Source organism: Mesoplodon bidens (assembly GCF_964165515.1).
Source record: "Mesoplodon bidens genome assembly, chromosome: 4".
NCBI classification, from domain to species: Eukaryota; Metazoa; Chordata; class Mammalia; order Artiodactyla; family Ziphiidae; genus Mesoplodon; species Mesoplodon bidens.
In genome coordinates, this window is record NC_138160.1 from 125,047,854 (window position 1) to 125,150,499 (window position 102,646).

The 102,646-nt window shown below is 38.4% G+C and overlaps 2 protein-coding genes across 2 annotated transcripts; one reads left to right on the plus strand and one right to left on the minus strand.

Annotated features, from left to right (window-relative positions):
* Positions 1–20,111: 20,111 nt before the first annotated feature.
* On the minus strand, positions 20,112–90,165 carry LARS1 (leucyl-tRNA synthetase 1). The gene is made up of 32 exons (XM_081233588.1): positions 90,012–90,165; positions 83,024–83,142; positions 81,115–81,202; positions 80,632–80,712; positions 78,618–78,755; positions 75,973–76,134; positions 75,222–75,334; positions 68,980–69,043; positions 66,928–66,995; positions 66,583–66,808; positions 63,958–64,045; positions 63,799–63,875; positions 57,771–57,824; positions 56,865–57,005; positions 55,042–55,119; positions 51,422–51,507; positions 51,268–51,333; positions 51,095–51,177; positions 50,546–50,684; positions 49,396–49,608; positions 47,715–47,772; positions 45,357–45,420; positions 41,887–42,070; positions 37,893–37,983; positions 36,517–36,657; positions 34,984–35,124; positions 34,614–34,724; positions 32,293–32,403; positions 29,656–29,760; positions 28,301–28,396; positions 26,710–26,842; positions 20,112–21,593 (listed from the first exon to the last, which is right to left on the minus strand). Exons 1-32 carry the CDS (start codon positions 90,015–90,017, stop codon positions 21,388–21,390), a joined length of 3,531 nt encoding a protein of 1,176 aa, XP_081089714.1. The 5' UTR covers positions 90,018–90,165; the 3' UTR covers positions 20,112–21,387.
* LOC308616982 (translation machinery-associated protein 7-like) lies at positions 60,373–63,777 on the plus strand. The gene has a single exon (XM_081233589.1). The coding sequence runs from the start codon at positions 60,982–60,984 to the stop codon at positions 61,156–61,158; it is 177 nt and encodes a 58-aa protein (XP_081089715.1). The 5' UTR covers positions 60,373–60,981; the 3' UTR covers positions 61,159–63,777.
* Positions 90,166–102,646: the final 12,481 nt, after the last annotated feature.

Sequence of the window (102,646 nt, forward strand, 5' to 3'; positions counted from 1 at the left end):
AAATGGCACCTATACAAGAATATTCACAAAGCACTGGTTTGAATAGCAAAAAGTCTGGAAACCACATAAAGATCCACTGATAAGAATTTTTTGATAAATAAATTATGGTACATTCATACAATGGAATCTATGCAGCAATTTAAAATATTAGCTTCAGAAGTGCTGATATGGTCTGCACAATATGGTCACCTATATTGTTAAATTAAAACAAAATAAAGATGCAGAACTGTGTGTGTTTACAATTCTATTATTTGTGTCAATTATATATACCACATATACAGAAAAAATCTGGAAGGATACCAAAATATTAACAATATATATCTCCGACAGCTGGGATTACAGGATACTGCTTTCTTCTTTTATAGTCTTTTGCATTTTTCTTTTTTACCATGATTATATGATACTTTTATAATAAAAAGGTTAACCTATTTTCATTAAAAATTTTTATATATTTATAAGCATATAGACTATATTGGGGCTCAGGTAAGAGTGGTGGCCTCTGAAGAGAACTGGGCAGGGCAGGAGAGCAAGGATGGAGTTCCTGCTTTTCATATACCTAAGGGGTAGGTACTTTTGAATTTTGCATCATGTACCTGGTAACCTATTAAAAATCTTTTTTTTTTTTTTTTTAAGCACTGAGATGGCTCCAAGGGAGAGGAGCCTCCTCCCCAGAAATGTTCAGAAAGCCAAGGCTGTCAGGTCCTTACCAGGCTTGCTGGTATCAGGCTTGCTACAGAGGGGACTTAGACAAGCTGGTGAGGGGCCAGACCAGCTGACCCCAATATCCCTTCTGAATCTAAGTCTTTATGATTGTTTCAATGAAGTGCAGGAAAGAAGGAAGCAAGTGAGAATACAGGTTAAAATTCATTCATAGATGTGTCGTTCAGGAAATATTCATAAGCACCTTCTATTGGTCAGGTGCTCCACTGGGCAAGACCAGTGAGCAGGGCCAGTGGTCCCTGCTTTCAGACTGCAGTGTACAGTGTATAGTTTACCCAAGATACAGTTCAAGGACACGAATCCCAGTCTGATGCCTTTTCATGTCTCCTTCCTCTTCCAGAAAACCAAAGAAATTCTTGGACTGCTTCACCCTACCCACATTGGGCCTCTGATGTCTCCTCGTCCACACAAAGCCCTTTACTGCCTGGTGCTTGTGGTGCCTCCACAGGAAAGGTGATTTTAGTGGCTGGTTCTTACCCATCTCTCAGGTATCAGCTTAAGTCAGTTCCTCAGAGAGGCCATCCTTTGCCCCCTGTAATTTCCTTTCAAAACACCTTGTTTATTTCCTCCACGGCACTCAGCACCACTGCAATTATTTCGTCTATTTGCTTATTGCCTATGTGCTCTCAGAGACCGTCTCTGTCTTAATCACTATTATATCTGTAGCGCCTATCACATGACCATACATAGGTAGGAACTCAGTAAAGGCTGGCTGAATTACAAACCAGTGTTGATTACACCTTCCACATAAACCTCCTCTGGGGCAACATCAAAAACATCCCCAGCTGGAACAGCCAGCCTTTCACCCACAAGGCCATTTCACAGCCACTTATTTCACCTCCGCTTCAGCTTCACATCTGAGCTTTCAGAAACCACATCCTCAAAGGACACAAAAGCACCCATTTTCTCATCCCAGGGCAGTGTGAATTCAGAAGAAAGCACAGAGGTGGGAAGAGGGAGGCAGTTTAAAAAACAGAAGTGTAATTAAATGAAGAAGCAAAATGTCAAAAATAAATGGAAATTATCACTCTTCATAATGTACCCTTTGCTTAATGAATGAAAAATTGTAGCAGTAATTCTCAACATTTAATGGTAAACTATCCCAAGATGGGAATCTGACGTGAAACAAAGTCATGGAAAGAAGATGTCCCTTTTGTTTCCAAGTTTGTCACAACTACTGTCACAGTGATTTGCTTAAAATAAAACTTTGTGGATGAAGTAGCCCTTTTAAACAAGGAAGGAAAAAAACCTAAGACTCGTAGCACTCATACTCCAACTGCATCCTGGGAATCATGGTGTAGATCACCAGTGTATAAATTGATACTGCCTATAAATTTTCTCTTGTGAGACCATTAGCTTAGAGATACTATGAGCAGTCACAAAATGGAGGCCCATCCAGGGAACAACAATTAGGACACAGTACATTCGAGATCAGCCAGTACTGTATATCCATGGCCTCTCCGCCACCAATCACGTCCAGCTGTAAAGAATACTGTATTCTCCACGTGTCATTCCTTCTTGCCCCTAGAATGGGCTCTCCAATGGACAAGTAGGGACCCAGAAGACCCCTGTGGTTGGTCTCCTGAACACTGATGGGGGTGGAGCGCAGAACTAAGCAGTGAAACAATGTTTAAGGCTGAGGGGGTGGCATGTGGTCCTTTCTTTGGTCAACTTTTTAGGTACTCTTGGGATTGGGCAGCAACCAATCTAAGTCTCCTGATTCTACTCTTTGCTCTCAACATTCTGGAAAATAAAAATTTATAACAACAATAACATTAATACCTAAGATTTACTAAGTGCATTATTGTATATTTGTTGGAATTTTCATAGTAACACACCCCAATAGTAAATTTAGGAATTTATTCCTTCCCTATTGTGGGAAATAAGAGAACTGTCATTCAAAATGCCCTGGCCTAGTCAAGCAGCAGTCATGACCTATGCTAGGCAGATTGGGCTCCATTGCTGAAACAGCAATTCTCAGACAGGAAAGCAAAAGGATTAAAATGCTTGGAGTTGACCAGACTTTCAGCTATCTCCTGATAATGCATCTTGTCCCTCCTGAGCTTAGCTTTTAGTTGATTTCCTGATTTTGTGAGCTACCCCATAACCTTCTAATGAAATCCTATGTTTGCTTGTGTATTAATTTCCTAGGGCTGACATAACAAAATACCACAAACTGGACATCTTAAAACAATAGAAAGGATTCTCTCATTGGAGAATTCTGGAGGCTAGAAGTCTGAAATTGGCGTGTTGGCAGGCTTCGTCCTTCTGGAATTTCTGGGGGAAAGTCTGTTCCATGTCTCTCTCCAAATTTTTGGTTGTTGCTGGCAATCCTTGGCATTCCATGGCTTATAGATGCATTATTCTAATTTGTGCCTGTCTTCACATGGCCATCTTTTCTGTGTGTGTGTCCAAATTTCCCTCTTCTTACAAGAACACCAGCCACTGGCTTAGGGCCCACCCTAATCCACTATAACCTCTTTGTAACTTGACAACAATGCAAAGAAACTATTTCCAAATAAGGTCACATTCAGAGGCTCCAGGTGGACATGAATTTTGAGGGGACACTATTTAACCCAATATATAGCATGCAACCAAAAAAAACTCTGATCCAGTTATGTTCCAAACCAGTGTTCTAGAGTGGGTTCTATGCATTATCTGCTTTAATCTTGACAATCTTTAAGGTGGGCACCTTTATTTACCCCCATTTCAGAGCTGGAAAAATGAAGGCCCTGAGAATTTGTTCAAGGTCAAATGGCCAGTAAGAGGCAGAGTTAAGATTCAAGGCAAGGTCTATATCCAATACAAATGTGCTCTCCTAACCACTACATTATGTTCCAGGCTTTGCTCTACTTAGAAATGCATTGATACCCTCACCCCTCCAACCACCAACTATAAGCTATGAAAGGAAAATGGTCCACTTCCCAAACTGGGGCTAGGTCTCCACATCTCCAAGTAGCTTTTCTGCCTTCTCTGTACCACAGTACTGCGTGACAACTAAAGTCAGAGAATGTGGACAAGAACCAGGAAGAATCCTGAGTGATTCAAAGAACAGCTGCCATAATTGTCTGGTCAGAAGTACACATGGGTAGCTGTGGCAGGAAGAAATCTGCTGAGCTCTGGGTCAGATGGTCAAAGGGACAGCAATGGAGGGTAGTGTTTGGTGCCGGGCAGTCTCTTCTCTATGAGGCACAGGCAAACAGTGAAGGCTCAGGCTTGGATGATCAGAGCACCAAAAATTTTGTTAGAGTTTTTGCCTCAGCAAGACTCAGCTGAATAAGGACGTGGATCAGGTAGCAGCTCAGAGCTCTCTGGTTGATCCATCTTGTGAGGCTTTAGGATAAATTCAGGTCTTGCCAGACCCTCTAAAGGGTGGGGGAGCCATATTCTTCAAAAATAGCAGATCCAGAGTCTGTTGAACTTAAGAGACTGGCCCTCATCCATCAAAAAGGACAGCCCCCCACCCCCCCAACCGCAAAAAATAAAATAAAAAAAAAGATTCTGTGACCGAGTTACTCCCTAGGGCAAGAACATCAGGTCCTGGAAAAGGATACTGACATGTGGTACCAGAGATGGATCAGAATGTCCTAAGGTAAAAATAGAATCAATGTGCTTTGAACTTCAAACCCAGTGGAAAATCAGGCAGCTAGAGGACAGTGTTGTTGGTACTTCTTTACAGCTAAACCAGTGTCTGAAAAGATTTCAATCAACAAAGAGAGCTATTCAACCTAAATGTCCATCAACAGAAGAATGAATAAAGAAGATGTGGTACATATATACATTGGAATATTACTCAGCCATAATAAAAAGGACGAAAATTGTGCAATTTGCAGAGACGTGCATAGACCTAGAGACTCATACAGAGTGAAGTCAGAAAAACAAATATCATATAACATTGCTTATATGTGGAATCTAGAAAAACGATACAGATGAATTTAATTGCAAAGCAGAAATAGAGACACAGACATAGAGAATGGACTTATGGATACAAGGTGGGGAGGGGGGAAGGGATGAATTGGGAGACTGGGATTGACATATATAAACTACTGATACTATGTATAAAATAGATAACTAATGAGAACCTACTGTATAGCATGGGGAACTCTACTCAATGCCCTGTAGTGACCTAAACAGAAAGGAAATCCAGAAAAGAGGGGATACATGCACACGTATAGCTGATTCACTTTGCTGTACAACAGAAACTAACACAACATTGTAAAACAAATATACTCCAATAAAAATTAATTAAAAAAAAACAAAGGGAGCAGCTTTTTATGGTTGGTCTTATTCAATGATTGGTCTTCCTCACTATTCTGTGAGCAAAGTACTATACTTTCCTCACAGAAATACTAGAGATAAGCAAAAAGAAAAATTATTCATTAGCATACCATCTGGAGACACTTGCTGTAAACATTTTATTTATATCCTTCCAGATATTTTTCTAAATATTCCCCCAAATTAATGTCTAATGTACATGGTTTTACAATCTGATTCTTTAACTTAAAATTGTATCCCAACATTTTTCCATCTCAGGAAGTATTATTCTACAACATGACTTTTCATGGCTGTATAATTCATTGTATTGAAGCCCCCACTGAACATTTAGGTTATTCCAGATTGTAGCTACAATAACCAATGCTGCAACATTTAATGATGCTGCTAAATCTTTGCACATGATTTATTTCCTTCGACTAAATGCCTAAAACTGTAATTACTGGGTCGAAGGCTACATAACACTTGAAGTCCTTTTTATAGGTGTTACTAACCATTCACTGGGAAGCTTGTACCAATTTATACTCCATCAGCTGCAGATAAGGGAGCCCATTTTGTGCGTCTTTACATGCAATGGATTTTGTCATTTAAAAAAATCTTTGAAGTCATCACTTATTTTATAAAAACATCCACATCCCTGAAAAGCAAGATCCTTCCTGCCAAGGAGTGTATTTGAGTCCCTAGAATATTAGTCTAGTTAGTCTGAAACCATTTAATTTCTGTCCTTGTGCCTGACACAGATTTTCTACCCACTGGTGTCTTAGGAAATAAAACAGTAAAGGAGAACTTAAAGGAAGAGAAAAAACATACAAATTCTCCTATCTCTGCAGACACTGAAGAGGCCGGTGCTCCAGTCCCCACCAGTCTGGACAATCGTTGTGACTGTGGTCCTGCCACTGGCTCCCCGGACAGGCTGCTTCACCACAGCCTGGGCTGGTGCATGGCTCCTGGAGAGTCAAAGATGGTGATTAACTTGGAAACAAAGAAGATGGTTCAGAAGGATAATCATCAAGCCAAGACACAGTGATAAAGAGATAGAGACCCAGTGATGCCCAGTGGCTCTTATTTCATAGCCCAAGCTGACTTCACCATCTCCCTCCCTCCTCCTCCATTGTACCTCCTCCTCTGATTTTTTGCCCCATTTCTATTAATGGCATTATTATTCCAAGTTCTGTCACTCAGACTCAGTGTCCAGTCTACTTCCTCAGTGTTTCTCAGTGTTTAATAATAAATTCACAAATTTGGAACCAGGAGTCCTCAGTTCAAGCCCCAGCATGCCACTTCCTGGAAGCCTGACCTTGGTTAAGTGGCTTAACCTCTCTGTTTTGTTTGTTCAAATTTAAGATGAAAAAACTACCTCACAGGGTTATTATGTGGACTGAAGGACAGGTAATTTGTTTATTGTGCACACAGCATGTGTAACAATGTGACCCTGAGTGAGGCTGTATGCAAGGATTTTGAAACTTTGTTGAAAAGACAAATAAGGAATTGGACTGAATGGTACATCTAAATCTGGACGAGGCTACTGAGGTGGGACAGGTAGTATCATTTAAATGAATAACGCAGACTTCAGAATATATCTTGATATCAAACCACTATATGGTTTTCCTCGTGCAGCCACATAGTACAACTCTGGTTCGATTTTCCCTGAAGGGCATAGATATTCCACTCAGTCATTCTGAAATAGAAATACAGGCCCAGGGGGTGGGCTTCAAAAGTGAGGTGAGAAAAAAACTTCCTTCTCTTTCTGGGGCTGAAAGTTAGTTTTGCCTGAATGCCTACCACAGGGATACCTGGAGTGAGTCCTATAGTGAAGGGCAAGCTGTTATCTAGCCTCATGGAAGGGGCATGTCAAGAGTGGGATAGAGGGGCCCAAGAATGAGAATGAGTCTCAGCCTGTACATAGTAGCAGTTATTCTGTTTGGGGCTACCCTTTTAGCAAGCTTCATTAAGAGTTTTGTACCTGGTCTCTGATGTGTTATGAGGAAATAAAGAGCTTGCCTCATACTTGAGAGAAAATAAAAAGACAGCAGAATTTCTTCCTGTAACAGCTGTTGTTACAGTAATAGTCACCAAAATTCTGCACCTGGGACACCTGGGACACAAAACCTAGAGGCCAGAGTAGAATACTCCTGGGCATCCTTAAGGCAACACCCTGTGGGCATCTTGGAAACAGCTGTGGAGCCCTTTGAGAACATCTGATTTGGGACATTAAATCCAATGGGATTTCAAGTTATCATAATATGGGGAGCACTGTTCTTGTTATTAAGATCACATCTCTTTTTCATTCCACCAATACTACCCACACCCTCCCAAACCTGACAGCACATTAGCTTGTTAAAAAAACAAATTCCTAAGCCTCACCCCAGACCACTGTACAAGACTCCAGGGATGAGGTATAGAAATCAGTGTCCACAATAAAGTTCCCAGGCAACGCCCACATAGTCATCCTGAGAACAGCCTGAAACCTGATACAGGTGGACTTGGAGACCACTGATGATCACTGCAATGGCTTCTGCATCTCCTACCAGGTAGGTGGCGATGTCAATGTAACAGAGATGGCAAGGAAAGTAGAATAGGAGGTAAGGCAGAAGGGAAGAGGATGCTGGGAGCAAAGGCAATCTACAGAGCCAGTGAGACATGAGGGGCATCCCAGCCAACAGCTGAGAATGATGCACAAGAGCTTGGAAGAGCGAGTAGAGTTGGGAGTGATCTATCTAGAAGTGTGAAAGTAGAGCTATGAAACATCCCACCCTTTTATCCATTCGGCATTATAGACAATATGTAGGGTCTAACAAGCTTTTCAAGAACCTATCAAAGTGTTTGAGACCTGGAAAAAAGTATTGGCTACAAAATATAAAAACTGCAAAGTAGAAATTAGTTATTGCTCAATTAAACACAAAAACCTAGCATGATACCTGTCACATGAATGTCCAATTTGGAATTCACACATATTTTATTACATTTGAAAACAAATTACAATTCTCTCATTTTGCAAAAAAAACCAAGAATGAATGACTGCTAAGAAGCAGCAGCTAATCATAAATTAAATTACTCAAAGCCAAATAATTTCAAAAGAAAAAAGAAAAAAAAAGGATATAACATATGTATGGGTACATGTTAATATATTTGCTATGATGTGGGCTAAAGCTTACTGCTATGGATTGAATTGTGTCTCCCCAAATTCATATGTTGAAGATCCAGCTCCCAATGTGACTGTATTTGGAGGTAGGGCTTCAAGGAGATAATTAAGGTTAGATAAAGAATAGGGGTAGGATCCTGGTCCGATAGGATTGCTGGCCTTATAAGAAGGGAAAGGCCATGTAAGCACTCAGAGAGAAGGCTGCAAACCAAGAAGAGTCCTCACCAGAACTGGACCATGATGGCACCCTGATTTTGGACTTCCAGCCTCCAGAACTGTGAGAAAATAAGTATCTGCTCTGTAAGCTACAGAGTCTGTGGTATTTTGTTATGAAATTCTGAGCAGACTAAGACACCTATGAAGACTTCACATTGGTCCTGAAGAAATTACCTCTATACATATCTTATCTCCTCTACTTCCATGTGGACTCCTTGAGGTCAGGGGGCACCTGCTGCTTCTCCCTGTATCCCCAGAATCCAGTGCACTCCTTGAAAACTAGTGGGTGCACGACAACTGTTGAATTGGATTAAACTCAATTCACACATCTCTTCCATTATATCTGAGTCCTCCTCAAATCTAGCTACAGATTATGTGACCTTAACCAGGTTTCATTCTCTAGTAAAGGCACAACTCTCAGATGTGAATTGATTACATAACAACATCAAGAGTTTTTATAGAGAGTAGCCTAAAATCTTCTTGCATGCCTCCACATAACCCAGGGCATTTACCTCTCAACGTGATCCCTGCAAGTTGGGACTTCCATTATTACACTAAGAGTTTCCAGCAATTTTAGTAAAGCAGTTTCTTAGCGCTGAGCCCCTAGATTAGATTTTCCCCTGAAACGCACTTATAGCTTGGAGCCCTAGAAGAGAATTTTCTGCTTCTATCTCAGCATTATATGTGTAACACCTATTATGGCAAGGAAGCCTGTCCTCTAGCTATTGCAAATCAAATAACTAAGAGGGTAGCTTTTCCTTGGTGGGGAAAAGAAAGGGGGTTTTGTGTGTGTGTTTGCCTAATTTTGAACTCAAGAACTGTATTATTTTCTTTCCTTAATACTCTGAATCTTTGGTGATTTTTATATTAAAATGTTTGAATTGACATTCATTAGCTAAAACATTTCAGTTCAAGATTATAGCTCATGTGTCAAAATTAAAATAAGAAGCATAGCTACCCTTCACCAAGTACCTGCTATGTGCCAGGCACTTAGTAGTTCCTTTAAGAATTGAATAATTATTCAGGGGCTGCTACAGGTGTCAGACTAAAGTAGCTATTGCAGCTTCCTACGTAGCTTTTAGCTCTGTATATTACTCTAGATAGATAGAATCTTACACTACCAGTAATAAGAATGAGTTTGGAAGCAGTGGGTGAAGCTGATGGTCACACAGTTTCTAAACCAGAGTAGCTATCCATTTGCCATCAAATTCAGCAAGTTCTTCATTTAGTGTAAAGAGGACAGAGCTTCGATTCAGGCACACTAAAGTACAAATGTGGCTCAGCTGCATTCTAGTTGTTTGACCCTGTAAAATACAACTTGTCCCAGTCCTCAGCTCTGGTCTCCTCTTCCATAAAATTGGATTTAAACTATCGTACCTCCATAGTCGCCCTGAGGATTAAACAAGATTATGTACTTGGCGTATAGTAGGTATGCAGTTGATGGCAGCTACCATTATTATTTAAATTAAGGATCTTGCACATACCCTAGGGCATCCTGAACACTTTTCTGAGAAACGAAGAACAGAGGGAGGGGAGAGATTGGGGGCAGTTTCTCAGTTGTCATATGTGCTATCCAAATACCTTAAAATTCAATCAGGGTGACTAATCATCCCAGTTTGCCCTGGCCTAAGGGTTTTTCCAGGATGGAAAACTTTCAGTGTTAAAATTAGAACAGTCCCAGACAAACCAAGAGGGTTGGTCACCATAAAGGAGAGAAGCAGAGAGAGGCTTCAGCTGGTGGGAGGCAGAGGACTGACTGCAGTCATTCTAGCTATCAGCTCCTACCAAACAACAGAGTTGAGACGGATGAGACACACAGCCTTCCCCCTTTCAGCCTTACCCTAACCTTCACCGCTTCTAGCAGCTAAACACATTCCCCACTGCATGTTCCCACACACCTGGTGCTTCAGCCTGGGTGGGGGGGTTTCATGTCACCCTCTACCTTAATGAAACTTGCAGTACTAAGAGTCTGTTCTGCCTTCCACTGAGGCCTCCTTGATTAACCATTTCAAACTCTTAACTGAAGTCAAAACTCTTGAGTTTTGATTTCAAAAGGGTGGAAATTAATGGCAGCCACCAGAAATAAAGTTTCACTTGGTCAGGGTGCAACATTTTCAGTTAAGAATAGAGACACCTTTCCATCCAAGCCAGCTCTTCTCTTTTCACCAGCCAAGCAAGGCCAGCAGGAAATAATCAGTTGCCTCCTTTTCAAGTACACATGGGAAATAAGAGCAGCTTTCTTCCTGAGCCCAGTTTTCTTTTTCCTGGCTCCTCATAAGAGGAGATTGATTTGATATTCCAACCAAAGAGCAAAAGCTGGGGGTAAAATCACCCTACTCCCTACCTCAAGCCGGAAATAAAATGTTGTTCATCTTCAGATGATATGAGTGAAAGCAACAGAGGTGAGTGTGTGTTGAAGAAGGAAATATCCTCAGGAAACTTAGAGAAGTAATTTCCAAACCAATTCATAGTTAATAGGTACTTTCTTGTCACTTGGGATAGATATCCTTTTCCCTTCAACAATAAGCTGACTGATTCTAAACTTAGGTTCATTCCAAAATGAAACATCTAAAGAATGTTGCCTTGATATTCTGGAATCTGAGGTCATAGCAGTGTAACTGGCAGACATCTTATTTCTTTAAAGACACATACACAGTTAACAGTGGGCACGTCCATCTTACTAACCTGAAGGGAGATACTGCTGAAGATAGAGTGTAAGTTAAATAAAAAGAAAACTTCTCTTTGGTGGAAAAATCCCTTTGCCTTAAGAGATAACTCTAGCAAACATTTATCTAGCTAAGTGTCACTTGACCTTTCCTTAGGGGACTCAAAAGGCTACAGATTTCCGCCATGCCTTGTAACTGAGAAGTAGTGGGGGCCTCTCATCATCCCCAGGGCTACTGGTCCAATTCAGCAAGAGGGTATGAGTTCCCACAAATAACCTGAAAACAGAGACAGAAAGAAAGGTCTTTGCAGCACAGATATCGTGCTTGAAACCACCTAATAAAAGATGGTTTCCTAAAGTTTAAGCTATGCTAAGTTGTCCCAAGTCTCTAAGGATTTTTACAACTTCTAGATCTCCTACTCTTCCATGGACTTCATTGAGCATGCCGGGGAAGTGGTGCTTCTTCCCTACACAGCCCAAATGGAATCTGAAACAAAGCAGGGCTTGGCTGGTGATCGCCTCCCTACTGCTCTGAATCTTCAAGGTCTTAGGAGCCTCTGAAGTATGCCTCTAGAGCATGTCTTATAGAGGCACGGACACCAGAAACACTAGGAAAATGTTCCTAGAGGAAAAAAATTAGAGAAAATTGCACATTGAGGGGAGGGGTCTGCTATAAAAATTCAATGTTATTTATACTAGAAAGACAACAGGCGGAAATTGCCAACTCTACTATATATTCTCATCAGACCCATAGAGAATGATTGTTTCGGGTTCTGAACTTCAAAGCATTTACTTAACAGGGTTGTTAGCAAAAGCCTATATAATACCTCCCAAATCAAGATCCTTCAGATACAGCTTCATAATTGCCTTCACTCACTAGGCTCTGGACAACTCTCATTGTCTTCTTAACTGTAAGGATGCATCCCACATGAAGGACAGCCATGTTTCTTCTGCTTACCACTCTATTCCAAGTGCTTAACACAGTGTTTGAAACACTGTTGATAAGAACTCAATAATTTGTTGACTAAATGTGCTATATATGGAAATTCAAGTTTATAAGAATAACAGAAATTAACTGATTACTAGCTTTGCAAAAAGATTTACAATAAGATTCCTTTGAAGAATGAGCAACCATTGCACATGTAAGCTGATTCCATTTTTTAAAATTTCATTTGTGCCAACTTTTCTAATCAAACATCTATTGTATGAAGTGACCAATCCACATGCCACACAGCTCTTTCACCTAAAAATAAATGAAAAAGAGAAAGAAGAAAAAGAAATGTTCTCCTTTAAAGAAGAATGACAACTATTTATGGAAAAGAAATAGTAACTGAAACCCAGTCCCCTGAAACAGAGTCCCCTGCTGAGTTTATGATTAACCACTCTATCCAAAACTTTCTCTTTATTGTCCAGCCCCTCTTCCCCTCAGGACTGAGTAGTATCAAAGAAAAGGGGAGACTGAAATCGAGCAGGACCTTGCAGGGCCCTCTCAGGTACAAAAGTCCCTCCATGTTCTTATTTGTAGAAAATGGCTTTAGTCTCCTAGGCCTTCCCCCTAAGTTCTAAAGGGCTAAGACTAAGGCAATTACTAATTAGGGAAGTGAGGGAATGCAAAAATAAAGGAAAAGCAAATAGTTCAGCAATAAAACAGAGGCCGAGCTCCTCCTAAAGGGATATACACACAATCTGATGCATATCTTCGAGTTGTTCTGCAGAAACTAAGACCCCCAACCTGGTAGAAGATGGTGACGATCTGCTGACCATAAGCACAGGATATACACACAATCTGATGCATATCTTCGAGTTGTTCTGCAGAAACTAAGACCCCCAACCTGGTAGAAGATGGTGACGATCTGCTGACCATAAGCACAGAAACCTCAGACTAGCTGGAACCAGAAAGTTGAAGATTAAGATTCCCAAAACATTAGCCTGTTACCTCACCACCAACCAATCAGAAGAAAGTCCAGGAGCTACAACCCTCACCCCAAATGTTGCCTTTAAAAACTCATACTTGAAAGCCATCAGGGAGTTCCGGTCTTTTGAGCACAAGCTGCCTGTCCATTATCCTTGCTTGGCACCCCGCAAATAAATGCTGCGCTTTCCTTCAGCACAACCCAGTGTCAGTAGCTTGGCTTTGCTGTGCAGCAGGTAAGCAAACCCAAGTCTGGTTTGGTAATAATTTTGGCATTAGAAAATCACCATTTTGCACAGTCTCCAACATAATTTATTCAGGAAAGGATCAGGGGTAATAAAACCATTAGGTAAAAAATGGGAACAGGACATTTGCAAGGTGCCAAAACATCACTCTACAGATTTCTAATTGTAAAAAAAATAACAGATCTTAACTCTGGAGAAATACTCAAAATGTATCTTTACAATGGAAAGTCCTGAGAGTGTTTTCTTTAAATGTATCTTTACAACAAAAACTCTGAAAGTGGGTGCTTCCCTGGTGGTGCAGTGGTTGGGAGTCCGCCTGCCGATGCAGGGGACACGGGTTCGTGCCCCAGTCCGGGAAGATCCCACATGCCGCAGAGAGGCTGGGCCCGTGAGCCATGGCCGCTGAGCCTGCGCGTCCGGAGCCTGTGCTATGCAGCAGGAGTGGCCACAGCAGTGAGAGGCCCATGTACCGCAAAAAAAAAAAAAAAAAAAAAAAAAAAAAACTCTGAAAGTGATTAAAAATATGTATCTTTATAATGGAAAGTTCTGCAAGTGATCAAAACGTATCTTTAAAAGGAAGAGTTTGAGAAATTATCAAATTTAGCATCACTAAGAGTGGGACAAACTGATATTACATATCTCTTGATATGGTACCACAGGAAGTAATGTTTAACCTAAATCTCTTTGTCTGTAGACCATGCTGTCCAACAGAAATAAAATGTGAGTCACATATGCAATTTAAAACTTTCCAGAAGCTACTTTTTAAAAAAAAGAAACCGATGAAATTAACTTTAATGTATTTTATTTAATCCAATTTATTCAAAATATTATTTCAGCATGTAATCAACATAAAATTGAGGTATTTTACATTCTCTTTGTCATAATAAGTCTTTGAAATCTGAAGTGTATTCTACGCTTTTACAGCACACGTCAATGCAGACTACTCACATTTCAAGTCCTCTACAGACACATGTGGTTAGTGGCTAAATTATTGGACAGCATAGCTCTAGACCTAACTCCAGTATAAGGAAAACAAGGGATACAACAAATCACCACTTAGTCCTCCGAAGTGAAAATGCAGTTAACTACTCCTTTGTCACATTCCTTAAGCCCTTAGGAATAAGGATCGTGTCCTATCCTGTTTTTCATGTGTGTGTGTGGGGGGGGGGGTTCCCTACCTTATAATCAATTAAGCTTTAAGGATAGCAGTGAGCAGTTAGAAAACTTAATTGATGCTGTAAGTCTTGGGTGACATCTAAGTATTTTCTAATACAGATGTGAAGTTATGTCCAAAGATATTAAGGAGAGAAAATAGCATAACAAAGTATCAGCTAATATTGAGAACTTACCTGAGCCAGGCACATAAGTATCTAGTAAATAGTCATCAGAATGACTAAGTGAATGAATTTTTCAAGCGAAAAACAGAAAGACAAAACTACAAACTATAAAAGACATGAAGGAACATATCATCTCATTCCCACCTAAAAATTTGCAGTGACTCTCTAGGTAATTAAATCAACTTCGAACTTCTGCCTGGAATCCAAGAATTGTTATAATAAGGCCCAATTTACTTACCTGTTTCCAATTTCTCTCTCATTCCTCCAAGATAAACATTCCATTCCTGGCATTACCTCCCAAACAAGCCATGCATTTGCTTTCACCTCCTAGCCCTTATCCACACCTGGTTCTAAAAGCTTGGAATGCGGCCCTGCTCTCCTAGCTGCTACTCCAATCCTAATCATCCTTCACATCACACCTCATCTGTGAAGTCTTATCCGACTCAAGTCCACAGAAACTTCTCCCTCTTCTGACCTAACAGCCCTGACATCGCTGGCCTCGGTCAAATACATTCTTGTTTCCCATGCATGCATTCCTTGTTTAATAAGTATGCTGCGATGGACTGGAGCTATGGAATCCAGGGCTCTAACACAGCTCTGCCTCTGATGTATAGGATCTGGACAGGTCACTTGTCCTCTCTAGACCTGTTTCTTCATGTGGCCTCTTTGCTACCCCTTCAGCACACCAGCTACACGCCCCTGCCTCAGAGCTTTTACACCTGCTGTACCCTCTGCCTAATATGCTTTTTTACCCAGATTATCTGCTAACAAAACTATATATGCATTTACCCTTGGACCTCCAAGTCAACTTCCATAGATTTACTCTTAAGATACACTTCCACAAATACAAAACCACATATCCACAAAGTTACTCACTATATAATTCTATACAGGTTCTATAAAATATCAGAAACTTAGAAACACCTAAATGCCCATCCATAGGAAACTAATTGAATGAGTTACGGTACACCTTTACAAAAGTATAACACAGAGAAGAGAAGAGGAGGGACAGAAGGGGGCAAGGGAGGAAAAGGAGAAGGACAAAGAAAGAGATCTCCATGCACTAAAGTAAGAAAATAAATATACACATGTATCTATCAAAAAATAAAGTTAACTTAAAAAAGCAAGGTATAAAATAATTATCTATAACATCTACTTTTTACATGAGGAGGAAGTAAAGTACATATATATAAATACTTGCTTATTTTTAGAAAAAGAGACACAGGAAAGATAATCTAGAAACTAGTGAAATGGTTAGCTATAGAACATGGGAATGTGGTGCAAGAGAGTAAACATTCTCTGAATGGATGTAGTTTTGACTTTCAAACAGTGTAAGTACTTTACTTATTCAAAAAATAAATAAAAAGGGGAAAAACCCATAAAATTAATAAGAGAAACAAATGACTTTATATTAAAACCACAAATGAAAAGGCATTCATTCAAGTAACATTTAAACACAGTGCTCTATTTCCCTTAGTGAGAAACACCTTAAGGACACAAAGAACTGCAAATTTGTTTTTCAAAAAATATATATTGAACTCTACTTAGTAAATTTGTTGTTCATAGTAGCACTGCATTGGCAAGTCTGAAATTATTAACAGAGCAAATGAGTAAATATACTGAGGCTCTTGGGAACCAGAATTTTCACTGTGTGAGAAGATACAAATATTTTCAGGGAAAAAGCAAGAAAGAATTGTGGTATTAGATAAAATTATGATTTTTATATATACATATTTCTTAGCTCTGCCTGTTGGAAAAACCTAAAAAGGCCCCACAACTTAGTAGCAATGAGCACACAAAACACCCAGATCTTGCTTTCTTAATACCATTCTCCATTAAAATGAAGCAGAGGTCCTTGGAGAAAAAACTGATTCCTGTTCTGGGGACAGGAAAATACAAGGTGAACAGGAAACTGCTTGTGCCATTAAGCAAAGAAATGTTCCAAGACTGATGGGGAGATAGCAAAAGGACACAGGAACTAGCTTGAACGGGGCTCCCACTGGATAACTCCAGAAAATCTGAGCGAAGTATAACAATGGTAATAGATTATAGCATATATGAAAAAAAGAATCCATCAGTTCATAGTGGTTTGTAAAGAATGGTGAAAGGCAAAAAATGGAAGCAAAGGGGAAACCTCTTCTTTACAGAAGAATGATACCTAATACATGTAGAAGAAATGATAAAACTAAGAACTCACCTTATTACAACTACCAGTGTAGTTACTGGCAGAAAGATGATCGATGAATGCTACCAATTTCCTGAAAGTTTGCTGGTAAACAGGATATTCACATAAATTTTAAAATATCACCTTACAGGCTACTTACTAATTACAAAAGGGAAAGATTGCTTTTTCAATGGAGAAATCTGAAGATACTACTTTAACCAAGTGATCAAACTTAGTATCATCAGTAACGGGAACACACCAACAATATATGAATCTGACAATCATCAATACATGATGCAGTGGGAAATATCACCCTGTAGTAGTCTTGCCAAGATTTTAAAATCTGAATCCAACCATGAGAAAACAAATCCAGATTGTGAGGCAAACTTACTAGTAACTGGCATGGAGTCATCAAAAACGTTGCTGTGATGAAAGACTGAAGAAGAAAAGCTGAGAAACTGTTCTAGTGTGAAGGAGATCGAGACATGACCACAAAATGTAATGCTTAATCTCTGAATAGACCCTGAAAAAAAATACCTAATATTATTGCTAAACTGCACTGGGCATATAAAATATATGCCCAGTGTTACATTTCTTTGGCAAGATATATATATATATATATTTTTTTATTATTATACAAGAGAATGTCCTAGTTCTTAGGGGTTACATGCTAAAGTATTGAAAGGTGAATTGTCATGGTGTCTGCAACTTACTGTTAAATGGTTCAAATTTTTTAAAAACTATATTCTAAATGCAAGGCGGTATCGTGGATAGGATCCTGTAATAGCAAAAAGACATTAGCGGAAAAACTGGTGGGACTTCCCTGGTGGCGCAGTGGTTAAGAATCTGCCTGCCAATGCAGGGGACACGGATTCTATCCCTGGTCTGGGAAGATCTCACATGCCACGGAGCAACTAAGCCCATGCACCACAACTACTGAAGCCCGCGCCCTAGAGCCCGCGTGTCGCAACTACTGAAGCCTGCGCGCCTAGAGCCCGTGCTCTGCAGCAAGAGAAGCCACTGCAATGAGAAGCCCGCGCACCGCAACAAAGAGTAGCCCCTGCCAGCTGCAACTAGAGAAAGCCTACGTGCAGCAACGAAGGTCCAACACAGCCAAAGATAAATATTTATAAAAATATAGACATATTAAAAAAAAGTGGTGAAATCCTAATGAAGCCTTTAGTTAATGGCAGCGTACCAGTATTAATTAGTTTTGACAACTGAACCAAGGTTACATAAAATAATAACATTAGGGGAAACTGAGTGAAGGGTGTACCAGAACTCTCCATATATTAGATGCAACTTTTCTATAAAGCTAAAACTATTCCAAAATAAAAAGTTCATTTTAAAAAATGTATGTTTAAAGACAGAGAAAACAAATGGATCAAAATGTTAATAACTGGTAAATCTCAGTTGACAGGTATATGGATGTTTACTAGCCAATTATTTTAACTTTTCTGTAGGTTTAAAATTTGTCAAAATGTGAAAAGAATATAAAGTGACAGAAGGTTAAAAGCAAAAGAATGGAAAAAGATATCCTACATGAACACTAACCAAAAGAAGACTGATGTTATTATACTAATGTTAGACAAAGTAGCCGTTAGGAAAAAAGGAAAACTTCCTAATTAGAAAAGTTTAATTTACCAGAAACACAGTAGAATCTAAATTTATATGCACCTAATCACACAGCATCAAAATTTATAAAACAAAAATTGTCTGAACTAGAAGGAGAAATATGTATATCCAGGGTCATGAGAGATTTCAGTACGTCTCCAAAACAGAGTACACCAAGAAAACAAAACGGTACGATAGAGATTTGAACAATTCAATCTGCAAGTATAACCGAATGCACATATGTAGAATTTCACAACTGCAGAATAAACATTCTTTAAAAGCTCACAGGGAACATGTATAAAGAATGTTCATACACTGGGCGATAAGCTTGTCTTTACGGGAGGAGGCGTAAGGCAGGCTTCCAAGGTGCTGGCATTGTGATATTCCTTGACAGGGCAGTGATTACATAGGTTTTTGCTTTGTTGATAAATTGTTTCGTAGTTCATTTTTTGTATGTATTTTATATATTTGTGTGTATATTATACATTTCTTATTGTTGTTCACTTTTTGTTTATGTGCGTTACATTTTACAACTTAAAAAGAGTTAGAATCCTTTAGGAAGGTAACCATCTCCCATAAAACAATAAGCCCAATGCAGCTTATTTTTCCTTCAGCATTTCAACTAGTTGCTGTTTTTTGTTTCACACCTGATGAAGTAATAGGCTTATGCTTAGAGGCTTCCTTATACAAAACTTACATACCGTTAAACATAAAAAATATATTCAGCCCAGCAAGACATTTATTCTTAAGAGAGACACATAGGAATTGAGACTGAGGGAACAGAGAATCCATGAATCCCAACTCACACTTAATCCAAGGAAGTACAGGTTCATAGGCTCATTTAATAAAGGCACAATCACTTACAATAGTAAAATTATTTTCCTTTCACCTTTCTTTTTTTTGGCCAAGCTCATTTCATTTAATTTGCCTAAGTTAAACATAAGTAGGCTTTAGGCCCCAGGAAGGATTACTTTGATTTGGGGAATAACTAAAGCTATTCATATTGAGGGAGCAGAAAAGAATCTAATGGAGGGCAAACAAAACAGTTGCCCCAAAAGAACCAAACAAATATGACATGATTATGGCCCAGAGTAATCTTAATATAATCTTTATATCTTAATCCTGATATAGTAGTAGTAGTAGTAAGTAGTAGTATTCAGTAACATTTACTGAAGGCTCATCAGCAGCAGCAGCAGCAACATTTCTGAAGGTCTACCACCTGCCAGGCACTATGCTATATATAAGATTTTCTTAGATTGTCATCTAAACATCTCACAGTAAGCCCAGAAAGTAGGTAAATTACTAGTTCCATTTTACAGATGAAGAAATGGGCTGAGTAACTGGCCAAAACCACCCAAGTAGCAAGTGGAAGAAATGGAAATCTAACGTAGCTAGCCTGACTTCAGAGAATGTAACCTTACCCACTCTGCTATACAGCCTGTTCCTAGCAGATAAACAATGATTTGCACTTAATGATCTCTAAGGAATATTTCAGTTCTAACGTTCTATGATTTGCTTTAATGAATCTAAAATAGAGCATTCAACTAGGCCCAGTAATCTCAAACTGTATAAAGCAAAATAAGGAAGCTCAATAAAATCTCTTTACATGACCTGAAAAGTTAGAATTCAGGTTCCTTAGGATTATCAGAGTTGGACTTTCCCTATATTAAACCCTTCAAGAAATGGAAATGTTTTTCTTGTCTGTCAATCAATACCTAATATTTTTTCCTCATATGAAAACAGATGGCACAGACAATATCAAAAGACATTCCAGAAAGAATAAAAGAATTTGCAATGCTGTTGGCTTGATCTTTTTTGTTTTGGTTTTTGTTTTATTTATTTATTTATTTTTGGCTGCATTAGGTCTTCGTTGCTGGGCGCAGGCTTTCTCTCTAGTTGCGGTGAGCGGGGACTACTCTTTGTTGCGGTGCTGCTCAGGCTTCTCGCTGTAGTGGCTTCTCTTTATTGTGGAGCACAGGATCTAGGCACATGGGCTTCAGCAGTTGTGGGACACAGGCTCAGTAGTTGTGGCGCACGGGTTTAGTTGCTCCGCGGCATGTGGGATCTTCCCAGACCAGAGCTCGAACCCGTGTCCCCTGCATTGGCAGGCGGATTCTTAGTCACTGTGCCACCAGGGAAGTCCCCGTTGGCTTGATCTTTAAACACAATTGGACTCAAGACAAATCTGATAAATGCAGATTTCTGGGGGAAATCCTGAATCCTAAAATTTCACCTAAATTTAGTGAAAGTCAAATAAACTGTTTATAAACTACTGATATTAGCCTTGAAAAAGTATTATTGGTGATTAATTGAATATATTAAAGCTAAAAAAATACTTATAAACATAAGACCTATTTGTTCTTTATACAAAATACTGAGTGATCATAATCAAGTCAAAATATTCTCATTTGTTCTTTTAAAATCATCATGAGGGCTTCCCTAGTGGCGCAGTGGTTGAGAGTCCGCCTGCCGATGCAGGGGACGCGGGTTCGTGCCCCGGTCTGGGAAGATCCCACATGCTGCGGAGCGGCTGGGCCCGTGAGCCATGGCCGCTGAGCCTGCGCATCCGGAGCCTGTGCTCCGCAACGGGAGAGGCCGCAACAGTGAGAGGCCCGCGTACCGCAAAAAAAAAAAAAAAAAAAAATCATCATGAGAGTTCTCTTTAAAAAGCAAAACTAGCTGTCTAATTTATTCTTTTTAAAGAAGAAAAACAGCTGACTCCACAATGGATATAATATAAAAAGTTGTTAGATGCTCCTTAGCCTCATAAATAATATGAAGTATACCTCATACAAGAAGCATACTGACACTTTTGTAATAATCTGAAATACTAGAAGCTTCTGGGAAATGGTAATAATTTGTTAAAAAACAAAAACAAAGTATGGTACAACTACTTCTCTTCGAGGCCTCAATAAGGAAAAAAAATTTATTAGTTCCAGGAATCCAAGAAAACTTGGTGTATTTACAAGTACATGCAGAATTTGATGGTTAGAAATGAAATCTATTTAGGTCCAGCCTAAGGTTCTCATAGCCCATCTATAGGCACAATCATAGTAGTAATATCCCCAGAAACCAGGATAAATCTCCAATGTGCCTGAATTTAATGAACCAGATAGATCATTGTATCACCAATATCCGCCCATAGCCCATTTTCAGTAAGATGAATTTTCTTGCTCATGAGGTCCACGTGGAAAACAGCATGCTCAGAAATGGGGGTCTTCTCAGCGTGCTCTTTTCCCAGGATGGGAACTCGCCGAGGCCCCAACAGTGGATCATCAAATCTCATCAGTTTCACTTTGGAAAGGTCTACAGCAAAAGAAAGTATCAATATGAACATTTAATTACAGTCACTGACTCAAACCCATGCCTGAGTCTGATAATTCACACTGGTTGTTATATCTAAAAAAATATTTTCATCAGATTACTAAATAGGACCCGATGTCAGAAAGCAAAACTGAATCTAACAAATCTTCATCTTCTGTCAGCTTTTACCCAGATCAAAGACCAGCAGAGATTCTGGATAACACATCTCCTGAATTACAAACCAAGGGGAGGGATTGATTATATTTTTGAGCATTATCCTATATGGTCTCTCAAATCACTTTTAATACACTTCAGTTAACCATTTTTCAGAATATTAAAAAGCCTAAAACTTATTTATCTTTCTTGCTTCCTGGAATATTTAAAAGTGTAAGGATTGTGGCTTTTTGGGAAAGGTAATTTTGGAAAAAGAATTACTACTCTAAGAAATAGCATTACCAGTTTCTTGTTTTGCTCAAAGGATGAAAGTGTATTAACAAGCTGATGAGAGACAAGGAAAGTAGGGGAATGGCTGGGGGAAAGGGCACAGGTTTTAGAATTTTGAGCTTTTGGATGAGCTCCAACCCTCCCTTGCTTGAGATTTTCCTGATCAGCTCTTGTGCAAGCTGATAAGATGGCTCCTGGTAAAGAAAGCACTTGTCCCTTGAACAAATTTATGATCCAACAATCCTGCCAACAACTGAGCCCAAGAGAAATTTATTTATTTCAGCAATTCTGAGACTTTTCAACATCAAATGGTTTTATTTTATACAGCAGAAAAACACCATAAATGACTACAAACGCTGATTCTGGATTTACAGCTCATTCTAAGTGTAGCATGGCTAGTTTATACTTAACCTGATCCACAGAAACTGAAGATATTTTCTGAATTACTTCCCACCCCTTTCTAAAGTAGATTGCTGGGTGGTCCATGAGCTACACTCCCTCATGTTGCCTTGAGAGTATGAAGCTTAGCATGAGAGGGATAAGGTTTAAAAAAAGATAAAAGGAGACATTAATGCAGCTGGCGGCTATGCCAGGAGTACAGGTTATCCAGGCATTCTATTCTCCTTGGGAAACAAAGACTAAAGGACTACAAGTTTAGAGTAGGGATCCTGGGGCTTATAGAGCAATTATCTGAAACTATCATGAAGGCAAACCCTGCCTAAGAGTCTTTGTAGAGTCTCTGCAGAGGCCATACAATCTATCCCCATATACAGCACAAGCCCTGAAAATTAAAATGGGAAAGGAGCACTTACAGTTTTCATGACAGCCATGGCCTAATTTGGGGGGAAGAACACAATTCATTTTAACAGCTACTGCAATTCAACATGCACATCAGTGATAGCAAATTATTTTCTTATGGAAGCAGTGACAAGTCCTACCGGCAGATTTTATGCACAAAGTATTTTACTGCAGATCTGCCTCTGTCTCTCTCTCTCTCACTCTCTCTGAAACAGACCTCCCTCATCATTCCAAGCAATGCTGAATCAAACTATTTCAAAGAAGCCTTAATACCCAATCAGGCTTCTAAGTGACAGAATACATCTGCTTTGATGTTTCAACATGTAGTTCATTACTGTCAATAAAATTATTGGTGCTTTCTTAGTGGTTTTACTATCTTTTCTTATCCCAGACCTCTCTTATCATTGAAAATGTTGAAATTTAAGTCTGCAACTACACAAGATTTAAGGCACTTGAAGATGAGTGATTGAGAGTCCCTAGGGATTGATAATGTGAAACGGAGCTTTACACCTCCAAATTATTAGTTCATATGTGGCATGGGTGGTAAGTGATTTAAAGTCATTATCGTCAAATAGTTGCTCCATGGCCTTTGTGGACTGAATGACGATTTTAGCTCCTAGTGCCTCCTGGACCTAGATCATAATCACCCTCAATACAATTGGCACTAATTGGATGACTTGCTGGCTATCACAGCAGACAGACTGAGAAATATGTTATTGAATTTCACTCCTTTCCCATCTCATATACTCAATATACTCAGTCCCCTTAGATATCAAAGTATTCTGAGGGCTTCTGGAAAAGTCTTAAGTTTAGAGCTCTTCTGTAGATACTTGGAGGAATATCAATTGCAAACTCCCCCTAATATTTCTATCTATTTTCCAAATTCACAGCAGTCACTAATACCAAACTTAAAGCACTTCATGATAATATTATTCACAGCTAGAATGACAAAGGATGTAAGAATTATGCCAGAGGCTCAGTGAGAAAAGACGAGCTCAAGAAAACACATCAGTACAGTTCTAAAGAACCTAGTCAGTGCTGCATCTGAGTGTATTTAAAAGGGAGTCAGGTTTAACATTATATTATATAATCCAATTTCCAATACAGGAATAAAACCTCTTATGCACTATAACCTCATAATAATCCTATCCAGCATGTCCACACAAATATCTATTTTCTTTAGAAGCCACCATATTGTTCTTCAAAGTTAAGAGTTCTTCCTATTACAAAAATTTCTCATGACTGAATATATGCAATATAAAACAGCCAAAAGGAAGGCCATAAAATGGCTTCCTATATGTTCACACTTCAAAATTTTCAAGTTCTGCTTTTTGTGGCCTATAAGTTCTAAGGATGGCATTATCATTCTACAGTACCTGGTTTATTGAAGGAACATGCTAAATGTCTACAACAAAATGGATGAACCCTGAAAACATTTTGCTAAGTGAAATAAGACATACAAAAGAACAATATTGTATGATTCCACTAGACAGGTACCCAGAACAGCCAAATACATAGAGTAGAAGAGTAGTTACCAGCGACTACAGGGAGGAAGAACGGGGAGTTATTATTTAATGGGTACAGAGTTTCAGTTTGGGATGATGAAAAAGTTCTAGAAATGGATAGTGTGATGGCTGCACATCAATGTGAATGTACTTAATGCTACCAAACTGTACACTTAAACAATGACTAAAATGGTCAATTTTGTGTTATGTATATTTTACCAGAATTTGTTTAGATGTCTGCAAACAAAAATATTCCTAGTCCTAACATATTGCTGGTACCCAGTGAAAAAAGTATCAGTGTTTCCCTCATGCTAGTACACACTTTCCCTTCACCCTCACAGGTATAATTCTCAAGGCCCTATCAAACAATGTTTTCTCCATAAAATCATCTCTGATCACCACAGCTGGAAATAATCTCACCTTTTTCTATGTGTAAATTTTACTATATCTCTCTTACTGTACTCAGCAGTTTCTCCTTAGATTATGATTATGTACTTCAATAGCTTAGTCCCCTACTCCTTCACTAGATGCAGCCTCCTAATGAACAGTACTTTGTGGACTCCCCAAAGCCCCTAGTACCTACATAGCAGTCTCTGCATACACACTTATCTCTACACACACTACACATGATATTCTCTCAAGAAATGACAACAGAAGGTACACGAATGACTTCAAGAGAACAAAAAATACATGGCAGAATGAATTTCAAAGGGCTATTTTAAGTCTTCTATGTAAATGGAATGTTGTTACCCTGAATATATTTCCATAAATTGGTCACTGTATCGGATTTGTAAATCTTTTCAGAAAATTTTATGCTGATGGTATTTGGCCCAATCAACTCTTGACTGCCATAAGAAGAGAAGAGAGAGATCGTGCAAAATAGGGAAACTCAACATTAATTTGTCTTCATAATTTGGAAGAAAAATAGTACAGAAACAAACTAATTCCCTTCACGCTCTTCTCAGCATTAAGACCAGCTGAGTAATTAAAAAAAAGAAGCTATACAATCCCACTACTGGGCATATACCCTGAGAAAACCATAACTCAAAAAGAGTCATGTACTACAATGTTCACTGCAACACTATTTACAACAGCCGGGACATGGAAGCAACCTAAGTGTCCATTGACAGATGAGTGGATAAAGAAGATGTGGCACATATATACAATGGAATATTACTCAGCCATATAAAAAAATGAAATTGAGTTATTTGTAGTGAGGTGGATGGACCTAGAGTCTGTCACAAAGAGTAAGTCAGAAAGAGAAATACAAATACCGTATGCTAACACATATATATGGAATCTATAAGAAAAAAAAAAGGTCTGATGAGCCTAGGGGCAGGAGAGGAATAAAGATGCAGACTAGAGAATGGACTTAGGACATGGGGAGGGGGAAAGGTAAGCTGGGACGAAGTGAGAGAGTAACACTGACATATGTACACTACTGAATGTAAAATGGATAGCTAGTGGGAAGCAGCTGCATAGCACAGGGAGATCAGCTCGGTGCTTTGTGGCCACCTAGAGGGGTGGGATAAGGAGGGTGGGAGGGAGATGCAAGAGGGAGGAGATATGGGGATATATGCATATGTATAGCTGATTCACTTTGTTATACCACAGAAACTAACACACCATTATAAAGCAATTATACTCCAATAAAGATGTTTAAAAAAAAGCTATAAATTATTATATCAAATCTAATCATAGGAGATCTAGACTTAATCTTGCTAAGAAATTAAGATTATTTACATATTTTACACGGAGGCATGCTGTCTAAAAGAAAGAATATGAGCTTTGGAGTCAAATATATCTAAGTTTGAATTCCAGCTCCAGGATTTACTAGCTATATGAACTTTGCAAGTTATTTAGCCTTTCTAACCTCCATTTCATCATCTGCAAAAGGGGAATAATACCCTAAATGTTACAGGGTTGTAAAAGGATTAAATGGCTAATACATGGCAGACACTCAATAACTTTTACTGTTTCTCTTCCTTCCCCAGGAACAGATTCAGTCAAGCAGGTTAGTTTGGAATATTAAGGGAATATGTTCCTTAATTCTGAATACTTCTGAGTGTTGGAAATTGCTTATTACAATTTTAAAGCTAGATGGAATCCTGGAAAAATATCTAATCCAGTGTCCTCATTTCACTAAAAGAGAAATCAGTTTAGAGCTTAAGTGACATGGCCAAGCCACCAAGCTACCTAGTCACAATGTCCCAAAAGAAAATATAGGTGTCCTGATTCTGGGTCCAACACTCTTTCCACAACATTACATGACTGTCCCTAAGCAAGACAGTTACTTTTCTTTCTCCCCTCTGCTTAGAACTCATCAAATCCACAAGCTACTGCCAAATGAGCACTTCAAGGAAACCATTTACCTTTGATTCCTCGGTCCACCTTCATTAAACGCCGGATTATAGAATCACGGTTATCTCCTTGCCTGATTTCAATTTTGGTTGAGAAGTGGCCATTGAATGGCTGAGAATTCACTAGGGAAACTGATACACCAGGCTACGAAAATAAAGAGAAAATGACTGTTATAGGAAATCAAACTTGAATACTGCTGAGGGAGAAGGAATCTCTGCTAGATTTTTAATGCCCAATGAAAGACAGATTTAATTCTGGTATTCTAAAATCAAGACCAAGGGATACTCAAATATGAAAGAAAAAATGTACAAAAGCTCATGCTTATAACCAAATGCCTAGGTAAAAATGACTATGAGTACATATATCAATACTGATGATGGATAAAAACAATAGCTCTATTTTCTCTTCTAAAACTACCACCATTTACTGAATTCCTACTATGTACCAGACACTGTACAAAGTACTTTATAGACATATTATTCCTGTATCCTGAATGGCAGTTCCTTAAGACCCCTTTTCACAGATGAAAAGCTGAGAACCAGAAAGATTAACAAAGTAGCCCAAGGTCACATAGCTAGTAAGAGGCAGAGCCTCACCTTTACTGAGCATAAACTCAGTTCTATGCCGTACTAACTCCCACATAATATAAACTATATAGTAAAAGAACTTGCTCATTATTTTAAGTGGAAAAAGTCAACTGAGCCTTATGAAACTTAAATATATAGTAGCTTAATGGAATGCTTGAAAGAAGCTTGAAATAAACATATTTGTATGGGGAAAACTACTTCATGTACCTATATCCATGGCCCAAATGACTGTACTTTTAAAAGCCACGATATCTTAATGTAATGAGACTATTTATAATCTGATGATAAATTTAGGAGGTCTGCATGATCATGATTACTTCATTCTTTCAAAATAGACTTTTTCTGCTTGCTGCATTTTCAATTAAATGTGGTAAAAGTAGCAGGATATATGTAAGTCCTCTGCTTATCAAGAAAAGTAGGACTTTTATGGACTCTCACAATGGCACTCCAGTGAACTTTACCAAATGCTGCCATTCTGAATGGATTCTTTAAGAGTTAATAAATAAAATCTCCCCAAACTTCAAAACCTATTTATCTTCACCAATAATGGCCAAAAAATAAGAAATTAAGAAAGCATTTCCAGTATAATGTGAAATGATGCATCAATCTGGTTTATGCCAGAAACCAAAAGTCTTGAATACCATTATTAAACCAAAACTCATCTGAAATATGAGAGCTCCTTTTCACTGTTTAAAAAAGTTTCACATTTCAATGTCCGCTATCTTTTTTTTTAAGTCAGGTTTTGAAAATCATATTCTTATTTTTAAAATCACAATCAACACCTGATGCTACCCGTGAGAGTAAAGAAAAGTGAGGGTTGCATTAACCAGGGAATTAGAGGACCTCAAATCCAGACCCACTACTAACCAACTAAGTGGCCTAAGCCAAGCTAATCATTTAACTTCTCTGGATCTCACTTCCTTCCATCATTAAAATGATGGTTTTAGATGTAAAGCTCTCTAAAGTCTCTTCTAGCTCTAAAATGCAATGATTCAGTGAGATTCTTTCAACTTACTTCTGTTCTAAAAACATTAAGTGGTTTCCCAGGACAGCAATCTTCCCTGACTTTATCTTCTGCTTCAGAGGCAAACTTGACTTCTATGTGTTCTAGCTAAGTAGAGGGGAAAGATGGAAGTCATTAGTATCACTTAATATGATTGGAATTAGCCATCACCTCATTTCACCAAAGAGCAAAACCAGGTTCTCCACTTATCATGAAATGGCCTGTGCAGTTTTATTATTTTCCGTATAAACATTAAATGAAACCTATCATGAAGTATTTAACACTCATGTTAGATGCCTCATAGTATGTTATATAGTCATGTTTACCATCTTCTATCAGGAAATCTGGCATCTACCTGCTGCCTAAGAGAAAACAAAATCAGTACAAAAGGCTTTCACTCAAATAAACGGAAAAACTCATTAATGTAGCAAATTGCATATACCTGAATACAAGATGACCCTAAATAAAGTGTTCCCATTGTCCCAGTGTAAATATCCAAGAAGTTTTTTGACCTCCATGAGTACATGTGTACATTTAGAAATATACATAAAATAGATGTCTACTAATACCTACTTTATTAACACAATTTATAATTACATGACATAAAATGCTTATTTAGAAATGCTTTCTTCCATTCCTGTATTTCATAAAACAATTTTATTCAAACTCTAAACCTGCACTTTTTTATATTAGTGTTTTCATTATTACTAGAACCACTTTTTGAATCCTCTAACACAATTTCCTATAGAAAATTATCTTTCCTTCTGCCTAAGGTGAATGAGAGACAGCATTTTTAGAATCTATATATTAAATTGTCACTGGGGCAGGAAGATGGAATGGGGAGAAACTCAGATATGTGAAAGCTACTGGTAATGTTCTAGTTCCTGAGTTGGGCAGTAGATTCATGGATGGTGATTATATTACTAATTAAGAAAAAAAAAACAGAGCCAAACATGGACCACTGATAATATACAATGAATCAAGGATTCTAATTAATCCAAATCTGTGATTCTGAGGTCTTATAGGGAGGGGGAAAAAAAAGCAATCCAGAATACTCTATAATATGAGAGATTTTGAAAGCATTTGAATATAAGGTCTCTCATTTTTTTTTACGGATAATTTTGAAGAGGAAATCCAGGCATATACAGTTAGTATTTTAGGAATAGAATAACTGATAAGTGAAATAAGGAACAGATCATTTCTTCTTCCTGTAACTTCTACACCACCCATTCTCTTTCCCCCCAAAATATATTTGGCAAAGGTACTAAACATAGAAGGTGAAGTTTATAAAAAGGTTTACTATAAAACTAAAGAACTGGACTGTTTACTATAGTTAACTAGTTATTAGAATCCCAGGCCCCTCTTACCTCAAGAGAATTGGTCAGATAGACTATATTCTCCATGAGCACTGCCTGTTCGTCAAATTCTAATTGCAAATCCAGAACACGAGGCCCCATCTTCTCCAGGTTTTCCTAGCAGCCAAAATGGTTTTGAAAAACAAAATCACATTAAGAATATGATGAAAAGAACATATTTCTGCCAAAGCAATCAGTCTCTCAAGTGATAGTATCTTCAAATTTGAACAGTTAAAGGAAAGGCCTTGGACTCATGGTTTCCCTTATCTATGTTTGCTCGCTAATGAAATTACTCGCTGAGAGTAATTATCATTTAAAGTATGATAAGATTAAGACAGCACTGAAAAGACTAGAAGGACAAGGTTTTCAGATTTATAAAAGAAATATGATTTCATCATTGTTAATTTACCCTGACTTAATATGCAAACCCAAAGAACTCACTTTGACAAGGAATCAAACAAATGTCTTAAAATACCCCTTCAGCTAACAAATAAACTAAACTAAATTAAATTAAATTAAATGTTTCCAAGATGCCATATCTGTAAAGCTATTTCAAGAAACAGTGAATTAATAATAACCAAACAAAATATTCCTATAAATTAAAAAAATTTTTTAAAGTCAGATTATATGGGTACTCAGATAATCCTGTGACATATAAAAAACCATTTCATATTCTTAATTTTAACATTAAATATCAATATTTGCTGCTCAAGATGTAACCTTCAAGACCTAAGTTCATATGAACAAATACAGCTAACTGCCTAGAACATGTTTCACTTACATGAAAGTGACCTGACATGATTCTTAATATTCACTACCTTCATTTACCATCCAAGTTGTTTCTTTTCCCATGAGGTGCTAGAAAACCCTTTTCTTATTCCCAGATTTATTAAACACTTTTCAAAGTTTCAAACCACTAATTTGCCTGATAATACCAAGAAATACCAATATTACTGAAAAAATATTTTACTACTCAAAAAATCTAACACTGGTTTTTCAAAAAGCCGACCCTTAGGGGCTTCCCTGGTGGCGCAGTGGTTGAGAGTCTGCCTGCCGATGCAGGGGACATGGGTTCGTGCCCCGGTCCGGGAAGATCCCACATGCCGCGGAGCAGCTGGGCCCGTGAGCCATGGCCGCTGAGCCTGCGCGTCCGGAGCCTGTGCTCCGCAACGGGAGAGGCCACAACAGTGAGAGGCCCGCATACCGCAAAAAAAAAAAAAAAAAAAAAAAAAAAAAAAAAAGCCGACCCTTGAATCTAACATCATTTAAAATCAGTTTCACTGGATTCTATAAAACATGTCACCAAAATTAATTGCCTCTGCAACCAACAATGGGATATTTTGTTGATTTCCCCATATTGACAATGGATCTGACATTATGACCAATGGCACTAGCTGGGAACCAATGAATTATGAGCATACCAGCAAACATAACTTATTAGTGTAGGTCAAGCCATTTTTCTAAATTATTTCTGAAACTTCAAATACCATAACGCTCAGATAGTTGACTGTGGTTCTAGGAGAATTAAAAGGCTTTCCTAAGAACACAATCTACTCCAATACAAGATAAGCTAAGAGTTTTGGTCTCTTATCAGGCAGGTATCTGTAGCCTACAAGATTCAATAATTAATCTAAAGTATAAGAATAACCATTACATGCTTAGCAGGCTGGAAGACACTGATATACATTTTCTTAAAAATGTACTGAGCCTACTTTTTGACAGGTAGTATTAAAATGTATTATGTATATTAATTCATTTACTCCTCACAGCACTCCTATAAGGTAAGTTCTATTAATTTCCTATTTTATAGATGAAAAACGTTGTGGCCCAGAGAATTTAAGTGATTTGTCTAAGTCCTCCAAACTAAAAAGTGACAGAAAACAGGATTTGGGCCAAGATTTGTCTGCCCCCAGAGTCTGAGATCTTAAGCAATATACAGTCTTCTTTCTGTTTCTCTTTGTCAGGAAATCCACCAGATCAGTTATATATATGAAAAAGACTAAGAGTTTAACCCAAAGATTCTCAATGGGGGAGCTATGGTGGGGGGCTGATTTTGCTACCAGGAGATATTTCGCAATGTATGGAGGCATTTTTGGTTGTCATAACTTGAGTAGGGGAGGGAGAAATTCTACTGGCATCCAGTGGGTAGAAGCCAAGGACACTGCTAAACACCCTATAGTGCACAGGACAGCCTCCCACAACCAAGAACTATCCAGCCTAAAATACACATAGAGCCATTGTTGAGAAACCCTGATCTAACCACTATAAACAACGTTTATCCTGTTAAGCTAAACCTATACAAATGTAGAATCTTGTTCCAGTAATAGGATCTAGTAAAAATACCCTAATGTAAGCCAAAAGACTATGCTTCCTCCTTAAACTGAAAAGAAGGGAAGGTAGAATATGAAGAGAATCTTTTAGTGCAGTAATTCTCAACCAATTTTTCTTCCACAATACATATTTTTCACACACTCAGCAATTCCACAGGTAAATCCCAAATCTGATCACTCATTTCCACAACCACTGATTGAAAAGTGCTATTTTAGCAGATTTCTTTGGGGAGACTGTGCCCAAAGTGTTCCTCTTACTTCTACTATCCTATCTAACCATTACCCATGTGGTCACAGCTGCACAAGGTCCACAGCTTACCTTAATCATGGCGACAAATGGCATCACTTTCTTCATGTATTTCTTCAATTCTGGCAAATTGACTAGTTCACTAGCAATGACTTTGTTATCAGGCAATTTTCCACTGTTGGTCTAAAAAAAAGAGTGGGAGAGGAATGTGAAGAAAAATATTTTAAAGATAATGTAGGATAGTAGATGTGCCTGTAAGAAATTAGCCAGGCATGAAATGGTGGCCTCTACCAATCTGCTAGAGAGCAGCACAAGAGGGTGCAGCCTCTAGCATCACAGGGAAGTGAAAGGTAAATGAATAATACAGAAAGGAGTCTCCTCTTTCCTCTAAATTCAAAGGACACATGTTTTTTCGGGTAAAGAAGAGCACGTGCATCATGCTAAAATATTTAATTTTCCCTTACACTAATGATACCTCTAGGATTGTAACATTAGATCTTATCTAGTGATAAAATGGTCTTATAAAAATCCTATGTCTTCAAACTTTTCAAAGCATTTCATTAGTCATATCAAAATGAAAACTATACAACTATCATATAAGATGTATTATAATGTCTGCTTTTGAACACTCTGCCTTATAAATTGTTACCGCAAATGTGAAAAAAGAATCTCTAGCTATCAACCTGTTAAAAATAATAAAATTTCTATCTACCAAAAATAAATATCTATATCATAAGCATTAATATGCACACAGTCCCAAATGAGCTGCCTGAATTTAAATTCACTCCTGCAAACATCAATAGAGGAGAAATAAAGTAAGCGGCCTTTCCAGACTTTTGGGTGACCTATTTTCTCCTTATTGTAAAAGAATCACACCAAAGCCAAGGGTTGCGAATAAATCTAAAAGAAAAGTAACATACAGTAAGATTTCCAATAATCCATTTACTTTCAACTCTAACCTTTACTAGAGTACATAGGAAAAAATATTTTCTCCACTTGCCAATACGTTGCTTTGAAGTACATAAGAAAAAGGAGAGGGGGGAAAACACTCTTTTTTCCTTATGTCACCAAAAAGGTGCCATATTGAACATAAGAACATTCTTCTTGATTATAAACTGACATTCTTTTAGTTCTTGTGGATGAAAACAAATGAAAAATTTAAAGGAAGCTGGTCATTCCAAATAATGTCAATAGATGATGCTGATTTCAAACTATGTAATCTAGTCAATAAATATAAGTAAAAATATAACTTCTAAAAGAAGAGTGGTGATTAATTTTTTAATATCTGGGACATTACATACCATATTCGGTTCTTCTGCTTCCTTGAAAATGCTGGTATGAATATATACGCTACTGAGGCAAAATTTCATTTTTCTAACTACCAAAGTAGCTTTTACTCTTTTACTTACCGTAAGTCAAAACTCTGCAAGCAGATTCTAAAAGCTACACTCCATTTCTATTAAACACAATCAAAGGAAGAGGTAGTTCTCCATAAAAACAGGTTCACATATTGTAGAATACAAAAATACTTTCTCTTCTCTTTCCATTAAATCTTACAAATATAAAAGTTCTTCTGAGTATTTCTTGGTTAACCATGAAAAGTACTGAGGCAAAATTCCAATAAAGGTCTAGAAAATCAAAGCTAAGGATTTTTCCTTTATATTACCACTTTATGCTTTGGCCATAATCCCTATTTGATCGCTCTCTTTCTTTCTCTTTTTAAAGTGCACCTTAATGGTTTCTGTCCACCGATAACTGTTGTTTATAACCTGAGCAAAAATTCTACAACATATACTTTGTTTCCATATTTTGAATGTGAAAGGAAAAAGGAAGGTGAATTTTTTTCTCTAGGAAAACCTAGAACTAAGTTTAAATATTGAGTTCCCTTTAAATACAACTATCATATTTAACAGCTATTTACCTGACAATCAAAAACACAACATCAAACTCTCCATTTCTATGGGTAATTATCAAATTGGACATTTTCTTTTAAATTACTCAAGGGCCAAGCTTCAAATTTTTTCAAACATAATAATGTTAAGGCTTCATGAATGCCAGTGTTCAAGGCACAACAAATCCAAAAGGCAAACTCAGTCCTTTTGCTTCATAATTTTAACCACACATATGAAAAAGTCCCACACCTTTTAATTACATACAACTAGATCTAGTATTTTTTTATGAAAGTTTCAGAAATGATGAAAAACAGCTTTTCCCTTGGCATCCATTTAAGAGCCACCAAGGATAACAAATGGCACTCCATGTGTAAAGGTAATTAAACAAAGCTGCCTGTCTTCCTTCCCCTAGACATTGCCAACATCCTAAAAACAAAAACAGCATAGGCAGAACACGACACTGCTGGGGTGAGGCAGGGGGGAGTCTATTGAGAACGTCACCTCAAAGTGATGACGCAGAACTGACAGGGTGATGTGTTGCCAAGACGGATAGTTCTTCGCCACGTAGATGGTGCAATGTGAAGGCTTCTGAGGGAGCTGCTTGTCAGTCTTCTACAGGGCAGAAGAAAGAAAAAAAACATTTAATCACTTTCATATACACCAAAAATGAAAGAACCCTCTCCCAGTATATAGCACTACTGCCTTTAACATTAAAAAATATGCATACAATAGAACTGCATTAGAAATGAAAATAGCCCTACATTAGCAATGAAAATAGCCCTAATGAAAGTTGTCTTTATTTTCATTACTATTAAATGTTATTTGACCAATAACTTTTAAGGAATGACATTAAAAAAAAAAATGACTTCACCTTGCCTTTAGCTGGTATCATATAGTTCTTGAGTCGCAGTCTAAGGTCATGTGCTACTTCCATGAGATACTGTGAGGAGCGTATCAAGCTTTCATCCACAGGACCTGCCAGAGGCCATGAAGCATTCATAACTGAGTCGGGCTTAAAAAAAAAAAGGTTCAGTGAGATTAGACAACACAATTATTTTATGATTCTTGGTTACAGTTTCATACCAAGGCATGGTGTGTAACTGTGTGCTCAAAGTTCAAACCTGACTACACATAACACACTTCCACAGACCCTGATCTAATGTTCCCTAGAATTCAAGCTGTGAAGTCTGACTCTACATTCTTAATTAGCATCCATTTGTACAAGCATATTGATACCCACACACATATGCTCACTTTCAAAGAAAATTATGTAATGCTAATTTGCCTAAATTTAATCTTTGTTATATAAATTATGCATACTCTCAGTTTTTATCCTATTAATACATCCAGTACTGAAAGTATGGCTATTTGGAATATATATCATGAGCACATTTTTGCATTGTTCACACATTGAAAAATACAAAAGAGCTTGGCTAATAATGCTGGAAAGGAGTTATTAAACCAGCCAATCTGTTTATCTGGGAGAAGCCTGGGAGAAATAAATTTATCTTCACAGTAAGAATGCTAATATAATATCCCTGAATATGCAGCCCTACATATGCCAGGAATTTTATATAAAACAAGAATATTTATGCAAGTATACACTTCTATCTTTGTTTATAAGCAGCTCATAACAGTTATTTATATCTTTCTCAATATTTTCACCTTTCTAAACAAACAGTTGAGAAAACAGTATTAGTTATACATGTATTCAAATACATTATAACATTTCCTAATAAGAATTAGGTGATAAACAACACGCACAAAGTCACGTTATTAAAATATATACAATAAAAAATATATATTTTTTAAAAACTAAAAAAAAAGAGGGGGGCCTCCCTGGTGGCACAGCGGTTAAGAATCCGCCTGCCAATGCAGAGGACACGGGTTTGAGCCCTGGAGTGGGAAGACCTCACATGCCACGGAGCAACTAAGCCTGTGTGTCACAACTACTGAGCCTGTGCTCTAGAGCCTGCGAGCCACAACTACTGAGCCCACGTGCCACTACTGACGCCTGCGTGCCCAGAGCCCATGCTCTGCAATGAGACAAGCCACCGCAATGAGAAGCCCACACACCACAATGAAGGGTAGCCCCCGCTTGCCGCAACTACAGAAAGCCCATGCACAGCAACGAAGACCCAACACAACCAAAAATAAATAAATAAAATTAAAAAAATTTTTTAATAAAATAAAATATATACACCGTGTGTGTATAAATTAAGGCATATATACCCGATGTAGCTTCAGTTTAAGCTGCTGCAATAATTATGAGATAATGAACCCAATATTATTCTTGAAATACTCATTTTCAGTCTTTCTCTCTTAAGTAACATTATTATCCCAACATTTATTTAATGAGGCCCAAATCAAAACCACCCAGAACATCTTAAATGCATAAAGCTACCTTTCCCAGGAGTGTCCAGATGTGCTCACACAAATGAGGACAGAATGGAGCCAACAGAAGTGTCTGAACTTCAATAAACCGGAATACGAGGTCTCGGTGCATCCCTTCTATGGCCAATTCACGGTACTTATCTTTCGCAGCCTACAAAATTTGGAGATATTTACCATTTCTCTCCCCCACTTCTTTAAAATAAAATTATAGGGAAAAAACCTCAGTATCTCTATTTTAATGCATTTTTAAGTATTTAGTCTTTTAAAATACCATAATAAACTTTAGTAAAGGTTTTACTTTATTTTTAACAACGTGAAAATAAATGTATATCAATCCTTAGGTTAAAAACAATAAATTGTTTAAACTTATACATCTTCGATAATCTTTGCTATTAAGTATTTCTTTTTAAGCATTTCTTAGCCATTTAGGGTTCTTTTGGGGGCGTTGTTTGTTCATGTCCTTTGGTAATTGTTCTTTGCACCATTAGCATTTTTTTGATGGGCTTGTCAAAATCCTGAAATACAGACTGTAAATAATTTTCCAATTAACTGTGTATTTTTAAGATGATTTCAGTTATGTTTTTCTTATCTATGTTGGCAAATTCATCAGAATTTTTTTGGTTATTCTTTTCTTTTGCTTTTATGATTAGGAAATCTTTTTTCAATTCTAAAATCAAATAAATGTTCACTTAGCCCTGTTTTTCAGAAAAAAAAATGTAAATCAATCCTAACAAAAGGGTAATGCAGTTTTATACTGATTCTCAAGAAAAATATCTGAAAAAGACATTTTGCAATGGACATAAAAGATGAACAATTTAAACTGTGTACTAAGGGTGAATGCTGACTAGCATGTATTAATAGCATCAAAAAGGCTGTAAATATGACACACTGCTATGCTCAGCACTTATCCTTATTTAATCACATCTCTGAAAACCAAGTTACATAAATCCCAATGTGATATTTTACAAAACTAACTGAGGAAAGCTACATTTTTACTTTAAGCACTTGAACTGCCAAACTTGAGGATATGCTGACACCTTGTGGAAAACCTCAGAAAATGTTTGCTTTCAAACTAACAGCAATTAATTGCAATTATGCCTTTGGTTTTTATCAACTTTAAAGTGTTTTCCTGGAAAACGTGACTAATTTTTAGATTTAACCTCTTTATTAACCCACAGCTCAACTAGGAATAGAATTACTTACATTAAAGAGACATAATACAAAAAGTACCCAAGAAAACTATTTAAAATCACAATTTATTGAATATTTTACAAATTTTCAGTCTCCACTTAATATGAGTTATAATGCTACAGCAGGAGGGGAAAAAACAAGAAATACATCATATTCACACTGACATATTTTATAGCTATGAAGAGAATAGCCTACCTGAAACTCAAAAAACCCTGTTTTCAAAGCTTCTTTAAACATCATCTTTTCATAGTTTTGATCTGTTTTTATAATGCCTGCATTCATTTCACTGTTGAATAGGAAAAAAAAAGGTAATTGAGTTTAAAGGCAAGTACATATATACAGGTATAAAAAACTTCCACACATACTAATAAACATTAAAATGAGAACAATGCGTGAAACATTTAAGACCGCTCAACCACAAAACCATCTTTGTATTCCTCAAAACTGACTATTGCAGCCTCCCACTGTCTATCCACTCTTGAGTATTGTCATAACACTACTTAGGGCTCCTGTTTATGACAACACAGTTAACCACATGCTTGTTTAAAAATTCCTTGATGGTCACCCTGATACCAAAACCAGACAAAGACACTACAAAAAAAGAAAATTGCAGATTAATATCACTGATGAATATAGATGCAAAAATCCTCAACAAAATACTAGCAAACAGAATCCAACAACACATTAAAAGGATCATACACTATGATCAAGTGGGATTTATCGCAGGGATGCAAGGATTCTTCAATATACGCAAATCAATCAATGTGATACACCATATTAACAAATTGAAGAAGAAAAACCATATGATCATCTCAATAGATGCAGAAAAAGCTTTTGACAAAATTCAACACCCATTTATGATAAAAACTCTCCAGAAAGTGGGCATACAGGGAACCTACCTCAACATAATAAAGGCCATATACGACAAAACCCACAGAAAACATCATTCTCATGGTGAAAAACTGAAAGCATTTCCTCTAAGATCAGGAACGAGACAAGGATGTCCACTCTCACCACTAGTATTCAACATAGTTTTGGAAGTCCTAGCCATGGCAATCACAGAAGAAAAAGAAATAAAAGGAATACAAATTGGAAAAGAAGAAGTAAAACTGTCACTGTTTGCAGATGACATGATACTATACATAGAGAATCCTAAAGGTGCCACCAGAAAATTACTAGAGCTAATCAATGAATTTGGTAAAGTGGCAGGATACAAAATTAATGCACAGAAATCTCCTGCATTCCTATACACTAATGATGAAAAATCTGAAAGAGAAATTAAGGAAACACTCCCATTTACCACTGCAACAAAAAGAATACAATACCTAGGAATAAACCTACCTAGGGAGACAAAAGACCTGTATGCAGAAAACTATAAGACACTGATGAAAGAAATTAAAGAGGGTACCAACAGATGGAGAGATATACCATGTTCTTGAATTGGAAGAATCAATATTGTGAAAAGGACTATACTACCCAAAGCAATCTACAGATTCAATGCAATCCCTATCAAATTACCAATGGCATTTTTTACAGAACTAAAACAAAAAATCTTAAAATTTGTATGGAGGGCTTCCCTGGTGGCGCAGTGGTTGAGAGTCCATCTGCCGATGCAGGGGACATGGGTTTGTGCCCCGGTCCGGGAAGATCCCACATGCTGCAGAGTGGCTAGGCCCGTGAGCCATGGCTGCTGAGCCTGTGCGTCCAGAGCCTGTACTCCGCAACGGGAGAGGCCACAACAGTGAGAGGCCCGCATACAGAAAAAAAAAAAAAAAAAAAAAATTTGTATGGAGACACAAAAGACCCCAAATAGCCAAAGCAGTCTTGAGGGAAAAAAATGGAGCTGGAGGAATCAGACTCCCTGACTTCAGACTATACTACAAAGCTACAGTAATCAAGGTAATACGGTACTGGCACAAAAAGAGAAACATAGATCAATGGAACAAGATAGAAAGCCCAGAGATAAATCCACGCACCTATGGTCAACTAATCTATGACAAAGGAGGCAAGGATATACAATGGAGAAAAGACAGTCTCTTCAATAAGTGGTGCTGGGAAAACTGGACAGCTACATGTAAAAGAATGAAATTAGAACACTCCCTAACACCACACACAAAAATAAACTCAAAATGGATCAGAGACCTAAATGTAAGACTGGACACTACAAAACTCTTACAGGAAAACATAGGAAGAACACTCTTTAACATAAATCACAGCAATATCTTTTTTGATCCACCTCCTAGAGTAATGGAAAGAAAAACAAAAATAAAGAAAAGGGACCTACTGAAACTTCAAAGCTTTTGCACAGCAAAGCAAACCATAAACAAGATGAAAAGACAAGCCTCAGAATGGGAGAAAATATTTGCAAACGAATCAAAGGACAAAGGATTAATCTCCAAAATATATAAATAGCTCATACAGCTCAATATTAAAAAAACAAACAACCCAATGCAAAAATGGGCAGAAGACCGAAATAGACATTTCTCCAAAGAAGACATACAGATGGCCAAGAAGCACATGAAAAGCTGCTCAACATCATTAATGATTAGAGAAATGCAAATCAAAACTACAATGAGGTATCACCTCACACCAGTTAGAATGGGCATCATCAGAAAATCTACAAACAACAAATGCTGGAGAGGGTGTGGAGAAAAGAGAACCCTCTTGCACTGTTGGTGGGAATGTAAATTGATACAGCCACTATGGAGAACAGTATGGAGGTTCCTTAAAAAACTAAAAATAGAATTACCATATGATCCAGCAATCTGACTACTGGGCATACACCCAAAGAAAACCATAATTCAAAAAGACACATGCACCCCAATATTTATTGCAGCACTATTTACAATAGCCAGGTCATGGAAGCAACCTAAATGCCCATCCACAGACGAATGGATAAAGAAGTTGTGGTACATATATACAATGGAATATTACTCAGCCATAAAAAGGAATGAAATTGGGTCATTTGTTGAGACGTGAATGGATCTAGAGACCGTCATACAGAGTGAAGTTAAGTCAGAAAGAGAAAAACAAATATCCTATATTAACACATATATGTGGAACCTAGAAAAATGGTACAGGTGAACCGGTTTGCAGGGCAGAAGTTGAGACACAGATGTAGAGAACAAATGTATGGACACCAAGGAGGAAAGTGGTGGGGGTGGGGTTGTGGTGTGCCGACCTGGGAGATTGGGATTGACATGTATACACTGATGTGTATAAAATTGATGACTAATAAGAACCTGCTGTATAAAAAAATAAATGAAATAAAATTCAAAAATTAAAAAAACAAATAAAAAAATTCCTTGATGGAAACTTTATTAAGAAGCCCAAAATGCAATATGAAAATAGCTTTACTAAGGCTGTAGTCAGGCTTAGTTGCTGCATTTTAAACAACTGACATTGGATTAAAAATATATTCCTTACACTACCTCAGGCCCTTCATAATTTGGCCTAATATGGCCCCAACTTGTTTGATCTCCTACTCCTGCTCTCCACATACTGTACACTTCAAATAAATACCATACTCTTTCTGTGGCTTTCTCCTCTCCCTCAAAAATTAGGTTTATTTTTCAAGAAACCCAGAACTCACATGCCATCTCCTCTAATTTCCCTCTATCCCTACTATTGCACTTATAATTGGTTGGGTAAGTGTTTTTCTCTTCTGCTAGACTACAATGAAGGATCAAGTCTTATTCATCTTTGTAATACCAGTGCTTCAGATGTTCCTGATACAAAAAGACTGATAAATGTTTTTTGAAGGAAAAAAGAAAAGACAACTCTTTTCCTTTAACTTACTTTTCCTTTAACCATTCCACACTCCTCTAATGCAAGACAGCATGGTAAAATGGTCATGAGAATGGGCTTTGGATGACAGAAACAAATTCATATCCCAAGTTTGAAATTACCAGCTTTGAGACATTTAATGAAATACTTAATTTTTCTAAGCTTCAATTTCTTTAACTATAAAATAGAGCTAATAATATCTTTATCATATAAAATTGCTAGAAGGCTAAAATCAGATAATGGATGCAAAGTAATTAGCATAGTACCTGGCACAAGTAAGCTTTCAGTGAATAGTAGTTATTATTAACATCTAATTTATTTAATGAGGAAAAAAAAGAAAACTTAAAAATACACCAGGACTAAGCAACTCTAAAGTACAAAGTGGTTGGGGTCCATAGGTTACCTGGCGAAAACTCTATCATTGAAGGTGTTGGCAGGACCACTTCTAAGGCTATCCCAGTTGGCAACCATTTCTTTCACCCATTCCACCCAGGTGTACAGACGGAGAATACCTGCATCTGCCATGGTTTCCACAAAGTTAGCATCTTCAACAGTGTCACCAGCATCAGCTAGAGCCAAGCGCATTCCTGGAAAAAGAAAAAAATCAATCGATGATTTAAAAATGTGGTTACTGCATATCAACTATGTATCCAGTTGAGTACACTGCCAAGCCTACATATAAATTAAGAAATAACAAACGCTTTAAAGAACTGCATATATCAACAGCAAAAATAAAGATCACCAAAAGTAGAATCCATAATGATGTTGCTAAAATATTTGAATTTTCTGTATTGATTTGCATACACTTAGCATCAATATGTGTTTCTTCTCAGGCATGTTGAGTTAATGAGATAAAGTGATCTATAATGAGGCAGAGGGAAAAAATGATAAACTGGGGAAAGATATCCCTGTCAACATCTCAGCCTCATTTACAGGTAGCAAAATATTACTGTATTTTAATGCATTCAGAACACACAGAAGTGCCTTATGTGCACAAATACAGATTTTCTTAGTCCTAAAAGCAGATTCTTCCAACTTTCCTACTAACAAAATACAACTTTTCAACCAAAATCTTCCATTCTAAAATATTGAAAAAATCATCAATAAGTCTAAATAAATTACAGGACATCCTTGCAATGGAAGACTATATTGCTGTAAAAGAGTGAGGTAACTCTTATGTATCAACATGAAGTGATCTCAAATATGAACTAAGTGTGGGCTTCCCTGGTGGCGCAGTGGTTGAGAGTCCGCCTGCCGATGCAGGGGACGTGGGTTCGTGCCTCGGTCCGGGAGGATCCCACATGCCGCGGAGCGGCTGGGCCCGTGAGCCATGGCCGCTAAGCCTGCGGGTCTGGAGCCTGTGCTCCGCAACGGGAGAGGCCACAGCAGTGAGAGGCCCGTGTACCGCAAAAAAAAAAAAAAAAAAAAAATATGAACTAAGTGAAGAAGGCAAATTTCAAAACAGTATGTAGGGTATATGCTACCATCTGCGCCTTAAAGGAGGAGATGAGAATATGTAACATCAAGTTATGTATGCATTAAACATCTTTTACAATACACAAGCTGAACACATTTTTTTAACTTTTTATATTGAAATAATTTTACATTTACAGAAAAGATGCCAAAGATGAGAATAAACATATACCATTTACCAAACTCTCTTAATGTTAACAACTTACATAACCACAGTTTCAAAAGCAGGAAGTTAACATTAGTATAATACTATTAGCTGAACTACAGACTTTATTCAAATTTCACCAGTGCTTCCTCTAATATCCTTCTCTGTTCTAGGATCCAATCCAGAATCCCACCTTGCATTTGACTGTTGTATCTCCTTGGTCTCTTCAAATCTGTGACAGTTTCTCAGTCTGTCCTGGACCTTGACTTCTGATGAACAGTAGTCAGGTATTTAATAGAATTTCTCCCAACCTGGGTTTGTCTGATGTTTTCTCATGATTAAACTGATGTTATGAACCTCTGGCAAGAATATCACAAAAGTGATGCTGTGTGTCTTTCTCAGTGCATCATTATCAGGGAGGTAGGTAATACTGATATGACTTACTACTACTATTGCAAACCTTCCTCACTTGGTCAGGTAGACTGCCTGCCAAGTTGCTCCACTGTAAAGTTACTGATTTCCCTTTGTGATTAAGAAATATCTTGGGAGAGAGACTCTGAGAATACGCAAATAATCTTTTTTTTTTTTTCACTTTCTCCCACTGATTTTGGCAACCACTGATGGATCTTGTCTGTGACAATATTACTATGATATTTGTCTAATGGTGATTTTATATTTCACTCAGTCCTTCTACTTTATTATTTGGAATTCTTCTGAAAGGAAGAACAGTCCCTACTCCCCCACTTATTTATTCAATTATTACTGTACATTCATATGGATTCATAAATATTTAATTTATTTACTGGGTTATAATTCAATACTATCATTATTTACTATGTTTCCTAAATTGCTCTAGTGTGGGCAATTGGGAGCCCCGTCAGGTTGGCTCCTGTGCCCTTTCAAACTGTCCCCATCATTTTTTAAACACTTCCTTACTTTCTGGCATCATAAAATGTTCCATACTCATCTTGTATTTTCCCTACTCCAGCCCTCAAATCAACCCTTCTCCTAGGAACCCTAGTTCCTTTTATTGGAGAATGGTATTTAGAAACCAAGATCTGAATGCCAGGTGTTTCATTATCCATGGGCTCTCTGAGCAGAAAGAACTAGGAAAATAAATGCATGTATACTAACCCACACATAAATCTATGTTTATTTTTATATCTGTCTGTATGTAAAATAAAACTTGTGAGTTCATACTGATGTTGCCAATTCCAATCCAACACCACAGGGTTCATTCTAGCATTTCCTCTTGACCTATTTATAGCTTCTGACAATGAGCTCTCATCTATAATATATTTATTTGTTAAATCCCAGTAAACCCACAAAAGTTTCAGAATTGCTAATCAACACCTCTTTAAAAAAAATAACTACAGTATTTGTGTACAGTTCTTTTTGCCTTACTGTGTTCAGTCAAAATACTGTTTTACTAAGTAACTTAGGTTAGTTCTTCCCCATCCCCTTCAGTGCAGTCTCAAACTATGGTAGCCATGATCAGCAAATGATCAGCCATGATGACCAAAGACTGGATTACATAAGAAATGACTGGTTCTTTCAGGTTAGACAGTGCATTTCTTCTCTCGACAAAGTAACAGTTAAATGGAATAGTAATGAGGCCAGGGAAAACATATTTTTTGAAGAAATGAATGCTCCTAGGTTCAAGTCACTTATATGTATACCAAATATGGAGGAAATACTTTGAAAAAGCTTCCTACATATTTAACATCTCTACAAACCAACTCTTTTTATTTTTCTTTAAGATTTTTTTTTTTTGATGTGGACCATTTTTTAAGTCTTTATTGAATTTGTTACAACACTGCTTCTCTTCTATGTTTTGGTTTTTTGGCCGCAAGGCATGTGGGATCTTAGCTCCCCGACCAGGGATCGAACCCGCACCCCCTGCATTGGAAGGCGAAGTACTAACCACTGGACCACCAGGGAAGTCCTCCTACAAACCAACTCTTTAATCTTAGAAGTAGCATGAAATTAGGAACAAACCAGGTAGCACTTACAGTGAGTTTCCTTTAAAAGAAGACTAATAATCTTAGCTTAAATCTGTTCCTAAACAGATCAGATCAGCAATTCTTATGTTTTAAAAATTACATTCCTATACACAAAGAAAACATGAATATTTTAAAGTATTGGTGAAGTGAAAGAGAAAAGCAATGAAACTGAAACAACAATGCTAACTTGCCTTCTGTAATCTAAGGAGAACTGGACACTATGCAACAGCAATAACAAAAAAGCATACTCACCATCGGCTGAATATTTGTCAAGAGCTTGGGTCAAAGTGAGGAAGTTGCCTGTGGATTTTGACATCTGAAAGAGAAAGTCAATGATCAGACATTAGTAAGAGTATATATAAATAAAATAAACCAAATCAGCCACATCAAATTAAATGGGTTGGCCACAATCCGATAAAAACCAAAAGGATCAGAAGCATGGTAAGGAAAAGATACCTTATACTAACTTTACAGAGGAGAAAACTGAAGTGACTTGTCTGAGTCACTAATCTAGTCAGTGACAAAGCTAGGACAGCATCTCCAGTCTGATACTCAGTCCATGGCTCTTTCCATTAACCAACACTGTCCCTTGGGAATTGGTTTAGACACGTGGATGATTCCACTATAACTCTGGAACACTTCAGCTGGTCATAAAGAAGAGCTTTAGGGCTTCCCTGGTGGTGCAGTGGTTAAGAATCCACCTGCCAATGCAGGGGACACGGGTTCAAGCCCTGGTACAGGAAGATCCCACATGCCGCGGAGCAACTAAGCAGGTGCGCCACAACTACGGAGCCCACGTGCCTAGAGCCCGTGCTCCGCAACAAGAGAAGCCACCGCAATGAGAAGCTTGCGCCTCAACCAAGAGTTGCTGCAACTAGAGAAAGCCCCGCTTGCTGCAACTAGAGAAAGCCCGCGCACATCAACAAAGACCAAACGCAGCCAAAATAAATAAATGAAAGAAAAATTTTTTAAAAAAAGAAGAATTTATAGCAATTAGAGTCATTCAGAAATGAATGGACAAGCTCATGAGGTCAAAATTAGGGTTTTAGGGAACCTCCTGTCATTAGGGTCACAACTGGCTACTCAAGTTGTGCTCTGCCTGAAGGCAGCACAACTAAGGAGGAACTGTGCCCAGCCTAGCAATCTTTATCATTTAAAAAATGTTTATGTTTTTATAACTTGGCTGATACCAAAGAGAGGTGGTCATTCTATCAATTTTCTACCATATGGCAGTAAAATATTTTGTTCTAATAAAATGAGTATAATGTACATATAGCACAACAATGTGGAGACCAAAGGAAATGTCATGTTATAACAGGATTCATATTTATATACTCACATATACATACACACATATATACACATACATATATATAAATATATATACAGTTCACTTTGACCTACAAAGAACAAATGAGTTTGATAATCAAAAGTCTTTGCTGGGGCTTCCCTGGTGGTGCAGTGGTTGAGAGTCTGCCTGCCGATGCAGGGGACACGGGTTCGTGCCCCGGTCCGGGACACGGCATGTCCCACATGCCGCGGAGCGGCTGGGTCCGTGAGCCACAGCCGCTGAGTCTGCGTGTCTGGAGCCTGTGCTCCGCAACGGGAGAGGCCACAATAGTGAGAGGCCCGAAGTCCTTGTTGATTTAACAAAATCTATAAAATAGCTATTTTTCAGCTTAATGTACAGATTACCTTACATGAACTTTTTAATTCCCTTTCAATATTAGGACACTGGTAAAAAATAGCATCTCATTTTGCAATTCATATCATCTGCTATGTTTAAATCTATAACTATTTTCATTATGACATACCTATAGCAATGAATATTCTTTTACCATTAATATTCCATCAGATGTAGCAAGATTCACTGGTTGGAACAAATCCAACTTGTTACAATTGTTATTAATGAGAAATAAATAATACTGTAACTTAATTTTTTTGTTTGTTTAGTTGAGGAAGGGTGCCCCTTTCTGATGTACACAAAAGCATCAGAGGGGCAAACAAGGGCTTGTCAAGAGGTTGGCATAACTCCTGTTGAGAATATTGAATAATTAGGTGAAGTCTTATGTAGCATAAAAAAATCATATATTGGATATATTAGTAGTGGTAATGAAAAGGGGAAGTTGCAGTAGTATGGGGAGAGAGATACCATCTGGAAAGAAGCATTAAATGACATTTAAAAATCCTATAAACTCCAAAATTCTATTATTCTAATTTAGTGGCCAGTCACAGTATAAAGCAAAAACCACCAAATTATTTTCTCAACTTAATGATAAAGATATTGTCGGGTCACAATGCTAGGATCTTTACATTTCCTGTCCCTTTCTCTCTCTCCTCCCGTAATAATTTGTGTCACCCTTTGCCACTCTAATACAAATGTTATAATAGGGAAGTTTTCCCCACCCCACCTCTCAATTAATACTATCTACTCCACTCACTCAATTTGAAAATAAACTTCTCATTTACGCTGGTAGTCCTAAACATTTTAAATGGAAGATATTTAACTCTCTGATTTTCACATTCTTTATTTCTTTAAAAAGTATAACATCCTAAATCTGAAAAACTTTTCTGTAGCATTTTAACCTTTCAAGAGGCAATGAGCCTTACCTTCTCAGAGTTGAGGAGGAGATGTCCATTTGCTCTCACAGCTACAGGCCATTTATCACTTGACAGGAAAATGTTTAAAGATAGAAAATAAAACTTAAAGATTATGGTTTAGCCTTAAAAATTTGAGGTAAATGCTAAAAGATTCATAAAAGATTGCTAAGGCAAATGTGCAGGGATATTAATTGAGTCCTGTTCATAACAGGAAACCAATGAAAACAAGGAAAGTATCTATTAGTAAAGGACTGGTTATATTGATATAAACTATGGTACAGGAATACAATGAAATACTATGTAACTTTTTAAAATATAGGCACAGCTATATATATATAAATAAAAAGATCTTAGAAATATACTATTACAAGGAAAAAACAAGAGACAGAATACTGTCTGTAATGTGGCATCTTTGTATAAATTAAAAAATAAACAAGTATAGATATCTGCTGCTGGTATATGCATACATACATTTTCCAGAAGAAATCACAAGAAAGCAGTAGCAGTGATGAACTTTGGGAAATAGACTAATATAGGGAAAAGGGTGAAAGTTCACTTTTAACTTTGTACCTTTATGAGCTGTTTGAATTTTCAAACTATGTACATATCATTCATTCATTCTAACAATGAGATCATGTAGGGGGTAATGTTAAGAGCAAGAGTTCTGGAGCCAGACTGCTGGGTTCTGCATCCTGGTTCTGCCATTGTTGGGTAACTCTGGGTGAGTTATTTTGAGCTCTCTATGCCTCACGAAGGTTCCTTGTCCGTAAAAATGAGGATATTACAGACCTTCCTCGAAAAGTTGTAGTGAAAATTACACGAGTTACTAAAAGTGATTAGAAGAGTGTCTGACAAAAGCACTTGAAGCTACTACTTATCTGTAATTTTTAAAACCCTAATACATGTCCAAAACTTGATGCAAGGGGATAAATATTCAACTATATTACTAAGAAGTACTTCTGAGACACCTGATATCTCCAAAAACACATTTTAACCAACAGAGGATGACAAGAACCACATCATATTTATTTTATTCCTCTTCTTCAAAATCTCCCTTTTATTCTTGAGAAAGAAAATGTAATCTCATTCTAAATGCAATCTCATCCTAAATACAAAAAGTCCCATGAGATTGCTTTGGTTTTACAAAATAAAATTTGAACAGTGGAAGGGGTTTGTTTCTTCAGCTACTTGAGGACAGGAGGAAAAGGCACAGAGACATGTCTGGATCAAGAGGGAAGATGATAGAAGGATTACTCTTGAGCACATGGTATTAAAAAATGCATCTTTGACCCAGATTCTAGTCAGAACCTCACTACTTAATTCTGGAACCTTGGGGCTCTCAGCTCTAAAGGGATGTTTCCTTCCCATTCTAATGTCCTAGGCTCTGTCTGAAATCGCCTTTATTCCAGCATCTAACAGGTCAAATGAGTCATGTAACAGGTCAAGGGAATTACTGACAGAGTACCTGAAATGTGACATGCTTTGGTGGCCCAAGGTAGTTACAAAGATTTCTGGATATAACAGATAGGAAAAGGTGTGCTTTCTCCTTCAGTACATTTAATGTAAGAAAAAGAATGTAACTGCTAAATCTAACTATACCCCCCCCAACAATAACATCTATATATTTGAAGCCACAAGACACCCTTGTCAATAATCAATAAATTTAGTCTATATCTTTTTTAGCACTCACCTTTCTTCTGGCCACATAGCCACATGATTATAAAGGAAATATGAAAGATGATTTGGAATAAGGTCCTTGCCAGAGGCTCGGAGATCCACAGGATACCAGAACTCAAATTCCTGCTTTAACTGATCTAATTTTTCCTTTGGGATCTGAGTTTTAGGAAATGGAGCCTCCTTGAAGAAAACATAATCCCAAACTTCCTTGGTCATCTGCTGTGGTCTGTATTAAAATAAAAGAAACAAACAAACAAACAACAACAATTTATACATATAATTTCTTTGAAAGAATCAGCATTCTAATCCAACCATGAAGTAGAAAACACATTCTTAATGTTTTACAGTAACAAATGAGGACAATAGACTCCCATAAGAATGAAGAATGGATAATAGAGAAGGAGCTATTTATTACTTTCTTTCTCAGTTCAATGCAAAAAAAACCAAAAACATCGTGACAAAATTCCACTAAATGAATTCTTACAAAAACTAATTATTAGAAAGAATTTTCTGGCTTCCCTGGTGGTGCAGTGGTTAAGAGTCCGCCTGCCAAAGCAGGGGACACGGGTTTGAGCCCTGGTCCAGGAAGATCCCACATGCTGCGGAACAACTAAGCCCGTGAGCCACAACTACTGAGCCTGTGCTCCAGAGCCCGTGAGCCACAACTACTGAAGCCCGCGCGCCTAGAGCCCATGCTCCGCAACAAGAGAAGCCACCGCAATGAGAAGCCTGCGCACCGCAATGAAGAGCAGCTCCCACTCGCCACAACTAGAGAAAGCCCAAGTGCAGCAACAAAGACCCAACACAGCCAAAAATAAATAAAAATAAAATAAATTTTTTAAAAAAAGAAAGAATTTTCAATACATAAATCAAAAGATCACCTCAGGGCTTCCCTGGTGGCGCAGTGGTTGAGAGTCTGCCTGCCGATGCAGGGGATATGGGTTCGTGCCCGGTCCGGGAAGATCCCACATGCTGTGGAGTGGCTGGGCTCATGAGCCATGACCACTGAGCCTGCACGTCTGGAGCCTGTGCTCCGTAACGGGAGAGGCCACGACAGTGAGAGGCCCGCGTACAGCAAAAAAAAAAAAAAAAAAAAAAAAAAAAAAAAAAAAGATCACCTCATGCTAACAAATTATATTCCTTCCCCTTATCCATTTACCCACCTGATGCCCAGTGGAGACTCTGCCTGTCCACGGAAGTTACCTCCCTGCAACAGATGTGCAACTGTGTAAAATGCCATGTAAATAGTGGAGTCAGAGAGTGATTCAATCAGCCACTGCTCATCCCACGGCAGACGAGTACCTGTGAGATAAAAAGAAGATAATTAATGCATGAGGAACCTAAGAGACACTTCATCTACAAAATCCACATTTTTAAGAGTAGGTCTATAGCACTGACAAAGCTACTTATTTAGGTTCTTAAATTTACTTGAATAATTAATATAAATAAACCAGTAAATAAAAAAACAAAATGGTTGAAGCACTAGAAACTTTCTATTAAAAAAAACTGCATCATAAAAGCTATATGGACATTAGATACTTCTACCACCAGGTAGATGGTAGGGGACCACATCCTAGTTTCCTTCACCCTCTAACCAAAACCTCTCACTTCCAATTCAGAAACACGCTGGAAGAGAAGAAAAAAAGGTGAAGTTTTAATTTGCTGTGTAACTGGCAAAGTCATTCAAACAGAAAAATTTGAAGTTTGCTTACCTAAGCCATAAGTTCTTGAGCAAGCATGCTCTTGCAGCCAATCTAAGGTAGCTTCAAAATTCCTCCTGGTCTCCTCACAGAACCTGGAGAGAGTAGAAGATAAAGTATCTCTCTTCAGCTTCATTGTCTTCCCTGTTTCTCATCTCCTTCCCTATCACTTTCTCCCATCTTACGTTTCCAGGTTCTTCAAGCACTGGGATGTCTGTTTTTTCCAGTTCTCTTCTCCATAATCCAAGTACCTGGGAGTGGATGAATTGATTTTTTAAAAAAGTCAAGGATAAGCAAAGTGACAGGAGGAAATTTCTTCTTGCTATAAGAAAAACTAACCACTGGTCACACAGGGCCACGACGCATTCATCTGAAGACCTGGACATAACTTGTTTCTCTGGTTCCATGTAAATATATGCATCTCCCTAAACGAAAGTAAATAAAAATATATCAGATATTATGTCAAGGCAATCTCTATTCCTCAAGGAAAAGAAAAGTAACTTTTTAGAAAAAAAAAATGCCCTACCACCAATAACCAAAACCCCAGGTTTTCATTATGTCTTCCCTCTTCCCAGGGCAGACGTTATCTGCTTTTCTTTCTGTATAACACTTGCTTCTGAAAAGGCATGCACCTTCATCAAATGGATCACCTTCTCTAGGTACAGCTTATTCCTTTTCAGAGTGAAAGATGTTTAACAGTTTCTAATGCTGTGGTTTGAAGGTTAGGCTGCCTATGGCAGCCTTTTATTCTTGTTATAATAAAAATATAAAGAAAATAGATGCACAGAACCACTGCCTTTAAAAAAAAAGAGATGCACAAAAATTAAACACAGAAAATACTTTTACTAAAGATTTATAGCATCATGAAAAATTCCCACTAGAAAACTGACCATAAATTTTATTTTTAGAAAAAAATACAAATATCTCTTAATGTATTATAATCCCAAACTTATTAGGCTAGGATAATTTTTAAAAATAAAATTCAGCATTATTATTCAAAAAATGATTCATTGCTCTGTGTTCTTAATGCAAGCTCTTCACACTGAACTTAAATAGGTAGGACTTTGGTTTAAAGATGGTAAATTAAAAACAGACACTTAATTAACTCTGCTCCCCCTCAAAATTCTAACAAAATAACAACAAAGAGGCTTTTTTTGTCTTAATGGTATGAAGCTACAAAGACAACAAGAATGGGAGAAGAAGTAATATCAACCAAACTTTGGAAACTAAAAAGCAGAATGAGTGACAATTGTATATTAGCAGATCAAAGGAAGCTAGCTGAATCCTAAGCCCATAGAAGAGAAGGCTGAAAAGCAATTCAGTTTGCATTACAGAACCTCCAAAAAGACTCAGGATTTGTGGCACAAGATAGTTCTGGAAGAGGAGGTAACATGAGACTGGAAACAGGGGGACTAACTGAAGTCTTTTCAAGAAGTTAGAACCCCAGATACCCTAATCCCACACCATGCAGCCAGGCAACTGCCCCTTCCTACACCAGCAGAACAGTGAAGGTTTAGCCTCTGGAGAGGACAAAAGAGAGTCAACCAGAGGACGAAGTTGAGGGTATGGGTATCATAGTGAAAAAGAGGGATTAAGTGAAAGTCAGCACATTGGGTGTTGGAACCCAACCTAGTAGTAACCTTCCGCCATTTAGCTCCCAGAATGCTCAGTTAGCTTAGACCCTTTAAACCGGAAACTGAAGAAATCTTCTGAGGGGAATCTAACAAACCAAGAAGCCCTAATTAACATCAAGACTAACATCAGGGTTTCCCTAAGGTCCAAATGGACCTTCCAGATCTCTCCCAGTGAAGCCCAGAGACAAGCCCTACCCATATCCAAATAGGTTCCAATCATCTTTTTGTACCCACTCTTAAATATCAATAGCCTTCCTCAGATTAATAAGAGATTAAAATTTCATACCCCTGAAACAAGAATAGCAGCATCCTATAAAAAAAGGATCAGATAACAAGAATAAGCTCTTAAACTGGCTCTGAGTTGGTAAATGCTGAAGTTGGGTAAGAGGTACACAAGAATTCATTATACTACTCCACTTTTTCATAAATTTGAAATTTTCCACACAAAGAAAAAAATTTTAATGAATTCTTAGAAACATTTATTTATACACACACGCACAAGCACACAAGTAGCAGATATAAAAAACACAGTAAACAAACGAACAAAAACTCATAGGAAGAAAAAGGTGAGGGACTCCCCCAGACAGAAGAGCAAAAGAACTTTTAGAGTCTAAGAGATTCAATGTCTGAATAAGAATTCAGAAAGCAAAAATAAAGAATGGAAAGGGATAAAATAATTAAACAAAAACGTCAAGAAATTTTCCCAAAATTGGAGAACATAAGTTTCCAGATTGAAGGAGCCCAGCATACAGCCAGAAGAATGAATGAAAACTGACCTACACCAAAATTAATCATCATGAAATTTCAAAATAATGGAAGAAAAGAGAAGATTCTATAAGCTTTGGCATGGTGGGGGGTAGTGCAGGGAACAGTGGAGACACAGGTCACTTATAAAAGATCCATTATTACCAGAATGGTTTTGGACTTCTCAACAGCATCACTGAACCAGAACACCATGGGTAATGGCCTTCAAATTTTTAAGGGAAAATTATTTCAAAGCCAGAATCCTACACCCAGTCATTCAAGTATGAGGACAGAATAAAGATACTTCAGACGTGGAAGGTCACAAATATTTACCTTCCAGGAACCCTTTTTCAGGAACACTACTAGAGGCAGAGCATCACCAAAACAAGAAAGTAAATAAGAAAGAAGAAGCCATGGGAGCAAGGAAACAGCAGATCCAACTCAAGAGAAGCAAAGGAAATCCTAAGTAATGGTGGAGGAACATTCCAGATGACATCTGTGCACACCTACAGTAAGCAAACGGTGTGGATAATTACAACAGGCCAGAAGGCTCTGGGAGAACTTTCTCTAAGATGTAAACAACAGCATACTCATGTGTTTGAAGGCACTGAGAGGAGAAATAAACAGTTGGGACAGAGTTTGGGGATGAATTATTGATAACTGTATTTAAAAGTAAGAAAAGTGGGCGGGGGGGGAAAGGCAGTTATTAACTCCAGGGAAAACCAAAAGCTAGGGAAGAGAAGTTCTCATTGTATACAACATTATGGATCAGCCATGTCTCAAAAACGTACACACTGACTACTGCTCTAACATAAATTATAATATACCTATACTAGGAAGATGGGGGGTGGAGAAGTGTATACAAACTCAAGGTTAGAGAGGAAGCCACAGGTTGGAGAAGAGTTAAATCTTGATCTTCCACAGTAGGAAGTCTATGGCTGATAGCTAAAATTGAAAAATTTTTAAATTACAGTACAAGTATTTAGATTAGAGGTCTATAAGAGAGGCAGAGGTCAATACTAAAAGAAATAACTAAAAGAGATGAAAGCAAGCCTGTCCAAGGAAGAGAAATTTAAGAGAATGTGGAAGGATGGAGAGGAAATTGCTGCTTTTTTTATTTTAATAAGACTTACAGATCATTGTCTCTCTGTATTATGGGTATACATAACTGTCAAAAATAAAAATTCAATTTCAAAAGTTAAGTAGTTAAGTAACTCAACAGAAAAAAGTTACAACAAAAATGAAGAGGGGAAAAAGGATTAAAGTAAAAAGTAAAGTACTACATAAAGAACTGTCAACTACCAGTACCTCAAATGGTTACTGCCAGGAAGCATCACTAAAATTCTCTGTACGTGATTTGTACATACCAACTTTAGAACACTATCTTCATCAACATTACACGTGGAATGTTCAAGTTAAATGAATTGCTAAATAGGTCTCCAATTTTATATATAAACAAAATTATATCTTTAATATAGCTCCAGGTTCTACTACAGAACTCACTGCTAAGTAACACTGTAAAGTCTATTAACTGAAAGCTCTTCTCCTAAAACAGCCTTCAGAGGATAGCCTATTACATACAGTGTCAATCATCTTGTTTTTAATAGTCTTCTTTACATCTTGGACCTTCTGTCCCTTAAATCCATCCACCAACATTACCTAAAAGGATGAGAAGTAGGGAAAAAGCACATACAATTAAAATTTGCTTTGGGTGCCCCCCCTAGAACTTTCCCGAACTAAATTTACTTCCACACACAACCAAAAGATTTTTAGTGTGCAATTTATCACATTTAGAACCATAAATTTTTATTTTGGCACAGCTTGGACAGCTAATATTTACAACACACTTGTTTTTCTTTCAGTATAACTGGGGTAAGTATTATGAAACACAATTAGAAAGAAATGCTCACTTCCTTCCCACTTCTCAGGTTTCCATGTGAAGAGAATTCCTCTACCCTAACTCACATCATTCCTGAAGGCTTTAGGAGAAGGAACTGAGCAAATGCAGCTCGGCCCCGCTTAGGCTTCTCTTTTCAACTCTGCCTGTTGCCAGCAAGCATTCTCCTTTGCTTGCCCATGTGATAAACTTGGCTCTTAGAGGAAGGCCTACTGTTTTTCAACTCTGCCTTTTACGTAGTGGGGAGATTTAATTCTAGGGCAAGGTAAAGACTTGCCCATTGCTGTCACAGAGCAAAGCCACAATCCCCTTCCAGCTGATACTCTGACCTCCATCTATCTGACTCCTGTTGACTCTCTCAAATAGTTTCTTTTTTTTGCCACACTGCGCGGCATGTGGGATTGGGATTTTAGTTCCCTGACCAGGGATTGAAATTGGGCCCTCAGCAATGAGAGTGCAGAGTCCTAACCACTGGACTACCAGGGCATTCTTAATAGTTTCTATCTTAAGTGGAAAAGACACGTGTTCTTTTTTCTGCCCCAATTCTCTAACGTACCAAAATGCTTCATATCTACTTAATTCATCATTACGAAATTATAGTTATTGATCATTATGGCACAGGGATTAAAAGCACAAATCTTAGAGCCAAGATGCCTAGTTTGAATCCCAGTTCTGCCTCTGCCTGGCTATCTGGCTGATCTTAGGTAAATTACTTAATCTCTTAGTGCCTCAATTTCCTCATCTATAAATAGGGAATAAGTGCCTACTTCACGAGGTTATTTTGAGATATAAGTAAGTTAATATGTAAATGCTCTATAAGTGTTGGCTTTTACTGTCATCCAAAACGTGTAAGTTACTTTTCAAAAGGACATATAACCAATTCTTGGTTATCCAGAGAAATTAAAGGTAAAAATAAAGAACATTCTCACTTACAGCCTTAAAAATCTTCATTTCAACCTCAAGTCACTAGCAACTTGATTGGGTTTTTACTTTCTCTAGCCTCATCTTCTTTCCATGGAAATATAAGCCATGTTAACATATGCACAATTGAGGAGAAAAGAGAGGTTCACAACTTGTCTGTTGTGCTAACATGGCATGGAATAGGCGTTAACAAGTAAATTAATGAACTGAATGAAACTGCTTATTTAAAATATGAACTCCACAATTAAGAGAGCAAAAGAAGGGACCAGGTATGGTCCATGCAATAAACTTTTGGAATTTATTGTATAATAATATGAACTAACTTTAAGTATCTTCTCAAGAAATTCACTCAGAGATTAGAGGGCACAAAAATGGAATTTCCGTAAATACTATTGGACCAAAATACATTAAAAAAATAAATTTGGAAATAGAAGAACACAATCTTGTAGTAATCCCTTCTCAAAACAGGATAGAGCTGAAACAATATTGAATTTTTCTATAGTTTTTTTTCTAAACCACTAAGAAGAAAATCACAGAGCATGGAGTAAGTAAATCAAATAAAAATGATAACAAAATTATTACTTACACCATCATAAAAACCTCTTAGGTATAATTTCTCCTTTGCTTCTGCAAGTTTTTCTCGGTCATTCTGGCTCTGAACTTTCAACTCATCACACATGGTTACAGCAGAAAGCTGTCCAAAACCTGGAACTTCAATGACTGGCACCTGCAAAAAAGAGCAATGTCAGAACTTATTCACACTGAATAAACACAAAAACAGCCCTACAGGCATAGTCCTTTTGCCTCTACTGTCCAGTGAAGTCACTTCAGATTTTATATATCATTAGGGCAGTGTCACACATTAGCGACTAACATCCAGATGTGAATTTGTCTTCCTACTCTCCATAGGAACCCCCCGAATTCTCTGCACCAACCCCCGCACTGTCCCTCCCTCACTACATACACACCTTCCCCAGCTCTCAACCGCACACTGGCACATAATTAACTAAATAATGTTGAAACTAGCAAAATGCGGTGAACAACTAAATTTATGGATGGTCTTATTTCTGGTTTATATTAAGTCTTCTGGATTCTTCATGAAAATTATTCACTAGTAATTTAAATTTTTTTTTCTTCTGCAGATACTAATATGAAAACATAAACATTCATGAGTAATATGGCAAAATTTTGTCTTTAGAAGCCTGGAAATTGGCCACACTAGAAAATAAGGTACTTTAAAATTGGTAATTCTAAAAGGCTATTTGTTTGTTTCAGAATTACAGGTGCCAGGTGCTAAGAAAATGCCGATTGCTGGTTTTTCTTTTGCTCTTACCCACCACAGCAGATATCACGTTAAAGCAAATAAACTCTTAAACTCCCTCTTACTTCATACTCCACCAATTATTTAATTCTGTGACAAGTAAAGTGTTAGCTGTTCTTTTTCCTCTAATAAAGAAATGGTATTAATATTCTGAATCATCTATGTACTCACAGGCTCAAATGGCAAGACCATGTCATCTCTAATTCCATATTTTGCTCGTAAAGCCTACAAAAAAATTGAAAGTTAATATTAATGATCAATACTTCACTGGTGCAGTAAGTCCCCTACATACGAACGAGTTCCGTTCCCAGAGCACACTCATAAGTCCAATTTGTTCGTAAGTCCAACAAAGTTACCCTAGGTACCCAACTAACACAATCAGCTATATAGTACTGTACTGTAACAGGTTTATAATACTTTTCACACAAATAATACATACAAGACGAACAAACACAAAAAATAAAGAAAACATTTTTAATCTTACAGTACAGTACCTTGAAAAGTATATTAAAGTAGTACTGTACAACAGCTGGCATACAGGGGCTGGCATCAAGTGAACAGGCAAGAAGAGCTACTGACTGGAGGAGGGACAGGAGGTGGGAGATGGTAGAGCTCAAAGATCATCAGCAACAGGACATGGAAGGCAAGCTGCAATTTTACTCATGCCTAACATTGATGGATGGCACAGGTTCTGGTTCCTTGCTGGAACCAGATGCACATTTGCATCTTTCAAAGTTCACAACTTGAAGGCTCATATGTAGGGGACTTACTGTATAATCATTAAGAGAAGCACCCTCCAAACTTTTTAAAACTATTTTTGTTCTTCCCTCCATAGAGAGCAATTTTTTAATTTTACTAAGTATCTCAAGAAAAGACATATGACTTTAAAAAACTAAACAGTTTAAGCTAGAGTGAATGACTTAAATGATGAAACTGTACAGCCAAAAGCAAAAATTCACACACACACACACCACTTAAAATGAGGTTCATATTGCAATGAAAATGTGAATATCAAAAAATTTTTCTCAAAACTTTTTTTCAAAAGTTTTATGAAATCCATCACATCAACAGGTTAAAAAAGAATAATCACACAATCATATCAACAGATGAAAAAAAGTATTTGGCCAAATCCAATACGTATTCAAGATAAAAACTCTCAGTAAACTAGAATAGAAGCAGATTTTCTCAACTTGGTAAAGACTATGTATAAAGAACCTCGGGCTTCCCTGGTGGCGCAGTGGTTGAGAGTCCGCCTGCCGATGCAGGGGACACGGGTTCGTGCCCCTATCCCGGAAGATCCCACATGCCGCGGAGCGGCTGGGCCCGCGAGCCATGGCCGCGGAGCCTGTGTGTCCGGAGCCTGTGCTCCGCAACGGGAGAGGCCACAGCAGTGAGAGGCCCGCGTACAGCAAAAAAAAAAAAAAAAAAAAAAAAAAAAGAACCTACAGCTAGGGAATTCCCTGGCGGTTCAGTGGTTAGGACTCCGTGCTTTCAATGCCGGGGGGCAGGGTTCAATCCCTGGTCGGGGAACTAAGATCCCACAAGCCACGCAGCGTGGCCAAAGAAAAAAAAACAACCTACAGCTAAAATCATACTTGATGATTTTCAAAAAATTCAAAGCTTTCCCACTAAGATCAGACACAATATATATCCCCTCTCACCACTCCTTTTCAACATCATACTGAATGCTCTTGGTAATTAAATAAGGCAAGAAAAGAAAAGGTATACAGACTGGGAAGGAAGACAAAACTGTCTTTGTTTGCAGATAGCATGATCATCTATGTAGAAAATCCAAAAGAATCAACAAAAAAAAGTCCTGGAACTATTATTATAGAAATATAGAATTATAGAAAGGTTGCAGGATACACGGCTAAAACACAAAATTCAATGGTGTTCCTATATACCAACAATTAACAAGTGGAACTTGAAATTAAAAACACAATACCATTTCCATTAGTAACCCCCAAAATTAAATACAGTTGCCCCTTCAACAACATGGGGGTTAGTGGTGTCAACTACCCCAAGCAGTCAAAAATCTGCATATATCTTTACAGTCAGACCACTGTATCCGTGGTTCCACATCTGCAAATTCAATCAACCACAGATCACCTGGTACTGTAGTACATATTTATTGAAAAAAGACTTATAAATGGACCTTCACAGTTCAAACCTGTGTTGTTCAACTGCACTTAGGTATAAAACTAACAATGTAAACGTAAGATATGAGGAAAACTACAAAACTCTGATGAACAGTATCAAAGAACTGAATAAATGGAGAGATATTCCATGTTCAAGGATTAGAAGACATAATGTTGTCAAGATGTCAGTTCTTTTCAACTTAACCAACAGATTCAATACATTCTCAATCAAAATTCTAGCCAGTTACTTTATGGATATCAACAAACTGATTCCAAAGTTTACATCGAGAGGAATAAGCCCCAGGATAGCCAACTCAATATAAAAGAAGAATAAAGTTAGAAGACTGACACTGTCTGACTTCAAGACTTACTTATAGTAAAGTTATAATAACCAAGATAGTGTGGTGCTGGCAAAAGAATAGACAGATAGATCAATGGAACATAACAGAGAGCCCAGAAAGAGACCCTGATAAATACAGTCAACTGATCTTTGACAAAGGAGCAAAGGCAATACAATGGAGCAAAGGCAATACAATGGAGCAAAGACAGTCTCTTCAACAAATGTTACTGGAACAACTGGACATCCACAAGCAAAAAAATGAATTTAGACACAGACCTGACACTCAACACAAAAATTAACTCAGGGCCTCCCTGGTGGCGCAGTGGTTGAGAGTCCGCCTGCCGATGCAGGGGATGCGGGTTCGTGCCCCGGTCTGGGAGGATCCCATATGCCGCGGAGCGGCTGGGCCCGTGAGCCATGGCCTCTGGGCCTGCGCGTCCGGAGCCTGTGCTCCGCAACGGGAGAGGCCACAACAGTGAGAGGCCCGCATACCGCAAAAAGAAAAAAAAAAAAAAAAAAAAAAAAATTAACTCAAAACAGATCATGGACCTAGATGTAAAACACAAAACTATAAAACTCCTAGAAGATAACACAGGAAAAATCCTAAATGTCCACAGGTATGGTGATGCCTTTTTAGATACAACACCAAAGATATAATCTATGAAAGAAATCATTGATAAGCTGGACTTCATTAAAATTAAAAATTTCTTCTCTGCAAAAGACAACATCAAGAGAATTGAAAGACAAACCACACACTGAGAAAAAATATTTGCAAAAAACACATCTGATAAAGGACTCTTAAATATACAAAGAACTCTTAAAACTCAACAATAAGAAAACAAACAACCTGATTTAAAAAATAAGGCTTCTGGGAGCAGGCTCTGGGGAAGGGGTGGCAGGCACCATGTTGGGCCATGAAGGTGGCGAGGAGAAGCCCCTGAAGCACGCCAAGAAGCAAGCCAAGGAGATGGACGAGGAAGATAAGGCATTCAAGCAGAAACAGAAGGAGGAGCAGAAGAAACTCAAGGAGCTAAAAGCGAAGGCCACAGGGAAAGGCGCTCCTGGCCACAGGTGTTATTAAAAAATCTGGCAAAAAGTAAGCTGTTCCTTGTGTTTGAGGCAATGATGATCCTAATTCCATTCCTGTTTAAACATCTGGACTCCATGCCATAGTATCTGTTGCCACTTATAGCTAGAATGAAGTGTTGTCTTGGAACCTATTGTACATTTAAGAATAAACTTTTGTTAAAAAAAAAAAATCATACAGTGGCTCATCTTGTCTTTAGTTCTTCTCAGCCATTTCTACCTTAGCTATGAGATCAGTATAAACCCAGCCCAGAAGCCTGCCAAAATGTGTTCTTAAGTCTTTGTTCTATCCTGAATTCTGTACCACCTGGAATTAAAACAACTCATTTGAAAAAAATAATTAAGTAAATAAGCCAAAGACCTTAACAGACAAATCTCACCAAAGAAGATACACAGATGGCAAACAAGCATATGAAAAGACACTCCACAACATCTGCCATCAAGAAAATGCAAAATAAAACAATGAGATATGACTACACACCAATTACAATGGCCAAAATCTGGAAAACTGACAATACCAAATGCTGACAAGGATGTGGAGCAACAGGAACTCTCATACCTTGCTGGTAAGAATGCAAAATGGTACAGCCACTTTGGAAGACAGTTTGGTGGTTTCTTACAAAATTACACATACTTTTACCGTATGATCCAGCAATCGCACTCTTTAGTATTTACACAAAAGAGTTGTCTATACAATATCCTGCACATGGATGTTTACAGCAGCTTTACTCATAACTGTCAACACTTGTTAGCAACCAAGATGTTCTTCATCAGGTGACTGAATAAATGTACATCCAGATGACAGAATATTACTAGTGCTAAAAAGAAATATGCTATCAAGCTATGAAAAGACATGAGAAACCTTAAATACATATTGCTAATTGAAAGAAAATCTAAGAAGGCTACATACTGTATGATTCCAACTATATGACTTTCTGGAAAAGTAAAACTATGGTGACAATTAAAAAGATCCGTGGGGGGCCTCCCTGGTGGCGCAGTGGTTGAGAGTCCGCCTGCCGATGCAGGGGATACGGGTTCGTGCCCCGGTCTGGGAGGATCCCATATGCCGCGGAGCGGCTGGGCCCGTGAGCCATGGCCGCTGGGCCTGCGCATCCGGAGCCTGTGCTCCGCAACGGGAGAGGCCACAACAGTGAGAGGCCCGCATACCACAAAAAGAAAAAAAAAAAAAAAAAAAAAAAAAAAGATCCGTGGGGACTTCCCTGGTGGTCCAGTGGTTAAGACTCCACACTCCCAACGCAGGGGGCCAGGGTTTGATCCCTGGTCAGGGAACTAGACCCCACATGCTGCGACGAAGATCACACGTGTCACAACTAACACCCGGAGGGAGGGAGGGAGGGAGAGAGGGAGGAAGGAAGGAAGGGAGGGATCAGTGGTTGCCAAGGGTGGGAGGGAGGAGAGATGAACAAAAAGAGCACAGAGGATTTTTTTTTTTAATTTATTTACTTTTTGGGGGGCTACATTGGGTCTTCATTGCTGTGTGCGGGCTTTCTCTAGTTGCGGCAAGCAGGGGCTACTCTTTGTTGTGGTGTGTGGGCTTCTCATTGCAGTGCTTCTCTTGTTGAAGAGCACAGGCTCTAGGCATGTGGGCTGCAGTAGTTTTGGCACGAGGGCTCAGTAGTTGTGGCTTGCGGGCTCTAGAGCACAGGATCAGTAGTTGTGGCGCATGGGCTTAGTTGCTCCACGGCATGTGGGAACTTCCCAGGCCAGGGCTCAAACCCGTGTCCCCTGCATTGGCAGGCGGATTCTTAGCCACTGTGCCAACAGGGAAGTCCCAAAGCACAGAGGATTTTTAAGGCAGTGAAAATCCTCTGTGTATTATAATGATGGACACGTGTCATTATACATTCGTCCAAACCCACAGAATGTACAACACCAAGAGTGAACCCTAAGGTAAACTACGGACTTTGGGTGATTATGATGTGTCAATGTAGGTTCATCTTCGGTAAAAAAAAAAAAAAAAAAATGTACCACTCTGGTGAGTGATACTAATAATGGGGGAGGCTATGCAGGTGTAGAAGCAGGGGGTATATGGGAAATCTCTGTACCTTCCTCTCGATTTTTATTATGAACCTAAAACTGCTCTCAAAAAAAAAATTTTTTTAAATAAGTCTTAGGGCTTCCCTGGTGGCGCAGTGGTTGAGAGTCCGCCTGCCGACGCAGGGGAGGCAGGTTCGTGCCCCGGTCTGGGAAGATCCCACATGCCGCAGAGCAGCTGGGCCCGTGAGCCATGGCTGCTGAGCCTGCGCTTCCAGAGCCCGTGCTCCACAATGGGAGAGGCCACAACAGTGAGAGGCCCGCGTACCGCAAAAAAAAAAAAAAAAAAAGTCTTAAAAAAAAGATTCTATGGGGACTTCCCTGGCGGTCCAGTGGTCAGGGAACTAAGATCCCACATGCCACACAGCACAGCCAAAAAAAAAAAAAAAGATTCTATAAATTTTACATCGATATTTAAAATTCAAATCATAGAAAAACATATAAATATCAAGAAACAGATTAAAGGTAGCATTTCAAAGATACATGCATAGCTTTTTAGCCTAATCCAATAATTAGTTCAGTGGTACCTAACCAATAAGATGATAAAGAGGAAATACGAACATGAAACACAGATACTCACTTGCTTTTTCTTCAAGTCTCTGAAGGCAGCAAAATCATCAGGGGAGTCAGAAGGAACACTTGTGACCACACCAGTACCTTATAAAAGAAAACGTAGAATTAACTATTATAACCAGAATGTGTTTCCCAAAGAATTTCTAGAAAGAAAGAAACTCTTTACCTTTATCCTCCTTGATGGTGAGCATTGGGAGAACATAGATCACCTTATAGGATGTTAAAGGCGCAGAAAGTGATGCACCAAGAATATCCTATGTAAGAAAAAGATCAGCATAAAGCAGAAGTAACTTATTCTAATCATTAAAATTTAAAACAATGTTAACATTTTAAGCCCTGAGAAGCTAATAATCAACAACACTCATTCTTTTATACCTACTAGACTAAAAATAATTGAAAATAATTATAATACCCAAATCTTTCAAGGTTGTGAGGAAATTAGTACACTTATACATTGCTTGAGGAAAACAATATAGGAATCCAACTTGGACCCAGCAATCCAATCCCAGGAATTTACCTCAAAGGAAAAAGAATTATTTTTTCTTTGAGAATCTCCCCAATGCTGTGTTAACTACATTAACAAAACCTGGAAACAACTAAAACTTTAAATGATAAAAAAATCACTTAATAAAATATGAAACATCAACAAGATAGAATACCGTATCTCTATTTTAAATGATAATTAGGAAGACAAACTGAATTAAAAAGATGTATCTTAAAAGAAAAAATCAGAAGATCGGATAATATTGGACCCATATTCTCATATATCAACAAACAGCTTGCGGGGCTTCCCCGGCAGTCCAGTGGTTAAGACTCCATGCTTCCAATGCAGGGAGCTCAGGTTCAATCCCTGGTCAGGGAACTAAGATCTCACATGCCGCTCGGCACAGCCAAAAAAAAAAAAAAAACACACACAGACAGCTTGCAGCTGCTTGTTTACCTAAGGAATGTACTTTTCAATTCCATATAGTTCCCACCCTTCCACTTTATTCATATACATAAGCTGCTTATGGAATTTACAGTTATATAGGATAAAGGCTAAATATCATAATAGCCTTAAAGGTTGAAAGCTATTTTTAAATTTATACCACCCATTTTCCTCATTCCAGAATCTGCTCAAATTAACATGGAAAAAAGTTGCATTTAAGAACAGGAAAAAAATGGTGTCATTAATACTGTTCCTAAAAACTTCTTAGACAGAACTCTAACATCAGGAACTAATAAGGTGTAACAGCACTGCTTATAACAGAAGAAACAATTCAACTACCCATTATAGAGAATCACTGAACGATTTGTGGCACGGCCAAACAACAGAATGCTGTGTAACAGTAAAAAATAAGAACAGAGGGAATTCCTTGGAGGTCCAGTGGTTAGGACTCTGTGCTTTCATGCCAAGGGCCCAGGTTCAATTCCTGGTCAGGGACCTAAGATCCCTTAACCTGCATGGCAAAACCCAAAAAAAAGAGAGAACAAGGAAGATGTTTACCTACTGATAAAATGATTACCAAGTTATAGTTAAGTAAAAAAAAAAAAGTAAAACAACAGACAAGGTGATAAAATACATTGCCATTTGTGTGTAAAAAAGAGGGCAAAAGAATATATATATATATATTTGCTTGTATACACATGAAATACTTCTGGAACGATACACAAGACAGTGATTTTACTGACTGCCTATGGAAGGGAGAATTGAGTGACTGGGACTATTTTGCGTTATCTTTTTGTCTTTTTTAAAATTTTTGGCTGCTCTGCATAGCTTGCGGGCTCTTAGTTCCCCAACCAGGGATTGAACCTGTGCCCTCAGCAGTGAAATGATGGAGTCGTAACCACTGGACTTCCAGGGAATTCCCTTTTTCGTCTTGAATTTTGAGTCTTATGAATATTTAGTAGTCAAAAAATAAGTTTACAAAGTAAGTTAAGAAATAAACTCTCCAATTCAAAAGGAGAATTGAGATGGTATTCTACTCATCCTTTTCTTTTAAAAGATTATTTATTAAGATACCAACGATCAGCATTTACCAAAGGGAATAAAACACACTCAAAAATACCAATAAGTAAATAAACTCTAAGGATAAGAGATATGTAACCATCTAGATTTAGTTAAGATCAACCAAGACTTCCTTTTCAGAAAAAAAGCGGCTGCAATTCCACTCCAGGAATGCAGGTAATCATATTTAAAAAGTAATATAATGTCTACCACAGCTATTAAATCTCTCGTGGAGGACTGCCTGTATTTTTCAACCAGATAGTTACTGAGCTGCAATGTAAGATTCAAAAATACTATTTTACTGATATGGTCACACAATGAATACGCCACAGCAATAAAAAAAAAAAAAAGAAAAAAAAAAGAACTACTCCTACACACAACATGGGAAAACTACAGTCTGTACTTTTTTGTGTTTAGTTTCTTTTAGCCAAAGAAGCTAAACACAAAAAAGTACAGACTACACAATTCCACCGTGTAAAGTTCAAGAAGAGAAACTAATCTTTGGTGACTGAAGTCATGGCAGTGGTTACCTCTGCAGGAGCAGGCTGAGCAGTGATGTGAAATGGACGTGACACCCCCTTCTGCAGTGCTGGAACTGTTCTATGCCTTGATTTGGGTGGTGCTTACATGACTGTATACACATTTGAAAACGCACCAAAAATATACACATTTATGACTTCACAATATTTCACTGTAACATATACCTCAATTAAAACGTTTTTTTAAATGTTCTTTTCTCAAGCTTCATTTTTGACATTTTCCTCTAAATTCATGCAATAAAATAAAGTCTGCTACCCAACTTACCTCTCCCATTAACTCTTTAACAACAGGCACCACTCCGTTGTCCTTGGTAAAGCCCTGGTATGACATATTCCTTGCAGCTCTTTGGGTGCAGATGAATATATCTCCATTCACTGTCTCAAATCCAATGTACTTCATATGAGGGCAAACCCAACAGTTTGTCTGTCCAAACATGGTCTCAGGTCTGAGAGTAGCAGCTACCAAGAAGATATTTTTCCCTTTCAAGCCACTAAGAAGAAAAAATGTACATTTATGCAAAAAACATTATGGATTCTATCACAACTATCTGATATTTCAAAAAGATGAAGCAACAATTCTTCTACCTATTAAGGTAGGTAGCAAACCTACCTTAATTTGGATGGGTATGGCTCAAGCACTTTCAACTTGATTAAAGTATATTCCTGAGGTCCAACACCCTGAACAAAATAAAACAAAAATTCAAGGGAGAAAAAAAGGCTTGGATTACGCCCACTAATCTATGTGAGAGATCTGATTCAAATTTCTAAGATGGGTTCCTGCATTGTTCGAATAATTCTTTCTTCCAATGAAGAGACTTCCAGTGGTGTGCTGACCACATGGAAGCCTAATGTGTAAAAATGACTTGAAGACCACCATCCAACCCCACACCAGACCAAAACTGATCAAGGAGGCCCACACTGTACTAAGTAAGATTTGCTAAGAGCTCCCTTGAGAGGGAAGAACAGTGGGAAAAAAAAATGAAGTGACTTGGATTAATCAGCCAAAACAGTGTTTGCCAAAGTGGGAGTTAGAAGATACAACCAACATCAATCCTACAGAGCAGTCATCACAGACATACACTGGACCAGGGGTCAGATGATGTGCATTCAAAACCTAGCTTGGGCCCTTACTTGTGGCTTGACCCAAGGAGCCACAATCACTCTGAGCCTTCATTTCCTCATCCGTAAAATAACTGTGCTGTGCCTCATACAGGACTGTCCTAAGGAACACCTAAGATAATGATAGTAAAATGCTGTGGAAAACTATGATGTACTATTGAAGTTTAGGAGATTGCTACCACTGACTATATTAAAGCTTAACATAGTAAACTGGGCCTCTGAAGGCTCTCAAATCCTTCAAAATTTTGATTAACGCTCATTTCTGTCAAATAAGTTACATCATAATTGAAGGCTGATTTTGAAAGGTAGTTGCTAGACTACAAATGTGTTCGAAGGTGGTAACAAAGAATGACACACTCATAGGGACTGCAAAGTTCAGATCCTGGCATTGCTGTTGACTTACTGTGCCAAGGCTTTAGGCAAATGACTTACCCTTACTTCATTCAAGTATTACAAGGAATAATGTCACTAATGTGTCCTACAGGAATGTAGAATGAACTGATGTCATGTATGGCTGGAAGTACTTTGGAAATAAGTAGGCGGGCATGTGACCAAAGCAAGTATAAATGGAATCTGCATACATCAGTTAACCATATATCTCATTACCTTTCCTCAAGCTCTCCTTTTAGAGCGGTGCACTCTCCAAGCAGTTCTTCTCAAACATTACCAGGCATATGAATCACACTGAGAACACGTTAAAAGACAGATTCCTAGGCCCCACCCCCAGAGCTTCTGATTTAGCAATTTGGGGGTGAGGTTCAAGAATCTGCTTTTCTAGGATTTCCCTGGCAGTCCACTGGTTAGGACTCTGCGCTTTCTCCACCGAGTGCCCGGGTTCGATCCCTGGTCGGGGAATCCCACAAGCCAGGCACAGAAGCCAAAGAAACAAAACAAAAACCAAAAACAAACGAACAAACAAAAATGTGCTTTTCTAACACAAGCTGATGCAGCTGAACCTAGTGCTACTCTTGGAGTAGCAAGGTCCTCGACAAGATACAGGTACCTATGATGACATTCTGCCTCTGGCTTAACAGCCACAGAGTATCATGACTGTACACCTCAGAACTGAAATAAAGTGATTTTTAGGTTTCTAATCTATTTCTTAAACTCTATGCACGTATTAAGAATTATTACAATAGGGACTTCCCTGGTGGCACAGTGGTTAAGAATCCGCCAGCCAATGAAGGGGACATGGGTTCAAGCCCTGCTCCAGGAAGATCCCACATGCCGCAGAGCAACTAAGCCCATGTGCCACAACTACTGAACCCGCACGTCAAACTACTGAAGACCACGCGCCTAGAGCTTGCACACCTAGAGCCCGTGCTCCACAACAAAGAGAAGCCTTCACAATGAGAAGCCTCAACACCACAACAAAGAGTAGCACCCGCTAGCCGGAATTAGAGAAAAGCCTGCGCGCAGCAACGAACACCCAACACAGCCAAAAATAAACAAGTAAATAAGTAAATAAGTAAACAAGTAAATAAGTAAATTTATTTTTTAAAAAGAATTATTACAAAAGCTACTCTATGGCAAAAACAATTACCTCTCCAGTTTGTCTGTCATGATCCATACAAGGCTGTCCATCTTTTGGAGAATAAATGGTATACCTAAAAAATAAATAAGTGAGAAATATTATTATAACGTACAAGTTTTATCCTAACATATTTGCCAGTGTTGCACCTAACCATCATAATATTTCTTCTAACTAAAACTTCTAACTGAGCAAATGTCTACATCATTTTTATGCTTAATGGCGAGGTCTACTGCCAACATAGTTATTTAATGAAAGCTTTCTGCCTTCATCAAAGGTAATACCACTGAAAAATATTCACTGATCCTGGCTTTATGGTATGAAACAGAAGACTGTAAAATATAAATTTGCTTTTAAAATGAAAATAGCAGAAGGAAGACAGAAGCAAGAAGAACTACAATCCTGCAGCCTGTGGAACAAAAACCACATTCACAGAAAGACACACAAGATGAAAAGGCAGAGAGCTATGTAACAGATGAAGGAACAAGATAAAACCCCAGAAAAACAACTAAATGAAGTAGAGATAGGCAACCTTCCAGAAAAAGAATTCAGAATAATGATAGTGAAGTAGATCCGGGACCTCGGAAAAAGAATGGAGGCAAAGATCAAGAAGATGCAAGAAATGTTTAACAAAGACCTAGAAGAATTAAAGAACAAACAGAGATAAACAATACAATAACTGAAATGAAAACTACACTAGAAGGAATCAATAGCAGAATAACTAGGGCAGGAGAACGGATAAGTGACCTGGAAGACAAAATGGTGGAATTCACTGCTACGAAACGGAATAAAGAAAAAAGAATGAAAAGAAATGAAGACAGCCTAAGAGACCTCTGGGACAACATTAAATGCAACATTCGCATTATAATGGTCCCAGAAGGAGAAGAGAGAGAGAGGGGACCACAGGAAATATTTGAAGAAATTATAGTCAAAAACTTCCCTGGGAAGTTTTTGGGAAAGGAACATGGGAAAGGAAATAGCCACCTAAGTCCAGGAAGCGCAGTGAGTCCCATACAGGTTAAACCCAAGGAGAAACACCCCGAGACACATAGTAATCAAATTGGCAAAAATTAAAAACAAAGAAAAATTACTGAAAGCAGCAAGGGAAAAATGACAAATAACATACAAGGGAACTCCCATCAGGTTAACAACTGATTTCTCAGCAGAAACTCTACAGGCCAGAAGGGAGTGGCATGATATACTTAAAGCGATGAAAGGGAAGAACCTAACAACCAAGATTACTTTACTTGGCAAGGATCCCATTCAAATTTGATGGAGAAATCAAAGCTTTACAGACAAGCAAAAACTTACGAGAATTCAGCACCACCAAACTAGCTCTACAACAAATGCTAAAGGAATTTCTCTAGGTGGGAAACACAAGAGAAGAAAAGGACCAACAAAAACAAACCCAAAACAATTAAGAAAATGGTCATAGGAACATACATATCGATAATTACCTTAAATGTGAATGGATTAAATGCTCCAACCAAAAGACACAGGCTTGCTGAATGGATACAAAAACAAGACCCATATATATGCTGTCTACAAGAGACCCACTTCAGACTTAAGGACACATACAGACTGAAAGTGAGGGGATGGAAAAAGATATTCCATGCAAATGGAAATCAAAAGAAAGCTGGAGTAGCAATACTCGTATTGGATAAAAAAGACTTTAAAATAAAGAATGTTATAAGAGACAAGGAAGGACACTACATAATGACCAAGGGATCAATCCAAGAAGAAGATATAACAATTATAAATATATATGCACCCAACATAGGAGCACCTCAATACATAAGGCAACTGCTAACAGCTCTAAAAGAGGAAATCGACAGTAACACAATAATAGTGGGGGACATTAACACCTCACTCATGCCAATGGACAGATCATCCAAAATGAAAATAAATGAGGAAACACGAGCTTTAAATGACACAATAGACCAGATAGATTTAATTGATAGTTATAGGACATTCGATCCAAAAACAGCAGATTACACTTTCTTCTCAAGTGCGCATGGAACATTCTCCAGGATAGATCACATCTTGGGTCACAAATCAAGCTTCGGTAAATTTAAGAAAATTGAAATCATATCAAGCATCTTTTCTGACCACAATACTATGAGATTAGAAATGAATTACCGGGAAAAAAAAGTAAAAAACACAAACACATGGAGGTTAAACAATATGTTACTAAATAACCAAGAGATAACTGAAGAAATCAAAGAGGAAATCAAAAAATACCTAGAGACAAATGACAATGAAAACACAACGATCCAAAACCTATGGGATGTAGTAAAAGCAGTTCTAAGAGGGAAGTTTATAGCTATACAAGCCTACCTCAAGAAACAAGAAAAATCCCAAATAAACAATCTGAACTTACACCTACAGGAAGTAGAGAAAGAAGAACAAACAAAACCCAGAGTTAGCAGAAGGAAAGAAATCATAAAGATAAGAGCAGAAATAAATGAAATAGGAACAAAGAAAACAAGAGCAAAGATCAATCAAACTAAAAGCTGGTTCTTTGAGAAGATAAACAAAATTGATAAACCATTAGCCAGACTCATCAAGAAAAAGAGGGAGAGGACTCAAATCAATAAAATTAGAAATGAAAAAGGGGAAGTTACAACAGACATCGCAGAAATACAAAGCATCCTAAGAGACTACTACAAGCAACTCTATGACAATAAAATGGACAACCTGGAAGAAATCGACAAATTCTTAGAAAGGTATAACCTTCTAAGACTGAACCAGAAAGAAATAGAAAATACGAACAGACAAATCACAGTAATGAAATTGAAACTGTGATTAAAAATCTTCCAAAAAACAAAAGTCCAGGACCAGATGGCTTCACAGCTGAATTCTATCAAACATTTAAAGAAAAGCTAACACCCATCCTTCTCAAACTCTTCCAAAAAATTGAAGAGGAAGCAACACCCCCAAACTTATTCTATGAGGCCACCATCACCCTGATACCAAAATCAGACAAAGATACGACAAAAAAAGAAAACTACAGACCAATATGACTCATGAATATAGATGCAAAAATCCTCAACAAAATACTAGCAAACAAAATCCAACAACAAATTAAAAGGATCATACACCATGATCAAGTGGGATTTATCCCAGGGATGTAAGGATTCTCCAATATATGCAAATCAATCAATGTGATACACCATATTAACAAATTGAAGAAAAACCGTATGATCATCTCAATAGATGCAGAAAAAGCTTTTGACAAAATTCAACAACATTTACGATAAAAACTCTCCAGAAAGTTGGCATAAAGGGAACCTACCTCAACTTAATAAAGGCCATATACAACAAATCCACAGCCAACATCATTCTCAATGGTGAAAAACTAAGCATTTTCTCTAAGATCAGGAACAAGACAAGGATGTCCATTCTCACCACTAGTATTCAACATAGTTTTGGAAGTCCTAGCCACGGCAATCACAGAAGAAAAAGAAATAAAAGGAATACAAATTGGAAAAGAAGAAGTAAAACTGTCACTGTTTGCAGATGACATGATACTATACTTAGAGAATCCTAAAGATGCCACCAGAAAACTACTAGAGCTAATCAATGAATTTGGTAAAGTTGCAGGACACAAAATAAATGCACAGAAATCTCTTGCATTCCTATACACTAAGGATGAAAAATCTGAAAGAGAAATTAAGGAAACACTCCCATTTACCAGTGCAACAAAAAGAATACAATACCTAGGAATAAACCTACCTAGGGAGACAAAATAGCTGTATGCAGAAAACTATAAGATACTGATGAAAGAAATTAAAGAGCATACCAACTGATAGAGAGATAGACCATGTTGTTGGATTGGAAGAATCAACATTGTGAAAAGGACTATACTACCCAAAGCAATCTACAGATTCAATGCAATCCCTATCAAATTACCAATGGCATTTTTTATAGAACTAGAACAAGAAATCTTACAATTTGTATGGAGACACAAAAGATCCCGAGTAGCCAAAGCAGTCTTCAGGGAAAAAATGGAGCTGGAGGAATCAGACTCCCTGACTTTAGACTACACTACAAAGCTACAGTAGTCAAGACAATATGGTACTGGCACAAAAACAGAAACACAGATCAATGGAACAAGATAGAAAGCCCAGAGATAAGCCCATGCACCTATGGTCAACTAATCTATGACAAAGGAGGCAAGGATATACAATGGAGAAAAGACAGTCTCTTCAATAAGTGGTGCTGGGAAAACTGGACAGCTACATGTAAAAGAATGAAATTAGAACAGTCCCTAACACCATACACAAAAATAAACTCAAAATGGATTAGAGACCTAAATGTAAGGCTGGACACTCTGAAACTCTTAGAGGAAAACATAGGAAGAACACTCTTTGACATAAATCACAGCAAGATCTTTTTTGATCCACCTCCTAGAGTAATGGAAGTAAAAATAAAAATAAATATATCGGACCTAATGAAACTTCAAAGCTTCTGCACAGCAAAGCAAACCATAAACAAGACGAAAAGACAAGCCTCAGAATGGGAGAAAATATTTGCAAACGAATCAACGGACAAAGGATTAATCTCCAAAATATAAAAACAGCTCATGCAGCTCAATGTTAAAGAAACAAACAACCCAATCCAAAAATGGGCAGAAGACCTAAATAGACATTTCTCCAAAGAAGACATACGGATGGCCAAGAAGCACATGAAAAGCTGCTCAACATCACTAATGATTAGAGAAATGCAAATCAAAACTACAATGAGGGGGCTTCCCTGGTGGCGCAGTGGTTGAGAGTCCGCCTTCCGATGCAGGGGACACAGGTTCGTGCCCCGGTCCGGGAAGATCCCACATGCCGCGGAGCGGCTGGGCCCGTGAGCCATGGCCGCTGAGCCTGCGCGTCGCATACCGCAAAAAAAAAAAAAAAAAACTACAATGAGGTATCACCTCACACCTGTTATAACGGGCACCATCAGAAAATCTACAAACAGGGGGCTTCCCTGCTGGTGCAGTGCTTGAGAGTCCGCCTGTCGATGCAGGGGACACGGGTTCGTGCCCCGGTCTGGGAGGATCCCACATGCCACAGAGCGGCTGGGCCCGTGAGCCATGGCCACTGGGCCTGCGCGTCCGGAGCCTGTGCTCCGCGGTGGGAGAGGCCACAGCAGTGAAAGGCCCGCGTACTGCAAAAAAAAAAAAAGAAGAAAATCTACGAACAACAAATGCTGGAGAGGGTGTGGAGAAAAGAGAACCCTCTTGCACTGTTGGTTGGAATGTAAATTGATACAGCCACTATGGAGAACAGTATGAAGCTTCCTTAAAAAACTAAAAATAGAATTATCATATGATCCAGCAATCCCACTACTGGGCATATATCCAGAGAAAACCATAATTCAAAAAGACGCACGTACCCCAATGTTCATTGCAGCACTATTTACAATAGCCAGGTTATGGAAGCAACCTAAATGCCCACAGACAGACGAATGGATAAAGAAGTTGTGGTACATATATACAATGGAATATTACTCGACCATAAAAAGGAATGAAATTGGGTCATTTGTTGAGATGGGGATGGATCTAGAGACTGTCATACAGAGTGAAGTTAAGTCAGGAAGAGAAAAACAAATATCGTATGTTAACGCATATATGTGGAACCTAGAAAAATGGTACAGATGAACCGGTTTGCAGGGCAGAAGTTGAGACAGAGATGTAGAGAACAAAGGTATGGACCCCAAGAGGCAAAAGCCGCGGCGGGGTGGGGATGGTGGTGTGCTGAATTGGGCGATTGGGATTGACATGTATACACTGATGTGTATAAAATGGATGACTAATAAGAACCTGCTGTATAAAAAACTAAATAAAATTAAATTTAAAAAAAATTTTTTAATTGCAAATAGCTTCTAATGAGTCCATATAATCAAGAAAGAACTTTATAGAAGATTTTACAGAGCAAAAAGATAAACTAAAACACAAATAATATTATTTTTCTACTTGGCTAGAGTACTTAAGAGAATCTTTAGTGAGAACATAAAGAGAATCTTTAGTGAGACCATAAGAGGGAATCTTTAGCAAGACCCCTATTCTCCTTGGTTCTATTTGTCACAAACACTAAGCAGCTCAGAGGAACTGAGACCCCAGCCAAACAAAAAGGAATACAAAGGAAACAAGAGAACAAAAAGAGAAATTATAAAAAGAGAAACGATAATGGGGCACACTGAATTACAATGCAGGAATTACATGATTTTTACTTTATTATACCAAAGGACAACAAACTCACCGCTTCCCAAATTTAATTTTGCTTCTTTCTCTTAATGTTAAAAACTGCCACCTGACAAACGAATCATAGTAGGGATTAACATCAGTGGTGATGAAGGAACGACGCCAGTCTACCTACAGAAGGAGAAAGGAAAAGGTAATTTTTGAGCAATGTATATGGTCTCTATGAACAGGAATTCCCATACATCATTTACTCTTCTACTCCTTATTTTCCAGCTTAGAATTATATCAAAAATAGCAAAGGAAACCAAAAAATTTCAAGTTCCACCGATTAAATAGATAAGACATCATAATTATGATGTTAATTTGTGCTTAATATGTAAGTTTTTAAACACACATATTTACCTATTAAACATACAGGAATTATAATAAACTAAGAAGGATCATTTACATAACACCTTTATGTATCCCTAAATATTCAAGCTACACTTGGGCTTCTTCTTATCTTTTTTTTTTTTTTTTAATTTTATTGAAGTATAGTTGATTTACAATGTTGTGGGCTTCTTCATATTCTTTGAATAGAATTCCTTTCTACTAATTGTTAATATATGTATATACATTCCAAAAGAACAAATATTGAAGTACTTCATTGCTTACATTGAGGCCCATGTGGTTCTAATCTGACAACAACAGTACTGAGTCATTACTGGAATATACTATTCTAAATTAAGAGGTAGTCCAAATCTCATTCAATCACACAAATATAAATGTATTTTTCATATTTCCTTAAACTCTGGGGGTGATGGGCATACCTTCAAACCCATTCTCTTCAGATCCTGAACAGCCAGTGGTGGGAAATAGTCAAGCCAATATTCTGCTTCAGAAAATTTGACTATCTCTTCATCAGACAGACCAAGGGATTTCATAATGTCCCACTGGTATTTAGAAGATCCAGCTTTAGCAGCAGCTTTACTCTGAAAATAACAGCAAAACCAAACTCCATCAAAGAACAACTAACAACTGGTTAACAAATTCCAGGACCACAGTAATTTTAAGTGAATAATCCTATTTGGTAGTTTTTTTAAATCTAAAACAATACTGTTGACATGTCAGAATACTGCAGGATCTGGATGTACTGTTCTGTTTGCCAAACCGTATAGTCTGATACCCGTATTCTGACACCAAAGATAACTATCAATACAGAGGTGGAACCATAAAAAGTTATCATCACAAAGATAAGATCTTAGCACCAAACCTTTTCCATTTCCTTTTTTCAAATACCACATGCATCTTTTTTAGTTATGAATAAGCTGCTAACAAGAGTTTCCTCCTTTTCCAATATTTACCAATATCAAAAAGGTAACCACATGCCAGGGACTGGAGGTAGGCAAAAAGGCTGAATTATAAAAAGGTAGGACAAGGAATCTGGGGGCTGAGGAAACTGCTCTGTATAGTACTGTGGTGGTAGAAACATGACTCCATGCACTTGTCAAACCAACACAACGATACACTGCGAAGAGTGAGAGAGAGATGGAGGAAAGGAGGGAGGGAGAGAGAGGAAGGAAGAAAGGAAGGGAAGGAAGGAGGGAGGGAAGGAGGGAGTGAGGGAGAAAGGGAGGAAAGGAAGGAAGGAAGGAAGGTAGGAAGGAAGGAAGGAAGAGTTTACATTAATTTTTTAAAAACCTCATTTAAAAAATATTAAGAAATTTTTTAAATGTATAAAGAAATAAATACAGACACGTACATATAAGCCGGTTAGTAGACATACATATATTTCCTTGCTCTTTCTACTGAGAGAACCTAGAAACAATGAGCATAACTAGCACTCAGAACTTAGTTTCTAAATACCATATTTCAATAAAAGGAAAAAGGACTCCTTGGAAAAGTGGTTGGCTCTGGGGCTAAAATAGGGAAAATACAAAATGAGCCTGGAGCATCTCGTGGCATCTGAATGTATAGAAGTGCTCAAAAAAAAAAGAAAAAAGAAAAAAAGAAAGAAAGAAATAGAAAAAAGAAAAAATGATGGGGGCATGTCAAATGGACACAGGAGCCCACCTAAAAGATTCCCCCAATGACCACTGCTAGAACAATTTGAGCAATAACAATAACTCAAAAAAACCTAATAGGATTAGATTATAACCCAAAGAATAAATAAATATGCATGAATCCACACTGATATAAAAAAGAAATTAATAGATAAGTAAATGGGGGAGAAAGAACAACTTTTCCTTTCAGAAGACTTCCAGATAATAAATGTAGAAGGAATGAGGGAAACTGAAAATCACCATTAGAACAAAATATGCAGCAATAACCGTTGCAGGGAAGATCCACTGATGAATGCTAAAATTAGTGAGCAAATATATAAAAAGACACAAGATATTGGGACTTCCCTGGTGATCCAGTGGGTAAGACTCCGCACTCCCAGCACAGGGGACCCGGGTTCGATCCCTGGTCAGGGAACTAGATCCTGCATGCATGCCACAACTAAGAGTTTGCATGCCACAACTAAGAGTCCACATGCCACAACTAAGAAGCCCACATGCCACAAGTAATAAGTCCACATGCCACACACAATGTGGCTAAAAGATCCTGCATGCCACAACAAAGATCCTGCATGCCACAACAAAGATTCCGAGTGCCACAACTAAGACCCAGTGCAGCCAAAATAAATAAATAAAAATCTTTAAAAAATAAAGTATACAACGCAATGGTTTAAAAACAAAAAAAGAAACAAGGTATTATTTCCATAGCCTCAAAGTATCTCTCCCAAAACATACGTGAATTACAAAGGGAAAAATGAAATCTTTACAGGAGAAAAACCTAACAGACACCACCTAAACCAAATAATCAAGGTTAACAGCACCAGTAATAAGATATATCAATCTTATACTCCCTGATACGATGCATTGAAGACACATCACCTCTCAATCTACTCATGATAAAGCATTAGACAAACCCAAAATGAGGGGCATTCTGTAAGTTATCTGACCAGTACTCTTCAAAAGTGCCAAGATCATGGAAGACAGAAGAAGAGACATGACAAGGAAATGCAAAATGGGATTTTGGACTGGATCTTGCAACAGAATAAGGATATTAAAGAAAAACTGTTAAATCCAAATGAAGTATGTAGTTTCTTAAACAGTATTGTTCAAACGTTGGTTTCCTAGTTTTGAGAACTGCACCATGGTTATATAAGATGTAACTGGGTTAAGATTCTAAGGGAACCCTGTACAATCCTGTAATTCTTCTATAAGTCTAAAATTATTTCAAAATAAAGTAAAAAGGGGAAAAAAGGCAATCAAAAAGTGAGAAAGATAATTCTGCTTTATTACTTTTTAAAAATTACTGAGTATTTTTTATGTGTCAGGTACTATGCTAGTACTGGGAATGTACATATAAATCAGACAAACATAAATATAAAACTTCAACCAAAATAAGTATCATCAAACCACCAAACCTTTTTTCCTCTAGCTTTATCCTTAATTATTATATCTTCTGTTTTAATACTGATTTCTTCTTCTTCCTCTTCCTCATCTGGAAAATCAGGGGGGCAACCATAAAGCTCTATTTCTCTTTTCAATTTATCAGCACATGCCTACAAAAAAACACAACATTAGAGATGGTAAAGTTAAAAATTCAAGGTGGAAACAATTTGAGGTTTTTTGTTGTTTCTATGGCCAACTAAAACTGACTCTGGGGCTTCCCTGGTGGTGCAGTGGTTAAGAATCCGCCTGCCAATGCAGGGGACACGGGTTTGAGCCCTGGTCCGGAAAGATCCCACATGCCACAGAGCAACTAAGCCCGTGCGCCACAACTACTGAGCCTGCACTCTAGAGCCCTCACACCACAACTACTGAAGCCCACGTGCCTAGAGCCCGTGCTCTGTAACGAGAAGCCACCACAATGAGAAGCCTGCCCACCACAATGAAGAGTAGTCCCTGCTCGCCACAAGTAGAGAAAGCTCGTGCGCAGCAACGAAGACTCAACACAGCCCAAAAAAAAAAAAAAAACACCCTCACTCTGTAATTTAGGTAGATAGGACAGACATTAAGTTAGAAAACAAACACTGAAAGATGAAGGGATTTATCGTTATAAAGCTAGTAAGCTGCAGAATTACAACATGAACCTGCACTTTCAACCCCAGCTCTTTTCAGCTGTACCATAATGAGTCCACTGTCACAAACAAAGATGACACCAAGTAGACAGTGTTAAAGTTATGAGAAAAATACAAATATAGAATTGTGAATTTCAAAAAAAGGGAGGGGACACTTCTATGAAGAATTTCAGCTAACAAATAGGGAAAGAATGAGACAACTAGAAAGTCACCATTTTACAACCACAAATTCAATAATTGAAAGACAAGGATAATGAAAGGATGCTAAAAGCACTAAGTTACTGTGTAACCAAATATTCAGAGGCTCTTAAGGTATCATCCCACAGATTAGTTTTTAATTAGAAAATGAAAAAGTTACCTTTAGAATAAGGAAATCTGGCCGTTATTAACTTAATATCACTAAAATGACACAAGCTGCCATTATATGACTTTTGATGTGATACAGTGGGAAGTTCCAACCTCATCAATGTAATACTGGTGATAACCAAATGCAAAGTGTGATTCACAAAATAAAAAGGAAAACACCGCCAGAAAGGATACATCAATGTTCAATTTCTTGGAGTGGATAATGGGACTATGACAATGTAGAAGAACGCCCTTGTTCTCAACAGATTCAAGCTGAAGTGTTTAGGGGTAAAACATCATGATGTCTGCCAACTTACTTTCAATGAGTTCATAGAAAAAGGGACAAAAAGTGTGCACGTATTGTATGTTGAGAGACAGAACTAGAGCAACTGTGGCAAATGTTAATACTTGGTAACTATAAGTGAAGGGTACATGGGTGCTCACTGTATTATCGTTTTACCTTTCCTATAGGTTGGACATTTTACAAAATAAAAGACTGGAGAATAAAAAAGAAATGAGTTATATTTCCCAATTCCCAAGGATTTAGGGAATCCTTTCAACTGTAGTTATCTTGCCCATCGTTTATTGAAAATTATTTTTATTATAAATTTATGACAAATTTAAGACACTTGCAAAAATGACCAAAATATGATAGAACTGTTCATTATTTTATGCCAACAGCCTATATACACCATGAATGCACAAAACACTGCCCATTTTACTTGTTAGTAGTTATTATCTAATTCTAAAACAGAAATATGAATACATAAAGAACCAAAAGATATCAGCATTACTTAGAAATCACTTAGACCTTAATGTGTGCCCTTTAAGCACTTCTCCAAATGTTTTCTAAAAATTAATTTTCATGATAATAAATTCAGTTCACTTCAAAAAACACTTTAACGTAATATAGAAGTACCTATTTGAAAACCCTATTTCAAGCTCTTGAATTGGATATTACTATTTGCTCTAAGCTAAAAAGAGTACAAAGCAAGCCCAAAAGCAATCTTACCTTAACAGGCATTCCAGTACAGTGTAAACCAAAGGGAAATAGACAAGTTTTTCCTTTCAATCTCTGGTACCCTACTGCAAACTATAGAAAAAAAAATAAATTTAAACTACAAATTTAAATGCTAGACGAATACAAAATTCTGACTTTTCAAAAAGATCATCAGTTTTGTTTTCCTCTTCACATCTTCCTTTAGAATACCAGTTAGATTTTATAGTCATTCCAAAGTTATCCTTTTTTTCCTGTCTTTTCACCAACCTAGAAATTACTTATGAGCATGTATACATACCTAGACCCCTGCACACACACACATACAGCATGTGAAAATAGAAAAATTAAATTACTTTAACATAAAAACCATGCTTAAAATTAAGGAATTCTAAGTTCCCTTAACAGGAAATAAATTCTATAGATGCCATTTCCTTTAAAATAGTATTTATTAAAGACCCTCCCATCCCATTATATTAAACATAGAGGAAGCTTTACCTCACATTTGGATAAAGAAAATGTATGTCCCAAGTGAAGGCGCCCATTCATATATGGATATGGGAAGGTTACAAAGTACTTGTCCTTGCTGCAAGACAATCATGTAAAAAAGAAAGTACAAAAAAGAAAATGTTAAACTCCTCTTACAATTAAGGGTGGGGTCAAGGGGACACACTATAAATAACTTGTTTAAATTTTGGTTACTTAACAGACATTGAAAATTAAATTTATAAATCCAGAAATTAAAAGCTCTCTAAAATTGAAACTTGTTTTTGATTTAGAAAAACTAAGATATTTATAGGTGGCTATTAAAGAACTAAATATCCTTGTAGCAAATATTGGAGGTTTAACTTAAGCTAAAATACTGAGTTAAAAATGATATACTTTAAAAAAAATTAATAGGGAGACTGGATTTACTGTTTTACTGATTAAATGAGATATGCTTTCATTAGATATATATAAAGCAATTCAAAGCCTCTCAGGTAAAATAAAACATCCTCAAAATTATACGATATGTGGTAAATTCCCTTAAAAAGCACCTTTTTAAAGCTGCTTAATGTATTATGTTATACTCCTTTTTTCTATGAATCAAGTGTATCTAACAGATATACGTAAGTTATAAAGCACACCTGTGCTTCATAAATGACCACCTGTAAACACACCATCCAACTTATGAACTCACTGAAGCTACCTGTGTGCTACTCCCCACCCTCCCACCAGAGAGAACCATTATCTTGAAATTTACTTTTGTCATTCCTTTGTTTTTGAATAGTTTGCACATATGTCTATGCTTTTAAATGATACATCATTTAGTTTCACTCACTTGTGAGCTTTTTTCATTCAGTGTTCTATTTCTATGTTTCTTCAGTTCATTTTCTTTCACTGAGCAAAAGCACTTTCTAATTCACTTTTGATTACTTTAAATTACCTTAGAGTTGACCAAAGTTCTAGAACCAAATAGAAACTTCAAATTATAGTTTAAAGTGTAACACCAGAGACTTTGTATTAGAGCAAATTCTTTTCCTCTCTTTAAAAAAAAAAAAAAATTCCATTAGAGTGTAACTTAGTAGCAAGGATAGACTTTGGAATCAGAAAGTCCTGATAAGAAGTCCAAGCCCTGTCAATTCCTGGCTATGCAATCTTAAGCTGGTTACTTAACCTCTCTGTGTCTCAGTGTACTCATCAATAAAACAAAAATTAAAATATTGGTAACCTTAAAGCTTTACTAAGAACATTAAATGAGAATATGCATGTTAAAAAATGGCATATTTCCTATTGCCTTGGCGTATTGAACAATACCTGTTCAATATTAGCTACTATTATTGCTATTTTTGTCAGTGCATTTCCTCAACTCTAAGAAGCACATTTTTCTACAGTCCAACATATCTGAAATTGCGACACATCGTATAATTGATGCATATATTTACTGTGGTACTGTGTTGCAGCAGTTACTTTGTTTTTCCCCAGTATCATATCATTATCTATGGTCTGTCTTCTAATAAACACTTCTTAACATCAAGGCAATACAGATTTATAAAATAAGATCTTTAAATACAGAAATCCTTCAAAATTTATAATCTGTGCCTTTGGAGGTAATTATCACTATAATATGAATCTTTGTAACAGAATGACTTGCTATTATCAGTCAGCAAAGATAAAACTTCAAAACATTTTCCTTTGTCTAACTATGAAAAATATTAGTTTTTAAAAAAACCTTTACGTAGGAAAAAATCCTTTAAGATTTCATAGGAAAGAGGATGCTAATTTGAAATAGAGGAAGTGGAAGTTACCTCCTTCAGCCTGTTTCAGACATTGTAAATACAATCTGCCTTATTCCTTCCACAGAGCAGTTCCTGCGGCCAATGGTTCTCGAAACACAAGGTGTAGAATTTCACAAACTATTACTCACCTAGTCTGTTTCTCTAAATTAGATGCATTGACCTCAAACACTTTCTTGGCATCCCATTTTTGTTGGACTTCTTTCTCAATCTTCTTCAAGAAGTCCACTTTGGTTGTTCTTTTTCTTTCCTATTGGACACAAAAGAGATAGAATAATACACTATATTTCAGCAGACTTGCTTTAAAAAAAAGAAAAAAAAATCTGGGTTCACACAGAACTGAGCTGTTTACTGACAGATTAATTTTTCCATGGTTATCTTGAAATTTAAATGAGTAAGACTAAAAATTAGGGCTATCATGACTTGATAGGGTTATCCACTTCAGATGTCAAAGGGATGACTAAAGAATTACTTAAATAAATAAAAAATCTGTGAAATACTTGTTTTTAATTAGATACTACAATATAACACCATTGTCAAATGTTCCTATTTGGTTAAAATAGATGAATACTTAGAAAAGCATAGGATGGTGTGGTGCCTGCTTGCCCAGCTGCAATTATGCCCACCAAAGGAGGATGGTGAGGTCTAATGGGTAGAGGCTGAGAGAGGATTAGTCATCTGCGTGTTCTTTTTTTCAAGGAAGCTGATGAAGAACTTCTCTGCAAAATGGTTAACAGGCTATTAATATGAAATTAAAATGAAACAGAATGGCAAACATGCCTCCAGCATATTGGATCTACCTGGCAACATTCCCACCATCCCTTATGCCACCCTTGGATGAAAATAAAAGGAAAAAACATGCATGATCACTCTAACTCTGAAAAAGAAGAAGGATTAGAACTTCCCTCTCAGTTTGTGACTCTGTGAAAAAGAATTAGCTACTAAAAGCAAGTGTGCTACAGCTGAGGTGGAACATGGGACTTATGTAACTGGCAACTGTGAAAGCTGGATACCAATGGACCATACACAATCTAATTCTGTTTTGAAAACTTAATATTAGTTTCTAGAATTTTATTTTCTTGTACAAAATTATCTGAACTGAAATTAGATTTTCTTCCCCTTCTTACACGCTGACATTTCCAGATTCTGCAGCATTTTCAAATGAGAAAATACCCTGGGTCTACTTATACTGAATACCTTTACAACCTACTGGGCAAGTGACCTTGCCAAGTCATGTCATGTCTCCCTCTGTTCTTCCACTCAACAATTTAAAACATGCTTTCTACTCATATCACAGATATACTGGATTTTTAGAGAGCTATTTTTAAAAATGGTTACACAAATTTGAAGTACTATGCAAACGGGACTTCTGTGCAATTAAAAAAAAAAACCCTAAACTTACCACTATTTCTTCAATAACTATCTTAAATATGCCCTGTGTATTATGTAATAAAAGTAAGAGTACTAAAATTGGGTAAGATTCAGTACAAATCTACCATAGAGTTGTCAAATCTGTTTTACTATTTACTATTTTCAGTTTTATATCTTTTTTTCTTTCTTTCTTTCTTTTTTTTTTTTTTTTGGCCATGCCATACGGCTTGTGGGATTTTAGATCTCCGACCAGGGATTGAACTCCAGCCTTCCTCACTGAAATCGCAGAGTCCTAACCACTGGATCGCCAGAGAATTCCCTCAGTTTTCTTTATTTTAAATCAAAGGATTTGATTAGTAAATCAAGTTTACTATTCCTTTTTATTTTTTTATTTTTTATTTTTGCGGTATGCGGGCCTCTCACTGTTGTGGCCTCTCCCGTGGCGGAGCACAGGCTCCGGAAGCGCAGGCTCAGCGGCCATGGCTCACGGGCCCAGCCGCTCCGCAGCATGTGGGATCTTCCCAGACCAGGGCACAAACCCGTGTCCCCTGCATCGGCAAGCGGACTCTCAACCACTGCGCCATCAGGGAAGCCGTCCTTTTTTATTTTTTTAAGCAAGTTTAAGATAGAAGAGGACAAGCAACAGAAAGATGAAATGTCAGCTTACAAGGGGAGGTGCAATGATGGATTAAAAGAACCCTGCCACAGGGGCTTCCCTGGTGGCGCACTGGTTGAGAGTCCGCCTGCCAATGCAGGGGACACGGGTTCGTGCCCTGGTCCGGGAAGATCGCACATGCCGCGGAGCGGCTGGGCCCGTGAGCCATGGCCGCTGAGCCTGCGCGTCCGGAGCCTGTGCTCCCCAACAGGAGAGGCCACAATAGTGAGAGGCCCGCGTACCGCAAAAACAAAACAAAACAAAAGAACCCTGCCACAAAGGCAGAGAGGAAATAAGAAAGAATTCCACATTTGAAAAGTCACGGACAGAAGTTTCTCTAGCACCAAAGGAAAATAAAAATGACAAGTAAATTTTTTATTTCTATAAATCCTGACCAGATCGTAATTGCTGTGAGTAGAACTTATATCAAAACACAAATCTGATCAAGTCAATTCCTCTTCAGAGGTTCTCTACTGCTCTCTGAAAGTCCATACTCTTAAACCTGGCACTCAAGGCCCTTCTTATCTCATCTTTGCCAGGCCCCTCCCTCTTCCCTCTCACCACCACCCCAGGCCTATTAAGCCACCTGCACTTTCCCAAGTGTGCCAAGCTCCCTTTCTCCCCTGTGGGCCTTTGTTCAAGCTATTCTCTCTGCCCTCATACCCCACCAATCTCTTTGCCTGGCTACCTCATCCTTCAGGTCTCAGCTGATCACCTGCCTTGATTCCCCAAGAGTGTATCAGGTACCATTCTTAATATGTTCCTACCTACCAGTATTAACTCTATGATAGCACTAATCACGCAGTATCAGTATCAGTCTGTCTTCCCCATAGGACTGTAAGTTTGTTCACAGTGGGGACTGTGTCTCATTTCTCATTATATCCTCAATGTCTAAGCTTATAGCAGCTCTCAAATATTTGTTGAACATTTAAAGATTTAAAAAAAGAAATGAGTAATACACTGCCAGCTTTTGCATACCATGGCCATAACAAAATAACCTAAGACTAAGAACTGGGTTGCATATTTGAGTCAAGTTGCTAAGCAATTTGGACTCTTTCCCAAGAATTTCCATAAAACTAAATGCGGCTGCATAAGGAATTTCCTTTTCCAAGAACGAATAAGGCCCTCCATCTATTCACTCTTTTCCATTCCTGCTACCAACTTCATTTAGACCCTCAGCTCCTTGGCCCCCTCTTACTGCAAAATCCTCTTTTTAACAAGTAACCTGTACGTTATAAGTAAGTCTCTCTATTCCTATACATGCTGACCCCTGTTTTCAATTCTAACATGCAAGAACTACCATTTGAAAAAAATCTATGGCAGAAGACGACAGTTTGCCTATGCGATATCCATTCCCTCCCTTTCTTCCTCAGCAACAGACGTCCAACCTCACTTAGGGTAGTGCAGCAAAGGCAGTTAAGCATACTCTTCCATGGTTCCAGGAGAATTCACAGATTGGAGCTATGGGACTGGGTTCTGGCAAAGGAGTTTTGAGCAGAAGAAAGTAAGTCACTTCCACCTGGCCCTTAAAACAGCCTGTACAACTCCTAATAGCCAACTTAATCTGTAGGTGGAACAGGCACACTGCCTAGGGCCCACAATACTTCTAGGAGCTCATCAAAATATTTTAATATCTTTTAAAATCAGAAGAAAAACTTAAACTTTTGGATAGAAGAAAAATCTTTAATATATAATATTAATATATCTGGCTTTATACAACACAGTTGTCAAATATAATTTCTAATTTTTTTTTTTTTTTTTACAGAGGAAGCAGCCCACAAAGGCAAAAGTATCTAAGGCCTCATGAAGCCTTGTTGTACCTCCTATCCTAGGGTCATGGGTCATATGAAATCCCACGGTATCATCAGTAAATTCCTCTTTCCTTTAACCAACTTGAGTTGGCTTCCACCGCATGCAACCAAATAATCCCTGATATTTACCCAGCTGGGTTGTAAACTCCTGGAACCAGCAACTTTTAGAACATTTATAGTCACCTCAGCACCACATCCAATGCTAATATAGACACAGAAGTTACATGACAAATATTTTTTGCTTAAAAATGACATCAACCACCCATGAAAGCAACAGTCTTCACAAGTTACTTAGAACTATGTGTTTCTTGTCACTGTACTGAGCATGCTAAACGCACAAAAGCTCTTCTCTGAGGTCTCTGCTTCTCAGAAAAACTTGTTCCTCAAAACTCAAAGGTCAATTGTAACGAAATCTGATATTGGCCCCAGCACCAACTTGTTGTATAACTTTGAGTAAGTCACTTGATCTCAATTTCTTCATTGGTTACTCAACTAAACAATTGGTTTGCTGTTTTGTCTCATTTTGTTTCGTTTTGTTTTGGTTTTGGCCACACTGCTTGGTTTGCGCAATATTAGTTCCCCAACTAGGGATCGAACCCATGCCCTCGGCAGTGAAAGCACAGAGTCCTAACCACTGGTCGGCCAGGAAATTCCCAACAATTGATTATTTTAATTAGTTAAAAGGTTATTTAACAAGAGCAAAGTTCCTAAACTTTGGCCCTATTGACATTTGGGGCCAAATAATTCTTTGTTTTCAGGGGCTGTCATGGGCACCACAAGATGTTTAGGAACATCCCTGGCTTCTACCCACTAGCTGCCAGTAGCATACCCCAGTTGTGATAATCCAGAGTCTCCAGACCACATGTTCTCTGGGGGACAAAATCACCCCCAGTAGGGCTTCCCTGGTGGCGCAGTGGTTGGGAGTCTGCCTGCAGATGCGGGGGACACGGGTTCGTGCCCCGGTCCGGGGAGATCCCACATGCTGCGGAGCGGCTGGGCCTGTGAGCCATGGCCGCTGGGCCTGCGCATCCGGAGCCTGTGCTCTGCAACGGGAGAGGCCACAGCGGTGAGAGGCCCATCTACCGCAAAAAAAAAAAAAAAAATCACCCCCGTAAAGAACCACTGAACTAGATAATAAACTTTTCCATATATTCATAGTATTCTGCAATTCTTAAAACTTTTACGCACATTAACTTATTTGATCTTAACAACAACCCTAAGAGGTGGGCAACAATCGCCCTAAGAAGTGGGCAGACCAGCGATTACCATTTCAAAGATGATGAATCTGAAGCTCAGAGATCATCATGCCAGCAAATGGTCAGCTGGACAAAAACCCTCATCTTCTTACTTTTATTTCTGCTTTCTCTAGTACTCTGGCCATATCCTAGCACCACTGGCTGTAGAACTTAGACAAGATCCTTAACCTCTTTAAGCCTCCATTTCCCTATCTATAAAATGAGAATAATAATTATATCTACCTTGTACTATTATTATGAGGATTAAGAGATAAGCATGAAGGACTTAGCATAGTGCTGGCCCCATGTTAAATGCTCAATAATGCTAACCATTATCACAGAGAGACAACTAGACATCATGTGCTTTTTATCAGATGTCAAAATGGCATTGTGGTTCTGTTTTAAGAGAATATCTCATGATATTTTAAAAACTTACTGAAATATGTATGGATGAAATGATACAGCGCCTTGAATTTGTTTAAAATGAATCCTGACAGGTGGAGGAGGAGGTTCTGGGGAAGGTACGACTGAAACGAGATTGGCCCTGAACTGCCAATTATTGAAGTTGGGTGATGGGCACATGGAAGTACATAACACTATTATTTCTACTTTGTTCACTACTTAAATTTTCCAAATGAAAAATTTTACAACAATAAAAAATTTAGAGTTGACTATTATCTTTATTACAACAAATCCCCAGATATAAGTCTGATATGTAACTAAAAAGTATTAAAACTGTCAAAACCTCTATAAAATAAATATTCCTATGATATGAAGGAAATTACATTGCTTGCTCTTCACAAATTCAATTATAATATAAAAACTAATTTTATATCCATGCTACTTCATGTTTATTATCTTATACTCTTTACTATTGGTAAGGTTTCTTCCAGAGTTAGAAAACTTTCATTACAGGAGGGTGCTTGCAAAAGAAATTTCCCCATAGTTTACAATTGTAAATAGTACAATAATTAAGAGAATGAGCTCCAGAATGGGACAAAATGAATTAAAATTCTACTTCTTAGTAGCTCTGATCTCACCCCCTCTATTCTATACAGGAACATCACTTTATCAGTTTTCCCTTTCTACAGGACAATTTCCAAAAGCATACAACCACTATATAATTTCTCCTGTCCTTAAAAAAAAAACCAAAAACAAACAAAAAAAAAAACCCTCTTTTAACCTTCATCTATTACCCCATTCCTCTGCTCTCCTTTATAAAATTCTTCAGAAGAGTTGTCCATACTCATTATCTCCAGTCTCTCTCTTCCCATTCATTCTTGAACACACTCTTCAATCAGGACCTACGAGGCTTTATATGACCTACATCCACCCACCAATCAACCACCACCACAACTACCCCCCCACATAAACACACACACACACACACACACGTCGTCGTCGTCATCATCATCACCTCCCCCTGGATGACAGTCCTTTGCACATACAACCCTCCTTGTTTTTCACTCCACTCACACTGTTGGCTCTGCCCGGAAATCTTTTCCTCCGTATAGCTGCATGGCTTGCTCCCTTACCTTCTGCCACAATGCCACCTTAGCAAAGCCTTTCTTGATCCCCCCCTTCCTGATCTATTTTTTTTGTTTATAGCACCTACCGGCACCTGACATATTTTACCACATACTTTAGAATGTAGCGCGCACACACGTAAACACCATGAATGCAGAAATGTTTGCTTACTTTGCAAAGAGGTGCTCAAAAATTTTTTGTTGAAAGGAGAAATCAATGTCACATACTCCTCTTTCTCCAAATCAGTTTTTAGAAACTTTGGTGAAATAACACACGTTACATGAAGTAATCTACAAAGTTAAAGATATCAGGGCCTCGCTCATCACCTAGCAAGAAAAGGCACATCCTCACAACAGCCAAGCCTTAAACGTGGGAGGCAAGGCCTCCCCTTTCTTTAGAAAAGGATTTTTTCCCTTCAGGACAGTGGCTACCACATGGGGCCCGTAGACTCTGGCGAAAGCAGGTAACCAGCCGGGTTCCAAGGCCTGGCCTAGCGGACCCTCTTCCCGCCAAAACTCACCGCCATGGCGCCGCCCGTCCGACTGTGCAAACCCACGACGGTGACTTCGGTGATCCCCCTCAAAGGAGTGGTTACAACCTTTCCCCTCCCTCTCTGGGAAGCCAGGCCTACCACGACACTAAAGCACACACTTCGCACCTGATGAGGCAATCACGGGCTCACTAATTAAGTACCTCCGGGGGCATCTCATAGCCTGCTGGGAATCGTAGTTCCCAGACCCCTAGACCCCACGTCCTGCAGGTACCTATTGACTACATTTCCCAGAGGACAACAGGCTACGGAAGTGTACCCGATAAGCCACTCAGAGGGGAACCGGTAGTGACGTCATGAGCATGTTGAACTACAAAGCCCATGATGCAGTTCGGGGTCGCAGACTGCCGCGAGGGCGCCCTGAGTGACGTGGGGATAGCCCGCGTTCAGCGTTTTCACCGTGTGGAGCTGGGTCGGGTGTCTTGTCAGGATGCCAGGATGCAAGGTGTATTCGTCTTCAGTGACTGAGGTGCTAATTATGCGTTGCCGTTGTGCACAGATATTTATCACTGTCGGTGGCATTCAAAAGTCCAGAATTTAGACATTTTATAGCCGTTTATTAACAATCTCCATTTTATTAAAGGAGAGGCTGGAAGCCTTCTACCTGGTCCCAGTGCCAAGCTCAGACTGTTTCATCCGTGTCACCAACCAAGACTGAGCTGTCTGAAGTGCTCGTCACTAGCCACATTGTGGCTATTTAAATTAATTAAAATTAAGTAAAGTTTAAAATTTATTTCTTCAGTCGCACTAGCCACTTTTCACCTGCTGGAAAGTCCATGTGCCTAGTTGTTACTATATCTGGACAGTGCGGATATAGAACATTTCCATCATCAAAGAAAGATCTATTGAAAAGTGCTGATCCAAGACTTTTACTTTCTGGTGGTCAGATTAGTTACTCTCACATGCATTCCTTTATTAATTCAATAAATAATCCTTAGGGATCTACAAAGCACTTGGAGGGGTGGAGGTGTGCCCAGCCCAGAAGTGTGTCTTCCTAATGGAATAGAGGGAAAAAATTTTTAATAAAAATTTTAACAAAAATAAATTTTGAATTATATATGTGTAATATATATTGTATTTACATTTTTCAACAATTAGTTTTGAAATATAAATTTAATGATGGCCTAACACAACGCCTGGCACGTAGTATGGGCTCAATAAAAATTTGTTGGATGAAAGGAAGTTAAGAATGAACCTTAGGTTATAGAGAACCTACCAGTGGTTCTCCTGCCTCCAGGCTCTTACACATACAGATACTCCACATCACTTTCCACACTCTGTACCTGTAGCTACTAACCATTTAGACATGACTTCCTGACAGCCCAAGTCTGGGTTGAACGTCCGTTCCTAAATATTCTCTGAAGCACCCGCTTCCTGCCCTCCCTTGGGAAATTTATCTCACTGCATTTTAATTGCCTGTTGATTTATCACTAGAGTTAAGCTCTATGATAGCAGAGGCTGCCTAGCACAGTGTCTGGCACATAGTAGGTGCCTTATAAGTATTTATTGAATGAATGAAAGAATCCTCATCATCCACAGCTCTTCTAACTATGGTTAGGCTTTCCTGTTCCAATTCTGCCCTAACCAGTACTATTTGTCATCTTTGACTCATCAGCTTCCAATCCACGTTGGTTATTGAAATTATTCATACAACCAATACTTATTAAATACCTCCTATGAACGTGACATAGAGGTAAGGTATAGTAGGGAACAAGACAGACACTGCCCCTGCCCTCATGGAACTTACAGTCTAAAGTGCATGAGCCAATAAAGAAGAAAATAAACAAGTGATTGTGTGATGACAAATTACGAAAATTATGAAAAACCTACCCCCATGCCTCCAACTGCATTCTTTTTAATTTTCCTATTTAAGTGACAAATATTTTTTTCAAGGGTCACTTGGTTTTCATTCATTCGACAAAAATTTAATTCACTTATACTATATACAAGGCACTATCCTAGATGCTGGAAACACAACTCTTGAACAAGACAAGTGCAGTCACCTCCTTCTAGTGGAAGAGGCAAACACTGAAGCTAGGGGAGCAATGGGAGGCCATGGAAGGGTTTTAAGTAAGGAAGGGACGTGGTCCCATTTGTGTTTCATAGAGATCTTTCTGAAGAAGGGTTGAAAGGGAGCAAAACTGGAAGCAGAAGGCTGTTGCAGTTGTCCAGGTGAGAGGTGACGGTAGTTTAGACTTTAGTGGTGACGGTAAAGGTGGAGAAAGGTAAACAGAGTCAAGAGGTATTTAGAAAATGAAAGTTATGACAGCTTAGTAATATGGCTTTTTAACTGGGAATTATTGATTCTTCGCTATGCCATGTGGATTACCCCCTCCAGATAAATGAAATTAGAAAGGTAGCATAGTGGATATTAGCTCAGGCTCTGAATCACACCAAGTTCATCACTTACTAGCTGGGTGACCTCAGGCAGTTCAATTAACCACCGTAAAATAAAGGTAATAATGGTAAGTCCCTCATAGAGGATTAAAGAAATAATATGTATTTAGGTATAAACCCTGTATATATATGCCCAGCGTATAGTAAGCACTTGAAAATGTCAGATATTTTTATTACTATTTTAGGAAAATTGATCGATAAACACTAATCTGAGTCTGATTAAAATAGAAAACGCTTACCTGCACCGCATAATAATCTCTTGCCTAGCCCAACTGAGCTAGTTATCACCATATAATTGTGTGGTATGCCTTCACCAACTATCAGACCATATTGTGCTCATTCTTTAAAATGTCACAATAGGGATTCCCTGGTGGCGCAGTGGTTGAGAGTCCGCCTGCTGATGCAGGGGACACGGGTTCGTGCCCCGTCTGGGAAGATCCCACATGCCGCGGAGCAGCTGGGCCCGTGAGCCGTGGCCGCTGAGCCTGCGCGTCCGGAGCCTGTGCTCCGCAACGGGAGAGGCCACAGCATTGAGAGGCTCGCGTAATACACACACACACACACACACAAAAATGCCACAACAGAACTCACTTCCGCCTTACTTTATTTTGTTTTTCTTCCAAACCCACCCCACCAGTCACTCTACTCAATTCAATTGAATCTGCATTTCTAAATTCAGATACATAAAGCTATAAATAGCTTTGGCTTGTCTCTGAGTCTCTTTATATTTGTTTTTCATGCATATTTACCTAACCTCCCAACCTTTATATGACACAGTTCAAGGAAGGAAATGGGGGCATTTATTTTCACACTTCTGTTCCACAAACATGGCACTCAATAAATATAGTTGTCACTTCCCTACCCTATTAGACACCTTTTTTTTTTTGCGGTATGTGGGCCTCTCACCGCTGTGGCCTCTCCTGTTGTGAAGCACAGGCTCCGGATGCGCAGGCTCAGCGGCCATGGCTCACGGGCCCAGCCGCTCTGCGGCATGCGGGATCTTCCCGGACCGGGGCACAAACCCGTGTCCCCTGCATCGGCAGGCAGACTCTCAACCACTGCGCGACCAGGGAAGCCCAGACACCTTTTGTTTTTAAATGTTATTTTTTCCAACATTAGTGTTCTACCTTAACTTTTATGTTTCCTGAATGGTGAACAGTTGTTTTTTTTTTTTTATGACCTAGGCAATGAATATAAAGAGAAGGAGATCTTTCTATGCTTTATGGACTTTAGCTGATCCCAGGGTTGCTCTATGTGCAGCCTTCGACAGTTACTGGGCAGCAGAGGAAGCGTGTGTGCAGTAGTTGTGCTCACCGGCATTGGAGGCAGATGCTGGGGTCTGACTTGAAGCTCTGTCCTGTGCCAGCTCTGCTCCTTCAACCTGGGGACTCTGGGTCCCCACGTGTAAAATGTGTGTGATGACAGTACCTACTTCCTAGGCCTGCTGTGAAAATACAATGAGCTATACCAAGGAAGGTAATTAGCCCAATGTGTGGTTCATGGGCTAAGTGCTCAAGAAAGATTAATCTAAAGAGAAAGAAAGAGAAGTGGTTAATACTGGAAGCCAGTTTGATCAGTGTTGTGGTCTGGTCTGAATGTTTGTGTCCTCACAAAATTCATAGGTTGAAATCCTAATGCCCAATGTGATGGCATTAAGATTTGCCAGGAGCTTAGGTCAGGAGGATGAAGCCCTTTTGAATGGGATTAGTGTTCTTATATAGGAGAACCCACAAGCTCCCCAACCCCTTGCACTTTGTGAGGATACAAAGAGGAGTGTTCGACCTGGAATGGGGCCCTCACCCGGCCATGCTTGGCACCCGGATCCTCAGACTTTTAGCCTCCAGAACTATGAGACATAAATTTCTGCTGTTTATAAGCCACCCAATCTGTGGTATTTTGTTATAGCAGCCCGAACAGACTAAGACAGTCATTTAATTAATGGGAATTCTAAATCTGATTGACATGAACTAGGAACAAGTAGCCATATTAATTAGGGAGACTTTTATATTTAGACAAATGTAACCAAATTAGAGAAGTTGCACTTCTCCAGTACCAAATTTTTGAGAAACCCCTGTTGCCTAGATTTCTCCTAAAGTGGTGATACTTGTAATTCTTGGGAATTAGAAATCACTCACTCATACCATGCCACTCCAGACTCAGGATCCATATGCTTTAGCCTGCTCTTGTCAACATTGCACAGAGAATTGCCAGCTGTGTCATAGGGTCATATGGGAAATGTGACACTTGACTTCCTAAATAACCTACCTATCTAAATTGTTACCAGCATTTCCATCACCACTGTGAAGTAGTCCAAGGGCTTCTTAAGAAACAGAAGGAGGGAAGGAGAGGATGGACAGACGGATGGAAAAGAAGAAAAGGAGGAGAGGGCTTCCATGGTGGTGCAGTGGTTGAGAGTCCGCCTGCAGATGCAGGGGATACGGGTTCGTGCCCCGGTCCAGGAAGATCCCACATGCCGCGGAGCGGCTGGGCCCGTGAGCTGTGGCCGCTGAGCCTGAGCGTCCGGAGCCTATGCTCTGCAACGGGAGAGGCCACAACAGTGAGAGGCCCGCGTACCGCAAAAAAAAAAAAAAAAAAAGAAGAAAAGGAGGAGAAAAAAAGAAATAGGTAAAGACAAGCAATTACATATCATTGAGTTTCCAATTTCAGTGGCTAAATTTTTAAATTTCTTTTGTGCATTTACAATATTTAGTATTCCTATTTTTACAATAACAATGAAATCAAACTGGTCTAAACTATATAAGAGCACAGTCATGGTCCTACTTTTTTTTTTCTTATTCATTGGTCAGGCTCCCATTATCTTTGTAGCCAGAAGTCAGTATCTTCCTCTAGATGTCATTTTATATAGGGTCCGAGAATGTGGGCTCCATTACCAGATTGACTGACTTTGAATCTTGAACACCATCCCACCCTGTTCCAAACTTGCTGACCTTGAACAAATCACTTGATCTGCCTAGGCCTGTAACATGGTGATAATAATAGTAGTTATCTAGCAATATTATTTTGATGATTATATTAGTTATTCATTTATATTTATTGCACATCTATTATATACCAGGTTTTGTTTTCAGCGCTAAGAATATAATGTGAACAAGTAAGACAAAATCCTTGACCTCATGAAAATTCTAGTTAGAATGGGGTAGAGAAAACAAATACATGAAAAAGTTTCAGACCATGAAAAATGCTTTCATAGGGACTGAGGTCCCTATGAAGATAAAACAGGATTATGTGATAGAGCATAACTAGAGGAGGGAAATGGGGTGTTAATTTAGTTGGGATGGTCAGAGAAGGCCTTCCTATGGAGGTGATATTTGAGCTGATGAGAAAATTCAACCATGAGAAGATGTGTGGAAAAGAGTTCCAGGCAAAAGGACCAGCAAGTGTAATTAAAGGTCCTGAGGTGAGAAGGAGCTTGAAATGTTTGAGAAACCTAAGATGCTTTGTCTTCACACCTCTCTTCTCAAGTATCCAGCACCCCTTCCTCACATTCAGCTGATGAGTGCTTCTTAATTCACTGAAAACATAGCAGTCTGTAAATAACTTCCATGAGTTTCTTTTTCTACATCCATCATACCTCCATCCCATAACATGCGCTCTATTTTCATTTATCATGAATAATCAGGGCTCCTATTAAGACCTACATTCCATCTGTGCACTAAATCGCATTGTCTTTTCCTACTAAGAGATTTTACCTTCCACATCATCAAATTTCATTTCTCTACTAGATCATAACAATCTACATTCATACATATCTTCTAACCTAATGCAAGCAAGCAGACAAACAAACAAAACAAAAACAGAATGAAATGCAAACAAATCCTCCCTATCCCACCACACCTTTTGGTACCTTCATTGTTCTACTCCCCTTTACAGTAAAACTCTTCAAGAGAACTGTCATATTATCTCTGATTCCTCTCTTCTCTTTCTCTCCTGAACTCTGACCAATCATGTGTTCACCTCCTCCATTTCATGGAATTGTCCAGGCCATCAATGACCTTCATGCTGCCAAATCCAATGGTCAATTCCATGTCCTCATCTTACTTGATGCAAGAACAACATTTGACACAGTTGAAAACTCCATCTTTCCTGAGGCACATTTCTTCTTTCTCTGTTCTCCTCCTGCCTCATTGGCCAAGTCTTCTCAGTTTACTCTACTGGATATTACTCCCCTTCCTTCTAAATAGGAGAATGCCCTAATGGCCTTTCTATCTAGATATACTCACTTCCTAGGTGATCTTATTTAGGCCCATGGTTTCAACACACTTTACATGCTGATGAATCCCCAGTTTTTAACACAAGGCCCAATCTCTCTCATGAACTCCAGACTCTCAGATCCACCTGTCTACTTGGCATTCTACTTGGAGTTTTATATTAATTATCTATCATGCCTAAGAAATTACCCAGAACTTAGTGGCTTAAAACAATAAGAGCCATTAATTATCACTCACAGTTTCTGTGGGTCAGGAGTTTGGAAGCAGCTTGTCTAGGTAGTTCTGGCTTGGGGCTTTCATGAAATTGCAGTGAAATGCTGGCCCGGGCTGCAGTCATCTGAAGGTTTTACTCAGGCTGGAAGATCTGCTTCAAACATGGCTCACTCACAAGGCTAGAGAGTTAGTCCTGGCTGTTGGTAAGATGCCTCATTTCCTCTCAATGTGGGACTCTGTGAAGGGTTGACTGAGTGCCTTTGGACGTGATGACTGGCTTTCCCCAGAACAAAAGGTCCAAAATAGGAGCTATAATTCTTTTTATCCTAGTCTTGGAAGTCAATGACTGTCATTTCTAGTGTATTCTGTTGATCATACAGACAAGCCCTGATCCAATGTGGGAGCAAAGTATACCTGGGTGTGAAAACTACAAGGTAAGGATCTTTGGGGGCCATCTTGGAGGCTGGCTACCACTGTGTCCAATGTCTAATACAATGTCTAATGTCTAATTCATGTCCCAGACTGAATTCATGATCTACCAGCCATTCCCTAAATCTGCTCCTCCTTCATTTTCCCCATCTCAGGCCAAACACCTCAGTGTCATCCTTGAGTCCTTTTTGTATTTCATACCAACAATTAATCTGTCAGTAAAACTCATTGACTCTACTTTTAAAATATATCCAGAATCCAACTTCTTCTTACTATCTCTTTCAGTGCTGGTCTAGTCCAAACTACCATCATTTCTTGCTTGGATTATTGCTTTCTAACTGGTTTCCCTACCTCCACTTTTGTCCCCTCCAGTCTGATTACCATGAGGCAGCCATAGTTACCATATTTAAAAATAAAAAACTAAATCAGACAATTTTATTCCTCTGCTTAAAACCTTCAGTGTCTTCCAGTTTCACTCAGAATAAAAATTCAAAGTCCTTATTATGGCCAACAAAGTCCCCCATGATCTGGCTTCTAACTACTTCTCTAACCTCTTCTACCATCACTTTCCTCCTGGCTCACTCTGCTCCAGCCCTATGGCTTTCCTCCTTTCCTCAAACTTGCCAAATTAGTTCCTGCCTCAGGGTCTTTGCACGTACCTGAAAAGCTCTTCTTCCTGATATCCACATGACTAACACCCTCCAGACCACTGCTCAGTCCTTCCCCATCACTCTCTCTCCCATCACGTTGCCTTATTTTTCTTTATAGAATGTATCCCCCCGACATATGATATAGTTGTTTATTTGTCATCACTCTTCTCCTGCTAAAATAGATCTCCAAGAGAATGCCTATTTTATTCGCTGCTGTATCCCCAGGGCCTATAAGAGCGCTTTGCCTATGATAGGTTTGCAATCAATATTTCTTGAAAGAAAGAAAGGCTGAATTCAGGAATTGAAAGAGGCTAATCCTTGCAGAGTTTGTTGGCCAGAGTGCCTGGCACACAAGAAGTATGAGTTATTATTATTTGATGTGTCCAAATCCCAAGGGGCTTATTCAATCCAAGGAAGAGAGGGCAGTTGTCTTCTAATATCAGAGGGGTAACCAGAGGGAACTGGTGTCTGGTCGGTCTACTGTTGCTATTTCCTGCTTTAAAAAATAAAACAGTCCCTACTGCAGTGGAGCTTTGCACATTCCTCCTGTTTGCTTTTCTAATCTGTAAGGATGGCAGACTGAGGTCCCTATGAAGATCTCCAAGAATGGGGCATGGACTATTTCTGGTACACACACATCCAGAGATGCCACTTTCAACCTTTTCTCCCTGTTGACACTGCTCTCTATGTGTGAAACAACTTTCTTTTAAATTGAGATAATTGTAGAATCATAAGCAGTTGTAGGAAATAATGCAGACAGAACCTTTGCACACTTTTCTTAATTTCCCCCAATGGCAACATTTGCAAAACTCTAGTTTTATGATTTTGCAAATCATAACCAGAATATTGACATTGACATGTTTTATGTGTATTCATTTGTGCATGTCTCTCTCTGTGTGTATAATTCTATACAATGTCATCCTCTCTGTAGTTCCCATACGCACCCCCACATTCAAGATACAGAACAGGGCTTCCCTGGTGGCGCAGTGGTTGAGAGTCCGCCTGCCAATGCAGAGGACACGGGTTCGTGCCCCGGTCCGGGAAGATCCCACGTGCCGCGGAGCGGCTGGGCCTGTGAGCCATGGCCGCTGAGCCTGCGCGTCCAGAGCCTGTGCTCCACAACGGGAGAGGCCACAACAGTGAGAGCCCACGTAACGCAAAAAAAATAAAAATAAAAGATACAGAACAGTTCCAATTCAACAAGGATCCCTCATGCTGCCATTTAAAAAACACGCCCACTTTCCCTCCACACCCCCATCTCTGTCTTCTGCTCCTAAAATTACGTCATTTTCAAAGTATTATATAAATGGAACCATACAATATGTAACCTTTGGGGATTGGCTTTTTTCCTCACTCAGCAAATTCATCCAAATTGTTGCATGTATCAGTAGTTCCTTCCTTGTTGGAGAGAAGCATGGAATCGCATTCCATGGTATGCTGTGTCACACAGTTTAACCATTCACCTGTTTAAGGTCATCTGAGCTGATTCTTGTTTTGGGCTATTATAAATAAAGTTGCTCTAAACATTTGTGTACAGGTTTTTGTGTGCGAACATATGCTTCCATTTCTCTGGGGTAAATGCCCAGGAGTGTAATTGTTGGGTCATATGGTAGTTGCATGTTTAGTTTTTAGAGAAAATACCGAAGTGTTTTTCAGAGTAGCTACCATTTTACATTACACCAGTGAAGTGTGAGTGATCCAGTTTCTCTGCCTCCTTATCAGCATTCAGCACTGTCAGTTTTGGGGTGTTTTTTTTCTTATGTTATCCATTCTTTTTTTTTTTTTTTTTGGCTGTGTTGGGTCTTTGTTGCTGCGCGCGGGCTTTCTCTAGTTGTGGTGAGCAGGGGCTGCTCTTCGTTGCGGTGAGCGGGCTTCTCATTGCAGTGGCTTCTCTTGTTGCGGAACACGGGCTCTAGGCGCGCCGGCTTCAGTTGTTGTGGCATGCGGGCTCAGTAGTTGTGGTGCACAGGCTCCAGGGCACGGAGGCTCAGTGTGGCTCGTGGGCTCTAGAGCACAGGCTCAGTGGTTGTGGCGCACGTGCTTAGTTGCTCCGTGGCATGTGGGATCTTCCTGGACCAGGGCTCGAAACTGTGTCCCCTGCCTTGGCAGGCGGATTCTTAACCACTGCACCACCAGGGAAGTCCTAGCTATTCTTATAGGTATTTAGTGTGAAGCAACTTTTTAAAAAATCCCTTTTAATGTAGTTCTCCTAGGAAAACAAACTGTTATTTCCATAACGAAGAGAGACTATTCCAATTGACTGACAAACTATTTGGCTGTCAACTCACCTTGACTTTGCATAAAACTAAGATTCAAGTGACTTTTACTGAAGTGACTTTTCTCTGAGCCAGGTGGGCTGCTCCAGGTGAACCAAACTCAGGAGAGACTGATATTTTGATATGTGTTTGTTCAATTAGCTGATTATTTACAAATGTACAGACATGAGAGGGTCTGTTTGTAAGCATGAGCTTCCTAGTTTGAAATTCCACCAAAGCTTAATTTAACTGCATGTAAAGGAAGCAAATTGTGATTGTAAGGTTCACAGAGAAAATTCAAAAATGACCCTCAACTTCTCTTATTGTACATCTGGGACATTCTTAGCCACAGGTTGGAGAATAAGGACCAAAAACCCCCCCATAATCCCTCCAAAAAAAGTGAGCACAATACACTCTGATTTTGGAAAGCCTGTCTAATCCTGTCAACACTTGTGCGAAATCACACCATTGACAGTTCTTCCTGGTGGAGGCACAGTTACCCTCAAGCCAAGAAAGTGAACTTGGTTTGAATAAGGATGGTTTAGATGTGTTTTCTTCTTGTAGTGTTAGTCTCTCTTTTCAATGCCCCGTATTAATAATCTCTTTTGTCTTTGATAAACTGGCATCTCTTTTTTTCTCCTCGTGTGAAAATAAATAAACTGAGAGAAAAGTCAGTATATGTCAAGTATCCATTTTAACGTCCACCTTAATTAACTAAGGAAAGAACATTTATTTAAAACCAGTTTTACTCTGTATTATCCAAGAGCAGTGCCTAATAGATGATAATGGGCTCATTATGTATTTGTTGAATGAAATTTGAATGAACCACATAGTTCGTATGTCAGTGTTTGCAGGTGAGGTGATTAAGTGAAGGTTACAGGTATGGGCTTTGGAATCACTCATGGTCAAGGCTGGGCTTTTTCACTCATTAGCTTCATGACTTTCTGGGATGCAATCTTCTTGTCTATGAATATTGTTTACTATACAGGTGTACTGTGAGCATGAGAGGCAGAAATACACTGAAATATTTAGCATAGGGCCAGTAAAGGGTATGTACTCAACTTTGGGTTTGATTATCATTTCCAGCGCATGACTATTAGACCACCAGAACCTGAGCTCCCGAAAGGCAGTGAATGGATATAACTTTTCAAACTTTCGTCTCTGCCCCAGCCCAGAACAGAGAATCTGGTACCTGGTAACCAGCACTAAGTATAGGTGTGTTGAACTAGTACATATGTGTATGCATTGCCTTCAGGGTAGCCCAATAACTGAATGACTGAAACCAGTGCCTCATTCATTCATGGACTTCAGATGAGTCAGTTCTGTGCATACAACAAATAAAGTATATGGAAAATTCTGGGCCATGGCTACTGACCAAATCTTAACCAAATGTTTAGCAAATGGAGTGAGTCAGGCATGGGAGTGGGATTGCCGGTATTGTATCCCACTTCCATTTCTGGAAAAGCAACTCTTCTATAGATGCCACTTTCTCAAGACACAGTTTGGAGTTCAACATCTACATTCAAAATACTAGTTTATATCCATCAATCTATTTTATTCAGTTTATAAAAGTAGTAACATCACATTTGAAAAATAGGGGGAAAGGAATAAATTATCCAGGGTCTCCAAACCCAAATATTGCTACTGTAATCATGTCTGTTCTACTCTCTGTGTTTGGTTAAATGATGCCCTTGGTCTCTAGGAAGCTGGTATCTCAACACCCTCACCTCTGAAGTAAGGCTTGAAAAATTTGTTCTATAAATACATTTGAAAAGTACTTTGAAATTCTTGCAGAGGAGTGATTTACTGTGATAAAGGCAATTCCTATTACATATCAATCACACTATCAAGTTCTTGCCTAGTCCTAGGCCTAATCAAATCACTTTTACATTTCTCTTTTTAAAATTTCTGTCATTTTGGGGTAACACTTCATCTCTGTAGTGGAAAGAAGTAAAGGGAAAATGTGGATAAGCATAAAGCAAGAAGGGGAGGTGAGAGGGAAGAAGAGGCAACAGTTGAATGTGGGAACGCTCTGGGCTTGCTGTTGGAGGATGTGGATGTTACTTCTGCTCCATTGACAGATGTGCAATTCTGTGTAAATCACTCAGTCTCTCTGGGCTTTTTTTCTCATACGCAAAGTTGGGGAGGAGGTGTCAGTGAAGGAGTTTCACTAGATGATTTTTAAGTGCACTTCGCTTTTATCACTCTACGGTAAGGGGTCCACAAACTGCAGCCTGCAAGCCAAACCATATTGGCATCTGTTTCTGGACGCCTGCGAGGTAACAATAACTTTTACACTTTTAAATAGTTGACAAAAAAATCAAGGGAACAATATATTGTGAAAATTCTCTGAAATTTTCATGTGAGTTTTATTGGAACACTGCCACAGTCGTTTGTTTTCATATTACCTATGGCCTGTTTCATGCCAAGAG

What these genes read in the sequence shown, in the direction of transcription:
- LARS1 (XM_081233588.1), bottom strand. An exon ending in TAAGAGGTTTTTATGATGGT is followed by an intron (nt 55,120 to 56,864) that starts GTAAGTAATAAT and finishes TCATCCTTTTAG; the next exon opens with GTAATGTTGGTGGATGGATT. An exon ending in TCCTCCTCAACTCTGAGAAG is followed by an intron (nt 45,421 to 47,714) that starts GTAAGGCTCATT and finishes TTTCTCTTTCAG; the next exon opens with ATGTCAAAATCCACAGGCAA.
- LOC308616982 (XM_081233589.1), top strand. Translation starts at nt 60,982, where the DNA reads ATGTTGGGCCATGAAGGTGGCGAGGAGAAGCCCCTGAAGCACGCCAAG.